At 41.9% G+C, this 144,179-nt stretch overlaps 2 protein-coding genes across 3 annotated transcripts; both read right to left on the bottom strand.

The window, feature by feature from the left end:
- Positions 1 to 30,579: 30,579 nt before the first annotated feature.
- TGFB2 (transforming growth factor beta 2) lies at positions 30,580 to 96,634 on the bottom strand. 2 transcript variants are annotated; one of them, XM_081997163.1, is made up of 8 exons: positions 95,697 to 96,634; positions 51,697 to 51,730; positions 51,161 to 51,348; positions 36,796 to 36,928; positions 36,567 to 36,677; positions 34,029 to 34,203; positions 33,309 to 33,462; positions 30,580 to 31,403 (listed from the first exon to the last, which is right to left on the bottom strand). In XM_081997163.1, the coding sequence occupies exons 1-8, from the start codon at positions 96,066 to 96,068 to the stop codon at positions 31,245 to 31,247; spliced, it is 1,326 nt and encodes a 441-aa protein (XP_081853289.1). In that variant the 5' UTR covers positions 96,069 to 96,634; the 3' UTR covers positions 30,580 to 31,244. The 2 variants fall into 2 exon arrangements, with proteins under 2 accessions (XP_081853289.1, XP_081853290.1); XM_081997164.1 differs by lacking the exon at positions 51,697 to 51,730 and having other exon boundaries at positions 51,161 to 51,324; positions 95,726 to 96,634.
- A 14,050-nt stretch (positions 96,635 to 110,684) lies between these two features.
- Positions 110,685 to 133,902, bottom strand: RRP15 (ribosomal RNA processing 15 homolog; the record flags this gene model as incomplete). Its single annotated transcript, XM_081997219.1, has 5 exons — positions 110,685 to 110,963; positions 126,608 to 126,809; positions 127,686 to 127,783; positions 129,670 to 129,944; positions 133,839 to 133,902. The coding sequence occupies 5 exons, from the start codon at positions 133,900 to 133,902 to the stop codon at positions 110,811 to 110,813; spliced, it is 792 nt and encodes a 263-aa protein (XP_081853345.1). The 3' UTR covers positions 110,685 to 110,810.
- Between the last annotated feature and the right edge of the window lie 10,277 nt (positions 133,903 to 144,179).

Genomic DNA, 144,179 nt, shown 5'->3' with positions numbered 1-144,179 from the left:
AGTATCCCCTGCTTACAAGGGTATAGTCCTGGAAGGGATGGGAGGGCAGAGATAAAAGATGGGGGAGGACAGGAACTTGAGCTGTACAGCTACCTATAAAGGACTATTAAAAAATGGTCTTAACATTGTCAAAGAAGTATCTGAGATAGAGTGAAGACTGTGATGAACTGGAATTTTTTTCAAAACCAAGTACAGCTTCAAGAAGAAGAGTGTGGAGACTCTGTGTCTGTGCAAGTAGGAAACGGCCCAAGGGATCAAGCTAGAAGACTTGGAGAGAGGTCCTCTCTGTCAGGCTCAGGGTTCAGACTGGGAACGACATGGACCCCTGCTAAGAATTGAGGAAATGAAAAGAGAAACAGAATTTAAATGAAGCCCTAAACACTGGAAAAACTGCAAACTATAGAAAGGAATCATCAAAGAAACTGCCTTTTTCTTTTTTGTGAGACCTTTAGGGAAGCGCATTGTTTCACAGCTGCTGTAGCTGCAGAGGAGGAGGCACTGAAGGATGGTCGCAGTGCAGCACCACGCCACAAGATGGCAAGAACCAGAAGCTGACCTCAAACCAGAATTCAGCTAGAACAACGCAATTACATTAAAACTTGAAGATCCAAACTACCGAAAATATAACGTTAATGAAACTGGAGGTTGTTTCAGAAGATTTCTGTTTTTTTCTTTGTTCATTGGCCTGTGGTTCTTCAGACAAAATCTAATTTTTACAACACACCACACAGAGAACTGATGAATACCCTTTACAGTACAATCTCCTCTGTGTCCTCCTAATTATCTGTTTCTTTGTTTGAAGAAACATGGGGAAAATCCTGTTTACTCTGTCAACATTTGTCATCTTAATTTCTTTCATCTCCACTTTTCCTCTTCTTTTTTAATTTCATGCCATACTTTTCCTAGCTCTCTCCTGAACTTTAAATTTAATAAATTGTCATCCTTTTCAACAGCCTTCTCAAGTCCCTGAGCCTATTTACTTGCTGTGTTGCAATATTTTACCTTTTCTCTCCAACACAAAGTGAAAGACCACCCCTTTGGTATTTACGTGGTACTGAGTCCAAGCTAAGGGCAATCACTTGTTGCCAGATTAGAATCTGAGTAATAAAAGTTCCAGGAACACTATAAAAATCCACAGCTCCATTCATGGTTTCAGTTTAGGTCTTTGGGGACAAATGTCTACATTACAAACACAGCAATCACACACAGCATTAAGATTCTTGATCTTGCCTCAATACAGCGGTTGCATTAGATCATCACTTGCAGTCTTCTTCCAGTGGTATGGTTCTCTGATAATTAGCAACTGTGTTGATAGAGTCAATGCAGAAGCCAAACACCACAGAGGAGCTGCTCTCCTCCCCAAGGGTTTTATTGTGGCTGAAATGAATTGACAGGCCAATGTTAGACAGTTTGCATAATTGTATGTGTTCTATGAACAAAGACAAGAGGTATTCTGCAGCTGGCAGGTTTTGCCAGCTCCACATTTACATGCAAAATACTGTTCTTAATGAGGTTGGACTCTATGACCTCCTGAGGTGTTTTCCAGACTCATTTATTATATGAGTCTATGAAAATTACATTAAAATTACATTTAAAAACCAAGGATTCCATAGAAAGCTTTTATTTCATTCAAATGACTTGATTTCTTCTTAATAGCTTCACTGGGGAATTTCTGAAAATGCTGAGAATAAAACTTTCCCCACCTCAGCTTCAGCAGGTGACAAATGCTTGCGAAATAACCCTCAAGCAGGAACAGGCTGCGGCTCTCACCGTGCCTGACTTTGCAACCCTGAGCTCACGCTGAGCTGTGCTAGCTCCTTAGAGTCATTTCGCCGAAGCCAGCGCGAGTCCAAAGTACACTGCCCACGCTGTGGGTCAGGTCTGTGTGTGCTGTGTGTAAGGGCTGAGGAATCTGGCACCCAGCACATGCAGTCCGCTGTACGGCCAGTCCGAAGCCCAAAACAAATACAATTGGTGCACTTTAAACATCTCGCTCCCCTTGTGAGCATCTAGCAACTACAGCCTTTATTTGTGTGCCAGCCTTTTCACATCGCCTGAAAATTTCAAACAATTTCATAGCCATGGGAGTGCTAATTAAAACATTCAGCAGTTTTACTGTCTGAGCAGTGTAAATATGATGTAAAAAGAAAATTAAAGAGCATTTACACAGATGCATACTTGTTCATTGTAGCTATAAAATCTAGCTGCAGGGACCTGGCAAGAGCAAGAGTCTCTTATTCTTCAAAAAAGTTATTCAGCAAAAAAATTAGACACCAAGCTTTAGCTGGGAAGAGTTATTCTTTGTTAGGTTCATTTTTTACTCATTCCTCCAAAGCCACACTTCCCTACTTTTTTCCTGGTTTATAATACTGGTCACTCAATTTACTGTTGAAATGGGTTAAGAGATGATTTGAAACAAAATATTTGTTTCATACTCTTGAGGTCACAGTCCACATACAAGCCTTTTTTCCCCTTTACTCATGCAACAGCCTCTTTTGGACAATGAATCCCAGTCACAGGGAATAAAATCCCCTGAAATATCAGAGGCAGGCTATGCCTCGGATAGGGCAGGCATTCTGGGGTATCTTATTTTCCAGCACTGGTTGATGTTTCAGTCTGGGATTTCAAGAACACTGACTACAGTTGTTTACACTGCAAAGAAAGGAGCTTTTTGATCAGGGGAAGCTGAGTCACTACTCCCTGTTAGTTTTATCATTTTGCAGAGAGCGCGAGCTGATGCCTGATCTTTCTCTGACCTTTTATTCAAACTTTTTTCCTACATTCCCAGGCTGTTATATTCTGTTTAATCATGTCTCTTTGATATTCAGAAGAATCAGATACTTTTTCGTTTGGTGTTGCATGATGTCATAGGCAAAAGCAGCATAAATCCCATGAGGTTACCCTCCGGTCAAAACGGTTCACTGAGAGGATGAGACTCAGTCCTGGAGCTTTTTTCTGGGTCCTGAGCTATTTTCAGGGCCTAGGGGGGTGGGGGTGGGAAGAGAGGAGCTGGTTTTTTGTTTCATTCTATTTTGTTTTCCCACAGACATCGTAAGACAAACAGACCATGGGTCAGGTAATGTAAGCAACAGACTGCAAAACCATTGCCAAAAATTGTAACCACCCAATCGTTTCTGAAGGAAAAAATTCATTTAAGTGACACATGTTAATAGTATTGAATTTAAAACACTTGTTTTGACATCCAGATGTTGGAAAGTGCCATATCCTGATTAACAAAAATATTTTCTGGTCCTTCAGATCTTCCTTCCTTATTTTGATCACAATTCAAGTTTTTGAGAAATTCTTTCCCACTACTGTCCACTGATCACATCACTGAAGTATTTCAAAATTTTAACTTGTTTCCTATAAGGAAAAAATGGAAAGCATAACCACAAATATTTATGTTAGTGTCACTGCTTATTATTGGAAGCTTAGTTCAGTCTGCTGCAGTGCCATTTGCAAAAGCATACCATCAGATATGGCATCCAGCTCCTCCAGGCATTTAAGAACAGCATCAACACACACAATCTTTATAACCTGGGAAAGACAGGGTATCCCAAATGGAAAGGTGTGAGCGACATGCAGAAATGTCCCCGTGCAATTGCTTCTAATTGGAAAGCTTTGGAAAGGTATGGCAGTATTATCAACAGGAATGAACTCTAGGCGTAAGCTGGCTTTGGAGTGCCTCACTCACGGAAAAAATGAGAGCAAGATTTCAATGTTAACTCCTTCAGGGCAGGCACTGACACTAGTGAAGCTCTGCAGCTAGGTGGTTGCTTAGCTGTCTGCTGTCTGCTACTGTATCAGGATGCACAATTTTCATGTAAGATGATGGTGAGGGAGAGGGGAATTTCAGGGAGAGGGAATTTAGGCCGCCATACAGTAAAGCCTGTTTGGCTTTCAGCACTTTCTGAGGATAGAGCAGGTAAGTGGTGAAATTACAAAGTTTATAAAATTTTAATGACTGATAAGGGCTGTCTTTTTAAAAGGAAAGCGTCACTAGTGATCATGATGCCAATGAAGAGTTCCCTTTCCACAGCAGGCAGCCTGTTTCCCTAGCTGAGCGCTGTGTGCTGTGTGCCGTGTGGTCTTCTTGCAGTTGTCCACCCTTGTTGGGATAGCATTACTCTTAATAGTAATAAGAAACGAAAGACTATTACATTACTGGATTCTGCAGTAATAATGGGGAATATAATTATCTAAGAGAAATAGGTTTGGGATAGAAGGCTCAGTAATGTTGCCACTAGGCTGCCTACTTTTCTCTTCTCCTTTAAATATGGTAGCCTAGATCCTGATGTTATCCCTGTCACAAAAGATCCTTTTTGTAGTCTTACTGCTGTCATTGTAGTCTTAATGATAACTGTATTTGATAAATAAAGCCTTACAACAATGGTGAGGGTTTATGCAATGTTCTAGCTTGCCTTTTGTTCACTGTCTCGGACTGCTTTACACCAAAGGCACACAATAGTCCCCTACCGCAGGAAAGCCTTCTCCCACTCCCCCTTCCTAGATGGATAATCTCTGTTCAGTTGGGGAAACAAAGACCCTCCTTTTGTCAAACCTACCAACAAAGGGAGCTAACTGCCAGGAAGCTGTTGAAATACAAGGGCAATAGCAACAACAAAGACAAACAGCATCTCAGTAGCCAAATCAAAAGCCAAAAGAACTCTGGGGCATGGTCAAGAACAGAATTCAAGTTCCCCCGTCCTCAGATCAGAGCCATAACCACAACTATATTCACTTTCCCTATTTAATACATTTTGATACATTTTCACCTATCAACCAAGCAGCCTTATTTTCCAGAATTTTAAGGTTTATGATCCATTTCAGTTTCTTCCTTTACTTTATGGGAAAGACACATTGCAAATATTGGGCAACATCTCGCAAAATCTTGTCCTAACCCAACATGACTGAGCAGTGTGGGAGGAGGAAGTAGTGACTTCCCCCTGACCTGTGTAGCTGACATGAAGTCTGCCAAGAATCACAGTCTCTTTGCTCAAGGGAACACAGGAGCAACTCTTCAGAGAGGAGGCGGGGAAGAGGGGGGGCAGAAGTATGTCTCTACCCCCTCGGGTGCTCCATGTGGCAGAAGAGAGTGGCTGCACCACTTAAAAAGAAGTAGTAAATTCCTCTCCAACTTTTCCTCCCATCAGTAGTTCGCTTGTGAAGGGTCGGGAGGAGTAGCTTTGCTCTGGCACTTCCCAGATTGGTACGGGTTTGCAGTGCCCACAACGTGGGGTAGCATATAAAACGCAGAGTCTAGCCCTTTTGGAAAGGAAAATGGTTTTCTTGCGTGGCCAGAAAGACAAAGCTGTGCTGTAAGGATGGAATTTCACAACAGAACAAAAATAAAGCACAGCACTGTTCCAGAATTTCTCGATTCTTATTCTAAACAGTAATAAACCCACCTCCCAAACCCCAGTCCGGACAAAATATTAGCATTCCCTCTGCTCTGGTTACAGCTCACATCCCTCTTAATACCTCTTGCTCTGCCATGAACTATTTGTATAAGAAAGGCTTATGTTTGAACTGGAATTGGCACAAATAGTTACCCATTGGATATTCCTTTTCTGCAGAAATCTGATCTCTTTCAGTGCTTCACAAATCACAGAATCCACTGAGGACAGAAGCCTGTGTTTTCTTCTTCTCCAAAGAGAATAAAAAATCATCAGTAACCCTGACAGCTTCCTGTAGTGTGGCTCTCACAGCTTATTCCAGATGAGCCGAACATTAAACTTGCCATAAAAATGTTATGATGGGAGGATGTATCTCCCACAGTACTCAGAAATTATTTAGTGAGTTTTACCATCATCACCCCCAGGCTGTAACCATTTCCCAGCTCTTCTGAGAAGTGAAAACATTAAGAATGGACTTAAAAACAGGCCATAACAATGACAAATAATAGCAACAATTATCATAGGCAGCAAAAATGACCCAAACTAAACACAGAAATGGCCATTGCTTCTGCATGCTTTGTGAACAACTTGACCTCAGGCACAGGGAAGCCACCAAGAGCAGTTTAAAAGGATTCACCCAAGTCTGGACTAAGCGGCGGCAGGGAGGCTGGCCCCGTGCTTTTAGCAGGAGAACATGTTTTATCCCTGCCTCCACCACATACTTGCTGTGAGATCTTAGTGACTCAGCTGGCCGCAGGTTCCTCGCTCTGTAAAGCGAGGCACGCTCTCTTTACCCGGTCTCGGCTCGCTTTACAGCGGTGTGTACAAAATGATCGGCAGAAAAACAAGTGTTGGTAGCCTTTATTGATCGCTGTGAACGATCAGCTGCTGACATCTGTCAGGCTGCCTCTGATTTCACCAGTGATTGCCAGCTGATGATCTACCCCCTACAGTTTTCTTCTCACTGAGCAGCTGCTGCTCCTTTATAGTCTATTTGGTTATGTCATCATTAGCTTTTTAAATACGGGTAAGGAACCTTAAAAATGCTTTATGCTCTCAAGAGATCTGGAATTTCTCAAAAAAAAAAAAAAAGTTTTGATGTTTCTCAAGCCTCCCTCCCTTTCCCCTTCTGAAAAGGCTTTAAAAATGTGGAATGTTGTGGGAAATTACTCAGAATGTAATAAAAATGTACATGTAAAAAAAAAAAAAATCTAACTCACAGCTTCCTTGGCTGGAGTGATGTCCCAGGGCTGGATCCAGCTCAGCAATGCTCTTTGGCCTTTCTCTAGTTTTCTCTTTCCAGGACCACATCCCTCATTTAGTCTCTGCTTCCAGGACCCTCTCTCTCACCCACACACACCACATAAATACACAGACACATACAGCTCAGACACACATTTCTTTCTATGGCACATGATACCCCCAAAGCTTCTTCTCTCTTTTACAAAGTTCAAGCAGCCCCTGTGCAGAGGACCTCCCTTCTCTGCTCTCTGGTCTCCAGCGAGATACAAACAGTCCAAAACACAGTTTATTTACTGGATCTGCTTTTTTAACCATTTGGTCACTGCATCATTCATTTCTCCTCCAAGGATACCTTAAAAAAAGTTAACAAAAACCCTTTTGGAAAGTACCTGCTCTTCAGAGTTTTTTTGTATTTTACAATGTTATTATATTGACTGCTCATTTTACACATACATGCTTACAGGTCACCAAAATTTCACTGACAAAAAACAATTGAAAATAACTTTTAAAAATGTGGATGTTAACTTTACCAAAGGTCTTACTAAAGATTAAAAAAATTTTAAATATATAAAAGGTAGTTACTTCAAAGATATTCAAAATAAAAACAGCCCCAAATTTTATTGTTTTTGTAAAAATTTTAACTTTCTTATGCAGAAGTCACTTCAAAAAGTACAATGTTCAGAACTATACATACATAAGTCATTCTCTCCACCTCTTTTATACCCTTAAACATTTCTGCTGTTACCATTTAACCAATAACATGTTTACGCCTTTTCCATAAAAAATAAGAACATTTTTGCAACTGAAGGATTTATTGAAGATGGTAATTGCTATTCAAATGAATATTACAGACTTAAGCTCACCGACTTGAGGCTCAGGCTGAATTAAATGACTCACATGCAATTCAGTGTTGTAGAGATGGGTTTTTCAAAGTCATTAAAAGCATGAATTAAGGAAAGCATTTCATGATAAGACTCAATTCTAAACATGTAATAGGAAGTTGATTAGAGTGCTTGCATGCTAAAATACAGTCTTTAGTACCTTGCTTGGTCATGTCATAAATTAGTATAGCTTAGATACGTAAATAGTTTAGAAAACACAGTGTGCTTAAAATAACATTTTACCCTTTAGAAACTCTTGTCCATTTAAAATTTTCCATCTCTTAGGCAGTATTGCCATTGAAGGACACAGAGCTGAGTACGTTAAGTCCCTGGGGCTGCCCAGCTGGGTCACTTCAGCTCCTGTAGTAACCCACCTCAAGCTGGCCAACATACCCCTTCCAAACACATCGCGTGACCTGGACTTGCTCTTAATGAGCGAGATTTTCCCACTGCTAAGTTCCCACTCAGCTCTGATCTGGGAGATTTAAGGGAGGCATTAAAGAGGGACCGCCACAAAGGATGAGTTTCACCCATGAAGTGCTTTTGTTTTGCCACTGCTGCTGCAAAGGCCATCTTGCCACCACACATGGCCCGCAGCTCAGGAAAGGGAGTTCCACAGCTGAACACAGTTGCAAAGGCAGAAGGTCTCCCAGTCTTGTAAGTCTTATTGTTTGCAACTAGTTATTCAAATTTTGCAGGCACTTCTTTAGGGAACATGAACACTTCCAGATGCCTTCATAAGTCCTTGCAAGTTTCCCATGCTGGTGGGAACTGAAAAGGGGTCACGCTTTCTCTGCACTGTGCTAGCTTTTCCAGATTGATGGCCAACACTGACACTATCCTATTTTCCAGGATAGGTGTTCTTCAGATGAACAGCTCCCCAGTAATGCTACAAAAGCAGTCGCAAAGAGAAAAGGCTATTCTATCACATTATGGTGCTGATATATTTACAAAAGTACAATGTTAAACTTAAACACAAGCTCGAAGTGCTGCTAGGCATGCTACCAGGCTGAAGCAAACTACCTACAGACAAAAAGGAGCTAGGAACTGCCTTGCGTGGCATAGTTTTGGCAGAAACCCTCTCCTTGGCACATGGGAGCTGTCTGGAGTCCAGAGCCAGGCACAAGGTGGGGCTGAGGTGGTCCAAGGTTGCTTCATCCTCTGCCTCTCCTGCCCTTCACAGCATGACAAGCTCTGTGCACAGAGACATGGTGATGGGGAAAATCCGTTCATCACTAATATGTAATCCACAACTTCTACCGAGGCTGTGTTTTTGTTGTGAAATGCAACAGGGCCACACTCAAAGTAAATCAATACTGTTTCCCCTCACTTTTAAATTGTCTGTGTAACTAGGTGTGTTTAGAGTCTCACTGGACATTTAGGAGAAGGGCATTTTCCCACAGGACCTTTACTTCATGACTGCCTTGCTGGCATGAGGGTTCATACCAGGTACCAAACACTTCCTAGCAAGTAAGAGTGACCTTTATCTGTAGTGTGGCAGTAAGTCTTCTACAGACGCTGATGTCACTGCGGTGGACTCAAGAGTAGCTACACGTGGGCATCTTGTCAGTTCTGACCAAAGACACATGCCAGAGCCCAGCAGAGAGGGATGTAAATGGTTTTTCCAGTCCCCAGTTTTCGAGCCACCCCTCATAAGCCTTGATCTGGATAAGTGCTGCAGCAGTGGAAGGTCACCAAGGTGATTAGAAACCCTCTATTTTTACACCTGCTTTCAAAAAATTCCTCCAGCAGAAGAGATCTTCCCAAGACCAGAGCCACATAGTAGAGGTGTGTGTAGTAGAGGTACTACAGAGTACATAGTCTGTAGTAGAGGTGCAAAATGTCAAGAGAAAAGAGGTGTCCCAATGCCAGAGGAATCATTTCAGATTCACCCATATGTCTGAGAACAGCGTTTCACCCACTGCGTTCCTGATTAAAAATGCTTCCTTCATTTTCTGGAAAGCCGCAGTTCCTTTAAAAGCTCCAGCCACAGAAGTCCTTTGCTCATTCCTGCTGCCAGAGCAGGGCTAGAGTTTGCAAAGCAGGTTTTTAGGCACCCAGCTCCTACTGGCTTATAGGAACCCTTGGAAGATGAACTTCTTGAGGTGTTAATTCTCTTAGACACCATGGGGTAATTCAGCAGGGTTTGTAGACTGAGAAGGAGTGGAACAAACTCTGACTTCTCTGCTCCCTGTTGTAATAGTCCCTTCCTGTGTGCTATGGCGTGCTCTGACATCTAGAGTACTAGATGACTACTAGTGCCATCACTAGAAAGATGTCTTTTCTAACAACTCTTTCTGAAGTTCCTTGCAGGCTGATAGAGTGCTCTAGGGTCTCATCTGTACTAGAAGCAGTTTGCTGGTATATAAGGTGTTCGCTATGCATATTAAAAATATAGGCTATTTCTGCCCCAAAGCAATAATGGTCTGAGTGAGAGGTGCTTTACAAAACCTATTTGTACTGATAAGCTTTCGTGTTTGTGCAGCAAAATAATTCTCAAGGAAATTATGTTGAGGTTTGACTGCAGCTGATAATGTAAATTCAATCTAAATAACATTTGCAGATGAGAAAACATGAAAGTATGCAAAGGAGTACCAACAGTCTGCTACAGAGTTCTCAGAGTGGCAACTCAAAACTATGATGGTTTGCTGGTAATGCCATGCATGCTTTCATAGCTCAAGTCTAAATATAATATTGGTGGGCATTGGTGGGCATTATTCCTCTGCCACAGCTTGTCACTGCCAGGATATATGGCACAGAAATCAAAACAACTGCTCTGTACTAACGTCCAGAAATCTCAGTGCTTTCTACAAATACCAGCTACATCTTAGCTACATAAAAAGCTCAAAGCCTCCCAGAGAAGAGCCGGGAGCGGAGGACAGCTGTGCTTGTCTTTCTTAAAAAGCCAAGTTTGAGTTTGGGAGTTTGTCTGAAGGAATGACAGTAAGCAATCAAAGAAAAAGATGGGTAATTCTATAGCTGATTGTACTGGAATGTCTTGGAAAAAGAAACTCGTGGAATCACTGAAATGACCTTTTAGTGCCAGTGTGAAAATTACATCCAGATTACTTCGCTTGAACATTAGTGACACTGGAGAGACAGGCAACATTAATTGCAGTTTGTGCTATAACCTAAGAAATTAGTGAATGCACCTGCCTTGCATAAGCAGCAGCACTCTGCCTGCTATGAAATTACCTCTAAAACAAACATAGGCAAAATTTACTGAGGCTGCTTGCGTGTCAGAGAGATCGGCTCCACATGGTACAGGGAACTGAACTGTGCGAGGTGCTGCAGCACTTGAACTTTATAGTGGATGGCACAGAGTCTAATGGGTAATTAAGCAAAGTGCTGTTCTACTACTCAGCATTAAGGAGGACTGTATTCCAGGGCTTGAAAGTATGGAAAAGTTTTTAGATACAATTTGCTGAAAAATTACAAGGAATCTCAATGCACACATAAAGACGATGCTGAGATGGAAGAATAGCTGACCATTTCGTCTGAGTAAACTATTACATAACAGCTAAGCTATAATAAAAACCCGATTCCAAATCAAATAAGTCTCCCAGACTGCTTAAAATGAGTCACCAACAGCTTTATAAACATACAAAATACTTGACAAGGAAGTCTCTGATAATTTTTTAGTAATTATGTCTGTGAATTGTTCTCTGTTGACATCACTATTAGAAATGGTTTCCCATAAGTTTGCACTGCCTGTTAACATCTGCTCATTAATCACTGAGGCTTTGAATATTTCTTTCATTACAAGTTTATTAGAGAGTTTACACGATCCTCAATCTGTTTGTTCAGAGAGATGTTTAATTAGCACAGAAACAATAGCTGAAGACAATAAAGTTTTGGTTTGTATGTATTTTTATGGCTTCAAAAACCTCTTGACAAGACATGATTTCATAAGACAGTCACTGATTATGAAATATCTGAGCATCTCAGAAATTTGTAAGGAACAGAAAACCATTTTTCATGGGCTTCAAGGACACTTTCAAGCCTTGTCTGCGGTCTGAACAAAACAATAAAAGTTTTGCACTGAAGTATGATTTGGAAGCAAAATGCAGAGCCAAAGCTAGGAGGTCAAGCAGTGTTTTCTTAAGACAGTCCTACAGGGCTGATACAGCGAACAGATAAAATTGGCCTAAAAATGAACATGAAAAAGGAAGGATATAATCAGGGCCCGAGGAAAGAAGATCATCCCTGGGAATATGATTTTTGAGGAGAGAGGAGAGTCTAGCTGTTACAACAGAGTGTTTTGGAGGCAGGAAGGTCCTAAGTTCAATGGCAGCTAAAGTATCACCACAGGCAGTTCACTTGACCTCTGTGGTACCTCAGTCAGCTAAGCTGTAAGACTGGCTTCCATGGAAATCCAGATGTTGCCTCTGAATTAAACTGTCCTGAGTAAATAAGTTACCAGAAGAACTGCATATCTGAAAAATGCCTTAGCCAGAGGTTACTAAAGGATATTACTAATGACAGACAAATGAGGAACATCAGAGACTGCCATATTTGTAGATACTTCAGCCAGGGATGCTACTTTATGTAACTCTTGGAGGAAAACAAGTAATGAGTTTCATCATACTTTTAAGAAAGAAAAAGCCACAGTGCAAAGACAGATGCTACTGTGAAATGAAAGTCTAAATGCTTTCAGAAACATCAAACCTATAGTGGTAGCTCTCAGTTGTTTTAGTAGGCTATAAAAGTGCAAATGAAATCCCACACAGTCTATCTTGCAAGACACAAAACTAGGGCCACTCATGGGCGATGCTTATGGAAAGAAAATATTTCAGATGCCCAGTAAACTCTTGTTCTGCACTACTTACGAAGAGGCAGATGCCAGCCTGCTGTCGCACAGACAGAGAAAAGGCATCAGTGGAAAGAGCCCATGAGGAGCCATATGGGAAACAATGGTGTCCCAAGGCCCTGACCCCAGCCCAGTTTTGTGCTGCAAGGGCGTATGTGAAGCCTTCTAACAGGCAGGTCAGGTTGTGTGCAGATAATCCCACTCGGTTTCACATTTCATAGTCCACCTATCATTTCAGCCTGGAAATTACAGGATGGCAGCAGCTATCTTTCATCTAGTCCTACAAGAAAACCCAAAGAACATTTCAAGCAAGTGGGAAACTGGAGCTCTGTTTTCCTTTGTTATCTGTAGCCTGCTGGGTGGAACCAAACCCAGATCACTGCACAGTGGCTGCACTGCTCTCCTCATTAGCACAATTAAGTACCAAGCTGAAACAGACTCCTGAATAAATAAAAGAAACACAAGCTACAGGACAGCAGCCAAGGCTGTCAGAAGGAAATATTCCTAGTGGTAAGCTCTTTGTCCTGATGTGGATATACTGGCTTGTGGCTCTGGTAAGGAGTTGGGGAGTGGGGCTGCCTGCTGTCTGCTTCCGCTGAAGAACAGTTTTGGAGGGAAGAGTGGCAGCAGAGGTTAATAGATAACGATAGCTGGATGCAAGGGACAGGCTCTAATAAGTTATTTTTGTCTTCACCAAGACCAAACTCCTCAGTACAGTACTTTACAAGAATAACTCCTGTGACGGTCACATTTATGCACTGTCCACAGCTGAGGACCATATGTAATGTCATAGCATGACCATATGTACGACCTTCATCATGGTCTAAACCACAGAAGGAAGAAATGCAGTCAATGGTGATCATAAGCCCAAAGACAATGGGCAGATCTCTAGGTCTTATGACTATGTTTTTCAAGTCCTCATGCTTGCTTAATTTTTATTCTCTTTTTTTTTCTGTATCTCCTTCCTTCAACAAGCAGAGTGGCAAGAGCCCCACTCTGCTAGGATGGGTTGCTATGCTGGAGTGGGATGGACGTCAGTGTTTACACCTTTCTTCAACACAAGCAGCTTTAGTTTGAAAATAGTGTCTAGAAATGAACAGGGATTTTGCCATTTTTTTTATTATGTGCAAAATGCTAGGAATGTTTAAAAGTAACAGTAACCAAAGTAACAGGGAATAGGAAATAGGAGAGACATTTATCCCCTTAGAAACAGCTTTATTCCCCTTGCATTTCTACAGGAGCATAGACGTTTTCTGTCTGCTTTGGCACCAAAAGCAACTTTTTCAAACATCAGGAATTTTTCTGCCTTTTACAAGGGCTGCATATATTGGATGTGAGAGCAAGAAAATGGACTTCAGTTTTAAAACATTTTATCACTGCTACCAGCAGGACAGTGTAACAAATACGACATTCTCTTGAACGAGACAGGCTGCTGAAGAAACATATAATTTCACAGCACTCCAAAGTCTTTTTTTTGCTTTTCAACTAGTTCCTGCTTTGTCAGATCCTATCATCTAAAGACATGAAAGCAGCTGAAAAATGTGGACTAGGTTAAGATGAATGTATGTGTCACTTGTACTCCCCTGATTGGGAGGTAAGTACAGTTCAGCATTTGAAAATAGGCGTTTTTATTGTGACAGTGATCCAGCAAAATCAGTCACAAGGGACCTGATCCAAAGTCCATTAACATCCACAGAAGATGGAAGTTTTTCCACTGATTTAATAGGCTTTTAATCAGACCCACTGCCTCTTCTACAATATGCATCTACACTGATCTTTTGAAGAAAAGATTAGTACAAAACAAAAGATGTACATGCAGCCGTGAAGGTCGTATTCACTGATCAGCTATAGCATATGCCAAAGTCAGAGTATCGTGTACCTCGAGCCGACATCAGGAGCAATTTAAAGTTAGAGGAGAGTATTGAATAACATCCTTTTAAATACAGTAATTATAAGGTCTTTGAAACAAATACTAGCGTTGTGATTTGGGAAGTCTGAGGAATTTAATCAGCCATTCTTGATCTAATTGCCAGTGTGATTTTCACTCTATCAGATGTGAGCTGTAATCGGTTTTGAAAAGTTTGACATATGATAGGCTTCTGGGTTCTCTTTACTTAAATGTTTTATTTATTTTATCAGACAACTTTCTAAGCACAATAGGTAACCTGGCCTGAAACTCTCACCCTTTTTCCTAGGACACAATGAAGTAGGTGCTGAAATGACCAGAAGAATGGCTCTGGAAAGAGATCACAGCTAGTAAGAGCTGAGGTTTTGATAGTTAAAAAGGGCCAGAAATCACTTTCTGCTAGCATCCAGTATTTTAATTTTAATGGAAAGAAACATGAATCTTTGTCTGAAATCCCACAGTACAAGGACATCTTCAGGAAAATGAAAGGAAATGCTTCTTCCCAGAGTGGAATTCATTGCTGCAGGAAACACTGGAGTCAAATGCTGTGTCTGGATTTCTACAGGACTGCAGTGGTGCTGCTAATAACAACTGTTCTTTCAACTTATGGGCTCAATCCTGCACAAATAGAGCCCTTGCAGGATCTGGGCTTAGATCTGCAGATTTGCTGAGGCAGAAACCTGTGTTCAGAATTCCATGCAGACAACAGAACAGGATAAGGAAGACTGAGCTGGCACAAGTGTTGTGGGAGGCTCCAGCAAAAGTTGATGTCCCCCCATCAAAAGACCAAGGGGTTTTGCTACCTAGCTTAGGTAAAAACTCTCCTTTTTCAGGTGCAGAAACCACAAGAATAATTGTGATTCAGGGGTAATGCATCTCATAATCTTCTCTCTCTCCTAAATTCAGCATGATGTAGGCACTTTGGAAAGAGCAGCAAACCGGTCCCACTATTTGGGTCTGATTATGTGGCTGGGCCACTTCCTATACGGCAGAAAGTGGGCAAGTGCTTTCTGTCAATGGAGGAGTGCAGAGAGGGGAATGTAAGGAGGCTGTAAAGAAATGTGATGCAACACGAGCTGGGCCTGATCCAGAGCTCAGCAGAGTTGATGGAAAGACTCGTAATAAGCCTTGGATCCCGCTCTGGAGGGATTGTAACCAGGCTCCGTGGGGAGCCCAGGACCCACCTTCACCGGCTGCGCAGCGTGCCCTTGTCTTCACGCCAGGCGGAGCCGAACCGTGCCGAACCGTTGTTTGTTATTGCTATTGTTGTTGTTATTGTTATTGTTATTATTGAAAGAAGTATTTTCACAGCAGTGAAGGTCAGCTACGAATGATGACTCACTTGCACCGCAGATCTACACAAATAGCATGTGCTAAGATTACCATCTGGTATAACAATCTACATCACAAGACTCCACATTTCCTGTTACCCAGGGTAAGTAAATTTCAAGCATGAGGGAAAATTTTAGCAAGTTTCCCCAAGTACCTTTGCAGAAAGAATAATGTGGCTTACACAGAGGGGGGAAGAGAAAGGGAAATTATGAGGTAAACGCTATTCCCCTCCCTCCTGCCCCCTCATCTCCCAAGAAGAAAAACATATTAAGTTTGCAGCTCTCATTTCTATCGTATTTAAAAAGTCAAATCTATGTAATGAATACCTGCCTGGAAGGAGTCCAGCGGGATGCTGACAGCCAGGCTTTCTGGACACTGTGTGAAATGGAGGGTGTGCGTTTCACTCGCTCCCTCTCTCTCCCTTTCTCCGTTTTCTTTTTCTAAATTCTTTATTTAACGTCAGGACAGCGCCGTGCGTGCCACTGCTGTGAAGGGTGCTGGGTCTCGGTGGCACTGACAGTGCTCTCCTCTGCACCCTGTGGGGCTGAGCCTGGTGGCGGCAGCACAGCCAGGCCCATGCTGGGCCGAGCCACCCCCAAAATGGAGGAAGAGCCCGCTCCTTCCGCCCCTCCGCAGCCTGGCTGCCGGGGATGCGCGTGCAGGCGGCCCGTCTCACTGGGGACGCTAGTCGGGCAGCTTCCTAAGCAGGGCACAGATAAAACCACAGAGGTGGAGCAAACGGGCGTATTTCCACGGACGCCCGTGGCCCGGCTGTGGCAGCAGCTGGGAGTCTGGTCCCAGTCAGCATGGCACCCGCTAACGCTGCGTCCACCCAAGCAAGCAAGGGGGAAAAAGGTTTTCTGTGACAGTGCTTAGCTTATGCATGCAAGGTGCTGGGGGTCATCTTTATTGCCTGATAAAGTTTCCCAGTGCCGCTGAGCATCACTTTTCCATCTCCCTCCGTCCTATCTGCCCTTCCCATCATGCCCACACGAGAGGAGGCCATGTCCCTGCTGGAAGCCCAGCCCAGGGTTGAAGCCATGTCCCAGAGTGAAGCTTCAACCCCGCAGCCTTTGCGGGTTGTCATAGCTCCAACCGGCCATCTCGTCCTCCAGCTGTGGCACCGCATCCCTCTCCTCGTGCGTCCCAGTTGCCTCCCACGAGATGGCTGCTGGCCAGCCGGCCAAGAGACATGGGACGGCTCCTCCTCCAAAGAGGCTCCCAAAACATGTGGCTCTGGGATTTGGCAGGAGCTGACAGAAAGAGCTGAGTCGCGGGAGGAGAAATAGGTAAGTCTTTTCCAGACAAAACAGAGGTGAATAAAGCAAATAAGTAAAGAAAGCTGGGCAAGCCACTGGATGCCAGAGGCGCTGCGCATGAGTGAGGTGGCTGGGAATCCCCTTTGGGATGCTGGCAAGAGTTTCTTTGGCCTCGGGGAGCAAATGATGTCTTTCACCATGATTCAGTGCTGTTCAACATCAGCCGCAGAGAGACAGGCCTCTGCAAGGACGAGAGAGATTTCATCTCTTGCTCGCATTTCAGCCAAAAGTTAGCACTCGGGAGAAGGCTTCTTTCCTTGTGTTCATTCATTTGAGTGCTCGGGGCTGCAGCCTGTGCTGTGGTGGAAATACTAGGAGATAGAGAGACAGCGGGGCAAGAAACACAGAAATAAAATGCAGAACCATAAATGTCCTTCTTTCCCAGCCATGGGCACCCTTCCTGCCTGCCCTGCCCTGCCCTGCCCTACCCTGGCACATCCCTGCCGAATTTCCCATCCAAAAGTCTTCTTTCTGTGACTCACACGTGTTTTAAGCCATCTCAGGGGCAGTGCTGATGCCTAGCCATGAGCAGACCTTCAGCCAGGATAAACTGGTGTAGCTCTGTCAAAGAAGCCTGAGATCAATGTCATCTGGGGAGAAAACCCTTTTAAGTGAGAAACTTTGTCTTGGTTTTCTCCACAGCTTTAGCTATCTATCTAACTTGCAGTGAAAGGGCAAGGATCAGGTCTCCCTCTATGCTCTGTGTAGGTCTAGGACTACTGTCAATGCCTGCAAAATAACTGCTGCTTTCTGAATTAAAAAAAAAAACAAGTAAGGCAAAGATCACGAGTTGAAACTCCGCACAGACTGCTTGCTCACCATTTTAACCGTGGCATTGACATATCTCTAACAAAATTGGGATCTAGATATGATGAAAGCTGGCAGACCTTTGTATATCAGCTTCTGAATCTCCATGAAAACTGCTGCCCAGTGGTCCCGAAAGGACAGAGCTCCCATTCTGCACTGTTTGCACCATTTGGTCCAAACAGCCTGCAAATGCAGGTACTGCACCTTAAACTAAGTAAGAAATCAGACAGAAAACATGAGAAAAGACTCAATTGTTATACATTGGATTAGAGAAGGCTTTTTCCACCTTGTGATCTAAGGAACCTTTAGAGAAACTTCAGAGTGTGAGATGCTCTCATGAACTAGTAATATACAGAAAGCATGGGAGTGTTCCCCGTGATATGCAGCGCCTATTGTATATATGATGAAATACCCCAGTGCCCCAAAGCTAGTACCACCCAAAGTCTGGCCAACAACAGTTTTGTTTCTCATTCTGGTTTATCAAGGCCTGGCTCGGAGTTGCACTGATGTAAATCAGACCTCCCTTGAAACCACTGGACTGAACTAACACAGCAAATGGAGACCCAGTGTGAAGGCTCAACATGCATCGGGACAGTTTGGGATGTGATACAGTCGTGCGTAACTTCACATCTTAGTGAATGGAAGCAAAAGCTCCCAAACCCCCAATTAGTTTTATATCATTTCTTTAAAGGATTATGCATTGAACACAACAGATGGGAAAAATTTTAAAGCAAGGCAACTGTAGGGATGTCACACTTGCCTTGAGGCTGAAAACTGGGGGTGAGGGCTGCATTTTTAAAGGTATTTTCTTAGTTTGTAAAAACATTGCCTAACCCCATCTCTGAAACCTCAGTACCACGAGTACAGATTTCATTAGCAACCCTGCAAGAATAAAACTGTGACTTCAGCACTTCTGAGTTATTCTTAACATATGAGCCATTTTCTGGAGAATCCAAACCTTTGATCAACTTTATGAGAAATACCTGTGACAGAAAGAAAACATTTAATGAGCCAGAGATGTCAATTATGAGCTTGCAAGCAATTTTATACCCTATATAATGCTTATAAACCAATATAGTTTAAAGGGTATTTTATCATTCTATAAATGTCCTAAACTATCCTTTTTAATATTTCAACTTTTTTTCATTCATTTGTTTCAAAGCATGAAAGATAAACCCTCTTCACATGTTCATGGTCTTTCATGGCATAAGGCAAAACAAATTGGGAACAAACCAGCAGAACTGCACAGAGATTGTAAATTTCAAACAAATGAAACACTTCTGTATTTTTTATTTTAATCAAAATTTGTTCAGATGGATAAGTAACTGATGTTGGTTTTGTGCATTTTATGATTTGCTGCTTTTTTAGTATTCTCCTTTTTGACCATTGTGCTTCAGGACCTGACCATGCATCACTGATATTAAGGAGGAACTTACCACTGACTTTGGAAAAAACATGTTCATTGGTTAACATCTTTGAAAGATGATTTTAGACATCTTCATTGTTGGTGTCTATTTTTAGGTGTTTTACAGTGCCTTGGTTTTTAGAAAATGCTGAATTACAGTCTCCTGAACTGTGCAACCATTATGTAACCCGGAGACAGACTTCCCAAATACCTGATGGCTTTGGTAAATCTTGCTTTTTAGTCCTGGAGTTTTGCAAAGCTGTCCATCAGCATGCTAAGAACCCCTGCCTGTTGGTATTATAAGGAGTCATAAAATAATTCTAGTTTAGCCATTCAAAGCTCATGTAGACCAAATTCTACTTTTTACCATTATCAGTATACTTTGACTGAGAAACAACAGGATGTTTCCCTTATGCAACTAGACAAATGTCCTGGACAGAGAAAACGTCAAAACTTCCAAATTAACTCAACCAGCAGACAGGCTAAACCCAGCTGCTTTAAAAGTGCTTTCATTCCTTCACAGTCTCTGGGCCTATCTGTAATACCTTATGCTTCCATTTTGTGAGGTTTCTTGCAAAACATATTAGCCTCAGTAAGAAATCTTCAATTCCCACGGAGAATTACATTTCAAAATGATGCTCCATGCTAGTAAGTAATATTTTTCCTGGGCTTCCACATATGGCAATATTTATCTTCAAAGTTTTCCTCTTTGGCTCATAGGCTGGTTTGTAAACCAGATGGTCTTGTGTGGCCTAATTGTAAGATGATTTGTTGTGTGATTCAGTAGCATTGTTTATTTGTACAGTGGTTTGATGGAATTTGTAAACTGCATAATATTGTTTTACTGTGTTTTCTTTTATGAAAGAGCCACATCTTGCTCTGGCATTTGTGGCGGCTGTTATAATTAAATGTAGTTCTCAAGATACTTTGATCTCTGTTTGCTTGCTGCATTAAACTAGTAACATAAAAACACAATTTTTCTCATTTAAGTAAGTGGGGAACCACCACCAGCGCTGGATTTGAAGGCTGAGTGAATGCATCAAATTTTATCTTAAAAAAAAAAAACAAACCAGAAATACAATAATCAAGCAAATAATAGTTTAATTGAATGGTGGAAATTCAATGGCTTTGCAGCAGCATCAACTCCATGATTTACTTGTAGGTAATGTTTTTGTCCCTGTTTTAACAAGCCTCTTTCATATGGTTTCTGCAGAGATGTCTTTTTGGGTTTTTGAGACAACAATAGTTTTGCCCTACTTGATCACTGCATATGGTTACTTGTATTCATATAAGTATTCCTGAGCTGTGAATATATTTAGGCTGCCAATTCTATTAAAAGTTCTAACAGCTTTCTGGCCTTCCTACTCTGTTTCCATCATGAAAGGTGCCTTCAGTGGTCTGATTTGTTTCTGGTAGGCAGACTTGTGGAGAGGTGACTGTGACTGGGAACCCAAGAAATACTTTGGAGAATGGGGCTCCAAAGCCTAGAAGATTGGGAGGCTTCTTCCATTTTGAGGAATCCAACTTCAAGTCAGTGCACTTTACTCAAAGTCACATGTATGTCTCCTAGCTATCAATGGTCTATATGGCAAACTGATGGACACAGTTCAATGCCATACTCTTTTTCAAGAGATGTCCACATCAGATAGATACAAGAAAATCAACACCATGGACTCCAGGCATTGATACAGCCAAACCTCAGAAAACAGGCTGCAGAAGGAAGAGATAAAAGAATCAGATTTGTCCTCTAGCCTCTAGAAGCAGTTTCCTTAAAGGAAATCGAAAATATTTGGTATGGATTAGGAATTATTTTAGTACGAAGATGCTGAGTATGCAATCTCTAGTAATTTACAACAGGTTTAGAATAAAGCAGAAGAATCACAAGCTTCTAAACAAATCCTGTAATTATTCCAGCAGGAAATATGGGTGCAATGATGATTCACACAGAGGCTGAGTGACCTTTATTTTTTCTTTGGACGTTTGCTACTTTTCATTCCGTTTATACAAACACATTCTGTGTTAGATTACTCTTGAAAAGATTTCAAAGGAGTAGATCAAGATTCAGAGACAGATGCATACCAGTAAATAACCCAAGTTCATGACGAAGCTGAAACTAGACTGTGATGAAGCTACTCCCACACAATGCCTGGCCAGCCTGGGGATGCATCATCATTTTTTTAGCAGAGAGAGTCACTGCTCTTGCACTTTCATAAGCAGGTCTTTGGTATAAAACCCTCTCATTCTGCCTCAGCTTACCGTTCTTGCTCTTTGCAGTCATTTTTTGCTGAATTAAATAATTTCTTCATGCTTAAATTTTCTCTTAGGTCGGGCAGTAGTTGAACATCAAGACCTGTCTGAACACAGTTTGTCTTCTGCTGAGATCTACCTTATCTCAAAGGGCCATCACAGCCTTATTCTCTTGTCAGGTTGCCACTACTCGGCAGTGAATAAAAGCCCAACTGGCAGTGAGAAGTGCAGCTAAAAATTCCTTTAAGAGGCGTCTACCTTCCCTTCCCTTTAGCTGGTAGATTGTATTGACACTAAGGTGTTTCCCCCTCTTATAGGCAGGAGGAGACTGGGCTGTTTCTGGAGAATCTTCTCATTAGGACACCTACACAGGCGGACCAGTTCATGCTACAAATATATTCTTTTTTTATTTCTGGAGAGAATACTGGCAAGGCTGAAAACTGTTTAGGTGATAAGATATTTCTCTTTCCTCGGTGTTTTTTTTTTCTCAACATGAACATGAAAACCTGACATTTTCATTCTTGTTTCTTAAGTGCCAAAGAAAGATGATTACAACTGTTTCACTTGGGCGACTTTTTTGCTTTATACTGGAGGCATGGAGGAGAGGCCATTCCTCTGAAGAGAGCATATTCTCCATTGAAAAGCTGCAAAGAGCACAACTTCATTCAGTGCTCTGTTTCGGTTATTCTGCAGACTCAAGTAGATGTCGCCGTGTTAATTCTACACAGCTCATGGTTTCAAGCATTTCTTTACAGTCAGGAACACTGGAAACTTGCTTTCATGTTCGAAATGAAAACTGATATACTGATATAGCTCTATGACCCCAACAACCTAGAGTGCAAATGACTCTCAAGCTGAGCTATGAGTGCACAGCATTTCTGATTGGAGAGTATAAGGCAAATATACTTACCTATTCTCTCAGAAGTCAAAGATACCTCAACAAAGTCTGATAAAACTTTGCAGATAGATTTATCTCTGGGCTGAATTCCAGTATCAAAAGTTCAGCCTAAAAACAATTTGAGAAAGCTATAAGCAACTGAAAAGGATAGTTTCCCCTTGCTATAGCCATATAATATAACCATGCAGTAAATAAAGCACAATAATTGAATCCAGCATTAAAGAATCTAATTGTCAATACTGTTGGATAAGATAAAAATGACAGCAACACATTGTAAAACATACCAATTTAAGTGATAATAAGACCAATTTCCTTCCTCAGAAAATGATCATATTCTTCATTTTTCTATATCTCAAAACTCAAATGTGTAATATGGATGCTTTCATGTAGGCTACTGTAGCAATCAATGTCCAAACACTTTACGAACACACATGCTTTGTGTGAAGCCACCAGTAAAATGGCAGACTGAGCCTGACTATTCTTAGCCAAATTACTTTAAAGCCTGTTTTGTCCCCTCTTGAAATAGTTGTGCTAGAGTAAAGCTAAAGTAAGAGAGCTGGGAATAAGACCAGTCAGTTCAACTCAGTTGCCTCCAAAAGTCATTTCCTGCATCCAGCAACACAAGTTACAAAAACAACCTGCTATGGCTGGAGTAACCCAGAAGTGAAACAGTCTCTGAAATTTCCTTTTTTCCTCCTGGGGGCCATACAGTAAGACTGTTAAGAATATAACTAGTGAAGCTGTCCAGAAAGTGCAAAGACACTTAGCAAATAGAGGGAGAGGCTTACGAATACAGAAAAAACTATATAAACATCACAGTCCAGTGCAAATTTTAAAGAGGTCTTTACATTTATATGCACCACTTTAATCTATGCATCCACAGAAATGGATCAAGCATGAATTGATTCTTTCCTTTCTTGCTGTGTGCATTCTTGCTTCCAAGTGTGTAGATGGGGTTTTCATATCTGCAACCCCTGACACATTATTTTTGCATACACATACAAATGTATGTATATACATGTGTATGTATATGCGTGTTGGTCTCTTCTCCCAAGTAACTAGCCACAGGACAAGAGGAAATGGCCTCAAGTTGCGCTGGGGGAGGTTTAAACTGGATATTAGGAAAAATTTCTTCACCGAGAGAGTGGTCAAGCATTGGAACAGGCTGCCCAGGGAGGTGATGGAGCCACCATCACTGGAGGTGTTCAAAAAACATGTAGACATGACACTTCAGGACGTGGTTTAGTGGGCATGGTAGTGTTGGGTTGATGGTTGGACTTGATGATCTTAACAGTCTTTTCCAACTTTCCAACTTTTCCAACTTCCAATGATTCTATGATTCTATATTCATCATCATCTGAGGATAGATTTCCCCCAGCATGAGAGCCACCGATTCCTCTTACACTGCTTACAAGGGGGAAGGAGGTCTGATCAGAGTTGTTTAAATGAGTCCATGAGGGCCTTGTGGAGACCAAGACACAATATTTTTGCATTATTTACATGGATAGCCCACTGTTGAGAGTGTGTTTGAGGTCCTGCTTTGTGACCAGCCTGCAAAGCACCTGGCATGTTACAGCACTGCTTTAAGGCATGTGGCACCAGATGAACCCAGAGTTTTAATGCTTGAGATCTTTTCCTCGGTCCTTGGGATACTCACTGAGATTTCAACTACCTGATAGTCACCATCTGTTACCACAAAGCAGTGGAGGAACTTTTAATACTAAAATAAGAGACAGAGAACAGAAGAGTAGCTAGGGATGCTTAGCTACAGGAAAAGTTCATTAAGGTCTTGTTAACAGCTCATTTAAGTTATGTCTCCTGACTGATAATGATCTCAAAATGTATCAGTGACTTTCAGTTATTTCTAGGTAAATTCCTACCTCCCTAAAGACGCCCCTATTCCAAGACAAAGGATGAGAAATGGGAACAGCCCTTTCTGCTATGGAAGCACAGCCAAGTCCAAAGCAAAAAGTACAACAAAACCAGTCTAGTTTTCCTGCGGCTTTATGTGGGGTCTATACTTTATGCTGACAAAAACCTTCTGTTATGCTCATCTTTCCTGCTCGCTTTCTGTGACTGACTTTGTGTACAGCAATTGGCTGTATGTGACACTCAAGATCTGCAGTGATTCACCTCCTGCGTTATCCATAATAGCTGCATATCAATGTGAAAAAAATAAAATCACCTCATATTCCTATTTACAGTCTTTTGGCTTTTTCATAATTGATTGTTTCATAGAAGGAACAGAGGAAACAATATATTTCAGAATATCTCCAAATCCAGCTTTCCCTCCCAAATGTCCACAAATTGATCTAGACCACCTCTTTGAGAACAGGTTACACACTTCAGAGGAATGTATAACTTGCCCATGAACTGCTGCATATTTTATCCTTTGTATTTACATTTTTCCAAAGGAAAAAAAAAAGCAGGTTTTTCCGGATAAAGATATTTTCTGCTTTTGATGGATGAAATTAGTCTGCATACTCTTGGAGACTGCCAACAAGTTTACACTAGGAACTGGAATGGAGCCATCAATTCGTTTCACATGAGTTCCATCAGATGCCAAAAAACCCCATCACATATAGTCCCATAATGCTGGCCTTTTAATCACTGAAGAATGAGGTGACCTAAGGTGTGTTGTCCCACTACCAGTGCTCTGGGAATCACCTTGATGTGTAGAGACACTTTGACTGCCTCTGATTGCCGTTACTATGAATAGGAATTAAATTTACACATCTTAGTGCTCGGTAAAAAAAACACAAGACTATTTTGTGAGCCTTGCATCTGGCATGCTCAGAGCTATTCAAGTGAAAGAACTTCTGGCATCTTAAGCTTAAAAGCCTTACACACCCCAGCAGTGAATTTGGTGATTAAAGTTTGGTTACAAACCAATTGCAGGGATTGGACCTAACTGAATTTTGTAGAAGTGGTTCAGGCTTGAACACTACATCAGAGCCCGAAACACTTGATTTTTGACTTTGATAAATGTGGACTCACATGTTAACATTTTGGTTTGATCTGTCTCTAATTAGCTGGATGAAATAGTATGTAAGAACTCCTTTCTGAGCCTCATGGTGTACTTCACTGAAGAAAAAGAGACTTGGGTCCCATTTGCCATTTGTATCTTCCATGTTCCCTTTCTTGAGGCAAATGTTTTTGGTATGAGTTGCATGGATCTTTTAATTGGGACCTGCCTACAGTATGTGCAAACAGCACTGAGACCCAGGGATCAGTGACCAGTGACCATTCCTCCATTCCTGCCATCATCTTGGTTTGGCACTAAAACATGCCATTCAGAGGAAATATTTGTTTCTTGGACCACCGTATGTTTTAACAAAGGTTTATACCCTAGGGGTTCTGTATTAGATTCCAGCAGGTTACTTCATTAAATGAGCATATCAAATTTGATTGGAAGTTCTCATCAGCTTTCTGTTCCATTTAATTTTATTTTTATACAGATGAAGAAATTACTGTTACACCCATACCCACTGACAAGCCAACTACATTACTTCACATCTACTTTATAACCACATATAATTACATAACCTCTCGGTTTATTTTCTTCCAGAACTCATGGCTCCTCATAGAATCTGTTCCGTCTGATCTAAGAGGCAGATTTTGGCCTAAAAAACGGTTTTCAAGACATTTACATGGTTTGGGTTTTTTCCTATATTGAATATTCCACATTTATTAACCACAATTTGATTCAAGCAGAGCTGCAAGGGCTTCACTGATAGAGTCTGGAGAGGCTGTGTTAGTGAAAGGAAAAGACAAGCCCAGCATCAAAATATTCTGCATAAATCTCTTTAGGAGAGCTTCCATCATTTCAGCTCCACGCTATAAAATCTCTCTGAGCACACTGTGTTCCCTCCACTTTGTTCCTCTTTAGTTATAAGCACTACAACCACTTTCCCATCTAAAATTTCCACTCAGCATTCCCCCTCAAACCCTCCTGTCCTTCATCGATTTCAGAAATATAGCAGACGGAATGGCAAAGTATTCTCACCTCACTGCGTGAGGGCTACCTTGGGTAAGAACGGGGCTGGCAGATTACATTCACGTCAAAGGACTCAGCTGGGTAACTACAAACAGTTAGAATGCAAATTAGTACCTGGCAACTTTTGCAGGACCATAGTTTCATGCTAGTATAGACTCACTGAAATCAATTAAGGCAGTTCACTGTGAGGCTGGAGCATAACTGTGGCCCCTAAGATTGTTTTTAATGCTCACCCCAAATTGCATTCTTAAACACATATTCACAGACCACAGGGTCCATTTCTTCGAATCTATCACAACAACATTAAACAATCTGGCATAAACATATTCTTTGATTCATGCCAAGAAACGCTATGCACCCCTCAGATCCCAGAGAAGGCACCAGGAAGAACAGATGTTCACCACTTCTCATCATCAGTCCCTGGTCTGGAAGAATTTTCATATATGATTTTATCAACTTTAAAAGTAATGATTCAATCCTGCAGCCCTTCCTCCCATCAGTTTTATTTATTTAAGTGACTAGAGAAGGTCTGACAAAGTAAAGCTGCAATACCAGACTCCTTAATTCTTATTTGCTTAGATAATGCAGTTACATATTGCAGAGTTAATGGAGAGAGACTTACAACAAACTAGGGAATCCTATTTTCTGTCAAAAAAACCACTTCCACGTGGCTATGTGGCTGCTGCTGGCAAACTGAAATAGCTAAGGCAGTTGAGCACCAGTGTTTCTTGTGCTCTTTTAGCCACTGACAGAAACAGTGGCTGGGTTGGACCACGACTGTTTGTAGATTGACACAGGGGGGCAGTGGTCTGCGGGGTCTCCAGCACAACCTCCTGCTCAGAGCAGGCGCAGTGGGAGCAGGCTGCCCAGAGCCTCACCTGGCTGGTTTTGAGCATCTGCAAGGATGGAGAAGTCATGCCCTCTCTGGACAACCTGTTCCAGGGCTTGGCCACCTCCACTGTAGAAATAATTTTCCTTGCACGAAGCCAGAATTTGCTGTGTTTCAACTTGTGTCTGTTGTCTCTCTTCCAATACCCCATCTCATCCCATCGTAGACTATTTTGTATGACATACAAAACCAACAGCTTCACTGAGTTCTACTGAAGGATCCAATGACATGGGGACCATTTAACGGATGAGCATCACAAAACAGATCACCTTCTCACCTCCCACAGCACTACAGAAATGAGGAAGAAACTACTTTGATACCTTCTACCAGAGGAAAGCCACCAAAACTGGTGCCTGCAGTAACAGGACTGCCAGGGCATGGTTCTGGTGAGGGATCAGGCACAGTGCGGCTGTGGGGTAACACTGCTCCTACCCAGGGTAGTGCCTGTCCTGTGCACGCACGCTCAGAGCAGTCAGCCAGAAGCCACTTCTTGTCTATAGACCAAGACACATGCTGCAGTGGCTGAGGGGGAAAGCAATCCTCAGAGAAGACATGATTCACGCTCACCCTGGATGGCTGTTCTTCACCTGAGCCTATGCCAGACCACGTCAAGGTCACACACACTAAAGTCACATACCTGATCAGGCTTTTCAGGGATTAAGCTGAGCCAGAGCTGAGGAATCACCTACACCAGAAGAACACTGCCATACGAAAGCAACACCAGCGTATAATTGAAATAATTTATTTACCACTAGAGCACCACAAAAACAGACATACAATGTGTTAAAATACAGAGTAATCAATCACCAAAGTACAACACAGCTGTCCTTTCAGTTCCTTTTTTTTTCTCCTTTAAACCATGCCAACCATACAATTGTATTGATGCTGAACACATAAAAAATGCTGGCCCTATGCCACCCAGCTAAGTGCTAAGATTCCCCCTCAGCCCCAGTCAACCTCTTGGGTCTGGTCTTTCAAGGTGCTGAACATTTCCCACCAGTTCCCTGGGACTTTGCTCAGCCATTGGCAATTACCTCGTCATGATAAAGCTTCTGGCACAAAGTCCTTGAGCTGTTGCAGACCCATCTAAACATCACTCAGGGGGGATTTACATCAGATCTGAGCAGTGCTTAGGACTCACATTACCCCACTCTGTAGAGGGGAGTTTCACCCATGAGTTCTGCACATTGTAGGATCAAGCCTAGCATCCTTGGTAATTAACGGGAAATACACGCCTAATAAACAAAAAAGAATTTGCAGGAGCTTTATAATAGAGTATTTCAAATACTATCAGTGCATTTTGAGGAAATGAAAGGTAAAAAAAAAAGTATTCTATCTTTGGGTAATGACTTACAGAAATAAAGTTTTATACTTAAATTTAGAGCAAAAGTCCAAACCCAAACCGAAATTTTCAGCTGCGTCCAGCGCATAGTGAGTATAGTTGGACAACTATGCGATCACCTGTTCCACTTTTTCAAAGCTTCAAAACTGGTTTTGAGCTTCATTCCCATAGCAGAGAATTGCAAAAATGTTTTAAAGTTTTTTAAAATGTGTTCATCCTTGCCTCCTTTCCTGTCCAACAAAAATACAGTTCTCATACTGAACCTGATAAAACTAATTTTGCTGCTGTATACAACAAAATCCAGAGTATTTACTACCCTGAGGAGTTTCACTGAGTTCAGTGCATCTTCTCACTGGAGTAAGTCTGGCTCAAGCAAGTGTTAGCAGGACAGATTTTTCACTTGTTCTTCTCAACTCACTAAATAAATCAGAAGTCTAACATACCTCCTCCTCTGCGCTGAGTCAACGGGTGGGATTAGATCATCTGTGGGGCTTACGTTTCCATCTAGGCAATAAGCACAGGCTCTACCAAAGTCCCGAGGAGCTGCATGCGCAAGCCGCTGCGGTACTTCAGTTTTGCATCAGTGTTCTGCTGAAGCCAAAGAAATTGCACTTCTTAAAACTGGAGCTGACAACATCAAGCTTAGGAGAGTCCTCCCGACACTGCTCGGGATCAATGACAGAAAATGTCCTTCTCATCCAAGTAGTATGTTTCTAATGCAGTTTTCCAGCTTTGCCGTGCAAAACCATTCATCATGTGAAATGAAATGAACTGAATGCGCCTTCTTCATGATTTTTTTTGCTAATTTAGGTTGGGGCTTTTTTAAATCAAGTATGTAATGTGGGAATTTGTTTTTTTTTTACTCCCTCTACAATATTTAAACATGTATAACAACAACAAAATCCTAGGAACCCCATGTTCCTTTTTCCTTTTTTAAAAGAAGCTTTAATGTGAACTCAATTGAAAAATATTGGCAAACACAAAAATCAAGGGTCTGATCCTGCAAATCCTTACACACACTCCAATAGCCTAAAGGGGCCTGCTGTACCACTGCAGAAGTTGAAGGCAAACCTGTTACCTGCAGTGGCAGCAGGATCAGTCCCATGGACTAACTGCGGGGCAAGTCCCGGCTGCGTGCAAGGTCAATGCACGGCCTCTAACTGCAAACCGATCCCGCTCACACCCCATTCGGGGCATCGCCGCTGCAGATGCTTCCTACCAGCCTTCTGCACAGTGATGAATGTCATTCTCTGCAAGAGTTTGCCTCGCCTCAGCCAGGCTGGGGGCATCTCTTCTTGCAACACCTCGCTCCCTGCCCATCTGTTTGAATGGCTATAGCCAAAAGGAAAAAAACCAAAGATCTAGGAATCCGAACCGCATGGCGATTCAAGTGTTACGAAGCGAGGAGGGAGGGGAAGGGGAGGGGGGGAGAGATTGCTTTAATCCATCCTTTTTATAAAACAGAAAAACAAATGGAGTCAGGTAGCTTATGTCATAATGATGAACAATATACAAAGCACATGTATAGCAATTATTATAAAACATGTATTTGTAGTGCAAGTCAAAATATAGGGACTCTACTCATACTGGCCAGCTAGAGGGAAACACGTGATTCTGAGTGATCAAAAAGAGCCCCAAATTCAAATTCAAACTCATGAGAGCTGACAGTATTACAGAGTACAAAAATATGGTGAAAATTTACACATTACACATAAAGTACTTGATTTTTTAATAGTTTACAAATAGAGATCTACAGATATGTTTCCAATTAAGCTGGCTTTTACTACCCACCTATTGTAATACTCTAGGTATGGTTACATATACCAAAAGAACAAAAAAATCCCATAGCATAGCTATACAGCAACTTATTAAGGTCTGAAGATTAGACCAGTACACGTTAAATATTTCACTGGTTTACTAAACTGACATTTTAGATCATTTACAGTAAAAAAAAAAAATCTTATAGACTTGTCTTTGAGACTGAAACAGAGTGTCCTTTATTAGTAAATTATTCAGTATTTAAAACAAGAGTTTGAGACCTTACAAGAAGCCTCTCTAGGCAGCTGGCATGAAAAATAAGGTATTTTAAAGGCAGAGTTTCTCAATAATGTAATAACTGATTTCTATTTTAATCAAACTAAACTAACCATTATTTTTCTGATTCTTTTGAACTTGTGTTCCTTTAGGCTCTATATGTATTTCTGGCAGCTTATTTGGTCTCCACTTTGTCCACATTGGCTGGTTTTCTTTTTTCCAATGGTGATACAGAAATGTTCATTTGATAGTTTTTACACACAAATAAATAATGCACTGTTAACTCTACAACTAAGAGGAATGGGTAGGATGCCTATTGCGTAACAATACAGAGAGATCAAGTAAGGCACGGGACAGATACAGCAACTCCACTTCATGGGATTTTCCTGTTTTTTTCCTTTCACATAGTAACACTAACAAATTTCTTCCAGTGTTTATTTTTTAAAAGGTTTTTTTTCTTTAACTTTGCTTCTTGTCTATCTCACACTATGTGTAGGTGAAATGTAGGATAAAGGCCTTCAATGTTTTGCTTCAGATGCCAGTTTAAAAAAAAACAAAACAAAACAAACTTTCAAACAGTTCAGACTAGTACCGCTTTTTTCTTCTTTTTTTTTTTTTTCTTTTAACACTGATGAACCTGGGTTTTCATTTTTCTTTCTTTCCTTCTCGCTCTCTCTTTGTTTTTTTCCTTGTTTTTTTTTTTTTAAACACACACGTCATGCTGTTTCAGGGGTATCCTTTAGCTGCACTTGCAAGACTTTACGATCATGTTGGACAGCTGTTCGATTTTGGGTGTTTTGCCAATGTAGTAGAGGATGGTGAGGGGTTCCAAATCCTGGGACACACAGCATGGAGAGGCAGAAGCTTCTGGATTTATGGTGTTATACAAGCTGAGTACCTAGAAGGAGAAAGGAAAAAAGAGAGATTAAGCCAACTACCTCTGCCTTCCTGCCACTGCAGAGCAAATTCCTTTCTGCATCACTTCCTCCCACAGCGCCCGAGAGAAAGCCCACTGAGAGCAGTATGAAGACTCCGGGATTTTAATATTTTTCACGCTTCTCCAGTTCAATCTGATGCCACAATCTGCCTGAGTTTCCTAAGATTTTATCCATACAGTCTTTAACCTCAAAACAGTTACATGCCTGGAGCATGCCTTCAAAGTGTAGATCTTTGAATCAACATTCACACTGTACTGATATGGAAAGAAGAAACGGAAAGGTTTTTATCTGTGCCTTCATGTTGCCATTTGCTGTTACAGGATTTTGGCTTTGTAAGTGCCCCAAAGGGACAAGAGACCCTTTCAGTGCACAAGCACTCCTCTGCTTTTCCTCTCTGGCTACGTTTTATTAAGTCCATTAAAGCCACCCTGCAAGCACCAGGACTCAAGCTGCAGTTACTCCTGTTGAAAATCAGCTGCAGTGAAGTTAGCAGTGCTGGTGCTTTATGTCACGTTGGATTCATACGCATGGCTCTCTGCAAGGGAAGTATGTAGGGTTACCCGCTGATGATGCATAGGTATTTCTGAGGATGCCATTAATGTGTTAGCCAAACACCAAGTGACCTTTTCCTAGAACTTCAACACAACGTTTGCAGCTTAGAGAGACAGAAGATCTCTTCAGGACAGCAACACTAACTACTTTATTAAGCAACTTCTGACTCCTTGGGCAACTACCCAAACCACATATTTGTGACCATGACAGTTACTCTTCCTCTTTCCTTTAAAAACAAGTGCTGCTCCAAGCTGTGTACACTACCACTCCATACCAGCATGGAAACATACCTTATTTATACCTCTGTCTGCTGACACTGCTAACAGTACAATGTACTGTTACTATAGCCAGTAACGGGTATGAAGGATGCCTACACCTGGGTCTGTAAGTTCAGGATGAACACGCCATCATAGCTTTACAAACCAAAAGGAAAGCAAGCTGCACCCTGGACATGAAGAGCTCTCTCTGCTGGCTGACGTTGATCTGGTATTATTAAGGGAGGCTGGAAAAAGGGGACACATCATTCTTAGTATGGACCTGAGGGTGAAATTCTTACATGACAACTGCGATGCAAACGTCTGCCTCTTGTGTTTACTGTCTAGACATCCTTATTGACAGCTGAGAGAAATAAGCGCTTCATAGCGGAATACTACTCATCCTAAAGCAGTTGGCTAAAATACCACATCTAATCCCTAAAATAAAAGGTCCTATCTCAGATGACTATGGGTTCTTCGGCATCCCAGACAAAAGGTTCCTCCTTTGCATATAAATTTTCAAAGTATGAGAATGAATACATCTTTTGAAGTAAAAGAACATCTATCAGCACATTTTCATGAAATTCAACATGGTAGCTTATCAATAACAATGAAAATGGCAGGTCATAAAAGTAGGTGATAATCAGGTGGTACGACTCAGCCCTTTCGTTACTCTCATACTCTGATATTGCCTCCCTCGGTGCCCTCGCTGACCAAACTCATTGCGCCATCCTCCACTCATGCTCTATAATGAAATATCCCTTCCCAGGCAGCCTTCCAAAGCTACACCACGCTTATACTCACAGATAGCATTCGATCCATCCATATGTCCTATCGAAGAACACATTACAAAAAAATCTCTGGGCCAATACATTCCTACTGCTTCAACACTAGCTGGAGGCCATATGCAGGTCTCTCTGTAGGGCCACATTTCATAATCCTTAGTTACTGAGGTAATAAATACAAGCTTTGGGAGTTGGTGCCGATGTCAGTCCTAGAAACATATTTCACCCAGCAGTTATAAAATAGAAGCTGAAAATTAGCAAAATCATTACTTACTCTGCTGTGCTGAGTATCTGAGCTCCATAAATATGGACAGGCTCCTGCACAGAAATTAGCATGATACCCTTTAGGTTCATGAATCCATTTCCAGCCAAGATCCCTCTTGAAGTCAATATAAAGTGGACGCAGACAGCAATTATCCTGCACGTTCCTGGGAAATAAAATACAGATAAACACATTGGTCATAACAAAGACAACACAGAGAATAAAAATAACCTAGTTGCTTGCTTCCTGAATGATGCTTTACAGGCAGGCAAGTCTGAGTCCCAAAAATTCACAACCAAATCACATCAATAGTAGCTTATACTGTAACTGAAATCAGATGCTTAGACATGGCAGGACTTGCTTATACAAAGCTAATGGTTTCCCTGGAGGATCAGTATTTTTCTCCAGGTTCTACTGAGTGGCCTCTGTTAAGAGGTGAGCACAGTGGGGGTGGTAATTTGGCTGTAATTATGGGCCTGATGGGTCTGTGAATCATCCCAGATGGAACTCAGCCTCTGCCTTCTAAGGCCACAACCTTCCTCACCTGCCACTGTCTCTGCAGGATTGGAGACTGCTGGGCATATATCTGCTGCACACAGACCCTGTGGGTCTGCAAATGAGGGTCTGTGCTCTATATCAATGCCAACCATCAAGAAACATGATAAGCAACTGCATTACACCTCACAGGCTGGTACTACTATGTAAGTATACCGAGTATGGATGCATAGTTACCTAAAACAATAGGCAGCATCTAGAGCACGCTTCTTCCGCCGACTGGGCTGTTGCGACTCAAGTCTGTAGGAGGGTAATAACATTAGCAGAAGATGTGGGGTCTTCCCACTGTATTTTTTCCTATTGGACTTTAAAGCTTTCACATCACCACTGGAATATGTGTAGTCATCAATACCTTCAAAAAATACATTTTGGTGATAAACATTGTGTTGCTTTTTCTTCACAAATTAAATAAACCATCTCTTTAAAAAAATTATCTCAGAAACTGGGCAATGATGGTGTCAGCTGAGCATGTTTACTGGGGAAGCGGGGGCAAATTTCAACCTGAGATACCTAAGATATTCACAGTTCTCATGTATCTATTGTATCAGCCCTCCCACATTCACAGCCATTTATTGGCATTTCAGTACATTTACCAAAACTGTGGAAATGAGTACCTGAAAAGACATTTTAGGTCCCTTACTTCAGCCACTGAAGCTGCATTGCTTAGTTTCAAACGTCCCAAGCAGTGATGCTTTTGCTGCTTCACTTAGGGCAGCATTCCCATCTTTTAACAGCTATATACCTTTTAAAACATTGTAACACCATTAAAGCAGCTCTGGATACTTCATCTGCATTTCTGACTACTTACTTTCATCCCATTAGTTTTCTCCATCGTATTCAACTCTCTCTAATACTTGTAAATTCTCTGTCTCCCATTGCCAGTTTATTTAAATCTGCTAATTTTCCCCAGAAAGTCAGTTTTAGCCCCTTCTTTTGTATGGGTATGGAAAGGACATTGATCAAAATATTCCTTCTTGAAGTGGCAATCAATGACCTCACCTTTTGTGTTTTCTCTTGAAACACTAACTGCATTACTAGCTTCTCATCATGGCAATAGCACAGACAAAAGACTCAAGGTATTAGCCTTTCCTAGGAGTTGAAACAGCTGCTGTTATGCATGTTGCTAAGTCCCTTTTGAAAATTAACCTCCTGAATCAGGTAATACTATCTAATGAGTAAAAGACACACTTTTCATTTTGTAACATTTGCAATTACAGTGACCAAATATTATACTAAACAATTTTTAAATCCACACAATGGCTTTAATCATAGGTACAGTACATATATTTACTTAGAAAAAAATTCCAACTGATTTTTAACAATGGTTAAAAAAACATAATACTTGACAAGGAACATAGCCAAATCCTTGGAAAACAAACGAACCAAATCATGATATATGTTAATAAGTTAAATAGAATTTGGGTTGGTGTTAATATAGCTATAATTTTATGTGGATGGTAACTATAGCACAGCCAATTAAATAACTTTTCCCTTTTTAAAACTGAAACTTGAATGGCTTAAAAGCACAAGTGAGTTTATGTGACCTTGACGTATTCACTGTGTCACCTTGCCTGCTGTCCATAAGAAGCGCATATATCCATAACCCTAAATAGACACTACCGTTTATTTTTCACTGCCCACTCAATCCAATCTGTAAGTTTTCACCAAGCTAACTGTAAGCATAAAAAATACTTTCTGCAACTAATATACAAGTTACAATAAATTCTATGTGCCAATGCAGATATATAGAGATAATCAATGTTAATTAATGTAGTTATGTTGACTTCACCCGAGAATCAGACTTGTACTGCTAGAACCAGAAGCACATAGACAGGTGCACCATTTCTGTTCCTTCAACCCACAATACACCGGCAGTAAAACACTGCAGGACATTGATACAAGTCTGGCACCTATTGTTCAGCTCTTCCCAAAGCAACTGATGCCATTGCTCATCATAATTTAAAATATTACTGATACAACCAGGGGGAAAAAAAAAAAAAAAAAAAGAGTAGCTGGAGATATTTAGTGTGCCTGAAGAGCTGGAAGTATGTGTGCAGGTACTTAAAAAGACTCGGATCCTCTCTACTCAGTGAGGTCAGAGGAAGGTGCTTCTGTAAGCAAGCAGCCAACTGCTACCTTACCTATACTTTGGAAATTTGCTACAAGTATTGTTTTCTCTGACACTTGTAAAAATGCACCACGATCACACACACATCTACTGCAAGCAGCTTATATGTGTGCCAAAGACCATCCTAATTTGACTCTCCAGCAGCAGCCTTCTCTACTCAGTCTGAACTGTTGCAGTGCTACGACGGACAGCAATCAAAGGGTTTACTTTGAAAACATTCAGCAAGTTTTCTCATGACTATAGAAAAATGGATGGTCTACTGTGCAACAGTCTTCCCTACATCCAAAATTGTATGTATATGCGGTGTGCATGCTGCCAACTGTAACACAGACGCTTAAGGACATCAAAGCTGTGTGCATGAAATGAGATGGATTATTCATGCTATCTGGCTTTAGAATAGTTTAGCTGATATCGTTTTACCCTTGTGCCTTCAATACCACTTCCTACCAGCTGAGAATCAAGATTCTCAAATGAACAAATTTTCAATCAGCTGAATGCTATTTTAGAGAAGAAGTAACAGCTCTTTGTTTCTCTCCTCAATTAGTAAGTACCACAATATTTTTAAGAGGGTTTTTTTCTTTCATTACCTGCAAATCTTGCTTCAAGCTCCTCACTTTTATTTGGGATGATATAATTATTTGAAGGCACGAAGGTGCAGCACGGACAGTGTAAGCTTATCTTAAATCCAAGGTTCCTGTCTGCAAAACATAAAAGTAAGTGGAGCTGGTTTTTACACAAGGAATGACCCTGAAATACTGCTGAGTTAATGGAGGAGCAGTTGGGGCAGGAGCGAAGGCAAAGAGCACTTGTTGTCACCTCTGTGATGGAGCCACTCATGTACAGCCTCAGTGACATCAAAAGACAACCATTCTCCTTCAGCTCTTGTTTTAACCACTTTGCTGTCAATGTAGCGCTGTCCTGGTGACGATAATTCTTTAGATTTTAGAACCTGCAAGAAACAACAAATATGATTGCCTACACTTTAACATTTACCAAGTTTTTATTAAAATGGACCACCAACATCATAAAATAGCAGAAGAAACTATTATAGTTCAAACCTCTATGCAGGATATGTACATTCAAGTACATTTTCAGAAAGATTTTTCTTAGGGTGCGTGGGGAGAGGAAGGTGATATAAAAACACCCTAATGAAATCAGTTTATGCTCCCAAACAAAACAAGCCATCACATATTCATTCCTTCTTAAGAGAAATCACGTGGAAAGACTGCCCTGAAAACTTGTCCTGCAACACAAGTGGTCAAGAGAGCATAGTAACCGGTCTTTTACCTTCTTCAGTAATACACTGGTTAGAGCATAAAATCAGATGCCAAAGTAAAGCCTGTACAATGTAGTCTATACACTGAAGATACTATATTGCTCACCCATAACTAATCTGTATGGTATTGCCTTATTAATGCTTCCAGCCTTCCCTCTGACTTCAGGTACTGGTCATGTATTAAACAGAAAAAAGTTACTGTCCATACAGGTAAGCCAAGGGCATGCAGAGACAGCCTGGTGTGAATGGTGGCCACACATGGATTTGCACAACAGGCGATGATGCTTCCATCCAAGCTTTGACGCCAGCTGTACTTGTATTTGGGTCAAAAGTTTCAGCAAAACTTGCTATGGGTCATGCAATAAAAAAATACATGTAGAAAAAAGCCCAGCCCCACCCTTTCAAGACACAGCACTGCATGCCTAGAATTTCAAGTGACCACAGTCTTCCTCCTACCTAAACAATTCCGTGAGTGCTTTCCCACATACAAGCATAGCCTGCTACTATTTATCCTAACTCTAGGAAGAAAACAACCGGGCTTTTGGCTGCTAACAGGTTTCTGGTTTCCCGGTTATTACTATGTTGATAGTTTTGCAAGGCAGGAAGAAGGTGGAATGCCATGCAATGTTAAGTCAACTCCAATCAAGATACCACACGATAACATCACTTTGTAACTTTTGGCATGCCAGCTGTGTGACTTCGTATATTGTTTCGTGTTCTTCCTCTCCTTAACCATCGAAGTCCATCTCCAAATGAATAACTGACAATGTCTCATTGTTTCCTCCTATTTTCTCAGCCTAGACCAACCTGACATCTAGCAAACGCTGCTGGAAGAAAACAATGGTGAAACTGCATAATACATGTAAAGAAAAATATTTCAAAAGAGGTGTGAAATTATGTCATCATGATAAAATTAGGCTTTTCATAACTAAGCAGAAAAGCAAGCTTGAAAAGGCCAGATTCTGTCCAACATGTACAGTCTATTTATTTTAAGGGAGTACTGGACCTCTCAAAGGCCAACAGTGCAGCTCCCTCGGTAACGTTTGTCTTACGAGAGGAACTGCAGCATGACAACCTCTTTGCCTTCTTTCTGATCAACACATTTAGCAAAAAGACATGAGAAGAGTCTTTTTGGAGTTGGTCCAAGTCCAGAAAATTACCAAGTGCCCCTAGTAGGCAATACTGGAGAGTGGAAACTGAGGGCACTCAAACATTGAACATTGGGACTCCTTTTGATAAGGCAACCTTCAAAGTGTTTGAGCAACTGTTTACAGAGAGTCTGGCAGCAGCGAGGGGACTACCACTGCTCAGAAGTGCCAGAGGGATGAGAGAATCAGTAATCAATGCTGGGAAAGTCTCAGAGAAGCACAAATATAACTTTGCCTTCCCTTTGGTCTTTATCAGGTCAACTCAAGTGTTTCTGAGGATGTAATGCAGCTGTCATTGTGCAAAGATGTGGTGGGGCGGCGGCGGGGGGGTTGGGGGTGAGGCAAATGAGACACAAGAACTTGGCTCATTTCCTTTCCTTTCTGCACAGTCATATCTTTCCAAAGACTCCAGAAACAGCATACCTCAGTTTTGGCAGTGATGTAAGTATCTAAAAGTAAGTAATGTGCCAAAAGCAATCTCCTGATGTTAACTATAATTGGTCTTAGGTATGTTCTGAAGACTCAGCTGTGCCTTGGTATCTAAAATAAAATTTCTTTATTCCAATCCCATTGCTATTAAAAGACAAAGTTGAGGGCTGGCAGTGTGTACCTGGCATAAAAGACATTTGTAAAAGTACAAGAAATCATCACTGCACGTATCCAATGGTACAAAGAACATCCATCCTCACCAATTAACTGAATGACAAGAAAAGTCTTTGCAAGTTTCAAAACTGCATGACACTGTGGGACAGGATGGACACTGTGGATTAAAAGAGCTATGTATTATCCGTACCATATGTAGCTATGATATCTGAAAGTAAGGCTTCTCTCCATGTTGTTTATGCTGCACGTTCAGGAAGAAAATTATGAAGAATATGCTAAAAAGTCACAAACTAAGTACAGCATAATTTCCACAATTGACATCATGGGTTAAAAGGGCACTAGCAGCTCTTAAGCAAAAGGCTGATAAGTGTGCCAAGTGCCATCCTTAGTGAAACTAGCACATCTGCTTCAATCTCCTTCTCCTGGGCTAAGTATCTTTACAGTATGGTCTTTAGGGTGATGTATGGTCTCACAGCCTGATTGCTTGTAAGCAAGGATGATCTTCTAGCCTCACTGTTTCAATTTTTTCCTTCTTTTTCTGTTACATCTTTGCAAGTGTGGAAAGTTAATGGATGGTAATATCCTAGGCGGGATCCTCAGAGTCTACTTCCTCCCATAAAATTACCTGATGAAGGACTCCACTTCTTTTCCTACACTGCGTTCTGTGTTTCTATCCACACTGAAGCAATTGCACTCTATATGGTGGTAAACAAAGTGGCCTCTTTGTAGGAACCTATGAGAAATTTTTACAGCTACAACACGTTCTTCGAATGAGTCTTCCAGAAATTCTTATGTGAGATAAGCATTTTAGGTTTTCTCTGCCATTTTCCCACTCTGGTTTGCTTCTTTGTACTTTGCACTACATGTCTGGTCTTACCTTTCCCATCAGCAACACACCTCCTTTTTCTTCCAATACACCCTCAAGCCTATATTCTCACTGAAAAACAACTCTCTCAATATTTCCAATACTTTCTTCCTACTAGATCAACCAGTTCAGTTGCAAAAAAAGAAGAAAAGCCTTTTCTGTGCCTTGCAGCTTTTTTGTGCTTGAAAGCTTGTCTATGTCTTCCAACTATACTGGTTGGTCTTAGAAGAGATATTACCTTTACCTATAAACATTGCCCTGCCTTGCCTGTAAACACTGTCTTACCTTTATGCTTAGCCCATCGCAACCACATCAAACACTGTTATCAGAAATGTTGCTGCACAACTTGTATCTGCAGGAGCTAAATGAAGGCCTAAAAAGTAGGCCTTTGTGCAAAAGAGTTTTCAGGGCACGAAAAATATTAACAGAAGACTCGGAAAAAAACCCAAACACAGGACAGAAGGAAAACTGAGTTAAACTTCTCCTTTAATCTTTTCTTATTTCCTTCTGGCACCTTGTCCAAACACTCTCTCTTAAAGAGGCAGAAAGAATTTGGTATGTCTATGGGTCATGATGTGGATGGCTAGGGTTTTTGGGGTGGGGGAGTACCATGCATCACCATCTGCATGTAGAGATGACAAATTCAATCACTTGCATGAGTAGGAGGCAGAGTTTCTACACACACAACCTCACCCCACTCACAAGCGACACATTTCAACACCTGCATGCACAAGTAGCTGACAATGCACAACAACTGCATGCATGCAGGTGCGAGCATGCGCACCTTCACAGATGCGTAAGTGAAAGCTCAAAATCAACAAACTCAAAATTCAGGTTCTGCAAAATCTCTGCAGCTTCTGAACATGGCCATGTTCTTCCAGGTGTATCTGTTTATTTCGTCTCGCTTCCAATAGAGTGATAATGCAACGTTGCCTTTTCTAATCAAGGATTATGCAAGAAACATTATATGAGGATCAGCTGAATAGGTGGAAGTATTACCAAAAGGTTATGCAGCAGACTTCTAGCCCAGTATGCAGAGTAATTTTCATTCAGTATCAATGCTCTAAATTCTAAGAACAATTTTGTAAGGATTCCTCCCTTTCACAGGAAATCAGATAGCCAAAATGCTTATTAATCACTTCTTGAAAAAGTATCTTGTACACCTGAGCCCTGCCTTCTAGTGCTCTCTTCCTATAGGGACTGCTAACCTTCTCCTCATCAATTTTTCTTCTATTCTGACCCTTCCTAAAGACACCCGCGGAAAAAATTATCTTACAAATATCCATGAAGGATCTCTACATATCACATACATGCAGCTCCTGCCAGCAGATCAAGGCAAAATAAACATGTGAAAATACAAATAATGGAGTTAATTGCAGGAAAGGGTTCATGAAGCAGCCAGATGCAAACAAAGCATTGCTCTTGCTTGTACAGCTACATATGTTTAAGAAGCCCACTTGGGAATCTCAGTGATGACAGCACTCACATGCCACCCTCATCAGGCCTGCCAGATTTCTGGTATTTTATAAATCCCGTTGAAATGTATTCTTCATTAGTTCTGCAAAGGCGTTCTTGCTCAGTCTTCAGGGGGGAGCCCCTCTGCTCTGCTGGACGGGATTTGTCTGTGCTCCTCGTCCATTAGAGGAAGCCAGACCATGACACTATCTTGGAAGCGTATCCCAAATCACCATGACCAGGGCATTCAGCGATGAAAAGCTTTAGTTTTGTCACAACCTTGTTTCAAAAGAATGACAAGCAAGTTTCCAGAAAATACTGATCTCTAAATTACTACTTATTTTTCAGATCAACTGGAGAGCACTAATTGATTTTTTTTTTTTTAATTTAAGTATCAAGTAGCTGAAATCTTCATTAAAATACTGGAAGACAAAGCTGTTTATTTATATGCACACTTGTTTATACTCTCAAGTAACTATCACACAGTTGTGAGTATAAAATTAAGGACAAGGATTGTCTTAGCCTGTATTTTATAAGCTGTGAAGTACACTGAGAACACTATATAATTCATGATAATAAACAAAGCAGAATGTTTGCAAAATTAGCAGAAATATGGCTTCTTTAAAAAATGGGGCATATCAAAGGCTGATATAAGCAAAGCAGCAGCATTTGGCACCAGTATAATTATACCGGTTCAAAAACAAAACCAAAAAACCTCCAAACCCCAAGACTATGTTAAGAGAAATGTAATTATTTTTGCTCAAATTTTCCTTTGCCTACTCCCCTTCTCATATATATAGGCAGCTAAAGCAGGGGATAACTGAATGAACGCATTAGTGTATGTATTCTAGACAATAACCACTAAGAGCAAACACCACAACAGCCCGTCTTCATGACTCATTACACACATAAAAGGAAAAAATTTGACAGAAAGACACACTGCTTCTTTCAAATAACTACAGCTCCAGAAGAGCAGCTTGCTTAGTTTATTTCAGATTTGATGGTCTAGCCAATAACTACTTCTAGTCTCCTATAGCTACCACAATCAAATACAGAAGAATAGGAAAATTACAATGAAGTATAATTTACAGTGGAATAGTTTTGGCTAATAAATTCATCACCTCCCCAGCAAGCAAGCAAACAAACAAAAAACTGAATGTGGTTCAGCAGTGATGATACACAGGCTGATACATCAATGACATACATCTGCTGCAGCCAAGAAAACCCTAGGCACATGTCAAGGGCCAAGCTTTACCAACAAGGGCATGTTATAGCTGGGTTTAAGAGTCACCAACTGTTAGGAAATATTTTTGGTGACTTACAGTTTCTTAAAACAAGTTGGTGAACTTTCAAAACATAATAATAAGATCATATGGCCACTTAAAAATATCTATTCTGCCTCCTGCATTGCCCTGGAACTTGGGATGGTCACCGCTGTCAGCCAGTGTGGGTTCTGCAATCGCTGAATAGCAGTAAATATGGCATTATCTTGTAAAAACCTGCTATTAATCTGTTTTTCCTCTCCATTCATTCTGGACTGTCTCATCTCCTCCTTCCAGATGCTGTTGGCTCCCTGATAACTTCCTTCCTTCCCTTCTCTTTTCTGTCATTTCAGACTCCTGTGATGTTCTTGTGTGTTACAACATCTTGGCAGGCTCACTAATCTTCCTCTTACTTATCAGTCATTATCCATGGTTTCCATTGGAGCTTCAAGGGCCTTTTAAAATAATGGAAATAACCTGACATGTACTTGTAAGATCCAAGTAAATAAGCCCAAACAATGAGATTCAGTGGTAAATGATGTGCTAACATCAGAACAGACATAAGTTCAGCTATACACAACATCGTGGCTGAAAACTGCTGTTTAGGATAACCTCTTCTGAACTGCAAGAAACCTACAAGGGACGCCAGCCTAACCCTCTGCAGTGGGACAACCAGATTCCCAAAGTCTGCATATGCAGCCGCTTGTGGCTTCCAAATTCTAACGTACTATTCACCCTACTCAAAGATTCACTCACTGCCTCATTCCAGATTTCAAAGGCCTCCTCAGACAACTCTCAGAGAATTCATCCAGCTCTTTCTGAAGCTTAAAGTTAAAAAATGACCATGCTAATTCTCAATCCTTTCTCACTCCCTGGTTTAGTTCAAGGTCTTTGATCCTATCTTGGACACAAGGATAAGCAAACCCTTAATTCTGTTGCAAACCTCTCCAGTTTCTTACTCATTATATGTGGAAACATATGTTGTAAGGTGCAAAGCCTCTATATAGTACCTTTTGTCAGACAACTGGGAATCTACTGGCTATCAAAATCTTAGCTTCTTATCACCCATAGTGCAAGAGACTACTTTTCAAAAATTCTCAGTGCTAATTTTCAAGCTCTTCCTGTAACCACTTCTGCAAAAGAGTAATTCAGACTTTACCTTCAGTGCTATGCAGTTAAAATGGCTTTACAGACCCCCCTGCTTATCAATGGAAGTCTTTCCATTACTCACAAAGGTCTCCAAATCAGGCTCAAACCAAGGGCAGAATCTTTAGAGACTAGTATATGAGATGCAGAGTTCCTGCCAAAATACAAAGGTATGGAGTACTTGCCAAAGTTTAAAAAAAACCCCATAGCTCTGATCCATCTGCTTGGAACTTGCCAGACACGTTCTTCATGCAAACTTGCAAATAAAAAGAACATATTGCACACATAACCCAACCCCTTTTATGTCTGGATGGGCTACAGCTGCAGCAGGATGCTCTTACAGTGTCGGCTGCTACTCGATTAAGGGTAAAAGAAGGTGAAGTGTGAGGGAGGTAAAGAGATGAGCAGCTAACGCAGGTCAAAAAGGGAGGGGAAGTCCCGTATGGCATGGAAACACTGTGCCTGACTCACTGCATCACCCTGTGGTGAGGGGATGAGCTCCAGGAAGAGAATGGATCCTGAGAAAGGATTTCCTCTCCATTTGTTCCCCAAGCAAGGTCTTCCTCCTGCCACTAAAGATACATGTGCAGTGTAAGTTGGGGAAACGGCCCTGAGGCCGTTCAGTCTGATTTATGCTTAAGCAGGCAGGAAGACTCTGCATTTTATAAGCAATAAACAAGAATGGAGGGTCTGGGGTCCTTCTCCTGGAAGATTCTGAAATATTGAGTGCAATTTCCTGCCATTTAGGAGATTTTAAGATAGCTCCAAAGAAAGATTTTATATAAAATGAAGCAAAACGAAAAAATCCTGTAAACTTATCTAGCATTTAGCTTTAACTTGCCAGAGGCACATTATGTTTTATTAAAATGTCAACAAAGAGAAGCCAAAGTCAACAAAAACAGAGTGGGTTCTCCTGTCTCCTAGCCAAATCCCCTAGATCCTGAAGGGTACTCCTGTGTTCATCTCCCCTTTAAGCACAGGCCTCCCAAGCCCTTCCTCTTCTTCAGTCCTGTCCCTGACAGCCATGTCTCATGTTCACATACATTTTACTGGAACATTTTTGTGCAACTTTCTTTGCTATCTGAATATTCGAACTTACTGCTTCTTCTAAGATGTCATCTTCTTCTGCAAGTCACTCCTTTTTCTTCCCTTCCTCTTGCTTGCATTGTTCTCCATAAGGTGTGATTTTCCTTGTGGTTTTCTCTTCACACCACCTACAGGCTTCCACCCAAACCAGTCCCGCCCTCCTCCATTTTCTTCTGTCATCTATTCTTCTTCATACAGGCTTCTCTCCAACAAAGCTTCACATTGTTTCCTACACCACCCCATAACAGCAATATTCCCTTCCTTCCTCCACAAGGCTCCCTAGTGTAAGGCCAGCAAGCCAACCTGATGTTCCTTAGCCCAGTAACTACCACACTACGGTGCTTGGTTAAAACTTGCAGGTGTCTTTATGTAACATAGACTTCGCTATCCCATTAGACTGCAGCCTAAAGAGCAGGAACCCAAACCCAGTGGCTGGTTTCTGACCCATGTCCTGCATTCCTACACTCCCCATAATGGGCACACACTGCAAACGGCAATAAATCTGTCTATCAGCTCAGTGCTCCACATTTCTATGCATGGTAGTGTCGAGCTGGGAATACAGGCTAGTTCATGCCAGTAGCTAATGGGGATATTATACACTCCTTCAAGTCGTCTTCAATAACTGCTCTGTTCCTGGCAAGAGGTAGTTGCATCTCAGATAAGCTCTCAAATCACAGTGAATATGAAGCAGTGATAAATACTTCCCTTCACCCACGCTCACAGATTATTTGCCAAAGGTACTCTGTACATGGTCTCCAGCATACTGACTTTTTTTTGTAGGTGATACAGTATCTGGAACAACAAACAACAGGATTCTGGAACACGGAAAAAGCAGCAATTTGACTGAAATATACTGCAAATTAACTTTCCCAGGTCCTGAGCTGTTGCTGAGGGGCCAGGAAAGGAGGAGGAGGTTGGTAGAGTAGAAAGTTATTAGGTCCACACTTTATACTGAATTCGGCACTTCAAAGAGCACTGTACGTTTGCCATTTAACATAACCTTGTAACCTTTCAGATCGCAAAAGTCTGGTTTCACCCAGCACAGCAACACATAAATTGAGAGATCCAAATATACTACTTTAGATGTGGGTCACAGCAATGGCAGTCAATTAAAATCAAATGCCCCAGGTGATATCTGTAATACAGACATCCTGCGCCAGCTCACAGCCACAAATCCTGCTTCCTGGTATTTTCTTCCGTGACATTAGAGACGGCACTTTTTGGCAAGAAAAGAGAGCAAGGCCTCTCTGCTCCTGATTATATAGAGATCAGTCTGGAGTAGCTCTGCTGTAGTCAGTGTAAATTGCCTCAGATTTGCACCGCGGAGATTTGGCCCAAATCTATAGTAGCTCTCTCTAAACGTATTCCCTAACTGAAAAACAAGACAAAACACTGTCTGAATTGAAAGTATTTGAACAACCGACTGTGGTTTAAATTTAAATCTGACTCATAATGGGGTAATATGTTCCACAGCATCTTCTTCCTCATACCTCCAAGCAGGGAGAGAGGCCCTTCAAGAAATGGGGGTTACTGTCTGGAGGGCAGATGATTCTTCCTAGAGCCTGAGCAAGCTCCACAGGGGCTCTTGGCGTGGACCTGGCCCTCTCCAACATGGGAAGACCAAAGGTCTGCTCCTGCTTGCTTCAAATTCTTCATCGCAATCTGATGTCCCCCCTGGGCTTTAACCTGGCGCCGTTCATTTGCTCCAACCCCGTGCTCCCATACGTCCCGTGGTATGTCTCCCCCATCTGCAGCCTCTCAGGTACTCCCACCCACAGCAGCCTCGGATAATGATGACAATAAAAAACAGCGCTTCAGCTGCATTTTTCTTGAAGCTTTATGATGTGTTAACAAAACAGGGCACCGCTTCCATAGGAAGTAATTATTACTTGTTATTGTTTGACCGTCTGTACATAATAAAACTACCTTAAAAACAATACCACAACGCTCTCTGAACCACAGCTTTTTGCCCTGCGAGGGTTCCCAGTCGTCCAGCTTTGCGGTGGTGCCTATTTATTTTTTGGAATGCTTATTCATAAAAGACAAGCTTTTTTTCTGAAGAGTGCAGGGACTTTATTCATAAATACAGAAGCACCTTAATAAAAGAAAGATGTGATGAAGTCTTCAAAGCAGTCAAGAAAACTGATGAACAAAGACATTCCCATAACAACTGAGCTTTATCTGATCAAATTCCAATAAAGCCTGCATTTGGCACAAATCTTTAAAAACATAGCAAGGGCCACTGGAGGATGCTAAAACTTGTTTATTTAATATTATTCCTCCTCCTTTCCCCAAAAGTACTTTATCCTCTTAATATTTTCTGAAGTCTCAGTGCACACCGAGAAGCGCATCAGCGAACGCGGCACGGTGGAAGGATGGGAGAAGCGCGGGAGAGCACTCCCCTCATCTGAGGTCATGACGCTTCCCTCCGGCTTCCCACTCTCCAACGTGCTGATGATCAGCAGCACCACCAGCAGATTAACCCTCACTTTCAGGCAGAAGAAATAACAGAAAAGATAGTGCCTTTAAAGAATTTAATTCTCTGTGGCTTCACTTAACCAGAGCCAAGAAGAGACAGACGCTTTTATACCAGCCTTATAAAAGAAACTTAATTCCTACTTCTATGGGTTTTATTATTTTCCATCCTAAGACTACTTACTATGTGAGCTGCGCTTCCCATCTGTGCAGGAACACACAGATGTGGCTGACTAATCCTTAAATACCAAGGAAAGTATTCTGGGTGAAAACAGACATTAAAGAAACTGTTTCTGCTCTTGGGGATTACCACTTGCCCACTGGCTTTGCAGATGCATCCAGGGCACGTCCATTAGCATTAACCTCCAGGACCTGCAGAAATCTGGGGTGCAGCAGACCTGGCAAACAGACCCACAACCACTCGCTCCCACCACAAATACAATGGGGGTGCTCTCTGCTCCAACCCTGCTCTGAGATGGGAACTGGGTCCTGCTGCTGCTGCGCTGGAGGCCAGGAGTGAGGGGCCACGGCACCGGTTTGCCATGCCAAGCAGCCTCAGACTGCCTTCCCGGAGTCAGTGCAAACAAGGGCTGCAGGAAAACACAAAGTCCTTTTCTGATGTGGTTTGGAAAAGGGAGCCAAGTATAGCCTGAGGAAAGCTTAGCTGAAAAGGTGCAGTCTTGCATTTCTTTTTTCATTTTAAGGGGTAGATGTGTAAGGTCAGAGGACCACACAAAGAATCAGAAGCAGCAAAATATTTATATTCTGCTTGCTTATTTTTTCCATTTACCCTGCACATCTGTCTCTAGCTGTTCCTAAAATAGTCCTTCAGAGTAATATTGCCCCTTCTGCACCAGCGGTATGTATATACTACTACTAAACTGCCCCTGGACTAAATCAGAGAGCTCTTGGAGAGCAGTTAGGAGACTTGGATGTGTTCAACGATGGCCACTTTCAGACTTCTGCCCTTCTCTTCCTGCTCCACTGAGAAAGATGAGGGGACACAGGAACAACCATTCCCTGAAACTACAGGTATGAGAGGAATTTCAAAAACCCTCATCAAGAATATCTCCTCAGAGCAAAACATTAGGCAACCCGAAACTTGGTGGGAGAAAAAAAAGCAACAAAAACCAAACTAATAATTAAATGTTGCTTATGCAAGATGAAAAACCACGTTGTTCCTTCTGGGCACAACAGCCCTGGCAAGCCCAGCACGTATCTCACAAGACAGGAAGCACTGTTTATGCATGGAGGAGCAGCAGCTGGGCATGCCAACTCCACCAGCACTCTCCTCTGCAAGGCTTTCTCTCCATGCATGGCTTTTCGTGCTGGAAGTGAAGATACCTGAGAAAGTCTTCAGTCCTTACAGAATGTATTTGCCTCTCCCACTTCCACTGAAATAAGTGTCTTCCTCATTCTCCCATTTCACCACCCAGATGTGTTCCTTCCTCCACTGCTAGACACCCCTATCAGTCTATCATTACGCAGCCCTGAAGTTCCTCTCTAGCATCATCCTGGCACCACTGCCTTCTACCCATCCTTCCCCACCTTCAGCTCCTTAGATTTTCCTCTCTAAAATTCATATTCTAAGTTTTAGGTGCTGTCCTACAATACATCCTCCTCTTCAACTTCTCCCTGCTTTGGCTTCTCCTATTAAACACTGCATGTAACCTCATGCACTGTGATGGAGGCTAGATGCAGCATTATTTATGGACTCTGATGCTCCTGCAGTAGAGCTGGCAAGTTCCTTACCACTAGTAAGGAACCCATGCAGTTCAGACTGACCACCACAGAGCTAAGATAATACCTGCACACAGGGTTTTGGGGAGAGCTGCATACAAGCCTGCAACAAGTAAATACAACCAAAAGGGGGAAAAACAACCAGGAGCTACAGGACCTTGTAAGAAGTAAAGCAGAGAGAGGAACTAACAGGCAGCTTTTATCATTTTAATAGATGCTCTGAAAGGAAAATGCTCCAGAGACAGCTTGTCTCTCTACAGGCAAAGGAGCAAAGTAACATGCCTAAAATATGCCTGGCACAAACACACAAAGGCTTGCTGCCTTTGGCTTGCCTGTTACTTGGTGGAGAAAAGACCTAATCCTACAATAACCTGCACTCATTACCTAACACTTTGCTCAGTATGCCCCACCCAGCCTAAAAAAGAAATGGCCTTACTCACCAGTGATATATTTATCTGAAGGACCCAAGTACCTGCCCTGGATGCAGGTGTCAGTCGTTTCCATGGGCACAGGCTTGCTGGAGTCAGGCTCTCTCAAATAAGCTCCAGCTGTTTCTCATCACAAGCAGAAATCCCAGCCAAGTAACAGCCCTCCTCTACCTCCAGTGGACCCTTTGTGTCCCATGTTCCTCAAACACAGGAAGGCAATGAGCAGAGCTCAGGTAACTGCAGCTGTACTCCTTTCGGGTGGCTGACTAACAGCTCTCAAAAGCAGAACAACAGAAAGCCCAGAGATGCCATCAACTCCATTTGGGATATCTGAACAGTGAGGTCAAGCCAGAACGTACAATCGTTTCAAAAGGGTGGTGTGGCAGCATCACAGGGACTTGTAGTGTAATTCTCTGTGACAGCTGTTATATATAGAAGACACCAGTGACTCCCATTAAAGATTCCTGCTAGCTTTCTCTTTTAACAAATGACACATTATTTACCAACTTTTTTTGCCAGCCTGTCCTTGGGAAGGCAGCCAAGGTGGCAGTCATGAAGCCAAACACCCAGTGACAACCTGTGGACCTGAATCACGTTCAACTGGGAATCACGCTTCTCCTACGTTTAAACGATATCTGAACAGTCCAGTGCACCTCTTCCTGTTGTTAGCCTGTACGGTTGGCTTATAGGGTCACTTCAGCACGCTTGTGAACACAAATTCCCCCCTCTCTGCTCCAAATTTGGCTTGCACTTGACCAGACCAGGCAGGAAAAGGTGAACATTGAAAGTGAGGGAGAAGACGAACTCAAATTTGCACCCACTGGATCCAAACTGGACTCTACAGTGCTGCAAACCCATGGTCATGGTCAGGCACAGCTAATGAAGGCAGCAAGAAGAGACAAAGAAGGGCTCAGTACGCTTAGTTTTACAAGGTGGTATTGTATCTGGCAAGATTTTCAGCAGAACAAGTCCTGGATTGCTAGAACAACCATGAGTTTTACTCAGTATAAAACGGCTAGGAGTTGAGTCCCTTTTTGTTGCTGTGTTTCTCAGCAAAGTGAACTATGCTTTAGATGAAATATGCTCTAGACAATACTTGCGCAAACGTACGGACTCTATGTAAGTGACTTTAATGGCTTTAAAGATTAAATGGCATCAATCTTACCAACACTCAGGAGTGAGAGAGTGATGGGGTCATTTTCTCACTCACTCCTCAATCCCTGAATTGTCCACTCCCTCGCCTCAATCCCTAGGCCACTATACAGAAGCCAGGTCTGAAACTGCTAAGCTTTGAATCTCAATTATTAACAACGCGATTTCTGTGAGGAACGGTTAACAAGTTCCTCCTGAACACAGGCCAGAGAGAGGAATTTGCCACCTTCTATGTAAACCACAGTACAGGCCAGGTGTTGGGAGACAGAGATCCTGGGGATGACTTGTTTGATGTCTTGTTCTGTCACTTACCTTTATATGCTGAAACTTTGGGACTCCTGAGCCACAATTGCTAGAAAAAGTTTGCACATTTCAGATTCATACAGTTTTGAATAAAGTCCTTTCTAGGAAAGGCACGGGAAATAAGAGGCTACTTTGGAAAGACACAACTCAACTGTTTCTTCCCATGGTTTGTTCCACCTGTTAAATGGGTACAAGGCTAGATTGCTGTGGAGAGACAAGGAGCATGTGAGGTGTCACGGTACCTGGTATAGCTCTATCCGCTGTTCCGAGACCCGTGCCTTAGAGTTCTGCAGGCGGAAGACCCTGAACTCAGCCTTCACCAAGTTGGAGGCATTCTTCTCCATCGCTGAGACATCAAATCTGACGATTCGGAAGTAAAGGCTGTAATAGCTCGGTGGGATGGCATCTGCAAGAAGGCAGTGTGATTTTACTATTTTTTTTTATGATAAAATACATTGTTCCTTCAAACAGTGTAATACAAGACAGCCTTGGCACGGGAAATATCTGTAGCATGATTCAGTTTCCAATGGCCAATTTATTATTAACAATTTAATAAAAAAAAACCAAAACAACACCACATGTGTTTGATTATAGGAATACCATGTTAATAGAGATTAACAACCATTTCCAACTCTATTTCACGTGATGCATTTAAATCCTCTTTCAACATATTGGTGCAAAATCCTGGATGCTTATAACTTGGGAAAAAATCACAATAGTTGGTATCTGGTAAATGCCTTCGGACTTGCACAGAATTCACAGGGTGTGGTGGGGTGACCCTGTCTGGATGCCAGGTGCCCACCAAAGCCACTCTATCACTCCCTCTCCTCAGCTGGACAGAGGAGAGAAAAAGATAACGAAAGGCTCGTGGGTCAAGTTTAGGACAGGGAGAGATCATTCACCCATTACTGTCACTGGCAAAATAGACTAGACTTGGGGAAAATGAATTTAATTTATTACCAATCAAATCAGAGTAGGATAATGACAAATAAAACCAAATCTTAAAACACCTTCCCCCCACCCCTCCCTACTTCCCGGGCTCAACTTCACTCCCCATTTTCTCTACCTCCTCCCCACCAGCTGCACAAGGGACGGGGAATGGGGGTTGTGGTCAGTTCATCACACATTTCTGCTGCTCCATCCTCCTCAGGAGAGGACTCCTCACACTCTTCCCCTGCTCCAGCATGGGGTCCCTCCCACAGGAGACAGTCCTCCATGGACTTCTCCCACGTGAGTCCTTCCCACAGATTGCAGTTCTTCACGAACTGCTCCAGCCTGGGTCCCCCCACGGGTGCTGTCCTTCAGGAACAGCCTGCGCCAGCCTGGGCCCCCGCGGGGTCACAAGTCCTGCCAGCAAACCTGCTCCAACCTGGGCTCCTCTCTCCATAGGGCCACAGGCCCTGCCAGGAGCCGGCTCCAGCGTGGGTTGCCCACGGGGTCACAGTCTCCTTCGGGCATCCCCCTGCTCCGGCGTGGGGTCCTCCCCAGGTGCGGGTGGAGATCTGCTCCCCCATGGAGCTCCATGGGCTGCAGGGCCACAGCCGGCCCCACCATGGTCTACACCAGGGGCTGCCGGGGAACCTCTGCTCCGGCACCTGGAGGCCCTCCTGCCCCTCCTGCTCTGACCTGGGGGGCTGCAGGGCTGTTCCTCTCATAACTTCTCACTCCTCTCTCCAGCTGCAGTTGCGCAGGTTTCTTTTCCCCTTCCTAAACACCTTACCCCAGAGGCGCTGCCACCATTGCTGATGGGCTCAGCCTTGGCCAGCGGCGGGTCCATCTTGTAGCCGGCTGGCACTGGCTCTGTCAGACACAGGGGAAGCTTCTGGCAGCTTCTCACAGAAGCCACCCCTGCAGCCCCCCCACTACCAAAACCTTGCCACGCAAACCCAATACACAGGGATCTGCTAAGGTAACAAGCAATGGCAACTCATCTGATCTGTATGTTCTCTGAAGATCATTTTCCCCCAGAACATGGAAGTATAAAGTAGTCAGCTTCAGATTTTGTGTTCTATTTAGTTATTGAATGATTTTATTAGAATAAAATATTCATTCTGATGATAGTAACAAGGGTGGGAAGAAAAAGAGGAAGAAGAAAGGGAGGAAAAAGGCAAGCAGATAACAGATGTTATAATTACGTGCATTTTGATCACTTGGGAGCAGGAAAAGCCATAAACATAGCCACTCCTCACTATATATTGGGGAGAGAGCAGAAAAAACAGCTAGAAAAACACTCAAATCTTCAGGAATGGTGTTAAAAACATCAGTTTAGGTTTCAAAACAGTCTCTTTCTCCTTGCCAGCTGTAAACTCTGGCTTGAGGCTAAGCAGCAGAGCCCTTGTGCACAGCCCGGGTTACCCTAAAGGGTTCGGCGATCACCTGAGGCCTTTCCACCCCGTCCCGGCCAGCAGCACGGACGGAACTTGCGTGCGGTGCCCCGGCCACCCTCCTCGCCCGGCCGCCTGGCAAGGCCCTCCCCAACGCTAGCGCCACGCTCAGCGGGAGGTCGAAAGGACTCACAGGCCCTGATAAAAATCTCCATTCAAGCCGAAGGGAAAGGTTTCCTTTCCTCTTACAGCGTGAAAACGGGACAAATAAACAGAAGACAGAGGAAAATTGTACTGGGGGGCTGGGGGAGGAAGGATTTTTAGCTGAGGAAGCAAACCTCACAGGCCTCCCCGGGGCCACGCCAGCGGGGAGACTTCAGGTCATAATTACAAAGGACGTTTTCCCATAGTCACGTAGCTCAGGATTTGCCGTGCGGCGGCGGGAGACGACAGCCTGCATGTTAGGGAGGTGAGCAGTTCAGCTCCCGGGAAAGACCCAGGCCTTGTCTGAAATCCCAGCAAGGCCTCCTGCTCCGCTGCCTCCTTCGGCTATCCAGGACATTAATCCAGGTATCCATCAACCAAACAAAGTACCTTCTTCTGGAAGATAGGTATAGATATATAGAGACATAGATAGATAATTCTTAACAGATACAATATACGCAAGTTACCATTTCTATGTAAAGAGATGGGAGAAGCCAAGTCCAGTACATTTACCTTTATTTCTAACTACTAATGATTAAAGGTAGTTGGAATAAATCCTTAATAATACTTATTCATATCAATAAGGAGTATCAGTAACTTAAAGACCTTCTTCCAAATATTTAGTGTTTCTAGACTGGCTGCTATGACCAGAACTTCTGAACAATGCAGCAGCTCCTGGCTACCCAAGGCAACACCACTTGCAGTTACACATTTAATAACCCATTTGCTGCAGCTCTTCGAATAATTCTACGTTCAAACGGACTACGGAATAAATACAAAGTACAAGTCAGTCACAGGAGGAAAAAAGCAAATGTGTTCTGTCATGATATTCACAAACACGCTTCCTCTACATAATTGGGCCAAAATCTCTTTTTTGAATGATCAGAGGTGAAAACTCCTAAAAACAATCCTAGCTATGAGAAAATCTTTGATGATAAAGGAAGAATCTTGGCCTCAACTGTAGATTCATTGTACGTGAGAGATTACTAGATCTCAAAATGCTTAAAAAATCATCTGAAAGAGTACTTCCCAAAGGAGACCCTCAGTATGTTCAGTGGGTCAATATCCATAAATATGAACAGGAAGCCCCAGGCTTCTTTATGATCCCATTTAATTAAAGAAACAAAAAAATGGTTCTCAAATTTTCACAACTGCAGTGCTCTAAAGTACAACCTAATACACCATGATCAGTAGTCTTGCCTGCCAGGCTTATTGACAGAAAAACCTGCTACAACCTTCTAGTGAGAACTCAGAGAAAAAGGGAGGCAAATTGCCCCGCACCAGAACTGCTCCTCTCTCCCACGAGCAACACATTAGTGCCGGTCTCTCCCAAAATACCAAAGGAAGATCTTCTGAGAAAAGCTTAACTTTACGCAATGATGATCTTAATTTTGATACATTTTGCAAATTCTTATAAAAGCTACTCGGTTCAGAGATTACATCCTGACTTAAGAGGGAAATAATCTCTTCAACTTACTTTTCTGCTATAGGAAATTCCGAGTCTACTACTTGTTCTTCAGCCAAACCTAATGCTACTAGGAATATAATTTAACATAATAGTATGTATATTTAAGATTGATGCTTCCAGGATGAGTTGTAAGTTGTCCTTCCCTGTCATTTATTTGAGGCATGAACCTACCATTTCATTCCCCGTGGACAAGCCAAACTAGCAGCCAGCCATTTGCCCTGGCACAGACAAACCCTGTCCATCTTGACTTTATTTCAGATTGAAAAGACTTATTTGACTGTCTGTTTGATTTATATTTAGTTTCTAACTTATTTCTAGAACTTTCTTGTGCTATATTTGTAGTCTTTCTTTTCAGTTTCTATATTTTAGATACTGTATATTACAAATCTGTGAATATGTATCTAAATAGATTTTCGTACACCATCTTCGCATTTACATTTTTTCTCTCTTTCATATATAAAGAAGACAGAGAAGGAATACTCTTTCGGTGTGCATGTTTTTGTGTTTGCATACGTGTATTTGTATTCACAGTGAATGAGTTTACTTTCCACCCACAATGAATGAATAAGAAAGAATTCTTGTCTTACAAAAGTTTCATCTCTCTTATAAGATAGTTTTATATCTTGCAAAAACCCACCTTAGAAATTTGATTTCTTTATTCTATCATTCACAACAGTATCCACAGGAAGTCAATTCAGGAAAGGGCATTATTTGTGGACAGCTGAAAAAAGTAGGATTTTTACTAGCTGGAACTCTTCCTCTGGAAAAGAATGTCTGACTGCAGAATTGGGTTTTACTTGAAAATTAATCAGCAGTAAGACTGAGAATTGAGACTTGCAACTCTCTTTGAGGGAAGGGAAAGAACCCTATGGAGCCTACAAGGTTTTGGATTAGCCTTTAAGTGATCTCAGATACTGCAATTTATCTCACTGTGACTCCACCTTAACCTGACAGTTGTATCAATTCAGTCTCGGCTGAATACCTCTGAGCTCCCCTCTGGTTTTGGCCCAATGACTCCCGTAGATGACTCTGACCAAGTTAGTTCGCAAACACAGTTACTCTGCTGCAGACTAGACTCCTTAAGTATTCTTTGAACCATTATCATTAATGAGTGGAATTAAATCAATATGTTTCCTGTAGCTAGGAAAACACAGATTTCTTTTGTTTTGGAGAGAAAGAATAGTAAAGGCAATGAAAGATTCCATTTTTATCATCTTTAAATTATTCATTAATTCAACCCTCAAAAAACTGAAGACTTCCAGCTGTAATAATCATAATCACAATCATCACAGTACAGTTGAGACAAGAGTTACAAAACACAGTTGGAGAAGGTGAAGGCAGCATCCCTCCTCCTCCTCCACCCTTTAGCCTGCTGAACACTCAGCATCACAAGTTTAGCTTTTTTAGTCTTGTGGTGTTTTTCTCTTTTCTTAACGAGCTGAAACTTCATCAGCTGCTTTACACAGGTCAGTCCAAACTGCCAGGTTAAAACATATTCTGATATGTGAGTATTTAAGTGCATGAAGGACACTGTGGTTTCTGTGCTCCTTACTGACTTTGTTCATTGTCCAGCATCCTCTAAGCTCCTATGCCAGCAACTAGGACAGAAAGCAGCCCTGCTCTGACAGAGCAGAGAAGCACCAATGGGAGGGGTGCAGGAGACCTATCCCAAATACTCAACAGTCTCGTCATAGGGACAGACTGAACACATCCTCTGACTGATCATCCAAAATAGCACGTAGACTCCCAGGCACCACTCCTGGGAGAAGAGCGAGATGGAGTCAAGCTCCCTTAAACCAGAAGTGGGAATGGAAGGAGTTCGTTTCATGCTGGAGATGTTCCCCAAGTCAGGAATCTGCTGCATAAGAGGATGGCACTTTTGCCTTCCACGGATGTGTTTGATGAACTAAGCCCCGCACTTCCACAGCTTTCCTCACAAGTACTGCATGTACTGACACTTCAGGAGAAACAAAACACTCTGTTTGAAACAGCTCTTCTGAGAGTTGGGCTTTTGTTCTGGCGAGGAAAAAGACCTAAATTCAATTGTATCCAAACGAGGCTTTGTTTCCCCCTCTGAATTTTCATTTCTGCTATGAAACAAAAAAATCAATTATATGCATAGCCCAAGCTAGGAAATGTAAACAACTTTTCTTTTCTCATTGGAAAAGGCCAGACAGGCCGACTTCACACATACACCCACACTGGAAAGGCTGAGAGCTTCAATCTAATCCTTCCATCAAGGGCTTGTAATAAATGCTCCAAAGATTTATTTTTATTCCCTGTTGTGTTTATTAAACTTTGGAGGGTTTCTTTTCCTTTTTCTTTCTGGTGCTTTGCCCATTCTTTATTACGGCAGCTACAAAACACGGAGTGCCCTTTTCTTCTCGCTCTTTTTTATTTTTTTCCCCTCCTCGTCTTTCTAACTACAGTACATGAATGACCATGTAGCAGGCTTTGAAGCAGCACATGCAAATATTTATGAGAGTAGCTTGATTATTATTAAATGCAGTTGTTATGCTTTCCACACTCTGGCAAGCTTCCCTAACCCCTCTAACTATTAGGACCATTTAGGCTGTTTAGATTTCAGCTCACTGATAGCAAACCCTACATTTTTTTTGTAACAAGCAGCATAACATGACACCATTTCTCTCCTTGTCTGAGTTTTACTCTCTGCTCAACATACAGGTCCCTGCCACGAGCCAGGTCAGGCTGCCTTTAAGGACATCCAGACGTGGTAAGTGAAGCAGCATGCGCAAGACTGCTGGAAGTATGGGCAGCTTGTCAGCTGCAACAGCACATCTTTCCAGCAGGATCCCATCCTTCCCATCAGGCACACTCGGGTCACAAACCCTCTCCTCTTTTCCAGGGAAAGTCTCTCCAAGAAATTAGAAACTTGTTTAATGTATCTGGGCTCCTAAAGCCCATGCATAATTACTCTGCTCACCCTTCCTGACCCTGACGTGACTGTAGAATCCTGCTGGAAACCGCCTCTCTGCAATGAAAGGGGATATATAAATGCAGTGAACCAAAATATGGAGACCTACAGGTTACATTTAGGAACTGGGACTGGCCCTCCGAGGTAAATCAGTTTTACATCAGCTTCTCATTAGCTCTGAAATTCTACCCTGCTGTGACATTAAGTTATGAGCACATCCATTAGCTCATCAGTGCTCTTGGACAGAAACACTTGCGCCACTCTCTGCTCAGACATTGCTTCCAGGCTCTTGCAGCAAGGCTTCAGTCAGGCAGCACAAAAGCAGTCTAAGAGACTTACTCCAGTATTCCAGTTTTTATTCACAAAGCTGCCAGTGAGCTATTACCTTCATCTGTCATCAACCATTCGATACTGACGGACACTGCACTGAAAGTCAGAAAAAAACTGCTGGAAATACAGAGGGTGAAGGCTTTCAGCTGAGGCCCAATGGCTCTGGAGAAGTTCTTTTTGCAGAACAGAGTATGCATGCACCTACAGCACAATGCAAGACAAAACATGTGTGTGTTCTGTTATTGCAACTTTTTTTGATGAAGAACCCAGATCAGGAGCTGGCAGCCTGGCATCTTCCACTGAATGATTCCTAGATACATAATCTATCCATGTCAAAAAGGAGTGGAAGGTTCAAGACTCCACATTCCTTGATACCTTCAGTCTTGGTATTTACTGCACATAGATATGCTGATGCTTAGCAAGAGACAGACATACATACATAAAGGAAGACAGAGCTTTCTTCATCAGACTGTCTGAAAGAGAAAAGGCTGGGGATCCAATTGCTGGATGGCCCTTTTTGAACATCGGAACAACTGAAGACTGAAACCATTTCCCTCTTCTACCACCAATACTGATCCCTGGACCCGTCCCTGTGGTCACACAAGGAAGCCTCAATACAGCTTCACTAAGACAATGGATTTTAGAGTCTTGAGGTGATTCCCCTTGGAGAAAAACCAAAGAAACAAAAACTCACTCCTACAGGGACTGCAGCTCTTTAAACGCGACTTACTTTCACCGGTTATGCTAACAGAAGCCAATCCTGAAGACGTTTTCTTATTTCAGTAACTTCTTCCTATCTTGGCTAACTTTTTCTCTGTAATGACAACAATGAGCTCCTGATATGCAGCAGGGAATCCATACATACAATTATTATGCCATAAACTGGCTACAAAGACTCAATAAATGTCACTAACAGACTTCTAGAGTGCTCACAGCAAAGATGCTTGGCAATGCTCACACAGCACAAACACATGGTTTATTTTTTCTGCCTACACTGTCTGTCAAGCTCCACATGTCCACAAAATATACAGCAGTGAAGGTCTAGGTGGGCATGGGTTTAGAGCAGAATATTTACCAGATTTTGTGACATATATATGACGTGGTTTAATCTCACTGTTGAACCGCTTGCTATTCCCCTTTTAAAACACACTAAGATTTATGACAACATATGAAAAGGAAACAACCCCAGGATGTTCTCCAGATTGAAGAGGTACAATGAGGCAAAGATGGAATTTTCTAAAGATTTGCTTATGAAATTATGTGTTCCTTAAAATCTGACAAGGGCCTTCTGGTTCTGCTACTACTTTCTCATTGCTTCTCCAAGCCTGATGCAAAAGATGACTAGACAAAGCTATGACCTCAATAGCACAGTGATCTGGTAGTCTGGTTTCCAGTTACCCAAATAATTAATTCCTTCATGGTACTCCTATTGGTCTGGAGTTTGATGGACTTTAACACTCTTATGTAATTGTATTTTGTATTTTTGATTTCTATAATGGTGAAAAACATCCTGCAGTCATCTTTGGGTCAAAATGCAACTGCCATAGTAAGGATGCCGAGACAGTGTAATTAGCCACTTAAGAGTTAAGATTTAGGTTAAGTAGTAAAAGACAAGTAGTAAAATAAAACTCAAATCATTGATGTTGCATAGCAAACCTTTAAAGCAAAACTTTATTCTCATGAAGCTCCTAGTCTTCATAGGCTCAGTCCAAAATGCTGCTTAGCCTGAAAAAATCCATACTACCCACACCAGCTAGAAAGAAGGAAGACAAAGTATCTATTTTGATCAATCAGCTATGGCTTCTTCTGTCCTCCCTTCTCCTACAGGTACCATGCAAAGAAAAACTGCTGGGCCAACATCACCTATGTTTGTTCACCTCCTCTGAGGTGCAACACCAACAGCCAAGATGTCTGGGTTATGACAGATCCCCCAAATGAACCCTTCTTGAAAAAGGTTTTCAGCTATTCTACCACCCAAAAGGCAAAGGACAGTCAAATTTAATACCAAAGAGAAAAACTGCAGGAGCATTCTGCTTTATCTGAGAAGATGACCAAAAGCCTCAAAGTCCACGCAATCTTTCTCCTGCGAATGGCAGAGAGGCATTGCTACCGCACACACTCCTGCTGCAAGCGGACAGTGAGTTAACGTGGGCGCAGGCTCCCAGAGAAAGATGCAGTTTCCCTTCCCAGACCATGCTACAAATGCTATATGCAGCGAGCAGAAAGCGATTAACCTCTTTTGTGCTTTAAACCAGGCTTTAAAGACCAGACCAGATTTTCAAGTGTTTAGCACTCAGTATTTTGAGGAGCCTTTTTTTGTTGGTTTTTTTTTTTAATTTTTCCAAATGTCCCTAGAATGAAGTCTTTCAAGTGGATGCTTCTGGCCCGATTTTCAAAGGGCCTAAGTGTTCCTGTGGTCTTTTGAAAATCAGTTTTGGGTTCTGGCACTGAAATGGAGCTGGATCTCTCTTCGCCAGCTAGCCCCTGCCTTGGGTGCTGAGACATGACCTTACACCTTGCCTTCTCCTTGTCTCACTTTGCCCAAACACCTAAAACAAAATTCTCTGTCAGTCTCTGTGAGCTGGAGTGTAGCCACATATGTAGAAAATAAAGATTTTAAAAAATTCAAAATCATACCTGCAGGATTAGAGGCCAAGCCACTGGGCTACCCAGAAAAAAAACCTACCAGAAAAGTCAGAAAAATCCTCTGTGCACCCTTCTTCTCCCTCCCTTCTTTTGATACGATGTGTCATCTCCAGCCTTCATCTAACTGGTCCATACAATACTGGTCCACTGGTCCATACTGGGTGTCAGTGTGATAGCTCCTGTATTTTCTTCAGCTGGACCATTAAAGAACAAATACCCCACCAAAGTGACATGCTGTCAGAGCAGAGGCAGCAAGAACTAACCAGTTTATGGAAAGAAACACTGTGTGCAATCAAAAAACAACACTCCCAGAATAACCGTTTTCACGGTCAGCTGTAAGCACTGCAGTGTATCTCCTGACAGATGTCAGTCTAATCCTCTCTCTGTGCCTCCCCCGTCCCCCAGCGCTGCTCATTTGCAAAGAAAATTAGAAAATCTGAATAAATTTCAGGATTGGGAGGAAAAATACTTGAGAAACACATACCTCAGTGCATAGTCCTTCCACACAAGCTTACACAATTTATTTTGGAGGAAATCAGTTGCCTGTGCAGGCTGTTCGGAACAAAAAGGAAACACTTGTAGGAAGAGACCTGTAAGTAAGGACTACAGACTGCATCCATGAGTTTACATCTTCAAATGTATGCTAAGGTAAATCAGCACAGAGATTGCAAAACCTTGTGTTGTTACTACTTTGCAGCCACAGGGCAGTCGCAAGGCAATTACAAGCCACAATCCCACAAACTCTTGTCCCGAGAGTGCATTCTGTTGAGTAAGACTGAATGTCCCTAAGAAAGTGCACTTTTCATCTGCAACTCTGAAGAAAGCAAAGGCTGCCCAGAAGGCTGCTTCTGCTGTAAAACGAAACTCTGAATATTAACTTACAGAAGAGTCAGAGTGAGCACTAAGCCTTGAATCAACTGCCTGGATCCAAACCTCTGAAGCTGGAGGAGGATCAAAAGCCATTTCAAATCACTGAAGCCTCTCGCTAAAATGAAAGGGGAAACTGTCCAGTCCCTTTTAGGAAAACAAAACCAAAAAAACCCCAACCCAAGGCAGACTTGGTGTGACCACTGCCAAATACTCCTATTTCTTAAAAACGAGAGTGCAGTCTCTCCAAGGGGATGGGCCCTCTCTGGACAAAGCAGCATGCATGGCACAGTCCCATGCCTGATCTTTCTCTCCCAGCAAGAAAGGGTATTTGTCTATTTGCAAAAGCTGGAGTAGCTGGAAATGGGGGTAAACTACCACCTCACATGGCAACACCTGTGAGTCCCCCTCAGGCACATGGTGCTCAGTGAACACTTCCTGCCCCTGCCTTTAAGATTGCTTGAAAATCAATCTCCTGAAGAAAAACTCCCTCACGTGAGCTCACCAGACCCTCCCCTCTGCTTGCCTTTAAAGCTTTCCAGGCTGTTGGCTTGTTTTCTCATCCATGCTGAAATGCAGGCGCTGGGTAATGCATGACATGAGAGCTATTTTCAGGTCTAAATTATGAGCCGTTGAGCAATGTTTAATTGGGGTAACCTAATTACTCGGGAGTATTCTGGAGAGCAGCAAATGCTGATTTTTCCATTTTGGGCCATCTTTCAGCATATACAAATCTCCATGCGTTTTAGAAAATCTGAAAGGTCTGACCCCAATTCTCCTCAATGTGCTATTTACACATCACCTGTCATGCACAGGAGCCAAGAGGGAATGTAAACACAAACCATACTGCTATCTTTGTTTCTCAACAAAGAAATCTTAATCTTATGGCAGGTTAAAACATATGGGATAACAAAAGAGCTCAGCAGCTCTCCCTCTCAAACATAACCCCCCTGTCATCTCATCACTGCCTATGCAACACTACGTTTTTAAGAGAAACACCTCTTCAGATGTGTCCCTCACTTGTGTATCGGATGCCATCGTAGCAATCCCATGACTATGCATTCACGACAGCAGCTGACAGATCCTTTTCTGCTGGGAAGATGCACGACAAGCTAACAGGAAAGCTGCCGCATCCATCAACAGGAGTTAGAACAAGTTATAGAGTTACACCAAAGCCTCTCCAAAACCTGAGGAAAGTTTTGGTCCTACTGAAGTCACCAACAAAACACTCCCATTGCTTTCAAAAGGGCCAGGAATTTATCCCCACACTTGTAAACAAAGAGAGGATTTTCAGCACAAGAAAATTGTCTCTCTGCCTCCTGTTCTCTGTGAATTTAGTTTGCCAACAAAAGGTCCTTCAGCTTTCGGCAGTTATTTTGTGAACATTCAGGGAAGAACTCCTTTCAAATCCTCATCAGGATCCTTTGAATGAAATCCCAGGTTATCATGTATCACCACTGAAATCAAATATGTAAATAGATGTATGTTGTGTTTGGAAATTTCTCAGCTATGTACTTTGCAATTCTGCTTACACTGGAATGTAAGAAAAATACTCCTAGTGTCTTTCATCTCTCTCCATGAAGGGCTGCTCCTCTTTCAGCTAGGCATCATAAGCAAGAATTGCAAGTACAATCGTCTACCTCCTGTTAGAGGAAAGGGGAGAGGAGAGCTGAGAGGAGCAAAAAGAAAAACTCACCAGGGAACACAAGCCAACCTTTCTCATGGCAAAGTAAGACCTAACTTGCTGGCACTGTTCAGCTGAGTTTTTATGGCTGCAATGACCTCACTGACTTAAAACAGATCAGATGAACTTTCTGCTGTTCACAAGACTGACCACTGACCAACAGCTTTCCTCATAACAAAGATCTTTTTTCTCTTTCATTTCCCAACCTTCTTCTGGTTGCATGCTATTGAAGTGCTATCTTCAGAAGCGATCCCTAACAAGAGAACTCTCCATCAGCAGGCTGAAGAGGCAGACATGATCACAAGGCCAGCTGCATTACTTGTATATTGTATTGCTTTACAGAGACATCAGGATGCTGACTGCAGTGCCTAAAACCCCTTAAGCAGTCATCATACCCCCAAAACCCAAGTAACCTTGAATAATTTTTTCTCAGAAAACATTTCACATTCTCTTCTCAACAGCAGATTAGGTGTAAGCTTAGATGTATGGGCGTGTGTTTGAAAAAGTCTATGCATGTGTATTATTTTTTTAAATCCTTCCTCTTCCTGGCACCTTTCTCATGAATTTCACTTGCACTGACAGCCCAGCCAGCAGGATTAAAACTGGCTTCACGGTGTTATCTCAGTGCCAACTTACTAATGAGCTATATTTAAAATAATATATTGTGCAGACATACTTTTATTGAATCCATCAGACTCACAAAAAAAAAATGAAAAAACCCAGGGCTTCTGTTATAAATCTATTCTCCCTGTCAAGATACAAGAGGAGCTTGGCATGCCTGCACACAGCTGCGCACGCTCCCCATCTCTCCTTCCTCCCAGCTTCAGGGCTTCTGCAGGCACCGAAGCCGAGGCAGCAGGGGGGACGGAAGCATCCTGCAGCCCCAGCGCAACCTGCGCCCATGGGCAGGATGCCCCTGCGTCCATGGGTGCTCCACAAATCAGGCAAAGAAGGGGGTACTCCTCCAGCAACACTGAAGACAGAAAAGGCAGCCAGCCCACAGGGTCAGGCTGGTCACGAGAGCCACAGGACAGCGGTCCTGCAGGGACAACCTGGGTCAGATCCCCCCAGACCTGGGGAGACCAGGGTGGTCTTTTTGGGACCCCAGAAGGCAGCTCTGGTGAGGAGGATCATGATTTTCGACATGAGAACAGGCATGCACTTTCAATGCTAGAAATCAGGCGAGTACGTTTTTAAGGCTAACCTCTCCAAGGAAATGGATTTAATACTTCTTTTAAGGTAAGCTATGGTTACCTGTCATATGTCTATGTCTGTAAAATTAGTCCATTCACTAAATGTCAGTTTGGTACAGCTTGCACTCTGACAGCAAACACACTCATCACAGGCTCCGACTTGTGCCTTTTAGTGATGGTTGACTTGAGCTGTGTTTTAAGCCCGTGAATATGCATCTGCATTTTAATTTTCTATGTAGAAGGGCTTCTAATTGCAAATATTGTTATGAAACCCAAGAGGATGGCTAGAAATCCCTTGGATATATCCTGAGTAATTATACACTGCCACAGCGATTCAACACTACACGAAAATCTACTTTACACCAAAATGTACCACTGCAGAACAAAGCTGCACTGGAAAGAAAAAAGCACAACTGGAAAACATTTTGAATTATTTAAAGAACTAAGAAAACTTTCCCCAAATCCAATTTTCTCCAACAGTGTCACAACAACCACAAAGCCGTCATACATGACAAACTCGGTGGTGTTGAAATCAAGGAAATGGCAGTGAAAAGACATTCTCAGCCTATTTCACAATTAATTTTAAGCTGTTCATACTGCTGTGTTTACGTGTCTCTCTACCTTAGCGCAGAATAATACAATTATCATTTCTCTTGTTTTCAAGTCAAATATTTTATTTCCACTCTTATTCATCTGCAGGGTGATTCAACCAACTCGAAGTGCATATATGCGAGGCAAGTGGTAAAATCAGTTTGAATATTTAGTAGAATAACAGGCAAGAAGCCTAGCATTCTGCTTCAGAGAAAGAGCATAGGCATTGGCTTCACTTTAAACACAGTCCTGCTGTAGTCATCCTATGAGCTTTCCTACACAGCCATATGCTTAAAAGCTTTCCTGCCTCAGAACCCATAGCAGTGAGGGAGAATGGGGTGAATCCAGTCCTCTTGAAGGTCCTCAGACTGAGGAGAGCTCACAGGACCAAATCTTTCACGCACCTCACACTTGCAATGTGATTTTTGTTACTGGTTTCCCAACCTACCCAACCTCTGTGTTTTGAAAAGGGCTCCTCTGTGCAGGAGGAATAGTGGGTGACAACTTTCATGCCTATGCTGTTAGCGGCCTTCCAGTTCAAACCGCTGGTGAGAGAGATGAAAATGAGCGTCAACTTTCCACAAACCTGCAGATTTACCCACTAGGCTGAGCTCATCCCATTCATCTCAAGCTGGCCAATGGACAGCCACCTGCTGCTAGCGCTCTCCAGGCCTCCCTAGCCTGGATTAAATTTCAGTCTAGATAGAGCTATCCAGTATCCCAAATTTTTTTTTCTTTTTACGAAAGAGTACAGTTTTAACTGGTGGAAGTTGGTTAACAGAGATCCCTTGCACAGAGATCAAATTAAATAGTGCATCCCACAGAACCCAGCAGGCCAGCAGTCTTTGCTCCATTACAGATGACTGTACTGAGTAAAAGTATACTATAAATCATGTCCTAAGTTGCCTTTCCTGTTAACATGGACCTAACCTAGAAGGGGTAGTGCCCTACTGCCATAAGTCTGGAGCACAAAGTACTGCCTGCTACCTATGGCTGCAGACTACCATGTAAGGCAATGTACCTTTGAACTGCTGCCTCCTGAACAAACCGTGAACTATCCTTCTCCTCCCTCTATCTGCACACTTATACAGCCCCATGACCACAGTTTTTAAGTGCAGGTCTATCATTCATCACAGTTGGTGGTAGTTCTTTTACTTTTGCTGCCTCATCTCACTTGGACCTCTCCCATCATTTCATTCCTTTAAACCACTGAGCCATTTCCCCTCTTCAATTAGTCCTTTAAAACCTTCCTTCCTCTTTAAGCTTATGATTATTCTTTCATTAGAGCATTTTGTAGTGCCCTCTAAGGAGAACAAAATGAAATAAAAAAATAAAAACCCCACAATTACACTGTCATGTTCTGTACAGTGGAATAAGGTACAACTTGTAAGAAACCAAGCCAATACACAGATTGATAATGAAGGTAACACCATCAAGTTTCACTCTGTTCTGGAAGCGGAAAAGAGTAAAATTAAATATACAGTCATAAAATAGAAAATTAAATAGGCCTCTGCAAATGAAAGCTGCCTGTGAAAATAGTTTCCAGGTCTATGGTTTTAATTACTGCATAAATGAATGGAAAACAGGATTAAGGAATTTGCACAATTGTTACACATCACATTTGGAATCGTAGCATTTTTTTCAGCTACAATAGCATGAAGGCATAATCCAATAAAGTCTAACTGAACTGGATCCAGCTTCTTCCTGATAATTCAGTTTGGTAGACAAGAATCTGAAATCATTCTCCAGCAGCACTCACATGGGACTGAAACATGCAATATTGGGGTGATTTTGCAAATCTTCCTCATTTCTTCTCAGGCTTTGGATTTTATTATTTGCACAGATTAGAAATGTTTATGAGTTCAGTCATTCAGCTTTGCTAATTTACCAGCTTTGTTTGTAGAAAGGATTTCAAGCACTGGCTGAACTGTGGACCATGATCTCCTCTAAAGGAGAAGTCCTCTGACTAGACAAAGCCATCTGGCTACAAGCAAAGTGCCCAGGAGCAAAAGTGTGAAGACTGCTCTTGTGCCCTTGTAAGAATCTGTTCACGTTGCAAGCACAATTCTCCCTGCAAAGATTGGGGCTTTTCATCCACAGTGAGAGTAGACCTTTCATTCCTCCCCCTTTTTCTGTTTTTATTTTACTGTCATGCATGTTGACTTTAGCCTGAGTAAACTGCCCACAAGTGACTGTTCTTTACACATCTTCATGTAAATCAATTACCCAGGAAGAATTTAGCATGCTGTACCAGCTCATTCAAGCTTTTCTTCCTCAAGCTTAAAATCTCCCTAACTCCCCTCTTCTTCATAGGCCTGCTCTTCATCTCCAGCTGGACTGAAATCCGGTAAATATTACACTGACAAGGTAACAGGTCTGGAATGTGAAGCATCTAGAGCTCAGCAGAGTCTCTTCTTGGCACTCCAATTTATGTACTTTGTTGCCTAGTGCCAAACAGTATTCAACTGGCTTTATTAAATTCAAATGAAGATATTAAATCCCAGGACTATATAAACATCATTTACCAGTCAAAACCATAGTTAAGAGAAATGCCTTCCTAAGGGAAGAAAGAGACAAGTGCTACTTGCCTTTTTAGACTCACCAAAAAGTGCAGTGTCTCAAATAAATCTTTCAATCTGGAATATATATTTACATTTATCATCCTTCATAAATGTAAGATAACAGAAAGAAGATCTCTTTCTTTAGAAAGAGATTTTTCTCTAGAAAGAGAAAAGGCTGGTTTGTCATGCTTTGTCCTCCTGTAGAAGCCTTCCCTGTGACATTATCATCTGCACAACAGCAAGGACCAACGCACGCAAACCTCTGACATTTTATAACAAAGTTTACAGAATAGCACTGAGGGCCAGCTGAAGGCCATTCCTGGATGGAGGGTCTGGCACACATTTGACCACTGCCCCGCTTTACGTAATTAACTCTACCACTGAATGAATTAGGGAAGCCAGACTGAAGAGCTCAAATGTCTCTTCCACAGCTACGAAGGCAGAAAATGATGCATTTACCTGGCCTCTTTCTTACACGCAAAAGATACAGCTGATACTGAAGAGTAAGAACAGTGTCATAAAGCAACAATAAAATTCAAATTCTCTTTATAATCAAGCATTATTGAATGGCACCACCCAGCGCAGCTTGGGAAGGGAAACTCCAAGCATTTCCCACCTGCTAACCTATGGCTGTGTCCATACAGTCTCAGTCTTGAGAAATGCTAGCTTCCACGTGCTCTGTTCAGAACTACAAGACCCCCTAAGGCTGGAAGAGCTCTTCTGAATTTAATGTTTGCTCCTACTAACTTAACAGCATGGATTAGATGCTTCATGTCCAGCACAACGAGTTAGGAAGAGACAGGATTCTCAGCTTAAAAACTTCTCTCCCGTATGAATGCAATGGCTGGCCATGCTTACATACCAATATATATTTAGCTCTCAATGGTATAGCTGGCTACTTTGTAAAGACTTCTTTAAGTGAGGTGCACTGACTTGTTCCAGAAGCATTTATAGATCAGGACAGGGAAAAATTATAATATACTGTGTAGAATTCAAAGCATAGATAAGATATAAACCCATATCTTTCTCCTTCTTCCAGAGCAGTCAGCAGCCCAGGACTTTCTCAGTGGCAGTGTAACTAAATGTAAATGGATTTTCCTCCTTTTACAAATTACAGAACTGTCCACCTAAATGGTTTACCTGACTGAAGCTGTAACTGTTGAATTAGTAGTGCCTGAGAAAGGAGCAAAGATGACCCAACTAAAACATCTACGCAATAAGCATAAACTAGAGGTGTCCAATATTTCCTCTGAGAGATGGTGTTAATAACAAAAGTCATCTCAGTGATACAAAGTTTACCTCAAATATTACTATACTAATCTACATATAGACTATATGGTGCTGACATACCTCGAGGCAGAAAATGACGTGTTGCTAACCTAATCCTCAGAAGCATGAAAGCCCACTCTCTTCACATGTGAGGAATGCATTTCTCTACTAAAGCTAAGGAAAGAGGACTACTCCATAATGACATCCCTTTAGGACAGCTGCCCTAAGGCTAAACAGAATACTAAACGCCCCCCACCCCCCCCATATTAAACCACCAGCTAACGAATTCTTTTACCATTAAGCCTGGCCACCCAAACTGCTTACAGATAACGAGACCCTACTGGCAGGTAAAGATAGATTGCTATGTGTGCAGAGGACAGTATCTTGCCATGGTCTGCCACAGCCACCGGCAAGAACATTCCCACCTTCTCTGGTTGTAAAGGAGAGACGGCCAAGGCAATAGACAGATCTCAGCTTAATACTAGACATGAGAGAAACAGAATATTGTTAACTAATGGCTTCACTTCAACCTCTCCTTGTTGATACCAGATCTGGAACTGAGTTGCCCTGGACCAAGATGCAGGTTTTACCTCTCAGAAAACAAAGCAGAAACAAGCAAAATCCATTTGAATCTGAAAAGACACCAATACTCAGCACAGGTGCTTATGCAAAAACCTTTGACTAGTGGCAAGATGTGGGAAGACCACTGCTTCTCAGACCTTGTTCCATTTGAACATCTTTTTATCCCAGTGCTAGAAATGTTCTAGATACTGATGACTAGAAGTGATTTACTCCAACAGTCTACTTTTTACTCAAAACCACCCTTTTCCTACCTGATCTAAATTGTGGTCTCCAACCTTTATTGGTCCAAGCACATTAAAAGTGAGTAAATAATGCCACTGTGAGCAAATGAGAGCCTCCCCAGCTCGCTCCAGAACAGTAATATGATTTAAAAAAAAAAAAAAAATTAACTGTGTTGCCAAAAAAACTATAGTCAAGAGTTAGAGCTTTTCAAGTTCTAATATTTGTTATTGCTATGACAAAACTTTGTTATTTCTGATATTCTTTAAAAAAAAAAGAAAAAAAAAAAAAAAGGAGAAAATGAAGATCATTTTCCTGAAACATTTCAGGCTAATATAGTAAGATGTCCTAGACAGCCTTCTGAGTTTTTAAACCATCCCATTCCAAATTTTGGTTAATGTAAATCTGGAAAATTGCCTTGTCTGGAGTAAAATCATATACAGATTGAAAAAGGATTAAGTTTTTTGTTACAATATATACACTTTTTATATTTTAACCTTCTAGTGTCTGGAATGGAAGAAGAGAATTGGGGAATAATAAGGAGAACAAACAGAACGGTACAGTTCACTGCAATGGCTGCTGCTGCAGGTACATACTCTATTTTTGCAATACAGAAGGTAACACAAGGCATTAAGGAGACTTGACTGTTATTTTATAGCGTGTCCCCTTCTTGCAACAGGTTAACACATAGGGAAATGGCACAAGTTCGTACCGTAGTGGGCACTCAGTTCTTGTCTATGCTATTCATAGCTGAGTGTTCAGGTTTACAAGGCTAGACTAGTTTTCGTATGGCCAAATAAAACAGTTAGGTGGATCCAGTTGGACTTTCCAAAGCACAAGATAAATGTCTTTCCCTGAGACACTATGAATATCAATCACTCCGAGCGTGGCCACCTGCTTCAGACTCCTCTGCAGAGGACTGGCTTTGAGAGATACATCACTAAGTTTCTGATTGCTTTTTATTGGTGTGTTTTATCACACACTGAAGGAGAAATCAGGATAATCTAACTGTGGTGTAGGACAGCTCTGCACCAGAGGCACCCGAGTGACAGGGGTACAGACACATCACCACGAGCAGGCTCAAAGAATTGCCAGGACAATGGAATTACACCCAAGCTTAACAATAAAGGACTTTTTGCCTGCTATTTTTAATGGTGATTTTTGGTCAATTAATTTCAACCCTTTACCTCTACCTGAAGCTTCACCTATTTTGTTTTATAATTTTTGCAATCATTGCAAAAAAAATTGAGTTCATATTTGCAAGCAACTTACTTTCTGCTTTCATGGGCATGCATAAATGTTTGAGACAAAATTCACTAGAGAAAGAGGCATGCATACACACACACACACATATATGCACATGAAGAAACCAAAAATATAAAAGAATACGTATTTCAGACTAACAAGATGATATCCAACTAAATATTAGAAAAAGATGTTCTGACCATTTATGATTCAGAAGGATCCAAAACTAACGCAGACTCCAGACAGAGATCACATTCAGTAAAAGAGCTCCACAAATTGCATCATACAACACCATGACTGAGATAATGAATATGGATAGCAATTACAGAGGCAATGTCTGCATTTCTTAAAGATCAAAACAGACTAGGAATGCATCAGTGGCTTCTCGGAATAATCTAAAGAATGATTTGAAAACACATTAGATCAAAGGAGCATGAAAACTATGGTGGCTCTTCACAACAAGTTTTAAATTTTCTGCTCTACATGCATTATTAGTCATACTTCCTACTGGTGGGGCTCTGCAGGTATTCAGCTGACCTGTGCCTACAGAAGTAGGGCTCCAGAAATACTCTTTACTGCTTTAGTCATACAATACTGGCTCAAATTACACAGGATACTTAAGAACCATATTCAGAGGGAACATCACACTGGAAAGTAGGTTGTGAAACAGGGAACTGTCCAAAGAGTTTGTTGATGAGTTGGGTGTTTTGTTTGAAGTACTGGTTGCATACCCTGGAGGCAGAACCCTTCTAAGCGCTGATACAAAAGAACAGGACAGTGAAATATCATACATATTTACACAAAACACAGTATATTCAGGAGTACTCTAGCTCTACCCAACCCAAGGCTGACCTACTATCAAAAGGAAAAACTCCACATTTCAGAGGTGGAACTTCAGAATTCACAGTGAAGGCATCTTCAAAATGCATACATGCATTACATCTATAATGAGGAGGTGGTGCCTTTTTCCTGGCTTTGTCTATTTGATACACACATGTTATAACACTACAGGATCACATGTTCAAATGAGAAGTGTGGGACACCCACTAACCACTCTGTAGTCATGCCAACTAACAAAGAACAACTATTTGCCATTTGCAAATTTACACAACAATGACAATAGGTTATTTTACATACACAAAAGCATTGCTGGAACCTAGAAGGTGCAAAGCCATAATAAGAAGTAATCACAAATATTAAAATGACTGATAAAATAATATTAAAAAAATGTTTCAACTGCAAGTACATAGCAAGACAAGAAGGGTTGATAGTGTATGGCAGATAAATGAGTTCTCACTGCAACACTGCAGCAAAAATAACATGCTCTCAGACTGCAAGGAAAGGTGAAAATAAGTCTTCTACTACAGAAATTAACTGGGATCACACACCAAAAAAAAAAAAAAAAAAAAATCTTCCTTTCAGTGCTGGACAACTCTTTCCATTAGGATAGTGTCAAAATGGAAAAATGGAGAGCTAAGCAAGGAGATCTAGCAGCTCCAGAGTTTGATGAAAGACAATGAAGACTGAATACCTATAGGAAAAGGAATGGATCAAAACTCAACCCTACAGAGACATCTGAAGCATGTAATCATCAAAAAGTGACAGCAATTTTTAGGCAGTAATACCATTACCTTGGAGTCTACCTTGCTCACTAAGAGAAGTTATGGAACTTCTGCATTAATTTTTTAGGCACTACTGGCCTCAGGATGTTAAAAATTGAGAAGACAACTGAGTGGACCAGAAAGAGTAAAGTTAAGAACTGAAAAAAACACTACCACCACCACCACCCCCAAAAAAAAAAAAAAAGGCATCTTTTTAGACTGTGATATTCAATGTAGTTTTCTATTTGGTTTGACGTGGTTCCATATTTCACCTAACTGTAGCTGGCAGTTAAGAGTCTATTTTAAACCAATAACCCAGGTGGTCTCTAAAAGCAATGCAAATGGCAACTTCCAAAAACTTGTACACTTGACCTTTAAAAGTAGACTAAATGAAAAAGGACACACCAGCAACAGTGGGGAAACAGTCCACTGCCAAGCAGATCCTTTGTAACCTCATCTTCTACCCCACCACGTATATAAGCTGAGGTCTTAATTACACTGTCTATAAGGAAAGAGTAATCAGTGACTTCTCACACAGAAACACCAACAAGTTTTGGGGAGATTAAGGATGGCTCACCTACCCTCCAGATTTGCCACTTATAAAAATTAGAACTCTGCAGTTTAGTTCAAAAAGGAATTAAAAGAAATACAGTGCAAGCACATCAGAAGCAGACTGCTCTCAGCTCAGCTGGAATAAATCAGGGCATGCTCCCTGCAGTGGACACAGCTGCTTGAAGTTTTGGCAGCTAAGCATCCAGTTCATGAACATACAGTTCACTTTCAAAAGAAGTTGCGAAAGCGCTAATGTAACAATTAGGTGAACAGCACCTACTTATGAAAAACCACATCTTCAGTTAAACTGTGGCACTGCTTGCCTAAAGCACTGCAAAGACATAATGCCCCCTTCTCCCTTGCCAGCTCCCCCAAAGGGTGGAGGGAAGGACGCCTGGATACAGCAAGGGAGACACCGAGACTTGAAGCAAAAGAGAAGAGAGACGAAAAGCGAAAAAGATGAGCTCATGTGCAAAGTAACATAATCCATGGGATCAAATATAGGCCATTGGAAAAAATGATGCTCGGAAATCACTAATAATCAGAGGAGACGAAGAACCACTGTCCTAGAGACCTAGGCCAGGTACTGCACTGGCATGAAACTCAAGTAGTCTGTATCCGAAGAAACAACCCAAAGAACCCAGAATATTATGTTTCTCATAAATATCAACTGTATGCTCTGGAATAGCAAATGTAGCCAATATTGTACACTCAGTCAGAAAGATGATACGGCTTTGTTTTCATTTCTTGAAAAGAATATGAAAAAGTTGCTTTCTTAATTCATTTGGTTATTTCAAAATAGGGGCCTGAGAGAAAATGCTTGGAAGTTATTTCTCCACTCTTTTCATAGCTTCCATTTTTTGAAAGGGCATCAAATCCTAATTCCATCTGAAAAAAGGAACAACAATAATAATGCAAGGGGGAGAGAAGGTCAGAGATGAGCTCTATTCTTCTGCTTTGATAGCCTCCTGTAGGCATTTGTGGAGACCCCTGAGTAAAAGATACTACAGAATGCTACTCATCATCCCTCAGACTGATTTTTAAAACAAAAAAAGGTATGATCATGACGCTGTTCAAGTTTGATAAGTGACTTTCACACACAGCCAGCAGCTCCGTTCGCTGTTTCCAATATATTTCCACAGGAGGGGTTCCCAAGTTCTGTCTTACTTCTCCAAGTACATAGCAAGCTACAAACCAATTAATTGACCGACTGGTGAACAAGGGCCACAGCACAATATAAAAACCCCAGACACAGCCTTGGATTTAAAGGACTGTGGACATCTGCACATTTTTCTACACTTACCTAAACTTTTGAAAAGATCTGCCACAAATTAATACATTAGTCTTTATCTATTTTACTGTTCCTTATTGCTTCTAGTAGCAATTGCACTTACATATAAGAAAAGGTAGTTTTGAATAGAATATAGTGTCAAGTATGTAGTACCAGAAGGCTGGACTAGAGCAATCTATGCCATCTATCAAAAAAATTAAAAATGGGGGTGGGGGAGAATAAGAAGTAGTGAGGAAGTAAAGACAGAATAAGAGTGGAAAAATATTCAAATAAACTGTTAGCACCTGGAAGAAAACAAGGAGTTGAGTAACAGCTCACATGGACTTGTCAGAAGCAATCAGTGTCCAAACAACTTGAAGTGCCTTCAGGACTGGATAACAAGCTTTGCAAATAGAGGAGAAACCACAGATGACATTTATCTTGACTTCAGTAAGTTTGGACACTGACACGCCCACTAGCAAATGAGGCAGATATGGTCTAGACAAAAAATACAGTAGGAAGGCTGTAAGACTGGAAAACTGCCCTGAGAAACAAGTTATCAGTGGTTATCAGTAGTTAAAATGTAAGCATCTACCCAACTAGGCACTGCAGAACAATGAGACTACTACAGAGCTATAAAACATGGACTAACGAGTAAATTTGGGTTGCTCAGCCAAAAGAGACTAGTGAAGGTGTTACATAAAAACAGCCTTCAGGTACGTAAACAGGTGCCACAAAAAGCAAGGGAATGATCCATTTTCCATGTCCACAATGGATAAATCAGTTCTGAGCTGCAGAAAGAAATGTTTGTGCTAGATACCATGAAAATCTTTAGACATCAAGGATTATGAAGCACTAGAATGGGTTGCACAGGGAGGTTGTGGTGGTGACTGGAAGCCTTTAAGAAAAGGTTACACAAAAACGTATCTGGAATATTATGGCTACAGCCGACACTCTCTTCTAAGTGGGTTTAGTGGAGCAGTGGAGCAGCCTTTTGAAATCCCTCCAGCTCCGTGTTTCTCCTGTGATAACCGACTGTTGGCAAACAGCTCATGTTCCTGATAGGCTTTATGAATACATGTATTGATACCTATATGAATCAGATATATTTATAACAAAGTAATTCCAGAATGCATGTCATTAGTTCAGGTCCCAGAGGGTGCAGATCAATCCATGAACTTTACTAACAGCAACAGACCTGCCCTCCAGCCAGCCAGAGCTGTGCCCAATATGCAGCAAGGTAGTAACAGGCAAGAGCACAGCTATTAAGCTGCCATGGACAGAAAGCTCCCACTGTAGCTAGAGTGAGTGACAGGCTTCTAAAACCCTTCCTGTGGGAATGACTTCTACATGCTATTAATTACAGACATACAGACAGATTAAATTAGAAATTTAACTTTTCTTTGAAGCATTCTGTTTCTTGGGTAATGCACTTGGAAGTCTGTTGCAACTCCTGCAACCAGCTACTAAACCGTAACAGTTCCTGAAGTTAAAGGGATAAGCCTTGTGTTAAACGAATTTATACCAGGATATTTGAAATGTATAATAATGCAAGTATAATAAGTAAATGCTCTGTGGTACTGATACCACGTTCATGCTAAAAACGACACAGTAAATAATTGTAACTGATATTCCATCCCCTGATCTTGAGTTCTCCAAACAAGGATGCTGTGTTGTATAGTGCCTTCCTGCACTGGTGATTCATTATCCTGGGATTGCTTGTTATATTGCTTGAAAAATTATATTCAGTGTGAAGAGTGATGGCAAAGTTTTAGTAAAATTACTATGATATTCATTATTCTTTGGCATTATTTCATCTTAAACTTTGAACTTGCTGCTTTTGCTGATGTGCACTTCAAGTTTAAAGCGAAACAGTCCAATAGCTGAAGCCAAAAGTTTGACCTCCATTACAACTGTTGTAATCTTCTGGGAAAATACCCTCTTGACTCTAATTTCTCTTTTGAGACTCACCATGCTGCTGATGAGAAATAATAGTTATTGGGGATGTAAGGCCAAGATTAATGTCTGGCTCTGCATAAAAAACCCAAAGCAAAACAAAAAAACCCACCAGTAGCACTGAATGACACATGAAGTTTCTCCATTTCTCATGTATGATCACTTCCTAGATAAGCATTCTGGACTAGCGCAGCTGCGAGATGATGAACACTATCACATGAAGAAATATTTAAGCTCACATGAGTCTCTGGCTTCAGGCACACATGCCTTTTGCAGTGTAACTGATTATACCATGGAGCATCATTATCTGACTTGTCAGTTTAGACAAGAAGGTCTGTAGGGCTGAGAAAAGTACTACAAGATCAACTGCGCCTCATGCAGCAGGGTCCTGATCTCTCACTGGGGCTTGAGCAACTACTGTAATACAAATATTACAGCATTCTTCACTTTGCCTCAATTGGATAGTGTTAGATGGATGCAGCATGTTTCTATCAAGAAATATTTGGCTGTACTTCTACTGGAGTGAAATGATCCCTGTAAATACATGGACAAATTGTGGCTGGCCCTTGGCTCCACACTTCAGAAAACGTCTCTGTCAGCAGCTGCAATACAGGGTGAAAGTTGGCTGATGCACTAGCAGGACCAGAATGGGAGCAAGAAAAGCATCTCTGTTACAGGAGCTGTGGAGAGTCCTGACTCACTAAACGTGGGCAGCTACAGCTCCCCTGCTGGACTGTTCCTACCCATGGACGTAACAAGATGGGGGAATATCCAGTGATCCAGAAAGAGTGAACTTCTCTTTTTTCAGTTTTTCTGGCACAGGAGAACACAACTGCTTTCGGGTGGATTTTTTTCTTTGGTGACATCAATAAAAGTTTAACATTCCTTATCAAAAGTGATGAAAAAATTATAAACAACACAGAACAGCTGCCAATGAACTAAGAGTGCTCATGCCTACCTGCTTAGCTGTCACTACCCAAAAATGGTACCACTGCTTCATAACGCTAAAGGTAAGATGGGTATTTTGGTATTTACTTGAGGTTAACAAAGTCTCTAAGGCAGAAAGATCCCAGGCTCTCCAAGCTTTTCAACTTCCAGTCAGAAACATGAATTCTTACCAGAAAGACTCTGAAGGAGCAAATGCCATTTGCACAGCATACACATGATGTATTTGCTCTTGGTAGTATTGGCCACTTTTAGACACGTCAGTCACCAGCAATTTTTGCATCCAACCTGAGGAGGATCAATTGCAATAATCCAAACTAGAAATTTGTAAAGCCCATTTCACCATAACCAGACTTTCACAAAAGCAGATAAAACAAAGCTTCTTCCATATGTCAAACAAATTGTTTCTTCCGCCTTGGAAAACTGCATGGGAGGATGAGAGAAGCTTCATGATGACACTGAGACTTCATACTGCTCTGAGGTTTCCCATCATTGTTGATGCAAGTATAGCAATCAGCTCCTCAGATGAGTTACCCTTTGTCACCAGTGGTTCTGTCAGTTGTGAATTTAGGTCAAGCCAGGAACCCTTCATCATTGGCTGATTTCACTCAAAGTTCACAGTAAAAGCTGAATCAGTATAGATAAAGAGAAATACATCGTGAAGCTGGCATGAGAATCCATGGCATTTCCAGATCCCTCTGAAATGCCTTAGGAATAAAGTAAGAGAACATCAGCAGATTTAGGCATATCAAACTTGGAGGCAAATAACAGAAAGCCTTCTCCACAGGAGTAATTTTCACACTGGGACCTCTTCTGAAGCACATCTGTGATGAAAGCATGCTTCCAAAGTTCTTCTTAGAGGCTCAGAAAAGAAGTCTTCTCATTCATGTATTTCTGATAAAGGTCCCAACAATGGAGACCAAGGAATTAAGTTTAAATAGGTTTTACCAGGAAACCTGCAAAATTTCATTTCAAAGAATACTCCACAAAGTAAAGCATTTGCAGTACTGCTGACAGCATCTTGTCTGCATGTCCCCAAAGCCAGAATGCAAATCCTGCCCAACATTTCAACTCAGCAATAGGGCTCAGATACACTGCAGCACTTAGGGCTCCAAATCCAAACGCACAAATATCAGTGTGCCCAGAACTTTGAAAAAGGGGGGGGGGGGGGGGGGGAAAGGGAGTCAGAACATTACAGTGTGCATCCAACCCTAATAAGCTAAATATGACAGAACAGGATAAATCACAGACCTAGATCCTACTCTTTACAGAAGAATCATATGGGGATGATCCCACAAGCTGTGGGATGACACACCAAGGTTAGAGGGATGGGGTGCTAGTGAGGCCTCTCAGCCTGTTGTACCAGAGAAAGACCTCAAAGGAACTAAAGGGTCTTCCTAAAGGGTCTTCCCATAAGAGGGTGACACAGCCGACAGCCCAGCTGAAGTGCCTCTACACCAATGCATGCAGCATGGCCAACAAACAGGAGTAGCTGGAAGCCATCATGCTGCTAGAAAACTATGACCTGGTTGCCATTACTGAAACTTGGTGGGACAAATCCCATGACTGGAGTGCAGTTATCAATGGCTACAGACTGTTCAGACGTGACAGGCAAGGAAGGAAGGGTGGAGGTTTTGCCCTCTACATCAAGGGATGGATAGGATGTGAAGAGCTGTCTCTGAAGAATAGCCACAAGCAGGTCAAAAGCTTATGGGTAAGAATCAGGGATCAAGGCAACAAAGGGAATCTTGTGGCTGGTGTCTACTACAGGCTGCCTGATCAAGGGGAGTCTATTGATGAGGCCTTCTTCTGCCAGCTACAGGAGGTGTCACGCTTGCAGGCTCTCATCCTGCTGGGTTACTTCAACCACCCCGACATCTGCTGGAAAAGCAGCATGGCGAGCTGTGGGATCGAGTGCACTCTCAGCAAGTTTGCAGACAACACCAAGCTGAGTGGTGCGGTTGACACAGCTGAGGGATGGGATACCATCCAAAGGGACCTGGACAAGCTCGAGGAACAGGCCTGTGAGAACGTCATGAGGTTCAACAAGGCCAACTGCAGGGTCCTGCACCCGAGGCAACCCCTTGTATCAATACAGGCTGGGGGATGAAGGGGTTGAGAGCAGCCCTGCTGAGAAGAACCTGGGGGTACGGGTGGATGAAAAGCTCAACATGAGCCAGCAATGGGCACTCGCAGCCCAGAAGGCCAACTGCATCCTGGGCTGCATCAAAAGGAGCATAGCCAGCAGGTCAAGGGAGAGGATTCTGCCCCTCTACTCCCCTCTGGTGAGACCTCACATGGAGTACTGCATCCAGCTCTGGAGCCCTCAGCACAGGGAAGACATGGACCTGTTGGAGAGGGTCCAGAGGAGGGCAACAAAAATGATCAGAGAGATGGAACACCTCTCCTGTGAGGACAGGCTGAGAGAGTTGGGGTTGTTCAGCCTGGAGAAGAGAAGGCTCCGGGGAGACCTTATTGCAGCCTTCCAGTACTTAAAGGGGGCGTATAAGAAAGATGGGGACAGACTTTTTAGCAAGGCCTATAGTGATAGGATAAAGGGTAGTGGTTTTAAACTAAATAGGGTAGATTTAGACTAGATATAAGGAAGAAATTTTTCTCAATGAAGGTGCTGAAACACTGGCACAGATTGCCCAGAGAGGTGGTAGGTGCTCCATCCCTGGAAACATTCCAGGTCAGGTTGGACGGGGCTCTGAGCAACCTGATCTAGTTGAAGATGTCCCTGCTCACTGCAGGGGGCTTGGACTAGATGACCTTCAAAGGTCCCTTTCAACCCAAAGATTCGATGAGTCTATGATTATACAAAGAAGGGCTTCATACAAGGTGATAGCGATGGTTGCCAGGCACATGGCAGTAATCCTATCCACATAATCCTCCCTTACTGGTTATTCAAAATCACAGGCAGAGAAACTCGCTTTGGATTGCCCAGCACAGATTAGTACTTTTAATCTACTGCTATTTATAAGAGCAAGTTGGTGTCTCGCAGGGTTTTTTTTGTTTGTTTGTTTTGGTTTGGTTTTTTTTTTTTAAATGAGTGGGCCTCACCGCTCAACTATTCTAACTGGAAGATTTGAAAGTGGTCAGGAAACTTCAGGACTGCCTTGCAGAGAGTGGAAGAGATGAAAGTGAGTCCCACGGCACAGGCTCCATTCCTCTCGCCCCACCTCTGCCAGGAAGCGCTCCTGTTCCCCTGGCAAGCAGCACAGCTGGCTGACTTCTCCCGCTCGGCCAAGGGTCCAGAGAACAGCCTTTCCAAACTATTCCCTGGCTGGAGGACGAAATGAAAGCAAGTCATTTTCAAGAAAAGCAGGTTGGATTGCCCAACCCTTTCACTCTGGGGAGGAAAAAAAGAAAAAAAGAAAGAAAAAGGAATTATACAAGAAGTAAAAGTGTAACAGAGAAGGAAAGGCAAAAGAAAACTGTACATTTTTTTGCATTGCAGAGAAGTCAAGATTCACAGACTTAGCACAGGCAACACATCTTTAAGTGATTAAGATAAAGACAGTGGGTAATAGATGAATGTTAGAGACAGAGGGAAGTGAAAGTTTTTAACCACATTAAAATCATGCAATCTTTCCTGCTTTGTAACAGTAATTACAATCAAAATGATTTACATCCTGGTCCAGTATAAATCAGGAACAGAAAAGCACAGAGATTGTAAACCTCTCTCAGGGAAAAACTCTCCAGCCAGTAGACACTGGTGCCACTAGCTACCTGGATGCAAGAAATACACACCTGCCTGCCCATGTGGAGGTGCTCAGCTTTCAACTCCTCCCTCTACTTTTCACCCCAACTGGCCTAAGAAGCTCCCAGGCAGCTTCCTTCTGAAGATCCCTAAAACACTTCATGGGAAACGTGTCTGGGAAATGTTTTCATGGAAAACTGAGCCCAAAGACTACTATGGAGATGGACACGGAAGTATTAGGAGTCGCAGAACAAACCGTACAGTACAATTAAGTTTGGAGGAGTTCATCTGCAGAGCTTCATGTACAACTAGCCCCAAATCATGCTGTCAAATCATGGCTATCAGAGAGAAGATTAATGTGAAATATCTGGTCATTCTCTTTTACGAAGTAACTTGTCAAAACCAGATTGTCCCCAGAAGATACTTGCTAGAGTTAGCTCCAGTTTAGTGTTAAGAAGATGGACTCAATAAGAGTATCAAATCTTATTATTTAAGTACAGGTATTCCTAATTCCAAGGTCCTTTTACTAAGTCCTAATTACTAGGATGAGTTATGATCCATTGTGCCCTCGACACTATTTTTAACACAAATGAATCTTCTTTATAGGTTAAGGGCTCAGACCTCTGGGTGGAGTAGGCAAACACCTCCACTACCTACTTTAAAATATAGAGTCATCAACTGAGTGACTCAGAGGTCTCCCACGTCTTGTGCTATTGAACGTGGAAATGAAACCCAAAAACATTATTTGCCTTCCAAAATTATGGTTTCTGGCATCAGAACTAACCTCACAACTGGAGTGTCTGTTCCCTTGCTTCTCTGAGGGAAGAGTTGCCAACTGTACAAGCACTAGATAACCTATCACCACCTACTTCCTCCTCTGTAGTTAGGAGCTGTGGGTGGTACCGCTCCCACCAGCACAAGGGCAACCAACTCCATCAGGTCATGCTTTTGTATCTGGTGCCTGCCAAGATATGGTAACTCTCTGATCAGCTGGTTTCTAGAGACCCCTTACTTTAGGTCTCTTCCCTAGGTGCTTCAACAATTAAGCATCTTCAAGTAGCCAGATGTAGGTACCAGCTTACTTTGAAGATGGAACTGAGGTGCTTTGGTTACCCAGGTGTGACAAGAAAGATTCACAGCCTTGGTGGAAGTGATCACCTCATGTTCTGCACAAAATCAGGAAGTCCCAAAGAACTGCACACATTCAGATTTAGTATTATGGAGGAGACAGTCATAAAAAGATGAATACAATGATGAGCTGGATCAACTGGACAGAGGTGTTTACAAATAAAACTGGAAAGGGAAATGGATGTACGCTTAGTTTGCTGGACAGGTAGAAATGACATAATACCACAAACAACAAATAAGGCCACTCAGGTCAGAAAACTGTCTGTGACAGAAACTGAATGCAACCACAAGAAGGTTACTACAAACAAAAGTAACAGCTGCTGAGAACTACTACACATCAAATAATAAGAACTGCAGGTAACAGATGAGAAAAATCAAACAGGTGTACCAGCTTCGTGGCCAAGAAACTTAAAGATGAGATTTACTCAAGTACTAAGGAAGCTTAACAGTGATATTCATCCACTACAAGATAAAAACTGTTGAAATAATAATACAGAAGTATGAAGTATACTTCTGTAGATAAAAAAGTCAAGGACTCATAAGATGAAAAGATTATTGTTTTTTTCCAGCACCAACTCAGAAGGTCTTAAAACAATAGCTACTACAACCAGATATTGTAAAACAAACAAGACCAGATAACTTGCATCAAGAGCTGTACAAGGAGCTACCTAAATTATTAAAACTGGCTTTCAATAAATCCTAAGCACTGAAAAATATCTTAACAGTTTGAGGCAGAGCATGTTTGCTAATATACAATGCCTAAACAGGGCAACCCATGCGACCTTACATGTACAGTCAGCCTTATATTAATCCCAGAAAAAATATGCAAAGCACAGGAATGAGAATCAACTGTGAGGAACTAAAGGACTACAGCCAACATCAGCTCAAGAGAAACAGATCCCAATGGTCCAGGATCTTAGTGAGTGAGACTGGTAGTCCTGTTGGTAAGACCGCTGTTTTAATATAATATACTTGGGTAGCTGCAACACATTTAAGCTGGTGCTACATAATGATTTCATTAGGAAACAGGAATCAACAGGACACCAACATGGCCACATAGCAGAGAAATCAAAGCCCTGTGTTTTTATGAGACGCAAAATACAACGGTAGACAGGAAACCATTATTGAGAGACAAGCTTCTAACAAGGTCCCACTTTACTGTACTCTACTATCTAATATTTTTATCTACCACCTGTAAGGAAACTTAACTGCAGATGAAATGATGATTATATTGTTTGATTATATTATAATAATTATAATTACATTATAATAATTATATTGCTTATATTATAATTATCACTATGTTAATGATATATTATAATGAAATAACCAACTGCAGATGAAATAATGATATGGGTGTGACAAATAATGAAGAAGATACATCACAAATACACTTACTTGAATCTTGAATTATCAAGATGTAAATGTCAGTAGAATCAATATCAAAATACAACTCTAGGACAGAGAAACTAGATCATACTTACAGAGTAGGGGACTCCATCTTGACAGTCAGCACCCCTGAAAAGGACTTGGGGAGGGGAAGACCCTGGTGAATAATTACCCATATATGAATTTTCACTTTTCCTTGTAGAGCTCCTGGCAGAGTTACTGCTGAAATTAGCTGCATAAGCCATGTAGTATTGAATTAGAGCAACATGCATGTACTTGATAACAGCACAGCCACTGTTGAAATACTGTGTCCATTACTGTTGTTCACAATCTCAGCAGTATATGAATAAAGCAGAGGAGTTTCAAAAGGAAACTGTGAGAGTAATTGACAACTCTAGGAAGTATCTCAACGAGCACAGCGTATTAAACTTGAGAGCTACGGCTCAATCACAGTCTATGGATCTGAAACATGCTCAAAGTTGGGTAAAGCAGCCCATGCTGAGCTCCTGGCTGCCCCAATGCAGGGTCTTCCAGCAGCCACGCCTGCTTGCTCTCAAATGAATTCCTGTCTGCAAAACTTCCTTCTCCTGCAGGTGGCTATACAATGCTTAGAAATTTGATAACAGGTCTTCAAAATAGCAAGTGAAGGTTTAAACCAGATTCAAATGCTAGATCTTGAAGCTAAACAACTTAAAACATAAAGACACTTGTTTCTAGTGAATGTAATTAATCACTGGAATAATTTAACAAGTGTGGTGTGAATTCCCTTTCAAAAAGGAATTAATTCAGCAAAACTCAAATGCAGGTAGGGAGACCAGAAGACCATCATGGTGGCTTCCAGCTTTTTTAATCTGTAAGTGTCCATTCTCCCAGAATTCAAAGCCTCCTAGAGCAACATCAGTCTCATCCTTTCTAAAGCACAGTGTGATACCAATTAGTCATTAGCTATGAGTGTGAACAGACTTGGAATGCTACACCCTGAGAAGAACATCTCATCCCTGCTGAGATGAGTATCTCCTTCAGTTGCAAGGACAACGTCCACGTTTAATCAGAAACCCGCTGGCAGGTCTGGCTGTCACTATATTCAGGCACTTTACACTGTGACTTTGTAACATTGCCTTATAAACAAGAACCAAGCCCTTTGGTTTCATATCCCGCATCAAGTGGCTTGGGATCAAATCTCATCCCAACAGGACACAGGCAATACCACAACAAAGAGGACTGCCTTTAGATAAAATATAAACCAAGCTTTTTTCTTTTTTTTTTTTTAACAAACAAACAAAAAAGAAAGAACCTGTGGTGGATGTTGAGTCCCCCCAGGCTTTGAAAAGTATATAGTAGTAATACAAACATGATACAAAACAGCATTCAGGACATTTCCAATCAGCAAAGCAGATTTACCTGACTCGGCTTCATCTGAATAAAAGGCTGGGATTCTCACAGGCTACAAAGGAACAAATTGGAGTGAAATTTCTAACTCATTTAGGTGCTGCTTAAAACCCTGGCCACAAGGACTGTTCTGCTTACCTAAACAACCACTGCACAGACCCCAGTTTCAACAGCACAAGGGAAAATCTGGAGTGGCTTTACTAACTCAAATTAAATTGCTTCAACTTTTCATCCATGCAAAAAATGTACCTCAAAAGTTAACTCATCATTTTGTGAGCCACTCCGTGCCACTTCACGTTTGAGAAGCTTTATGTAAAACCACATGCACCTTCATGCTGTAAGCACAGCTCCTGTTCCCAAACTGCTTGGCCTTCCAGCTTGTGAACTCACCATATATCATGCAGCAAATTGACTTTCAGAAGTTGCTCTCCCAGCTCCAGCTCTATTCAGAACTCACTTTTAAGATTTTATTGATAACATAAAAACACCTTGTTGGCTTAGCCCTGACCTTTCTTTACAGTCCACCGCACAGAGATTTGCCACATTCTTATTCACAGCCTTTAGATTCTTCCCTGCTCCGGGCCCTGAGGTCTGATTTTCCATGTATTTGTAAGAAGCCTCTGGATGTGGAGTGATGAGCTTCTAGACAAAAACTCACTGTGGGGAAGATGATAGAGATATATTATGGCATGTTTATTTGCCAAGACCTTTGCAGTCAGATGGTCATTTATTTTAGACAGGGGGAGGTGTGGAATACCTAAGAAGTACAGGACATGAACTCAGGCCTCCCCTCTCTGCATTCTGCAATTCTTGCCATATTGCTGCCATATGCTGTTCCCAGATGACATCTGCCATCAAATGCTTCTATGAATAAGCTACTAAGGTGTTTATTTTTAAAAGTGATTTTTTTTTTCTTTTGCAAAGCCTTATGCAGAAGAACATCTCCAGTGGCAAGTCAATAAAAGGGAAAGCACCACATTACTGTAATACATCCCAGTATATCTTGAAGATGTGGCCATTCCCTGAAACAAAGGAACAGCACTTAATACCTTATCCAAAGACTTTTGCAGTCAATGGAAAGACTTCCAGTGTTTTCAGCAGGCTTTGGACCGGGGCCCTTAATCTGGGGAACATACTCTCAAAAGGCAGAAAAATTGAAGGGTTTGGCTGTATCGCATGTATAGCTGGCCTTGTGGCAGGTGTGCATGAGGCAGATTCCTTTCCAGACTCTACCTCAACAAATACACTTCCAGCCAGAGAAAATTAAGTCTCCCAATAAAGTGGGTAAATAATAGGATTCCAGCTTGGAAGGAGGTAAGTTCCTTCAGACACATGATATTGTTATAACTCAGTCTCTGGCCACCTTTATAAAGATCTCTTTTTCTAGATCCTTTTGGGTCTCTTTTCCTCCCTGATTAGCAAGGGGAATGTGAAATTTCCAAATACATGGCTCCTAGCATCGGGAAGAAATGCAGGCTGGGATGGGGGAATTCAGATTCAAAGAGGGAGAGAAAGCTCAGACCCCCAAAAATCTGTTTGAGTCTATCCTAACTGGGATGAAGCTGCTCGCTTAGCGCCCTTGCTTTCCAAACTGTATATCCTGGCAGGGAGCCTCTCAGTTCCTATCACACCACCAGATCAGAACAGCAGATTTATTTTCATGAAAGTTGGAACTTGTTCCTCACTCACAAACCTAAAGATGTATGTAAGTCTGCTGACATTATATGCTAGGTAAACATGTAAGCAGCACAACAAACGAATCGTACAGACGTCTTTCAGCGTACCTCAATGTTGAAATGCGGCTAGTTCACTTCCAAAGTGTGCATCAGGAAAAATATGAGCATATAGCAGTGATTGGCACAAGACACATACAGTCCTTGGTCTGCCAGGGAGGCCCAGAGCCAACTACAGCAGCCAAGAAAACTGGGCTGGATCTCAGAGATTGGGTGAGAATGAGAACACCAAGGATCTGCATGGATCCAACACATCTCCAGGCAGTTTAAAATGTCCTATCATGTTGAAGAATACAATACATCACTTATCCTACCCCGAGGGCAAACATCCCCTACACCCCCTGTAGGCATTTACTGCCAGTACTGCATGTGTCAGTGGACCTGACACCTGGCATCCATAAATTCTGCTTACTAGGTATTCATTAAGTGCTCTGTTTCGCTATTATCTTGTCAACTGGATTGATTCCTGCATCAAACTCTCAAAGCACAAAAGCCATGAACTGTCATGCAAAGGGCAGTGCTGTCCCTCCATCATCATGTTCACGGGGAAGCAGAGACACCTCCCAGCTTTGCCACCCTCGGCCACCCCTGGGAACAAGCAGAGGTGGGACACAGAGCAGCAGCCTGCCACAGGCTCTGGCGAACGCTGGGTCCCGACCATGCTGCGCCTGCCAGCCACATCTGCCTTTATTTCAACCCACTGCTGCACCTGAAGAGAGTAAATTTGCTGCATCGTTTTTACATGGCACTTGGAAGATGGAAACTTCTGCAGGTGTTCTTCTTCCTAGCATACATCTTGGCAGTCCTAGAGAAGACCTTTATGACTGTTTGCCCAAAGGCCCCCAAAAAATCATTTTATACATACTGGACCATACTCGCTCAAATGAGCATGGACTACTCTCTGTTCAATTTGGGGTATTGGAGATTATCTGTAAACACAACTGTGGGCTCAGGATTATTAAGTACTATTGCGCAGAAGCCTTCATCAAGCGTGGGATTGCTGGGTACTCTCTGACCACTTCAAAAGAATCAGTGCTGCTAAGATCTATTCGTTTTTCAGCCTCCTGAGTACAAAGTCCACCCACAGGGTTGGGTTTTTGTGTTTTGTTTTGTTTTCTTTCCACTTCGAGGAATGAAAACCAACATGTTCTGATTTCTATCTTTCAGTCATCACTATGGTAAAGATAAGTTACCATCACTATTTCAGCTGAGCTAGCTGCTGAATTGCAAATGCTATACGTAAACAAAAACAAGTAAGAGAAGGAACTTCAGCAGGCTTAGCTCGCCTTTTAAAATTCAAGGCAGGGGTTTAAAAGAGATGAAGCCAGGGAAAACATTGGATACTAACACCAGCCAAACAGGGAAAAATAACGAAGTTGTAAGCCTGAAAAACCGAAATGGAAAGAATGACAGATTTACTGCTGCATTTGATGCACACAACCACTGATAGACTCTCCCCAGGAAGTGTTGAAATTACCATCACTGAAATGAATCCAGAAGCTAAAAATTAAATTATCTTTCCCAGAACATTCCAATTTGGGCTTTGGCAACAACAGATGTTTGAATGCTCTTAAGTATATGCACGCGTGTGTGTGCGCGCATGCACACACGCACACATATACTTAAGTACAGTATCCTCTTTCACGCAAGACCTCCCTCTTAGTTTTCACAAAGTCAGACTGAACTTATGGTCATGCTGCAAAGTCTTTTCTTCAAAGTCTCTGCTCAAATGCACAACTGTCAGATTAAGCAACCCAAAAGGAGTCTTACAGCAGCTCCAAGTTATGAATGAATGGTTATTTGTGAACTCGCCTGTCAAGACAGATGTGGTATTTGTCAGTGGAGCGTGGGTTAGATATGGTGGGAAGGAGCCAAACAAGCAAAGTGAAAGGTCAGTATCACAACATTTCCTTTTTTCCCCCCCTCATTTTGCCTAAAATGATGCCACAACTTTTGCTGAAGTGTAATACAGTAGTCTATTTTCATACAGTCTACTGTGCTTATTTGAAAAGCAATGTTCACACAAGAAAAGTAAAAGAAAAATGGGTGCAGAGAAGAACAGGAACATTTTGCTGCAAGAAAGCTACAACAGAGGGACAAATCTAAGATTAACATAAAACAATACCTCACTAGAAATTTGGTGATACTTGAATCAAGACCATGCTATGGAAGTTGAAACACAATGCATTGTTTTTCTTGTATTAAAATGCAGTGTTATGAGGATCACGGGTTAATTCATGTTGGAAGGGTCATCTAGTCCACCATCCAGCTCAAAGCAGGGTCAGCTATGAAGTCAACTTATCATTTATACTTTATACAATTACTTATAATAACCTAAAGTCATCATCCCACTCTGCTAGGTCTTATATAACAAGAAAAAGCCCTAAGGGGCTTTCAGTGGGAAAAAAGCTCAGCTCTACAACGAAGATCCTGAATATGCCAATGAGCATCACACATGAAATTAAAAGGAACCCTCACTCATTGTCCAAATTAAAACCTGAATGAGGGAGAGATGCTATCCACACTCTCACCCATAAATATGCTGCAGGGATGTCTGTGAGGTTTAGCATCTCCTGGAAGCCAAACGCAGATGCCAGAGAACCCAAACAGCACCACATGATGTATTTCAATGGAGCCCATCTTTTCCCAGTTGAGTGAGCAGTCTCTCTGCGCTGCTACCTAAACTCATCCCACCTGACCTCCTCCACAAGGAACTGGGAGCTTTCCGAGCAGTAAGGATGAACTGCTGTGTGGTTCCCTTCGGAAAACCTCGCTGGTTTAGAGAACACTGTGCTACCCAAAGAGGCAACTTCTCTACTCTGGACCTACTTGCAGAGCACCAAAAACATGTAAAAAACTGCTCGCCAGACGTGTCTAATGAAGCCAGGTCTAGCACTTCATTTCTCCAGGGCCGATCCTGTGCCATTAGAGCTAAGGGAACTGCAGTACTGAACAGGCTCATGAATCATTCATAAATTCAAAAACAACTGGTCACATTGGAAGGAGATAAAACACAACCCTTCACACTAAGTTTTTTTCCAACTCCTCATCCTCTTGTCACAGACAAATCTTTAAGTTTCTCATCTACACCTTGCAGCTGTATGGCTTGTACAGTTGGATGCCCAGCTGCAATCACCTAACAGCAGCAAGAACAGGGAGGAAAAGTATGGGAGAGCTGTTTCAAGAAAAAACATGTCTGCTTCAGATAGACTACTACAGGAAACCAACCAAGCTGGGCACCTACTAGTCCATGTCAAGGACTGAAAGGGAAACAAGCAATGGCCTGTGGTTGAAGGCAGGATGCAAACTTTCCCTAAACAAATGACTAAATCAAACTTTAGTCTAAACAAATCAGCAGAAATATCCATAACGCAGTTTTACTTTAAATAATACCTGGAGAGTATAACATCTTCAAGCTAAAAATTGCCTGCTTGAATATGTGCAGCATGTGGTTTCACAACAGGAACGGAAACATTTGTGTGTCTTCACTCATGACTTGTTTTGTTCACCATACCCTGGGGTTCCTCTCTTTATCTGTAATAGAGGAGCAGTCTAGCACAGACACTGCAAAGGCAAAAGAAGCCAGCTGCCCAACAGGGTCAGCCTTCTCTGGGATCACAGAAGTACTGAAGAGCCTCTTTTTTCCTCTCTAAAAAAAGCCTGTAAAGCATTTCCTTCTCACTGGGCTCCAGTGCCCAAATGACAGATTTCAACGCAGTGAGAGGGATTCAAACTGTCTGGCACTGTTCATCCCTACAAATGTGCCATAAGTTGGGCCCCAATTCAGGAAGCTAATTAGGCATACACAGAGCCTTAATGTTAGTGAGTCCATTCATGTGTGTGAAGCTTCGCGCATGTTTCAGCACCACGCTGAAGAAGTTCACCAAGGACAACAACCAGGAGTCCTCATTCATCTTGTTGCTCAGGTCTGGTGCAGGCAGGAATCTCAAACTGACAGCAAAACACAGAAAGCTGTAACTTCAAAGTAACGCAGCCATCCTGATGACCACTACTGTTCTCACGCAGAGCCCCAAGGATGAGCATGGCTAAAACCAGCAGCTAATGAAGATGATGCTCTGCTTTCTTCAAACAATCACCTGCTCACACCCAGTCCTGCAATTACGTGGAGCCAGCAAGAGTGGCATGAGTGCTGGGCACTCCCTGCACGTCTCCAGCCATGAGCTCCCTCCATTATTTACAGGAGGGCTTCACCGAGCAGCAGAAGACAAGGGCACATTTCCAGATAAGTCTCTGGGAGATTCACACAGGCAACGGGCTGGGAAGCAGTAGAAGCAGTGGTGCACATCTAACCTTTTCAATCACCAAATTACAGGGTGAAAGTGTCTCTTTAAAAGAGACACCTGAGATAAACTCAAGGAGGGCTATGGATAGACTTGGGAATATGGCCCTACATTTCTGTCTTGCAGGTCTTCTGACCTTGCAGCATTAAAGAGGGGGTCACGGGTCTTCTGCTTTTCTGTAGGCTTCATCCTCCAGAAGAAAACGCGGGGACCGTGTTTCATGCTAGACTTGCTTGCAGACCTCCCCCTCTCCCAGCCTGGCGCCCTGCTTACAGCAAGCTGCTGGTGACTCAGAAGGCAGGCAGGAAACCCTGTGGTGCACCCCACCATCCGCTCCATAGGAGTGGAAGAAGAGAGCTCTCTTTGATTTCAGCTGCCCTCAGTTAGCGCACCACAGCGTGTTATTTTATTATCCCTCTTAGTATGTAGAGGACTACTGTCCAGAAAATTACCCTGCCCCTTTTTAAAGCCATTTGCAATTTCCTGGTTTTTTTTCATTACCACCTAGGAAGACTGCAATAGGTGCCATTCATGAATAAGGAGGAAGGAACTGTTCTTCCTACGTCTCTCCTCAGGGAAGCCTTCACACTGCTTCAGGTCCTCTCCACAGACCAGAAAGCAAGCCAGCAAGCCTGGTGAATGTCTCCTACAAGAGGTGGACCAGAGCATGACCACAGGGCCAGCATAGCTAGAAAGTTTTAAAATAAGGTATTCCTTCTGACTCTTTCTGTATCATTAACAACATAGGAAATCCCAAAAATTAAGTTCTGTGTTCTGCTAAATGCAAACACACGTGAGCCGCACAGCCGTAGCTGTTAACATCACGGTAACGATGCAGTCAGTGCCAGCAGACGTGAAACACGTCCGCTCCTGCGCGAGTCATTCTGCTACCCTGAAGACAAGGAGCCCACATATGTATAATTGCTGGTAAATAGAGTACTTGTTGATAAAGTAGAAGCATGTCATTGTGCCCAGCCAGTTTATAATGTTGTCTTTCATTAGGCGAATATTCAGCAGAACGACGGTCTGTGTAAAGCTATATTCATGGCGCAGAGCTCCCAAGAAGACTAATCCTACCACACAGGTCAGGCTGGAACTCATGGAGGCTCCTCTGTCCTAAAGTCGTCTAAAACCCATGCAAATCCAGGAGTAAACCCAGAAGAACTGTGGTTTCTTAGGCTACAGAGTACTTACAGACCTGTCTCCAAGTATGCAGAAAACTTAAAAATTTACCTGCATTAGCCTTAAGTCATCAGTACTGGCCAGCTCATTGACTGTGATAAAAATTGCCATGAATGAAGATGACAGAAGTGGCCCCAGCCCCCACGTACACGTGTTGCCTGGTTTTCTCGAGTACCCCAGGTATGCATTAGCACTACAATTTGCAATCCGTAACTGTGTTGGCATTAAATTTCTGTTTATTATCAGTGCAATGGTGATTATCACTCAGGCTCAAATCAGCAATTAGCTTAAGTATCAGGCCCTACATAATCAATGAAGAACTGATAAATACTAAACTTCTAACGTGATCCATTTTTCACAGAAAATGGTATCAAGCATCTACTCGGGTAACTCTGCCCCGGCACAAAACTTGTAAGAGGGGTTTTTTTTCTCTCTCATGTTGTGCTCAGTTTCCGTATCCCACCTCCCTCTTTAAACCGCTCAGTAATGCAGCTTGATTCCTGACTGTCAGGTAGACTTCGGATTCAGCCTTGCAGTATCAAATCCGTGCTGTCATCAGCACAACACAGGCAGGCGTGCTTCACAGACAAAAGCTTTTTGTTTTTTTCCAAATCTCTTTGTAGTATTTTTTTCCGCCACTACTTTTCACGTCCGTTGTTTTTGGGTCAGGCAGTCCCTGACCTGCTGAATTTCCACATACACTCTGACTAGATGTGTCTTTAACCTCAAGTGGACTGTCAAACCAGATGCCAGATGCCCCCTTACTTCCTCAGTGCAAACTATCAGTAAACCTTAGCATAACTTTACTTTGAGCCTTAAACTAACAGCATGTGAAAAGATTAATATGAATAAATTCAAAACTAATCAGATCCCTTCTTTAAATGTTGACACAGTATTATTTATATCCCATAAATACCTTCTTGACTAAAATTCATCCCAGGAGATTGGCATCTTGCCAGTTCTATTCATATTTACTGTATTTATACAGTACAGTTGGCCAAGGATAATATTTAAGACAAAATATGCCTTAGGGTATATACAATGTCTCTTATAGTTTTCCTTTTAAATCTCCTCATTGCTAAAAATATTTAGTCTGAACTTTACAAAATGCCCCACAAAGACCTATCAGCGATCTGTAGTGATATATTGCTGACTATGAGTATAATTAGAGCATATTTGTAATACTTGGGTTGTAGTCAGTTACTGAACGCTAACAACTTGTGGTAAAAACTGAACCACTGATCTTTCCCATGCCTGCCTTCCAGCAGCTTTTGACCTCCTGCGCGTTCACACTGATCCCCTTCTCCCTCCTGCCTCCCTCCGACACAGCAGAAACTGTAGAGTTAAAAAAATTCACTCCGAGACGTCTAGGAGAAAGCGCCCGCGGTCGCCAGAGCTGCGCTTTCAATTTCTTCCTTTAAAATATGGTGGAGCGATTTCTTCCTTTCTGTCTTTTTTGGAAAGGTCCGCTCCATCCAGCATAACTAGAGAGCAGTGGAAAAACAGTTAACCTACTTACTCTGATGTTAGCGACAGCCCTCGCACAGTAGTGCTGGCTCTGCTGCTAACCGGCCCTCTGATCCCAAACGTCTGATGCACTCTGTTGGTAGATACCTGCAATCTCCTTCGCTCTTCCAAAACCTCTATCGATACTTCAGTACAAATCTGGCCTCTGACAACGTTTTAAAAATAGATCCTCTTTTGTCAACACCATCCAAGTCACACACCACAGATATTTTAATTTTCTGGAAAGTACGCGGCTGCCTTTTGGACTATCGGTTCTTTGGAGTTTGCTCATGCGAGGCAAAAGGACAGATGTGCTCAGGATGGATGCATTTTACAGTGCTCAGAGACTCTCTGTTACCGAGTCAACTCCACAAGCCAAGGCACCGCTATCGCTCTTCCTAACCTCTGCCCATAGGTGCTCATTCCTCTGCTCAGGGCATGACCGGATGGATCTCAAAACAAAGTGGGGACTTCCACCAAAACCACCAGCAAAATACTACAGCATACCAATGTGGAAAACAGGCGTGATTTCTGTGTTCTCGCTACGGCTGTGAAATTATACTGAATCTCTCTGCTCATACTCACTTGGCTTCAAATATACATTAAAAAAAAAAAAAAAAAAGTATTTCTTCCTCAAGGGTAACAAGGGCGGAGTGTATTTATCATGGCTATTATGGATGCTGCCATAATTGCAATAAAATGGCTCTGACTGCCAGGATGTCCTGTACCTGATGCTGTCATTTAAGAATAAAAGAAGAAAGGGAGGCAGCTGCACCGAGCGTGGGGTTCAGATACCTTGGCTGGCATCCTAGGACTATCACATGCAAGACAGAGCAAGCCCCAAAGTTACAACTTGCTAAACTAAAAATAAATAAGGGGAAAATGCAATTAGAAACTCTCAGATAAAGTTACCAAGATGGCTGCATTATCTATTTAAGCAAGAGGTACGTGCTTTTCAAAAACAGACAGCAAGTATAGAGGGCATCAAGTGGCAGGGGAGGGAGGAGAGAGAAAAGCGAGCTAAATGAAGACAGTAGGGACTGGGTTTTGGATACGCAAGTGGTGAAGTTATTTTCTGCTTCTGGTATTTCACTTTCCTCAGTATGATGATGATCTAGATTCTTTTAAGGGAGTGCGGTGCTTTTTCCTTTTTTTTTTTTTTTCTATACACTTAAACTTCATTACCAAAACAAAAAGGCACGTCGTTATGATTATTAATCATTCTAAGTGGATTTGGTCAGCGCACAGCATTTGTACTTTTTTTTTTTTTTTTTTTTGGTGCAAAACGTGGCGTGGATCACCAGAAGGTCGTTAAAAACAGCAAAAGGCAGACGGGCTGAGACAGGTTCCAAGAACCGAGGCTATCCAGAAGGGAAAACTTTCTCCACACTTGAAATGAAAGCGCCCATGAACTGAAACCGGAGGCTGGTTAAAGCGGGAAGAGGAGGGAGGGAAGGAGGGAGGATGCCTGTGCCCCTGTCCTCCCCGAGCACCAATCTGCACCGCGGTCTGCGGGACGATGTGCGGAAGGGGCGCCGGCAGCAGAGGAGCCGGTGACTTTTTTTTTTTTTTCCCCAAAGACCTCCTTTTCTTTTCAGTTATGGAGAGATGGAAACCTGCCCGATCCAGACACTCCAAGGGAAACAAGAGCAGTGGAAAGACACTGGCTCTTTTTGGAAGCTGCACGGGGGGCTGCGGGGGACCTAAACCCAGCGCTGGGGAGGGAGTGGGATCCTGGGCGGGGGGAGCTCTGCTCGGGTCGGAGGGGGGAGCAGAAGCACCTTGAGGGACTCGTGGCTGACTTCAAAGGGGATCCGAAACCTGGCGAGCCTGGGGGGACCGCTGACACTCCCCACAACCCAGCCAGGCAGACGTATTCCCCGCCACCTAAACGAAACCCGAGAAGCCACCACCTCAGAGATGCTGCGGGTAAGGCGACGATGATGATGCATGGGGCTGGTATTTGAAGGTGCTGGGCACTGCCAAGCCTCGGGGGCGAAACTACACACACAGGCACAAACACAGAGGACTTACTTTCGGGGTAAAAAGGCTGCATGTCTATTTTGTAAACTTCTTTGGCGTAATACTCCTCGTCGCTCCTCTCCCTTTCGCAAGTGGCGGCTCTGTGGTTGGCTTTCTCCTGCAGCAGGTCCCTGGTGCTGTTGTAGATAGAGATGACCTCCGGGGGCACCTCCTCGGGCTCGGGGTACTCGTCCGGGGGGCTGGTGAGCTTCAGCTTGCTCAAGATCTGCCCCCGGATCGCCTCGATCCTCTTGCGCATAAACTGATCCATGTCGAGGGTGCTGCAGGTAGACAGGCTGAAAGCCACGGTGGCCAGATCCACGGTGAGAAGCACGCTCAGGAGATAGCAGTGCATTTTAAGTGTTTAAATACAGCGCCCCCCCAAAAAAGAGTGACTTTAAGAACGAACAACAACAGCAAAAAAAAAAAAAATAAAAAATAAAAAGGCGATGTGTGCAAACAAAGGGAAGATCTGCAGACAAAATGCAGTTAAAAACCGGACTGCAAGGACGACTTGCAATCGAAAAACGCACGGGAGGCGTCAGTGAAAAAAATACCAATAATAATTAAAAAACAAAAAAAAGGAAAACGCAGCAAGTTGCTACAACTAGATAAAATTCGGGGGTGAAGTGAGCGGGACAGCAAAAAAAGGGGGAGAAAAAAAAAAATCCCGAACGGAGAAACAACCCTGCGGATCAAGTAAATGGAAGCGAGACCGTTCCCGGCGCGCTGGCGGGGCGGGCTGGAAAACAAGGAATTGAAGGAGGGAGGAAAAAGAAGGGGGGAGAAAAAAAAAAAAAAGCAACAGGAGGGGGAGAGCGCGCGGCGGTGGCTACCGGAGGGCGCTGCCGCAGCCGGCGGGGGAGCGGGTGCCGGCGCGGCGCTGAGCCCCGCCGTGCGCCCGCGGCGCCCGGCGGCTCCGGGCGGGCAGCGGCGGCGGCGGCACCGCCCCGCGCCCGGCGGCGCTCAGCCCCCGCGGCGGCGCCGGCAGAGGCGCGCACGTGTGCGCCCGGCTGCGCCGAGCCCCGGCCCCCGCGGCCGGGCGGAGCGGCGGCGGCCCCGGCCCCTTGGCCCCGCGGCGGCGAGCAGCGGCGGGGATCCTCCGTCCGGCCGCGTCCCGCAGGCTGCTGCGTGCGCCCCGCGCCGCATGCACCGACCCACCCCCGCCCGGGCCGCTGCGCGCTGCGAAGCTTTTTCCAGCTCCCTCCTCCTTCCGAAACGCCAACCCCGCGCCGCAGTCAGCGAGGCAGCGCCGCCGCCGCCCCGACAGCCTCCCGCGGATCGCAGTCGCGGAGCGGCCGCCCGGGGCTGGCCGCAGCGCAGCGCCGCTCCCCCCCGCCCCGCTCCGGCCTCCCCCGCGGGGCTGGGGCTGGCCCCGGCGCGGCGCGCAGCTCCCGGCGGATCTAGCGCTCCGCCCGGTGCCCCCCGCCCGCCTCCCCCGGCCCCGCGGCTCTCCCTGCGAGGAGGGGACGGGTGCCAGCAGATAACATCACGGCCGCGCAGGGAGAGGGAGATTTATAAGGTCTCCCCGCCCCACGTGCTCGCCTCGCCGCGAAGTGACGTGGAGGGGCTGCGGGGAGCGGAGGGCTCCGCCGGCCGCGCCGCCGCCCGCCTATTTATTCCCCTCCGCGCAACCGGCGAGGGACTTGCCGCCGCGCCTCAGCCCCGGGGCGGCAGTGCGGAGCCCAGAAGAAAAAGCAGCTCCGGCCAGGGTTGGTCGGGCTTTTTTCTTTTTTTTTTTTCCCCCCCTCTCCTTTTATTTTCTAAAAAAGGCAGGCTTTAATGTTTCTTGCACCTATTATTAAAGTAATCGGGCCAAACAGCACCCGTGGCATAGAGGAGGAATCACGCGCCTCTCGGACGGCGCTTGGATGCGTTTCTGCGACGGGTCGCGGGGGCGGAGGGCGAGAGCTGCCCCCTGGCCTGCCCCGCTCCCCGGCTTCACTTCCACGCGAGTTTTGGGCAACTCTCATCGCTCCCCACAGACAGTCCGCGTGGTGAGGGGTGCTGCTTACCGAGAAGGAAGGGGACGAGAGGCGAGGAGGATTGGCTCCTTCTCCCAGGTCTCCTCTCCTGTCGGAAGCGTGCAAACACGTCCTCCTCAAGCCCCAAATGCTGAGGCTGCGCCTCTAATCCCATTTTTCTGCTGCCTCTTTCAGCCACAGCAAACATCCCAGGCACCATCCGTCCCTGTCCCAGCGCACGCCTTGACCTCGGGAGGACAGCTGCCCTCCTCTGCCCCAGGGAAAGGGCAGGCTACGAGGCACCCCTCAACTCCGTGCCATAAAACTTGTCTTTCACAGGCCATTTATCACCCCTGCACATCAACCTTAACTTTATAAAGCGAGCAAGCAGCCTTTTCTTTTGCCCTCACCCATTTTAGCCCTATCTTCCTTTCCAAATTAAGTCGCCACAGGTTTTACTTGCCGGGAGTCCCTCCATGGTGGGACAAGGCTGTTTCTGAAGAACCTCAGCTTTTTTTCCAGAGATGAAGAAACGTGTAGAAGAGGTACTCTGGGTGCCACAGGCATTCAGAAGCACAGCTGGGCCGTCACCCCCGGTCCTACAGGTAAACACATGTAACAGAAGTGCGAGCAGATGACTGGGATCTCTCTGAAAGCACACTAGGAATCATATAAGGCACAGACCAGCCAAAACACCACCAAAGACTTTCTCCAGCTGACCACATCTTCAAGAACCATCTTCTTCCTGCAAAATAGCTGAATGTTTTCTGAAGCTCAAGAATGGCCACCCCAAAGTTAAAAGTGATTTTTTCCCTTCCCAGCACGTCTGTGAGGAAAAGCGCTTCCTCCAAGCAGCCGTGGTGACAGAGGTGCCCAGCGGCACGGAGCTGCTGCACACTTTTTGGCATTGGCAGGGCTCTGCTGTAGGGGGAAATCTTGCATGGGCAGCTAACCTAGTGCTGCTGTGGGCAAAGATGAGAGTCTCTGGGAGATGAAGGAGCTAAGAAAATAGATTATTTACAGGTATGTGAACACATACAGCCTCTTAAAGTAAGCTTACTCTTCATTTAAAAGCGCATGGGTATGCGCAGCACTGCAGGCACTACCACGACGGCATCCTTGTGATGCAAGAGTTAATGGTGCTTTCCCCTTAAATCTATGAATTCCTGCAAGGCCAGATTAAACGTCTCTGCCACAACATCACGCTTTTTACTGCTGTACATGTCAATGTCTTGCTCCTGCTGACCTCAAAAACACAGCTGCAGTGTCAGGAATGGCAATGTTTCCAAAATTACTCAAATAAACAAGCAAACTCTACATGTAGACTCAGCTGGTTTCACTTCTGCAACACACCTGTACAAAACCAAGGGGACAGTTCCCCGAGCTGTTACATCTCACAGCTCCGCTGCCAACCAGCTGAGGAGCCGGCTCTGTTACACAAGGTACCTCAACCGCGAATACTTCTGAAGAAAAAGGTTATTAAATTATTTCCTCCAAAAGCTACAGCTGAAACGATGGAGAAATTGCCTACACAGCATCTATGGCCCTGTAACGCTTCCCCGCTGTAAATGCATTGCCCATCACTTGCCTCGGGGGCTTCAGAGTAGCCACGGGGACAGTGCTCAACACCCTCCTTCTGTAGGAAACTTCCCACCGTCTCTCAGGAGACCCCCGCAGATACAGCCCTGCCAGGGTGCAAAGTGTTTCAATTCTTGCAAATTGGAGAAAAAAACATTCCAATTCGGAGGGAAAAAAACACACCACCTCAAACTTTGCAGTGTCTTTCACAAATCCTGGAGCCTTAGAGATGTGCTACTGGAGGCTCTCAAACCCCCTGAGCCTGGTGCCCAGGCTGCCCATGTTGCTGCAGGTCCAAGCTCCAGCGGAGCTCTCCACGTAAGCCACCAGAGATCCAGCCAGGCTGACAGCAAACCAGTCTGACTTGATTTTGAAAGTTGCTGAGATTCCCTCCTTTTTGGCAACGTTTTCTCAGAGTCTTTCAAGACAGGGTAGGGGAAAAAAAATAAAGAAAATCTTGGGTTTGTTCTTATTCAAGATGACCCGTTTGCTTCTTTTCTGACCCTTTTAGTGTGACATAGGGTGTCAGGCTTGCCCGGCCGCAGGTCTCTTTTTTTTTTGTGCCTCACCACTGCAACAAAGCTCGATTCCCTAAAACTTTCTGGTGTCACCATGGTGATGTTTTTGCCAGGCAGAACTTCCCGGGCACAGCAGCAGAGACAGTCTTCGGCTTCTCCGTTCCAAAAGCCCTGGGCACTTGAGCTAAACCCCCAGCAGCTGCAGAAGGCCCATCACACATGCCTGAGCTGCTCCGGCTCACCCCAGGAAGGGACAACCTACCTGCAGCCAAATCATTCACATACACATCGACATTCATAAACACCGACTTTCCATTTTGTACATGGAAAATGTCTGGAACATATACATCATGATATACCTGATCTTATTTCTAAAATCTCCCCCCTGCACATTCAATTATTTTTTTTTTCCATAAAAGTCCTGCAAACTAGACTCTAAACAGGTGCCACTTCTACCTTGCTAAAGTGGGCAAGGCACAGAAGCAGCAATCAAAAATTGTCAGAAACGACACAGCCAAACTGTGTGCACTCTACAAAGCTGGATAAAGAGTAATATGATCAGAACTCAATAATCGCATGCCCTTCTGCACAGGTAATCCGGCTCCCACATTCTAACATTCTACCTTTAGTTTTCAGGACTGATATATCTGTCAAAATCATCCCAGTTATGGCTTTGTATTTTAGCCTGCAAAGCTTTTTCATTTTTTATTCGTTTCAAATTCATTTGTATTTAATGATTACCTGTTAGTTTCAAAAGCCGCTGGGATTATCACACACCAAAGTTCAACTCAACTTACACTTACCTGTTCCCTGCGCCTGTACGAAACGGACTTGTCCTGTGGAGCTGCTGTCAGTGGAAGCTTTGTAAGTCAAGGAGCAGGAACGGGCCCTTAGCGTGCATACAGGGAAAGAACAGAACTTATCTGTTTTGGAGCTTTTAATTCAATACAATACTGTCTTTTTACATATTGATTTTTTTTTTTTAATAAACAGTAACTGTTTATTAGAAAAACAGGGACACCTGGAAAGTTACTTCACTAAACGTAAAGGTTTCATGTTTCCTATTAACTTAAAAATTACGTGGTCAGGATTTTACAATTTGTGGTTTCTTTTTAGATTGTTTTGGTTATACGCAAATGTGCTGTGTGAAATACAAAGGCAATAATCTTTCTAAAACTGCTGACGACCAGGTCATTAAGTAAGGTGGCTGGCCACGTTTCATAAACTAAAGAACATTGTTGGAAGAGGAATAACTTTTAAAAGTTAAGAGGTGACTTTTGTAAACTCTCACACTGATGACGAGTGCAGGATGATTGCACAATTAATTCTTTGTGGCATGCACAGAAATCTGCAGCCGTAACTGTGGTCGTGTAGAATCTCAGTTATTCTGATGCAGGGTGCTAGGGAAAAACCTTTTGAATTCTCCTTTTTATAAAAATACATGTACGAAGGTTCAACTCATAGAGCCAAGGTGGCACCTAATAAAGGCGAGGCAAAGAGGAGATGACAAATAATGGAAAATTGTAATATATACCATAATAAAACCTTAGATTTTACTGTTTATTATCCTTAGTGAAGTAGAAGTCCGTACTTCTGTGCTGCACATTTCATTAGTGTGCACAGTAATGCCTGGATGAATTTGAGAGCAAATCCCGCTGACCTTACTAATACAAGCAGCCCCGCTGCCCCCAGGATTGCATTTCGCACAACCACAGCCCACTCCTGCAACGCTCATGTTCCAGAAGATAAAGGCTACTTTATAGAACATGCTGTTTGACATGCAAGACTGCTATCCATATATACATATACATATGTAACTACTTGTCAACTTGCAAATCAAAGGTGTATTTCTGATTATGTATAGAGAGAACCTATTCATAGGAACAAGAGCTTTTTTAATATATATTTGTATACATAGGAACAACCCTATTACATATGTAGGAACAAGAACTTTTTTGACTTTTTGTGTATTTCTTATACATATACGCAAATATATGTATATATGTCAAAAAAATAGAAGTCCTCATTCCTACAAATAGATTCAATAACTTCAGTGGAAACAATCAAAAGAGAATAGTCAACCTGATCTGGTCCAAAAAGCCATTCAGGTGTCACCCCTGTGATCTTACAGAATGGCACCACCTCCACCATCACGTGAGAACACGGTATTTACAGCAAGCTGCAACTTCCACGTAGCAGCGTACAGTCTGTGTGTTTAAAACCGTACCTTAATAAAAGGCATCTAGAAGGCAATTACAGTGTGGGGAAAAACCCTCACCCAAACAAAAGGAACTTTAGACAGCATCCCAATCCCAAGACACCTCAAGGCAGAACGACTAAAATTTGAAGGAAAGGGGAATGTTCAGGAGTGCTGAGATACTACAGGTGTCCCTTAGAATAACTTCCTCCCCACCCCCCAAAAAAAGTGTTATGGGTAAGAGGAAAAAGGGAACAGACAGGAATGTGAACATTAGGCTGCATTTCAGCGCTAAGGTTATTAGCCACATCTTACACAGCTTGTATTTGACAACGCAGAAAATAGCTTCCCTGTAGTAAAGTTGCCCTCTCCAAAAAGCACAGCTGGACTTCAGGGGGTCTAGGGAAGCAATGCAACGATCAATGGTCTAAACCTCCTAACCTAAAAATATACATATCTTCTGTAAAGGCCAGGCATATAGTGCTGCATCCAAAGAGGTTCCTCCTTCCAACAGCCAATTCCCATCCTTAAATCAGTTAAGACTGAAGTCTTGATAAAAATTTTGTGAATGCCAGAGAAGTTCCCCAGTGGTTACACCTCGTAGAGTCTGATCCCCTCACGTGCTCTTCCAAATCTGCCTGTCAGCCCTGAGGATGCCACACTAATCTTCTCTGTATCATTCCAGTTTTAGTCTATGTACCACCAAAAAAAAGGCCTTCCTTAATCCTTGCACCTGTGGTTTTAATCACCACAGGAAATCCTGTTTCCACTAAAGTCAGTAAGACTTAAATATCAGCAGAGGAAAATGATCCGGTTCAGTAACTAAAAATAAAAATAATAATAATTAAAAGAAGGGAGAAATGTAAGCGCAGTGATTTATAAAACAGAGAGTCTTCACATCTACTTATAGCAAGCATGACAATATAAAGACAGTAAAAGTCATCCTTTTAATCTCAGTGTCTGAACGCCTGACCTGCATCTTTCTCAGTATTACAGCTGTTTCCTTCTATTTCTGTGATGCTCTGGGTTATACCTCATTAAGACAGACACAAATGATATATATAAATCTAGGATTCCTAACAAAGCATCTACAGGAGTTTATTCAACAAAGTAAAATTACGTAACTCAAGCTAGAATACGCACCCAGGTTGCACTGTGGGAGATTTAAGAAGATGACATACAGAGCAAGACTAACTGGCGGCAACTTCAAAAACGGGCCCGGCAGTAATGCAGTATTTTAAGTCATATTCTGCAGCCTTGGGTCTGGAGCCCTGTCTTCTTCACAAGCTGCTGGTACAGCCGGCACAGCAGCAAAGCTCTAGTAAGCTAATGCAGCTTCGTCAACGTTTTTGCTAATGGCTTTTAAGCAATACCTGTTCAAGATGATCCTCACGCAGGTAGAGAAAGCAACGCATCGCTTTAGGTTGCCTCGGGAAAAACACCCCACTTGTGCAATACTAAGGTTTTGTGCCGCGCTCACAGAACTAGCCCCAGAGAAGGTCTTCGTGTTGCCACTCTCCCTTCTCCTCCTTTTCTATGCCTGGCTACCGAAATCGAGGAAAGCAGCGTTCTTGAGCGGCTGAGCGAACTACACCCTTCCAGCGAGCTGGACTGGGCTTGGGGACTCAATCTAGAAATAGAACAGAAAGATTCATTTCAGTTCATCTGGGATTCATCTCCCTATAGCAGAACTTTATCTAAACCCCATATACTTATATTATCCCGAAGGCTGCTCTGTACAAAGGTGCCGAATGCTGGAAGAATTGGCACCCTTAGCTTGTCCATGTAAAGTCAAAACACCGCTCAGCACGTGACTGGGAATATAAGGAGAAATTTATCTCCTTACTTCCTTATTATTTCCTTATATTGAATATAAGGAGAAATTTATAAGGATAAACTTAGTCATAATTGAATGCTTTTTGATTCTGTGATAGCGATGACTTTGAGACCTGAGAGCACTCCCTCTGTGATCCAAGGAGGGGGCTGTGGTTTAAGGACAAAGATCTTTAACAGCGTAAGGAAGATCAAAAGAATTGCTGTGGTTTTGCACAGATTTGAGGGGCCTGTATTTTCCAGAAAAATAAAACAGAAAGACACTGTGCAAACAAGATTTAAGAACAACAGATACCAAGAATGGAAGGACTCTCTTCACTAAACATACCAAAGCACAACCTGTATTTTGGACATGAACTTCTAAATTTCTCCATCATGGATTTAGACTGACAGCTGCAATGTCTACTCTTGCAAATGTGTCGTTTGAACATCCACCTCATTAACAGCTAAGTCAGAGCTTAGAAAAGCCTACACATTTGCTGACAATGCAGATGTCAGACCAGTAACATCTCACATAAAGGACCCGAGTCTATTGCTCAAGTCTCTTAAAGAATTAATTTCTCTCTCAACCAATTGCCCTTTCACCAATATTGGGAGGAACGATGAGAAACAACGCATTACACCGAGGGTTTTTTTTTTCCCCTACATTAAAATTTTTCTAAGTTTAGGGTGCCAAGTTCTCAGTTATCATGGATAAACATAAAGCCAGAGTGCTTTATAAAAAAAAAAAAAAAAAAAGAGTATTAACTGTTTCCTTAATCAAACATATTGAAAAAAATCAAAACTTAGTTCTGCAGTCCAAAAAGAAAAAAAATTGTCACAAGGCAGATGGTCCAACAATATGCTTCAACAGTAGCTGAAGTGAATGAGAATGGTCTGTCTCTGGCAAGCGTAATATTGACATTACAGAAATGCGCACAGGTGATTAATTACCCTTCTTAGCTGAACTATCTTCTTTACAAAAAAATATGTTTCACTACTTTAATTCTAGACAGTGACACCATAAAATAAAAAATGCTCCAGCAGTTTTAAAAAGGGAAGTAAAGTAACTACTAAAGCAAGTGGAGAGAACAGCACTGGTACTGGCAATCTTGACCTGACCTGCTGATTGCACGGGTGCCCCAGAAAGGTGTTCAACATCTTGCAAGGGCTGGTCCCTTTGCAATCTGCAAGAAGGAATGTCACTATATCATCCCCGCAAGCTGGATTTGTTTGTTCAATATTCTTACTAGATGTATATTTATACTTAGGTCTAATACATTGTTTTAGCAATCATTAGCCCTTGAGAATCTTGCCTGAAGGTTCTGAAAAATCTTCATAGTCTTTTTTAGTTATGATCAAGCATCAGCTACTTGAGAATTTTATGAAGTCTTTTCTCAAAAAAAAAAAAATTCTTTCATAAGCACGTAACAAGATTTTAGCAGGTACTGTCAAGTATTTCACTCACCTAAAACCAACAGTATACAAAACCACAATAGCATTGCCAGCGATGTAGCTGTGTGACATCCTTTACTTTTGAACCTTAAGCTCTTCTGAAACTTGTTGGGGTTATAACTGAGGAAGCAGACCTACACAATGGTGGAAAGGCTAACAGTGCGGTTCTGATCACCCTTTGCCTCTAAGGAGCACTGGGAGGTGGCGACTGTCTCACCCACAGAAAGCACTGAGCTCCGGTTCTCAGTCCTCTAGTAACAGCTTTCATTCGGGTCCCTGACTTCAGCTATCCTTCCTGAAAGAGATGCACACCTGGACTTGTCCCCGGATGTGGGGCACCCTACATGTACAGCTGCTTCAAAAGCATATTCTTAGAAAGCTTTGCCAGTGGCAGATCTGGGAATAATGCCCAGGACTAGAAATACAGGAATACCTGTATTTCTACCTGCAACTTGCTGCTCTTCTAATACATCACTGCCCACAAACTTTTGAGATTTAAAGACCACTTGCAAAACAAAGAAAATCCTCTTTAGACAAACCCTACATAGCCTGAAAGTCAATATTCAAGACGATAATCAAAACCAAACATCCACATAATCAAGACAGTTTTTCACTACCATTTGCTCAGATCAAGGAACACACGCATGTATTTCTGTTCTGAAGAAGAATGGGAATGTCCTTCTTCACTGGGATAGAAAAACAAAGTTAAATGCAACAAAATGATTCAATAGCCACGGGCCCTCAGTCACAGTCTCCAAGATTATATTCATAACTCACAAATGGCTAGTGGAATCTAAGTACTTCTATATTCAAACAGGTTTTAAAACTAAAGAACCCTATACTACACCTGCTACTTACGTTCCCACGTCTGTAATGCATGACTTAAAGACCCGATTAGTACATAACATCAGGAGGATATATATTTAACCATTTCTAAACTATGAATTAAGTTTCTGATTAGAAGTGTAACTAATGTATCTGTTTAAGTGAAATCTTTCTATTAATTATTTAGCTACTTCTGAGAACACTTATCTGCAAGAAATCCTAGTGGAATCAAACCTCAATGCAAGTCTCATCCAGGTTAGCAGTTCACAATTAACACCACACATAGCAAAAACAGAATTAAGAAACATTAAGGAAGTGTTGCAAAATAATGTTCGAGAAGTTCATTCGCTGGCATGAAAGAGTGGACTATTGAAATGACCGAGGCACTATGAAGAAATAACACTTTTTATGAGTATTCCTAAAATTACCTTCCAAAATGCCTCTTGGAAGCCACTTGTGTTCATGAGGTCGTATCTGAAGGCTTGTAAGAAAGTGGCCTAATGCATTTTACAGTTTACAACAGATTAAATGCATCAATTTAAACAAAAGGAAATGATTCCGAAGGATGAAGCAGTACACAAAACACAAGCATCTTTGGTGTTGAAGCTATTCAGTTTGACTGGAGTTTTATTTCAGTATGTCCCTTAAGAGAGGTCAGCAGTTAAAAAGATGCATTTGAAAACAAAATGCTTTGTTTAAGAAAGATCACCCACCCTTATCAGTCTGAACAAGAATGATTAAGGAAAAGCCCTTATCTGCTAGATCATCTACAGAGGTGAAACCTTTGAGGTTTAGATACTGACAGAGGTTAAAAGCCGCTGCTTTAGAGTAACAGCAAATAGCAGCAACAGTCTTCCAGCATCTGTTAACCAGGAACTTGCCTGGTCTCTAGCGTCTACCACTGAGGTCCTAGAGTCCAAGTTTAACATGTTATTTAGCATCAGGAACCTATCTATTTAACAGGATCCTAAGAGTCTTCACTACTTCAGGCCTTCTCCTGGCCCTCTCTCTCCTTACCTCAGCAAGTCTTGAAGAAATCATTGAGCAATTTGCAGGGGCTGGAAGTGAACAACATTGATGACTGCTCTGTGTGGATATTAACTATGCCAGGACTCATTTCATAAGAATGAGGAGTTTGTCATTTTAAGTTGTGCAGAGTGTTGTGTGCCAGATGACTTCTACCGTCCTCCTTGGAGACAGCTACTGAGCCAGCTCTGAACAGATGCAGCTTTACAGACCACCTTCTTCTGGAAGCATCAGATAGTCAAAACACTTTCATGGCTTCCAAACAACTCATTTCTCCCTTTAAACCAAAACACACACACACACACAAAAGCCCCATCTCCACTAGGAAGCAGCAGAGGCCCCAGGCAGCAGCTTCCAGCTCTTTTGTTCTGCTCAACATGTGAACCCAGGAGAACCTGCCTCACAGCTGCAGAAGCAGGAGCTCTTCCCTCCATGTTTTAGCAGGGAAGATGCTGTGGCACAGTAACATCGGGCACAACGAGGACATTCCACCACCACTCCCAAGTGTTTCCCTAAGAGCAGGCTGAAGAAAAGCAGGAAAAGATGGTCCTTGCCCTCCCCGCCCCCGCCGCCATAGGCCAACTCATGCTTTCCTTGCTGAAAAAAAGTTAGCACAATTAACGAGAAATTAGACCGAAGGATGAGAGACGTGGGAAGAGCTGACCCTGTGCCTTCTTTTATTTAACAAAACTTTGTTGGTTTGCATGCAATCCATAGAATATTAAATTCTACATACTCTGGAGTTGGCTTGAAGCCTAACAAAACTGGAACCACCCCATCCTTATTGGCTTTATATAGATAGGTACAGAAATATACAAAGTTGAGATGATTCATGCTCTCTGGAATGAAGGGCAGCGGCACAGCTTTGCTTAAGCAGAGATATTCATGGGAGCAGGCAAAACAGACCGAGCACTCCGACAGCTGGGAAAAGCCGCTGAAGGTTGTTCTTGGTAGCTATTGAAAAGGACGAACGTTACTGAAAAAGCGGGTAGGGACGCGGGTAGGGCAGCCGATCCCACAGCTGAGAGAGGAGACTGGAAGGTGTCTTGGGCCACACCGGGTTTAGCTCTTCTTTTGAATTGCTAGTCAATTAAAACAAAACTTGTGAAACAAATCGTCCACCAAACACCTGAAATGAAAATATACTGCTCCCACCTGCCATAAGAGTCTCGAGCTTATTTCTCTTTTGAAGGTAGTTACCAATTTAAGTTACTTGAAGAGTTTCTCTGCAGATGGCACAACGAAAGGACAAAGCAAAGGCAAAGTACAGCATAAAAGTGACAAAACTATCCGATATACATAAGAATCTGAGTATTATGCTTCTTAAAAGGCAATAAATGCTCTCCACCTATAGGCAAAAAGTACTGCTATGCTCTAAATGAAATGGAAGCTCAAGAAATTTTTAGCAATATTGATATATTCCACATTTTTCTTAAATACACAAGTGACATTTCTGTGCTTTAATCAAAACATTACTTCAAAAATGCACAAATGAAACTCAAACACCCAAGTATTGTAGAAGTATTCCGAAAGTATTTTGAAATTCTTAATAATCACCTCAGGATGTTGTAGTTCCTAAGAAAAAACTAGATTATTTTCCAAAAATTTGATCTCAAACAGACACTGGTGATACCAAACTAGAGAACAACTGTACATTTAAGGGTGCTGATGTAATTTTTCTACACAAAGTAACTGAACGCTGCAGAAAGCAAGCAACGTCACATTAGACTGTTATGCTGCTTTATAGACTCAAAATTCATTGTAGTATGTTTTTGTATTGCACTAATGAGATGCCAACTCTAGCTGAACAGCTATACAGATGTCTAACCTTCAGAAGCCGGGATAGCCATATGTCAAACTTCTGTGGTTTTGCCACTCAGTATTTTCGGTGTACGCCTTCATTTATGATAATAAATATCAGGCCACAAACTAATGTCTCCTCAGATATCTAGTATGTTTAACACTCAAAACAGCTTGAAAATCTAAACATTTCTGCTGTTAGCTTTGAGTTCTCCTCAAAGAATTATGCTACAATATATACCAGATGAAGAGGCTAGGGATAACACAACCATTGCCAGTTGTTAGGATGCGTTTCTCCGCCATTTCGTATGTGTATTTTTTATCCTGCAGTATGCACAAAGTTCAATCCCCCCTCCCCTCCTTAGCACCTTCATTAGGAAAATGTAAATCCACTGTCTTACCACACATTTCAGTGCTGAAAACTGAAAGTTTGAAAGTCGCTCCTGATCGTATCTTGCATATGAGCAGGTATAAAGAAAGGTTTGTACATAAGAAAACTGTAGAATCACAGAGAATACTACTATATATTTTCAGTATCAATCAACAGGCCCCCAAAGCATTCCCTTCACATTGCTATCACATTTCCCCATTTGCTAAGTTAAACTGTGAGGGTGACGGAGCACTGGAACAGGCTGCCCAGAGAGGCTGTGGAGTCTCCTTCTCTGGAGACCTTCAAAACCCGACTGGACGCGTTCCTGTGCAACCTGCCCCAGGTGATCCTGCCTAGGCAGGGGGGTTGGACCAGATGATCTTCAGAGGTCCCTTCCAACCCCCACCATTCTGTGAAACAAACTACACAGCATCAAAGAGCCAGTCTAGAACAGTAAAGGCAGCAGAATTTAAAACTCCTTAATCACAATGCACTTCCTTCTGTATGCATACTTATATAGAATACATTTGTATTACATATGTTAGCTTTGCAACCAAAAAACTAATTAGGAGAAATTGCTATAGCTTAAACAAAGCCAATAGTGTTATGCTGACATATGTTTTCCAAAATTCGGTACTGTTACAGTACACACCTAAGAGGAAGGACTTTTGTTTGACCCTTTACAGACCTGAGGAATTAACTTTATAGCTGACTAAACCCACAGGATGCATCTCGGAGGTCAGTCTTCTTGCTGAAAAACGCCAGAACACCAGAACTGCACATGAAGCAACACTGAATACAATTTTATGCGGTATTGCTAGAAAAGCCCTCCCTCCTCCAACAAAAACAATAGCAATGACTGTCCTTTCCTCTCTTCAGACTCGCTATGGAAAAAACGCATACATAATATATTTAAAAAAAAAAAAAAAAGCCAACCAGTAGGGTCAAGTCTCTCTTTTTACAATTATGTTTCCAGAGGTGTCTCCAATCATACTAATGGTCCAAGACCAGAACTATCACGTTAATGGTTACTTTTCTTTATTATCTACAAAACCTATCCTGGCCAAAGTAGTAAAGACTCTATAGGAGTCCGATAACTTTACAAGGTGACGGCATTTCTGTGTTTATTGTAAGCCATTTCAACTGCGAATTACTAACAACTTTTCAAAGTGCAACACTGATTTGGGAATGCAGGCATGCTAATACATCAATTGCCGTGACTAATGTATAAACTTTTAATGACCTTGGCAAAATCTTTCTTTCATTGGGCAGGTGCCACTATTTTGACTGTACAAAATGTTTTGGAAATATGCTGAAAATTATACATGTTTTGGAAAATATTTCAGGATTTCAATATAGCAAATGAAGCTGTATTAAATAAAAGTTTGACACGGAGAAGAAAACACTCCGAAGTTGTGCAAGTCTCTTTTCTTTTTTTTTTTTTTTTTTAAGAGAGACATCCTCCAAGTGTTGTACATTCACAGAATGTCAACTTCTTATCCAAACAAAGTTAAGAAGATAAAACATTATCTTGAATGGTTTTCAGTTTCATTCAGTCACTCTCATCATCCTGTTTCAGACAACCTCCTTGTTCCATATTGCCCTCTCCATCGCTTTCCTTGTCCCAGTCTTTCATAGATGCTCCCATCATGAAGTCATCACGCAGTATATTCCACTCTGGCCCCTCTTCAGGCTTCACTTCACCCTGAATGTTTGAGGGGAGAAGAGGGAACAGAAGAAGATGAGATGAATGTGAAAGGCAATAAAAAATGGAAGCTTCTCATGCAATCAAAATAACACCTCTCACGCTCTTACAAATTTGCATTGGCAGACCTGCCAAGGGCTAGCTCTTTATGCAAATGGCACACAGAAATATGCAGGACAATCATAAATGACTTGATGCTAATAAGCAAACTTGTTTTAACCAACCAATAAAAGAAATATGGAAACAAAACAATTATTCCTCATGGATAAAACAGTCAACCCTGGGCATGGCTTGCTTTATTAAAATCTTTCTTGGCAATCAGAATGGATTCATGATATCATTTATTAACCCCCAGGTGCTGCTTCATTAGAACATTACTTGGCACATTTCTAAAACACAAATATGGATTTAATAAAGGCTTAAAAACCCCCAAATTTAATATTTAACATATTCTGCGATACGTGAACCAAATCCCCTTTATGTGGATTATTACCTCACTACCTGGGCTTGTCATATGGTGCAAAGCTGCCTCTAAAAGAAGCAAAGTTGATCTACACTAGGCAAGCCAACGGCACCTTACTCCAAATTTCCTACCTCTTGAAAGTGGATAAACTGAGGCCACACTACACAGAGTGGTGAATAATAAAGTGACAGGAGTGCAGTTTTTAGGTTAGCATTGAAAACTGTGCTTGGTTGCAGTTCTAAGTGACAGCTCGTATATGGGTAGTGCAACAGCCCCATCCTGTGGCAACAGTTTTAAAGAACAGCTTGAAGCTCTTCCTACATTCTAACTTGAAGGAACATACTGTTCAGTGCACTGGAGGAGGATTTCAGTGGTTTAAGCCTTAGTAGCAAAATACTTCTGAGGAACAATGTGGCTCAGTGTCCAGCAGGCAAGCCATAAATCGTCCTACCAAACTGAAATCAGGGGCACTGAAAACAGTAATTTCCTTTTGCAGGGTCTTCGAAACAATGTTGATACAGGCATCTCAGGTATGCTTTTCCCATTCCCCTGGCTCAGAAGGACAAACCTCAACTGACCCACCCTAGTTTAAGTAACTATCACCTCCTGACACCGTATAGTGGATAGGGGTCATCTGTTACACCATCCTCTGCAGATGCAGCTTTGCCTACTAGATGCAAAACCTGTAGTAAATGTATGATCGCTGTAGACTTTTGTTCATGTCTCTTCTTTGTTGTGCATCTAGGAATATGCGATACACAGAACCATAGCCTATTAAAGCTGATGTCCATGCAATCTTTGGGAAGAGAGCAGCATAAAGAATTTAATAGCAGAAGAAATAAGGAATAGAGAATGCAGGTCCATCACTGTAAAGCTAACACATCACATTACACCAACAAAGTTACTGGAGTGCAAGAAGTCTGCCAAACAAGATACATATTTTTAATAGATAACCACAGTGGAAATGCTAAATGTGACTTCTGGAGTTCTTTTTCAAAGACTACTCTCACAAAAATAGGATAACAAATCTTAACACTTTTCTTCCCAAAAGGAATCTCACAGGGCCTAGTTAAAAAAAAAAAACTCTACACCTGTTTCTCAAGATGCTTGCACCGTGTTTTGTTTTTGGGGGTTTTTTCCCTCTTCGCAGCTGCTCTCATTAATGCCTATTCCTATGAGGAACTCTCCCATCCCAACAATCCCCTTTTTCCCCAGGGTAGTGCCTCCTAACCACTTTCCACTCTTGCAGCAATTCGCTTCAAATGCCATACACCCAGTAAAGCCTGAAATCATCTCAGACAGGATAATCAATTACCTGGAATTAAGAGTTACAGATAAGGTAGGTCCCTAGGCAGACCTTAAAATGTTCACATGGGAATAAACTGTATCAGTGCAAACACAGGTACTCTCTTCTGGGATACAAAGACAGGGTAGCCTTTTTTTTTCCCCTCCCTTTTTAACTGTATTGCAGTTGTTTTGTATGTTTACCTTTGCAGAGTAGAGAAAGGTTGAAAAGATTACAAAAGTCACCAACCTTCTTTTAATCCCAGACCTTTTTATAAATCACTGTTTTAACATGCCAGAGTAAAATTTGAAATACCTAAATGGAAAAATCCCACCTTCCTTGAAAATCAATCCAATTTTTCTTATTTTTTTCCATTATAATAAACCAAACGGAGATTCCATTTTTTTCCCAGATGTGCAGAACAGGATTTTTGGGGTTTTTTTTTTGTTTGTTTGTTTTTAAACAGCACAGAAGCAGTAGATTGTCAGCAACGACACTGAAATACTCAGGGTTTGAAAAACCCAATGCTCAAATTCATCACAAGCTACTATTCAGCAACCATTAGCCCTTCTTTCTGGCTATGTCAAGCAAACAACAGGACAAAAGCAGGACCTCAACAAAAGAGGGATGCCGATCCTCCATAGCATTACCCACTATGTAAGGCACCACAAAGCTTTGAATAGTTTTACAACAAGACCTAAGGAGAAAGACAGAGGTAGCGTGCCCCTGCCTCAAAGACAAAGATTAAATACTTGAAAGAAAATATTTAATCAATTTTAAGCATGCTCCCAAGTGAAGAAAACCCCATGTTTAGGATCTTCATTCCCAAGTCATTTACTGCTTTATTCTGAAGGGAAAAGAAAAACTACAAAACATTCCTGGAGTCTTAAAAAAATACACAGCAAGACTATTTCTATAATTAACAATTAGTTCAACTGCAACATCACTTCCCAACTTGCTTTACGTAGGAATGTTAATACACTTCAGTTTTCAATGCCATAATCTGGTTTCATCTAAATAAAACAAAACTGATTCTTGGCACATGGAAAATAAACCAGCTTTCATTTTATACAATCACTTTTGAACTTCCAGTCAGCTGTTCATCCACATCTCCCACATTTCACTGTAACACTGAAGTCCCCTTTGAACATGCCCACACACTAACAAAGCAGGCTATACAAACATTAGTGTGTAATGCAACATAAAGTGGATCCTTCGGTAAGGAAAAGAGTGAAAAATTCGATGTTGCTCCCCGCCCCCCCTCTTTTTTTATACATCCATTTGAATGGGTTTGCTTTGCCTGAAGGTGTGGCAACCTATTTCAAAAGGTCTGAGAGGCAGCAGTTAGTAAAATATCTCAGGAGTCGCTGGTACATGGTCATGCACTTGTTATCATAAGCTGAAATAAGACACACCAAAATGCAGTGTGGTTACTCTAGCACAGATACTTACTTATTTGCTGGGACAGATGGATAGTGCAGTTGAAAAGAGATCATATAAATAAACAAACACCATCTTGCCTGCTTGGTATGTTACCTAAGCTATCACAGCATTAGCTCAAGTCTGACACAAGTAGGGCTCTGTAGTGGGAACACACTTCCCAAACTACTTCTGGTTTGAAGACATACACTCTAAAATCTGCACCAGGACAAGATGAACCGAAATTCTTAGCCAAGTCCTAATAAAACAAACCACCCATCCACCAAACAACAAAGCTTAGGTCTGTCACCTAGAACAAACAGCCATCCCTTGCAGGTTCTGGGCTGGAATTGCCTCCTGGATGCTTTTGGAACAATTGATCTATGAAAAGCCCCATGACATCAGCAGCAGCTATATGATCAAGGTAAGTTAGAAATCTCCCTGTTTTGGTTCATTTCTTTAACACTGCAAAAATTTGGAGCTACGTAATTCACTCTTGGTAAACGACATTACAGTAAGTATCTTCAACTGAGACCCACCAAACTCAACACGAGTTGTGGCAGACTGCACTGCCACTCAGGTGCGAGATCAGTCCTCTCTGCCCCTTCTGAAGTTGTCAAAAGCAGCAGCAGGGTACTTGTAACTGCACATAGCTGCTTCAGTCTGCAAACGAGTGCCTTAGCTCAAAGCCTGCTTCCTTTGAAAGCTTTGGGAATTAAATTCAGGCTGTCTAAGCCACAGGACATTGTCATTTTCATCTGTTGCTTTACTGGCACAGCCACATCCTAAAACCAGAGCAGGGAAGTTTGCCAGAGCTTTTCAGAACCCTACGCATAAGCAGACCAAAGTCCCATAATGCTTATTGGTAAGTAACGGCATTAAAAGATACGTCTTGAAATCACAGCGCACAGATTAAAGACAGCGTTTCACTCTGCTTTCCACCAGCTTGTGTCACTTGAACATACCCCAGTTTCTGCATCTGCAAACCAGCAAACATACCAACATCACCGTAGAGATGCCCCTACACCTGCATCCAGAAGCCAGTAACTGCAGGATATTAACAAATGAACATTTTTCAGACCTAGGAATGACAATCAGCACATTGGGCTCCCATGCTTTTGCTCTGTGTACGAGATGAAATGCCAGAGCTTGCAGGGGCATCTCTCTCTACCATCACATACAATAAACGTTTATTTGTATCTGTCAGGGAAGGAATTTCTAACATAAATACCTCTCAAGCAACAACTTTAAGTCCTGAGAAAACAATTCTAACACGTATAATTAATTTGAACTGCCTCCCAAGGTTCCTCTGTGTTGCTCAATACAAACATCTAAGACCCTGAAATACAGGGAGGCTTTTGTCACAATGAAGAACTTAAACAGCGTTAACTGCCAAAATGCGTTCTCCGTACATCGACAATCACCTTCCCCACCAGCCTGCATCTTGCTCCAAATGACTGCTGCTATTCTGTTCTTCAACGCCAAGCAAGCCAGTTTAAACCAAGCTAAAAAAAAAAAGGAACAAAAAACGAAAGAAAACAAACAAAACAAAAACCAAAAAGCCCCAAAAAACCCAACCCAACAAAACAGCATAGGCATACACTGGGACATGTTAAAATCTATATGAAGAAAAAACAACCAAAAAATACTTGGAAGAGAAGGGAAGACATGGAAAACAAAGAATACCAGCATAATCATTACTCCTAAATTTGTTTCCAGGAATATCCAAGCTCACAGGCTAAGAAAATAAGTTTCCGCTAGGCTGGGAAGAAATAGAGAGAAATGCAGCTGAAGGATCTAAAGCAGTAATAAAAGCAGAAACCAAAATGTAATGATTTTTTAACTGAAAAATGGTATTTGGGTTTAATCATCAGTGCTGCTTGCAACTTTAATTTGAATTACAGTGAGATCTTGACTGTAAGAAAGGTTCCTACGTAAGCCTGATCCCAAACAAAAAACCACAGACCTGGAAGCTAAGAATACATTCTGTACCTGCTACTATCTTGAACTTCTGAGCTGAAGTATCACAGCAACTCATTTTGACTTTGGGAAGCATCTTACAGCTTGCAGAACATGTGAGCTGCGTAACAGAAGTCTATTCTGCTGCAGTGTAATTCTGCACAACCATTTATTTCTTAAGGTGAGACTTGTTCAATGCTCATCTACATCCTCTCTCTGAACGAGAAATCAGCACGACTGAACTAAATTGCCTTGATGTATTTGAGGTGACGCTATACCGCAGATATCAGCAGTGGCACAGGAGATTTACTCAGACCACAAGGTCTTCTGTGCACACCAGAATCTGCACTGGCATTTCTAGTAAACAAATCTAAGAATGAAATTTTTTTACAGTGTGTTTTGAAATCTGCTGTTCCTGTTCAAACTTCTCTGCAAGTAGAGCACTGGCATTATTACTACAAGCACAACAAATACTGATTTTCCTTTTGAGCACAGCCAGAAGACCACCCAGAGCTTAATGACCTGCATGAGGAATCTCCCCATCCTCACATCCTCCTCAAGGGTTTACTACAACTGAGGATGTGTGAATGATAAGGAATGCTTTGGGTTGGCACGCAGAGGCTTAAACATGCCCCAACCTCAGAGGGGTCAGAACTGAATTACAGAAATTCTAAAAACAAGCATTCATCTGGACTTAAGCAAAGAAGAAAAATCATTAGCATCATTATTAAATGCTCAGTTGCAAAGAAGAATCACAGAAAGAACTTATAAGAGAACAGATTTCCTCAGCTTTAGTTCATCAGAAACCTCATAAATCAGTATTTCTGTCAGAAAAAGTAAAAATATTTTAAGAATTCAAGTGTAACACAGGGCCCTTCTGCATACGGGATGCTCTGGAACTCCTCAGCCTGTGATGTGCTCCAGCTCCGATAGCAGCCGTCTCGGAAATCCTTCCACTGCACAAGGAATTTTACCACACGCTACTACAAGACAACATCGGGCCATAGTGGCATGTTAGATTCCTTTTACACGTTTTAATGAGATGATGAACAGCACGGGCATGCTACACCTGGGAGCTACTCACAGAAAATAACAACTCAAAGAAAAACTCACCTGAAAATAAGCCTCACCTAATGAAACATAATATTACAATTAAGTTGTAACACAGGTATGAACTGTTACCTTTACCAATGGAATACATTCTCATGGGAGGTATTCTCTAATTTTTAACTCATGTTCTGTAAAGTACCAGGGGAAATGACAATGTCCTGAATATCAAGTAATTACATCACTGTCTTTACAACTGTCAGGCCAGAACACTCCACTGACATAAAGAAAAAAAGGTCTCCAAGTAAGCATTTTTAAGTAGGCAGCAAATAAAAATTAGCTCAAAGTAGACTGCAAATTATTACAGAAAAGATACCTAGAAGGAGAGGATAACACATTTCCTGCATTAGGTTATCATGCAACACATCAGGACAGGAAGTTTCCAGGCAGTATACTTTTTCAGTATGCCATCACTGCTCGTTTTCAGTCACGTTTGGTTTTTCCTCCTCTAAACTCCTTCATTATCCTCATCTATATGCTTCTGCCTTCATATCTGTAATCCCTGTTTATCAGCAGTTACACTACTGAACTACTGACAGTAGTATACCACACTGGCCACCACTATCTCAGTATTCACTTGTTACTCCTACTCCTTCTTCAAGTCTCTACACAGCTTTCATGTCATCTACTTGAACGGTAAGATCCTTAGAGCAACGACTGCACAGCACCTAGATCAGTTAACTCTTGACATAAAGACCCAATGAGTACTGTGGTTAAAAACAACATATAATCAAGACTTTTGTATTTAAAACATGTTACACTTTCATTGCTTATCAGACAAAAATTTGTATAAGAAGTTATGTAGTATTCAAAGTATATTCAAAGTATTCAAAGTATTCAAATAGTAGAAGTATTCAAAGTAGTTGAAACACAAGCTCTTTGTTCATAAGCCATATAAGGTTTAAGGTAGCTGCGAGTGCTTCATTGAGAGCCTTCGTTCTGACCTGGAAATAGAAATGTGGTCCATAAGAACAGCTTTTCATGCTAGCTAATCCTGAGCCTCAGGGAATCACAGTCTGCAAAATATTGTTCATTTTGTACCAAAAAAAAAAAAAAATCAGCAAGTATTAGTTAATTACAAAGAACAGACTTATTGGACTCCTCCTTACCAGCTTCCATCCATGTTCCTAAAAGGAAAATAATGAACCAAGAATTTTTCCATATGGATGGGATTAAAAATAAAGTAAGAACAGACTTTTCTAGATACTTTGCATTTCAACCCTGAAAGAAATGCCACACACCTTTACACAAGCAATAAAAAAGGCTTTTATGCATCAGCTGGTCCTACATTTCTTAATATATATCTGCTGCAGTAATAAAGACATGGTGCAGTTTCAGGATCAGCCTAAACATTACCTAGATCCACAACATCCTTGCTGGTTGCACAGTTCCCGAACCATCAAGTTGTATCTGGAAAATATGCAGCTACAGCAAGAGCGCCTAGTAAAAAGCGTCCATTCAAAACTAAGGCCTTCAATGTGCTGTCCCTCAAAAGTCACGTAGCAATGTCTTTCAACAGCCTACTTTGGACATTTTTGAGTCAAACAGATTTTTCTCAATGTCACCCATTTTTGCAAGACATTTATGCACTGCATACCTAAAATTTTCTGCAGGTTTTTATAAAAGCTTGCCTGTTGACACAGTAAGGAAACATGCAGGCCCACAGCTGTTTGGAGTATTTTTAATCTTTTTTTAGGCTAAATTAGCAGCTTAAAGACTTTTGAATAATCTGAATGTGACTCAGATTATTTCCTACAACTTATGCTGAAGTCATCCACTGTTTTTCATTATGATTCAGCAGGAGGACTAATAGAGTCCCAAAAGGTTGTCTCAAACAACGAAGGCTACAGTAATGACCAAGTCCTTCACTTCCAGCACTTAAGAAATCATCTCACAGAGCAGCTGATGAGGAAGAAGTGGGGCTAATAAAAAGCCTCCTCTTCCTGACTCAGGATTTCCACTTACATTTGAGTCCTGAAACAAGTACAGGGATCCAAAAAACTACAAGGCGGGGGGAACCCAACAAAAAACCCCACAAAGAATTAGCTTTTGTGTGTTTTTATTACTAAATATAATACACTGAAGTTTTATGACTACTAAGCGGCTTGTCTGGCTAAACCTCCCTACCCTCAAATGGTTTGTGCAATATATCCTACATGTTTGCAAATCCAAGTCTCTCTGATTTTATATTCCTGTAATTTCCCTCACACCATTGTGGTTAGGTGGCAAACTCTTTAAAGAACAGACCATACCCCTCAACACTCCCAGGCTGCTTTCTAAAAGCAGTTTAAACCTGAAGAGGGAATATGTAAAATGCCCACGATCACAGTCCCTTATCTGAGCCATCTGACTACCCTTTCTCTGCATTTCTGACCATTCCATCTCCTTCTGCATTCCTGTATGGGTTTTCCCAACACCTGCAGGTGGAGAAGAAATGACACAGACCACATGCAGAACACTGTCCAGGGTTCAGCAAACCAAAAAGAGGTCAGATCTTTCCAAGAAGACAGCTTTAGTACCATTTGTAATAATAGTAGGTTTAAGAAAAAAAAAGCTTTCAGTAAATTTCAGAAGCACTCATTAAAAACGGGCCAGATTTTCCCATAGGAAAAAAATAAATACTGAATTCAGCAACCTCTAACCATTGGAAGCTGGAAGCAGTTTGACCCACCACTCCTGAAGCCTACCAAGATAAACAGCCGAGTAGGTGCCCACAGAGGTCATTTATAATACACATCTGCTAGTTCAACACTCTGGAAATCAGAACATTTTATACCTTAATAAAACTTCAAAGTAAGGGAATCACTTTTCAAGATAATCTCCAATAGAAAATGCTTAGATGGGGGAAACAAACTGGTTCAGATAGACAAGCTCCACCCAATCTTTCTTACTTCCACAGAATTTTTTATAAAACTTTATGAAATGTTTAGATATATTTTTCTCTAAGTACATTGCCCTCCCTGTAACAGTTATGAACAAAGCCAAAAGTGGAGTGCTGCTTTTAGAAGGCTTTCAACTCAATTTACCAGATAAAAGTCTAATAGGATTCGACTTTTTGTGCTTCATATACCTACAGGAAGATCAAAAGAAGATGTATACCACAGGTTTTTCAAATGTGGTTGTTTTAGACACAGTTTTACTGAAAAAAAGCCTTGCAACATCATCTGGGGAAACAAAACACCATCATAGTAACCTGTGCACTAATAATCAAATAGCAAGGCAAGTTAGTCTCAAATACAACAGATGGAGCTGTCTCAATATTGCTTGACATTTCCATCACAAGTCCCTGTTTATCTTCACTTTAAAAATTTGCCAAACTTCAACTGCTTCATGCTGAAGGCTTTCACAATGTTTCAACTAAAATCACTTCATTCCTTTTCTCAGAAAGATGAACTTAAAACATTTTGTCTAAAGCTCTAAGGAGGAAAGAAAGAGACATTTCCTAAAGGCAACCATTAAAACCTTGCATCATTCATTCTTTTTGAACTTAAAAATCAGTTAAAGGATATGTTCTGGAGCTGGGAACGTGTCTTTTGCCATCTCCATGAACATTTTCCCTGATCTGGCCAAGTTATAAACATCTGGAGGAGTGCCCTCCCCAAACCGGAGGTCATCACCTAATAGATATGATAGGCATTTAGTATTCAAAGTCTCTTAAAATATGTCCTCACTGATCACATGCTATCTGCATCTTAGAAAACGGCAATTAAACTGGACCATGCATGACATGATGACAAACAGGGAACTGGTCTTTCTGTGCGAGCGCTTGCCAGGGCTGCTCTCGCATTAGGCACCGGGATGCTGGGCTGTGTGCTTGGCCCTGAAAAAAAAAAAAGGAGGCTGATGGAAACAGAGCACAAAATCACAATCTTTCTCCCTTCCTGACTTCTGATCAAGTATCTGAAAAAGAAAGTAGAATGGGAAATCTGAGGATAAAGACACAGGAAAAAGGGTGAACCTAGTGAAATACAGCCATCACATGGCCCTTAATCCTCTCATCTGGTGTTGAACTCACAGTGTCAAATTCTGCACATCTATCAATTAAATACACATTTAAATATTTACAAAGACCTACATTCCCGTGTTAACACAGCTGTGCATTACCAGTTATGGCAACAGATAGGAAACTGAGCTTGTACATCTTAAAAACTTAACCCTGCTGATGATCCAAACTAGGTAAGCCAATACATCTTCCTGCAAACAGATTTCAAGTAAAAAAGTCCCCATCAAACAATTTCTAATACTGCACAACCACCACTAATCTTAAAGAACATAAGGAATTTAGGATATAGCAAACTGGTGGCAGGCTGCACTGCATTTATGTCTAAGGATAAAAATTAGAATACAGCATACAATCAGGTAGTCAGCAACCTTTTGTCAGAAAGCCAAAAAACTGCATTAAAAGCATCAGCTCCAAACATACATGGGCTGACATTCAAGAAAGTGTACACACACTTAGGAAAAACAGATACAAATGCACAATTTATAAAGGAATCCAAATTAAAAGTTTCTGTGCATGTGATGGGAAGACATTTATTAGAACTGGGAGAACCCATCTACTCTGGCTGCAGCTGAACTAAATTAATACTTGGCTGCCCCCTCAAATCTGCTGGAATACATGCATGCCTGGTTACTCCTTCAATTAGTTCTGTTAAACTAGCATACAACAGCTGTAGTAATAAACTTCTGCTACTCTGCAATGTCATTATCACCTAAGAAAAAAGTTTCCTTTTAAGATTAAAAGAGGCATTGATACACCTTATCAAATTTCTAGAAGTCGTCTATGCCTGCACCCATACTTCAGAAATAAACTATTTCCTACAGCTGCTTGAAGCAATTGTTCAGACTACTATCCCTCCAAATAGGTATATGGATGAAAATAATATTCCCCCCCCTCCCCATTTCTGCACTGGAAAAAAGCAGAATGACATGCCAATGGCCAGTACTTACGCAGCTGCAAGAAAAATAAGGCAGTCACTCTCACAGGCTTTAAACAGATCTAATTTTAAGCTGGAAAGCACAGTTATATCCCCATCTAACTTGAAAAATGAAAGCCCCCATGCCATTTCTTATATTCCAGCAAGAACAGGAGTCAAAGTTGGAAGAGTACTCCTCCTGCCCTTGAACAGTCTTCAAGGTACTGCTTAAAACTAAAACATTTATGAATATTAAAAGTCTTATGAACAAAAGAAAAGAATCTATAGCAAACTTGACTCTAATTACTGTGTTTACAAATTACTTACCAAACACTAGGAGCATTCATAAAATACACTTCAAGCAGAAGGAACTCTTCTGGAAAAGCATTTTATTTTGAGTCCCCTACGAGCAATAGCTGATATGAAATAGCACTTGTGTTCTTCTCCGCTCATCTTCCTTCCCATCAATAAATTTTAGAATAGGTACTATTTTGAGACCAATGCACCTATTTTTTTCCAGATGCCATCACAACACAGGAAGCAAACTGTACCTCCAAGTCATGTAGTCAGCACAGTTTACAGAAAAATTAACCATGATCCAAATTCTGCAAGGTACCGAAGTAGGCCAGGAAACCCTGCTCCCACTTCCACCACTGAAATGCTCTGCAACAGATCTGGTGCAAGAAAACTTATCGAAGCAAACATTGGTGATTCAGAAAACCAGGCTACAAAGGCCTAATTGAAAAGTAAAGGTTGATGAATGCAGGTAATGCTTGTCTCAAAGAATATTTGCAACTTTCATGCCAGTTATTTCTATGTCACTAGAAAACGTTTTACTACCTAGTAATGTTTTACAGGGAGTAGTGCAAATGACAAGTGAAGAGAGTTTCTGCTACTGAACAACCCTGTTGTAGCTGACATGCAGCACGGGAGAAGAGTTGAGGCTGCCCTGGGAATGTTAACTCTGAATTTCTTTGGTTTTCTTACAATTAAGATTTCAAGACCTCATTGTAATTCACTACATCTGCCAACATAACTGTGCAGCCCTAAGTGATCAGAAACTTCACTCAACCTTGGAAGCAAAGGTACTTCCCTAACCCATAATCCTAAGAGCACCCAGAAATTTATTAAGGATCTAAAGAAAACAAAGGATTCCTCCAAAGAGTCCTTTACTGCCACTACCTACTTCTGTATTTGTTCTATAGACTATTGCCCCTCTAAGGCTGGAAAGACAGCATCTCCAACATGTACCTTTTTTAAACCTGCAGTTCAATAATGTTTCTTATAGTATCTTACAGGTGGGAAGCTGCAAGATACAACCAACACATACTGAAATGAAGATCTGGTCTGTAAGGATTGTGTTGAACAAGATCAAAAGCTCTCCTATCTCCCAATAAATGCTTCCCCAAAAAACCCCACTCCAAAACGTAAAAAAAAAAACACCCAACCAACAAACAAGCGGGATTTTTTTTTTTTTAAAACAGGAAAATCATTACATTTTTCTCTTACATTGCAAGGCTTTCAGATAAGGTGGTGAGGGGAGGGAAGTTAGATGATCTTACCCAGAAGCAAGCATCATGTACAGTACCTCGGAAAAAAACAGGGAAAAATATTACACAAGTCAGCTGGCTCAGCAAGGATTTAGAAATACCTTGATAAACAGCTAATGATATGAAAGGCAAAGCTTTTGGCTCCAGCTCAGAAAAGTAATTACTCCCATCTGGGCACACAAAACCCAAAGAAGGGCTACAGTTTCACATGGCACAGGAAAATTTTCACAGCCTTATACTCTTTTTTGCGTAGCTACACTGGGTGGGTGCACACCAAGTAATATTTAGGCCAATGGCTAAATACATACAAGGCTATAAACGACGTTCTCACAGGGCACAGATTACCTCTCCTTCTCATCAATGCATGAAGCTGAAGGAAATAAAGAACAAACTTTTTAAAGTGGTTGTGCTACCATGAAATTCCACCTTTACAGATGGGGCTTTGCACAGCACTTACATTTCTCTTTCTCACGCACACATATACCTGGCTAAATAGTCAACTGCAACAGAGCTTTATAATAACTGGTTTATTCAAACTTTCAAAAATATGTTAGCAAATCTTGCATTCAAAAACTACTGTAGAGCAAGAAAAAGCATTTTCCCATTCTCACAAATATTGTCAAGCAGATAGTACAAGGCTTTCATAGTACAAGGCTTCAGTTAAGGAAGGTTTGCTTTCACTGGGAAGACTTTATTCTGCTATTTTTCTTGCTGACTGCTTGTTTTATGTGGGTGGGGTAATGTTTTTATTGTTCTGGACTGCAATTTAATTGATGGCAGAGTGCCTGGAGTTTGGGATTGGCATCTCTTCCACTGTTTTTGTTGAGATAAATAAATATATTCTCACCCCCCCCCCTTCCTAAAAAATGAAATACATGCCACACTCTGAATTGCTAAAAAAAAGCAGGCTTTTAAAAAAAACCCCACAAAACAAACAAAAGCTTTCACATGGCACAAACAACCTACCAAACTCCTGCTGCAAGGAATTCACCACCCAAAAGCCTCATCCCTGCTGACTGCCCTCTGAAAAACCCTCAAAGACCAAGAAGCAGAGAGATGACAGTAGAGGCCAGCAGTACTGTTCAGAGGCTAAATGTTTGTGTAATTCTGAGGAGGTGACTGAAGGTCAGATTTTGGCCTCAGCCTCAAGCATCAACAATTATGAGGATGGAAGCCTGCTAAACAGGTAAAATACGTTCTCAAGAAAACAAAAAGGCAGATTAAGAAAAGCTTGAAAAGGAGTTATTAAAGAGTTTGGTTCAGTACTGAATGGAGGGTCACTGAAGGAAATGCAACAAGGGAGGGAGGGAAGGGGCAGTCTATCCAGGTAGACATGGCTATTAAAAAAAAAAAAAAAAGACAAAAAATGCAATCCCCCTCCTCCAATAAAAAAAAACCCAAATCTGTAAGTATAGCCTTATATTAATGAAAAGCTCCAAAATCTGAAGTTTTTGTTCACAAGCAATGTGAAAGCAGCACCTATATCAATACTCAAAACCAACACTAACCACCCAGCATCTAAAGTACATCTCCAGAGCACTTCAATGGAAATATGCTGTTACTGATGCTGCCAAAACAAGACATTTTTTATAGTATAGAAACATTTGCAATCTGTTTTCTGACCTAGTAATTAGAAAATTACCCTGTTACAATTTGACAAAGAAAAAAGGTCCTAGTTTTTGCACAGCTATTGATTCAATGCCTACTACAATAGTAGTTGGCTGCTATCACTCTGATGTTCTTCTGCTATTCCAAAGGAGAACAAAAAAACAAACAAACAAACAAAAAAGAGAACCCCCCACACACTTGTCCCGCCCCCTCCCCCCCTACAAGCAAGCTGGAATTATTTAAGGAGAAATAAAGTGTCAGCACCAAGCTAAATTGTTCTCATTATCCAAGGAATTTAAAAAATACTTTAATATTACACTTGCATGAAAATTGTCTGTGCTCTTCATGCCAGGCAGTGTTTCAGCATGCTCCCCAAGTGCACACAAACAAAAAACATATGACAAACTGTTGTCTCCCAACTGATTAAAGTATTTCTTCCTGGCACAGAAAAGCACTTAATTAACTGCTGTGAGTCTAGGCCAACAGAAGTATTCCACCCACTACCAAGCACAAAGTTCAAACCTGAACACAAATACGCTTCAAAAACATGCAGCTTCTGAAATACAAGAAAGACTACGTCTGAGCAACTTGTTTTCAACCCTAAGCTACTTGGTGAGTTTAAAGAACCGATAAAGAGTTGGATGAGTCCAACTATACTGCGTCTCTCTTGAGCACATTTGGAAAAAGTGGAATGTGTTAAAATACTTTCCAAAGCATCGTAACAGCAATAAAGCCACATCAGCCTAACACATGCACAGAATTAGAGAAAGCCTACACAGGATGTTTAACATATGTCTCAGTTTCTTTCTGTTGTGGTATTCACCTGTATGGCAAAGCCCTTCAGTTCCAGATGCCATAATCATCCAGAGCAGGTGAGTTTGAAATGCCAAAAAATGTGGGTACACACAAGTAATATAGTCTAATACACCATGTAAGATTAAAAGCCCCTGTGCCTTTAACAATTTTAAAGAGCTGATAACTACTATTGGCCAAATTCCAAATGTCACAACCCACTAAAACCTACCAGTTTGTTCCACAGTTGGTGCAAAATCCAGGACAAAATCCAATTTTTCATATTTTTTTTTTTAAACACACAGCTAAAACAAGTTATTTGTACACAAGGCTTGATGTCTTATCAGAAGAGCTTCCAGCATCTTGTACCTTGATACACAAAAGACATGGAAAATGGGCTAAGAGGTAGTTGCTCCCTTCCTAAGTAGTCTCAAAAAACCCCAGGCACTTGAATCACAGCTGTTCTGAACATCAGGCACATTAACAGGCAGTAATTACAGTGAGACGGTATCTTGTATGCATTTTTCCTCCCAGATGAAGCTTACCTGTTTACTTTTTGTGGCCTTTCCTGCAGGATTCTTGCTTCCTTTAGCACCCTCCATGTTTCTTAAAACATTGATGAAATCTTTCTTTGAAACCGATGACAACAGTTTAGCACGCTGCCTGTCAGAGCTCCCAGCTTTCTTCACCTTCTCATCAACATTCTTTTGGTGTGTCCTGACAGCATTAAATAGTTGTACAACACCTCTGGAATGGGGGGGGGGGGGGGGGGGGGGCCAGGAAACAACAAATCAAAACAAAGTTTTTAACTCAAGTTCTCTTTACAGAAATGAGCCCTCTACCAAAGCAACTAGTCAGTGCAGATGCTGGATGGTTTCTAGCTCCCCAGAATGGTTACTTAGAACCTCAATTCCGTTAAGAAGTAACATTTACTACACCATATGAAACTTGCAATTTTCACTCTTCCTTCATATTTTTTGCTAAGAACCGGTAACAAACAAACCCACAAATAACTATTCAGCCCCTGAAGCAAGCATGGTAACATGGCACTGAAATCCGGGGATGAAACATGCTCTTGCACTGAAGCATGGTACTCATCCCACAATCAGCTATTAAATTCCTCAGGCAAGATCTTAAGAGCAGCTTAAGTAGGAGGACAAAGCAGAGGAATGAGCAAGGAGACAGACAGAGACAGCAGCACATCAAGGTGTTCAACTAGTTCTGCGGCACCAGACTACCGCAACACAGAACAAGCAACTGAACTTAACAGCTGTGGATCTGGTGAATCCTCTGTGAAGAGGGAAAAAACAGAGTAGTAGGAACAACTGTTCTGCATTTTGAAAGCATTAAATTAAGAGAATGAGGGGATTCAACAAAACACTTCTATTAAACAAACATTACACTTGCATCTCATTTTTATTCTTTCATAAAGCTTCTGAAATCTTTTGTTGAATTTGATACCATACAATGCAGACCTGTATATAAATCACTCTGTTCCTGCTAGTCACCTCTTAAGAGTTCAATCTGATTGGAAACAGATTACCTGCACAGGCCTTTTCTTACCCTTTCCTCCTCTTTTTGATATACATATATTTAAAGAAAGCATTCAGGAAAAAGTCTTACCTCGTAGCAATTCTCTGAAGATTTCTTTCTCTGTCTCTGTCTTTGACAACATCTGGCTTCACTCGGCACATCATTTCCCACTCCCGCTTTTTATCAAGCTGTGTTATAAATATTGTTATGTGAAACAACATTGAGAATGCAGCGTATGATAGAGTATGTAGCAGGACGAAAAAAGATAAATCAACAAAGTTGAGTTTGGTTTGAGGGTAAGGGGAGCTCCAGTACAAGGCTGGACAACAGGTCTGAGGCAAGCCTCTTGCATTGACACACCATGGGCCACAGCCAAATCTCAGTCGCTTGCCTTCTGTAGCAAAAACTAGAAAAGAGTCGCACCAGAGTGATGCCTCTGGCTCAAGACAAGCAAAAAGAGTCTAGAAAAACTCAAATGCTTTCATGCTGACTGCTACAGACAAGGAAATTATTCAAAGACAGCTTTCAACTCCAAGATTCACAAGCTCATCACAAGAGGAATTTATACGTAAGAAAATCCTGGATCTATCAAGACAGGCATGTTGCATTTTGAGCCTTGGGAATCTGACTTCCCCCACTGAATTAATCACAGTACAGCTTTGTGACTGACAGTGACGCACAGCAAAGACTACAATGGGCAGAACTCAAACACCAGGAGGAGCATCAAGTACCCACCGGAGAAAAACTCCTGCATACAATACTGATTTCTGTGGGGTTTTTGAGGCTCTCTGCTTCAAAGCCAAACTGATCTGCTTTCCCATTACCAGGGGCCAGAACACCACCAGCTTTGTTCCTGCTACAACAGGAGAACACCGTATTTCCCCAGTCTCTGCTTCAGGAGTAAGGCAGTGAAATATTTTTTCCCCCCTTTAACAACATAACACTGTTGTAGACCTGGCGATGTTGCATTAAGTCGGTTTTACGCAAGAAGTCCTTCCTGGAATTTCAGAGTCCTTACACCTTTATAATTCCAGGCAGACTACTACAAATTTGTGAGTTTATGACCACCTTTTGGCTTTTGATCAAAAGAACTGCCCTATTGTAGCTTCCATCAGCAAGAAATTAATAGAAGACAGACTGTTCTCAAGTTTTTCTAAGGGTAAACAAGTCAGTTTGAGGACCTGCAGCCCGCCTCTGCTTTGCAGTAGTCCCACATGTTTACTAGATGAGAACAGGTATTTAGGACAACCCTAACTGAGCAGATGGCATAATGAAGCTATCTGTATTTAAAAGGCAGGCTGTGGCCTAACCACAACATGTCCCAGGCTGTCAGGTGGACAACCTGGTTATCCCATTGAAACAGAACTGGTAAGATGAGACATTAGAACTATTAATGTATTTTTAGCCTGAAGGTAAATCAATCACAGCCTGGAATTAAAAGTTCCACTGAAGATACATAAACAAATCACTTAATTGCCAACATAGTTTTGTTTTCTTCATAACAGTTTCAGAACCAGAAGCAATTTAGGGCACAGACACTGCAACAGAAAACTCCTACCAGGAGAATCATTGAGAGGGGCAAACGATTCACAACTACATCAATGATTACTGCAATCTCAACTTAGGGGTCTTTGATTTTGGAAGTCAGAACAGAATTTAAGTGAAAGCAGTTTTCTTCTTCTGTTACACCCTCTCAATTCTGATGAGAGACAACTATTTCAACTAATGCCAACAAAGTGAATTATACTCCAAATTAACAACAGTAATTAGAAAACTAAGCTTAAAGCAGCTACTTTCACCCTCTCAACAACAAAACCACCTTAAGCTGACAGACTGGAACAGTCCTGCTGCCAAAGATGACCCTGCCTGATGGCTCAGAAAAAGCAGTAAGGGAAAAAGCCCTCAGCATGACTGTCTGCAAAGTAAAAAAATCAAAGCTACTTGAGATCACTGTGGAGAAGAGATTCCAAAAGTGACAGTATCAGAGCACCCTCCCAAACCCCTGCTGAGGGATTCTTGCATGTATCCCCATCTGACTGTGACTGCACAACAAAATACTGCATCTTTTTCTCACCTTCATCCTCTTCTCCAGCCTTTCTTGTTTTTCCTTTTCTTTCTCCTTCTCCAGTTTTTTATTCTTGGCCAAGATGGTGGATTTATTTTGTGGAATCTTTTTGTTGAGCACTTTTGCCATGGCATCTGCCCAGCCTGCACTTGGGCCAGCTTTGGAGCTTGTTGCCTCTTCAACCGCATTGCCAAGGGCTGCCGTTTCATCTTCATCATCACCATCCAGGGCTTCACCTCCTGAAGAGTAGCTGTCTTCTGGAAGTCCTGAGCTTAACTCAGAATCTGCGGGGGGGGGGGGGGGGGAGGAAAAGTAACAAAAAAAAAAGTATCATGAGTTCCGTTTCTAGTAAGGATCCATCACTAGCTAAATTTGTTCTATACGTAAATATTATCTGAGTTCAGGGCCACGTCCTGCTTGCTGTTACAATTAATTCCTCAAGCAGGCACACACCACCATAACGAATTTATTAGAAAGTATCCAGTGCAAGTGCTTGCACATCTCAGTGATGATTTAAAGTGATTTAAGAGGTTGGGTAAAAGGCAGCCTTGGATATTTATTCTTAGATTAATGAATATTTTGATGTTTAGGAGTGGTAAGTTTTGTGAAAGACCTATATTTGTCAGTTCAAAAATTATGATCTATAAATGCATACACACACGTATGTATACAGGTATGTATGTACATACTTACATACAAACTGCAACAGTGACATCTAGTGTTTAAATGCAGCCACATGGATTAAACTGAAGGCGCAGGGCATTTTTTACATGAAAACAAAGTCTGCTCAAGGAAAATAATGCCAGCAAAAGTATAATTACCTAAGCATAATGAACACAGAGGGGAGACTGCTTTGCGAAATACAGAATCAAGACAGTTGTCAGGTAGCTCAAAAGAAACCAGAGGCACTGAGCTTTTCTGGTATAAGTAACTGCTCAAGTTCTTGATACAGAAATAAAGCACCCCCAAATGCAAGTTTTGTTACCCTATGCCACCTTCAAAACAAAAAAGAAGGAATTAAAGTTAAAATACTGAAGTTTGGAATCAAGCAACAGCAAGATAGGAGAGAACATCCAACTAGATGGCAAATCAAACACATGAATCTACCATTTCCCTCATTAGTCTGTTCAGTAGATTAAATAGCAAAAATAAAGTCTTTAATGGTGCAGATGATTAACTAGAATGAAACAGGCTGCAAGTTTAAGGTATGAGAAAATATATTTGGTTATTTCCGTGGACCCACTTTATCACACAATCAAGAGCAGAGTATACAAGTATCCTGCCACTATTAACTACCATTACACTAATATTTGGGCCACTCAAAAGTTTTAAATTAATCATCTTGTATACAACTTTCAAGGACGCAAATCAAGTGCTAGACAGAAGAAGGCTGGTTTCCGACACCTCCACAGTCCCACCAGCAAGGGGACAATTCCCCACCAACTCTGAGACACCGGCTGACTGGCTTTCACCACTTAGCACTGACACTACTTTAAAAAGAGTATTTTAAAAATCACAATGGTAAGTACTACTGAGCCAAATGTTTCACTTTGCAAGCGCTACTATATCCCATGAACTACCTTTATCAACCAAATCATTAAGAGAATGAGTCAGGACTGCTTCACAAGTTCTGTTTTCTCTAAAACCATGCAGACAGCTATTAATGATACTCCTTAGTAATCAACTGCCTATTTAATAACTTAACAAACACAAACTTCATTGCACAACTAACTCATTACTCTGCCTTCTCCATGTGCCTTTCTGAACCAGCAAAAAACAACACTACTGCAGCAAAACAGTGGTGTTAACTTAAAACAATGCTGAGGTGCTCAAGCATGTCCAGAGAAGGGCAACGAAGCTGGTGAGGGGTCTGGAGCACAATTCTTATGAGGAGCAGCTGAGGGAACTGGGGTTGTTCAGTCTGGAGAAGAGGAGGCTGAGGGGAGACCTTATCGCTCTCTACAGCTACCTGAAAGGGGCTTGTGGCGACGTGGGTGTTGGTCTCTTCTCGCAAGAAACTAGTGATAGGACGAGGGGAAATGGCCTCAAGTTGCACCAGGGGAGGTTTAGACTGGATATTAGGAAAAATTTCTTTACGGAGAGAGTGGTCAAGCATCGGAACAGGCTGCCCAGGGAGGTGGTGGAGTCACCATTACTGGAAGTGTTCAAAAAAACGTGTAGAAGTGGCACTTCAGGATATGGTTTAGTGGGCATGGTGGTGTTGCGTTGATGGTTGGACTTGATGATTTTAAAGGTCTCTTCCAACCTTAATGATTCTGTGAAAGCCTCTAACACACAGGCATGTTTACAGGGTCAGAAAGCACTTAGTTATCATCGCAGAAAGACGCAAGATTATATGTCATCACAAATGCAGAAGAGAAATACTTACTGAATACTCGCTCATTATCTGTATCAGTATGATTTTTACTACCACAACACAGTGTTGTGTCACACTCCATGCAGGATAAATTACGTTTTTTTTGTTTTTTTTTTCAACAGTCCTCACTATAAACTGGAAATTTAGAAGTGACAAATTTGTTCAACACATTCAGAAACCAGTATACTAAAGGCACCCTTTTTATGATACCAGTATGCCTCCATATCCTGGTTTCCAAATTAAAAAAAAATCCAAACCATTCCATGTGAAGAAGTAGGTGCATCACCATATCTTGGTTCCTACACATAAAACAATTTGTCAAGTTTTCACCCCTAAGCCTTGCTCATGCTAGAATATTGCTATCTAGTTTTTAAACAAGGAATTAACCCCTACTTGTGACTTTTTACACATACAAAAGCTAACAGCTACCAAAAGTCAAAACCTGGATTTCACACACTGCTTAGGACCAATTTCCACAGTCAGCCATAAAAATCAGATCAGACTTATAAAAAGGAAGATTGAAAAAGGATGTATTAGTCTCCTCTACATGATATTTTCTGCCAATGTAATAGGATAATGCCAGATAATACCAACATTTTGCTTTCAACAATTACAGAAAGATGAACAAGGCTTCAACAACCATCCATAACTTATCTTTTAATACATCAGAGGATCTGTCAACAGTATGATATAAAGCAGAGGTATTTCAAATTAATTTAAATTAGATTAACTCTATCAGAAGTAGGACCTGGGACTCTATTCTGAATTGCAAAGATTGAAGCCTGGCATAGATTTATTATTAAAAGTCACAGTTCTGTGTATGGGGAGGAAATATACCTATACATCTCCATACTTTCTTCTTATAAACTTGGTCAGTGATCTAGGTGTAACACATGTATTTAAAAACAGTAATCATTCAGAAGTGAGCTCTGAAAGAAGCTCCCACACAAGGCTCCCCCTTGGGTTCTGTTTTGACCCTCAAACCAAACAGAACCACTGTGAGCTACGGCTCCAAATGGCCACCACCTTGATTCCTCCCAGAGTAAAGAAAAAAAAAAAATCCAATTACATGATATAACTAAGAAGTGGTAACAACTAGTTAGGTACACTCTCACAACACATGAAGAGGCAAGAATGAGTGGAGAACACATATAAAGGATGGAGTATGAGTGTGTTTATACTCCAGGCTCTCCTCGGTACTGTTACTGGCGTGCCTCAAGGGTTTCCTTCGGAGCAGGAGGCAGATCCCCGTCTCGTACAGACAAACACGCAGGCAGACACACAGCCCACCGCACCACGGAGCTGCTCCAGCTCTGCCCAATCCCTTGCTCCCCCCCCCCAAAGAAAGGGGTATCCCAGAGGCATATGGCAGCGAAAGTTATTTCGGTGGGCCCAAGGAATAAGGGAGCTGCCGTCGCTACTCTGCAAGCTAAGCAGAGAAGACCAGAAAACCTCGAACCGACAGCGCAGGGAGGGCAGGCCCGGCGGGCAGGAAGCAAGCACAACAGCAGGCCCCGCAAGAAAGGCACCCACACCGAGCCCGCGGGCGCCCCGCTGCCTCCACCCCACTGGGAAGGGGCTTCGGCAGGCGGCTGGACCGGGGCCTTAGTTCCCGCCGCCCCGTGCCGACCAGCTCCAACCCTCGGCCCAGGCTCCGGAGGGTGGAAGAAGCAGCCGGCTCCGGAACCAACCCACGACGGGGGCCGGGGAGGCCTTAGAAGCCCGTCTGAGCAGAGAGGGACCCAAACACCTTCCTTCTCGCGCCCCTTCCCGCTCCCGTTGGGAGTGCGGCGCCCGTTACCGCTGTCTGTCTCCTCGCCGACCGCTGCCCCGCGTCCACGTGGGCCCACCAAGGCAGCCGCCATCTTCCCCAGGGTCCACCCAGTATTGCCTTCCGGCCCGGCCTCCGCACCGCGAATCTACGTTCCGGTGCCAAAGGTTCCGGGCAAGCGAGCGGCGGCGGCGGCTTCCGGGGCGGGCCGCGGGCCTGAAGAGGCGGGTAGGCACCTCGAGAAAGGTGGTAGGAGCTGTCGGATTTTTTCACTGAACAAGCGACAGAAATGAACAAATAAATGGGCTTCTCCTCTCCCGTCTCGGGGAGGTCTGTAGGTCTCGGGCAAGGGGTCTTCGAGCAGCGGGCAAAGCCCAGAAAGACCCTGAGGGCCTGCCTTCCACCTGCTGTTAAGGGCCTTCAGAGATGCCATCTTAGGGCCACCACCACCTGGACACTGATAACATGGCCTTACGTTTCCGTACGCTGAGAAAGGCTATCTCAGCCAAAGCGTGCAGAGTACCCCTGCAAAAACTCAAACCCAGCAAAGCCCGGGCTGGTTATTCTCTGCTAGTTACTGTCTTCCACCTGTGGGAGCTGCAGTGAACGTGGCAATGATAAAAGTAAATTCATGTTGTATTTGCTGTAGGTTGCATGGTGGGAAGATGAATTTGAAGTCTTAACCTTCACAGTGCTGATATCCCTAACAAAATTTATGCTTTCAAGGTATGCTTTCAAACATTAGTCAAGGCCCAAAAGGGGAACAGTTTTTAACTTGGGGATGAATGAAAAACTGAAATTACCTTTTGTTGGCTTTTCACTCAGTCAATTAAAAAAAAAAAAAAGAACATTTACTACATCCTCTTAAAACATTTACCGTTTTTGCACTGGTGTCACATACTATTTTGATTACGCTTTTTCTACACCGCTGATGTCCTCTGAGGATACTCATGGGAGGATGGTCCCAATCTTTAAGGTTACTCTGTAATAGCTACTATCTGCAGAAGGGATGAGCTCAAACCTCCTTGGACACCAAGAGGCACATGGGCCTTTTGTAAACAATTATGCTTTTCTTCTGTGTGTCCAAAATTACATGTTGCACTGCAGGTCTCCTCTGGGATGCGCTGGAATGTTATACCTCCACATGATAATTACTGTATCTACCCAAACAACACTGATCTAATACTTAGCATGAATAGTTTAAGTCCTAGGTCACTTAGGTGTGCTGTTAGGTAGGAGCTCCAGGATTCCTTGGAACCCTAAGATGCAGTACAAATAACCTTGGACATTGAAGAGCATGGCTATAGATATGAGTATAGCTAATAATATAACTGAGAAGATTTGCCCAAAAAGCTTGCTGTCTTAGAGCTCATAATCATTAAGCATGATCATATGGATGAAATACTACACTCCTCTGCACCTTCACTGACGCCTTAGGGAGCCTGTATACATAAACATGTATTAAAATAAGGAGGGGTAGCTCATACTGTAAATGAAGTGCAAGGCAATGCTATACCTAGACAATAATGATCTCAAACTGATGGTTTGATTTTAAGATTACTTACTTTGTTTTTTTAAAGCTCAGTTATCATATGATGGTGCCTCAGAAAAAAAAAAAATTACTACAGGACAAAAATGTTACATGTAGAGTATTCTTCTGCATTTTGCAGGTTTTAAAATCTTGAAAATGATGTTTCATTTCTGAACCCTGTATTTTTGTAAATAAATATTTCATTTGTTGTTGCTGCCCTGCACAGTCAGTGACCCACATAATTGTACTTCTGTCTTTCCATGTTTTTTTCCTAATGACGTGGGTGACAGCCAAGATAGCAAATTCCAGTTGCTACCTCAGTATCAGGTGGAAAATTAGAAGTTGGAGAGAGTGACAGAAATTATTACATGCTGGGGAAACTGTTTCATAAGGAAAGATTATAAAGCCTAAATGTGTATGTCTTGGTTAAGTGCCAGCTAAGAACAAAGAGTATTTGACTTATGTTTCTATCATAAGCCGTCCTGCAGAGCAGAGCTATGTGGACAGAATTTCAGTCTAATTCATTGTTACAAGCAAAGAGAAACCCTGTGCTGAAACCCAGTGGGCCTCTGCTATGATCTGCAGAGTAAGAAGGAAAACATAAACATCCCTGTGATGTTTAATGAAGAGGCCCGAGCTTTACATGAGACATAATTCCTAATGTTGTGCACTGTAGGGCTCAAATCCTAGGGTGTCTGCCAATAATAAGCACTAACCATTTGGTCAAGTCTGCTATGCAATGATAAAGACACTTACCATTTGCTCAGCATGATTCATCTCTGAATCACATTGCGTCAGAAGGGACACTGCTAGGAGAAGGTTATTAAACTGCATAGACAAGAAGCTCTTCCAGTATGGCAATTACAGTCCTCATTTCCTAGTACACACACCTTACTGAACATGTCTTACTCTTGGTAGCATATTTGTTTTGGAAGTATGTCAGAATCTCCAGATTAAGTCCAGTAATGGGTTCCAATAAATGATGGGTCTGAACCTTCTTCCCTCAGACTGAATTAACAAGTCGCATCTCTGAGAGGACTTCTCTCCACAAGCGTTATCCCAAAGCATTTGTCAGCAAATTTGTTGCCAAACCTCATTTCAAATGACTGCCATTGTCTCCCATCACTCTGGTCTGAATGTCTTTCTGTATTGAAATTGTGGTCTGAGGAACGCTAGAGATATAACCAGCCTACAAAATCTTTCCAATCCATACAAAGCAGCAGTTACCTCCCAGTTTATCATTATCAGCAGAGTCTGAAGAGCAGCAGAGGCACAAGTTGGCATTCTGTGTGTACAGGACTGTAGTAAAACCATGGCTGAAGAGACAGTGCATGAAACTTTGATCTGTGGATGCATCACAGACCATGTCTGAAAAAAAAACCTGTAAAAAGCATGGCACAGGGATTTGCAATCCTAACTTTTTTCCCTAAGCTTTTAAATGTGTTACCTTTTGTTTTGCTTACATTTTAAACAACAATATTAGGGCACAGGCCAGTTGAAATTGTTACTGTATATTCCTCATTACAAAAATAGCAGCAGCAAAACGAAGACAAAAGGTCCCTTTGGTTTCTCTTTGGAGTGGTAGGGCTCCCTTCTGTCCTGGTCTGTTCTAGAGTTGCAGTGAACGCATAGATCCCAGCAATGTGCTACGCAAAGGGACCACTGTCTGCTATGTGCCTGTTGTCAGTTTGTCTCCAGGAAAGAAGTTTGCATGATGCATTTCAACACAAATGCGCAGACACACATCCAAATGTGCAGTGGGTTTATATAAAAGAAAACAAGGTCAGAGAAACATACCTTGTGCTTAAACAAGGAAATAAAGTTTTGCATCATCCTTAGTTTTTGTGGGAAGGTGCTCCACAGACTCTACTGTCTCGTTCTGTGCAAAGGTACTCTTGCCTATGCAGACAGAGTTACCCTTCCTCTAAAAAGTTCAGTCATGCTCTAGTTACCAGCTGTGATCTTCATCCCGGAGCATAGCCTCTCAGATGTCCTTGGCGCCGGCCACCAAGAGCCTTAAAGATAGGAAACCAGTTTTGACTTAATTGGATAGGTGTGAAAGTAATTGCAGAGACCTGCTGCCTCCAGTGGCCTTTGGATCAAGATCTTTGTGCTTAAATTTCAGTAGAATAGAAATTAAAAAATTAATATAATTGTGATAATTTCTAATATAACCTCTTGTTCTGTGCTAGGAATTGTTATTGGCATCCCTGAGAATTGAGCATTGTAGTATCCCTCATACATTTCTATGGCATTATCCTCAGCTTCCCAAGTATTGAGGCCTTATTATCCCAACTGAGCAGCTCAGTGTTTCTCATCTGTCTGGTTGTGTTTTCTGTTCTGACTTTTCCCCCATGACTGCTGCCGCTCTCTTCCTCTTCACTTTGTGGACAAATTGCCTTGACTCACACATATCCACTGAACAATTGCCTTTTTGGTTCCAATGAAGGCTGGATCCCAAGCCAGTATAATAAAGTTCAAAATCTTTGCCACTTTTGTAGGTCATATTCACAGCCTGATTGCTGCACTAAAAGAGATCAATAACACCAGAGGATGAGCATGATAAAATTCTTCAGTTTCCCAATATTTAAACATGTTTATTCTCATTTCCATTTCTTTGGTTTTGCTGATGCCATGTTTTCCCCCTGACTCTGCAGGGTATTTACAGATGAAGAAAGAAGAGCAACCAATGAGTAAATCACAGAATACTGTGCTGTCATATAATAACTACTGCTGTAATCTCATATTCAATAAAACTCATATAAACTGGCATTTAATAAATCATAATAAAATGCTACCTGGTCCTCTGCAAGTGTTTCATCTCATGAAAGTTCTAGTCCAGCTCCCAGCAAGGTCAAGTGGAAACTTCCTGTTTCTTTCCATCAGTATTCATTTGGCCCCTGAGCCTCACAACCACCAGTGAAGTAAATCTTAAGGTTTTTAGGAAGGAGACACAGAGGGGTAAATTCGAAATTTTCAAACCTTTATGCGTGTGTTTGTGAACATAAATGCATGTTTTCGGATGCTTGTGCAACTGTTAGTACACTAAACAATGAAAACCCAAGAATAAGAACCCTCGTGTACATAAAAAAAGGGGTTTGGTTCTGAGGCTCGGAGTCATGGACTGAAACATGATGCTGAAAAGAAATTATGAAACTTTGCCCATTGAATGTGGCATGTTATCACATTGCATATGCATGGAGTAATGCTGGGTAATCATAAATCTTGTTTTCCTAACTTCAAGTGCCTGGGTTTGCAACTATCCTTGTTATCTGACACATTTTTTTCTGCATGTAGTTATTTATTATTATGTATTAGCTTTCAACCAATACCATGGTGTCATTTGAAATACAGCTTTCTGGTTTAAGAGATATGTAAGTGAATATGTCATGCTGAGGAGTAATTATTTTTTTCTCCACATCAATATGAGAAAATGAGAGAGAGATATAAAAAGGCTTAATGTACCCAGTAGTTAAATCTTAAATTCCTCTCTGTTTCTTCTTCGCTAATTCCATTCGTTCATTCAGGCTCAGTAACCATTCTTATTCCTATATGTCATAGAGATGAATTATTGTAGTGATATATTACCTGACATAATCAAGTTCAAAACATGAACTAGTAACTGGAATTTTAGGAATTCATGTCAGATTTTCTCCATTTTATCAATATCTGATCACAGGAGTCAGATTGAGCTACAATGAAGAAACGAGAAAAAGAGCTTGTCCCCAAAAATGTGGGTTTATTCCCTGAGTAGATTTTAAATATTTAAGGACTTGTCAAGAAGGACAGGTTGGAGAACAGAACAGTCAATGAATATTTTATCCAAATCTTTAAGGATTTGGAGGTTTCTTTTTTCCCTTAAATTACTGTCAACCATAGCCATCACATCTGATAATTTTAAAGAATTCTCAGTAATGATTAGAAAAGAGAAGAAAAACAAACTTGCAAACATGAAAAAGCAGAAAATCTTGGGTAGGCTTAGAAAGTTGTGTCCTGCTCTCTGGAAATCGTGGAATAGACTATGGCTTGACCCTGTCTAGTAGAAGATAATACTAATGTTTAATACCCAAATAGTAATAAAAGCTTCCAACTGGGACAAAAGAGCCAAAATAATGACTTAGCTTGTAGGCACTGAGGGTTGTGCAGGGACAGTTCCTGTAAATTCTGACAATGGGAATGTCTCACCAGTTATAAAACAACAAACTGCAGAGAAAGATAATTCTCTAAGTTGATTAATTAAAAGATGAGTCACTTATTACTACAGAACAGTCTCAGGGAAGTTTATATACATTTTTATTTAAAAGGTTTATCTATTTGTTACCTGAATCTTTTTAAATTATGCCTAATCTTGAATGGTGAATGTCTTCCTCTATCTACTTAGTTAACAATTTTGACAGTCTTCACAAAACCAGGTGAAGCCCCACTGCAGTGATTTCACATCAGCTGTAGAAGACATTACAAAATAGCAATGCAGAAGGGTTAGCCAAAACCAGTATTGCAGCTACAACGCAAAAACTATTGAGATCATTGAGGAGGATGTGATAATACCCTTGTACAGTGGTGCAAGAGCTAAAGACAGATTTCATGCTAAACTAGCTTAAAAGTTTCATAATATATTTTATTTAACTATAAGACAGAGAAGTTCTGTTTTTTAGCTGGATGTGACCTTTACTTTCAAACTTGTTTGCACAAGATCAGCAACTGCATCTACTTTTACACTTCATTTAATACCAGATTTTGATACACCTACCTTCAATAGCACCAGATTGCATAAGTTACCTTATTCCAATCAGTTAAATAAAAACAAACAAAAAAAGACTTCAAAAAGCTTCTAAATCCCTGTTTAGCAAGACTGTTACATACCTGTGAACTCTCAGCACATGAAACTGCTTCATGAGTACTTGTGATCTTGAAACATGTGCTTACTAAGCATGTGTGTAATTACCTTGATGAAGCCTGAATACATGAGGTTGTGGGCACGTGAGCTGTAATTGGGATGTGCTACTCGCACCTGAGTGCTGATCAAAAGCCATGATTCTCATGTCAGCAAAGCTTTTGTAAAATGATTAAGTATTAATTTTTTTCTCCTGACAGCTGAAGCGGAGTGGGAATTGGTTTACAACTGGCCTTTTTGGTTTACAACTGGTCTTCTATCATACTCTCAGATTTTCAAGTAATTGTGTGTTTTTAAGAACCTGAACTTGCTAGTAATAAGGTCACAAGAACACTTTAAACATAGGAAATTAAACTTTGCATTCAGATGTATTGCTGCAAAGTCATTTATTTCTAAAAATCAATTCCTCCTCCTCCACTCCCTCTCCCTCACAGTGGAGATCATCTACAAATCAGTGAATCCAGCTAATTCTCCCTCAGCTGAATGAGAACTTGGGCAACAACCGTAGTTAAAACTCGTTTAAACAAGGTGACATCTATCAAGAATCTTACCATGACTGGAACATATTTAGAGGGACCTAAAGTCTCCACTGAGAAGTGGGTTACATATGTTTAGAAATGGAGAAGTAAAGGGGAAGGAGGAGCGTAGCTCTATGAAGCAAGATGCATATACTGTTAAGACGGGTGCTGCAGAGATTCATCATTCAATTTGTCTTTATCGAGTTTTCTTTCGCCATGTTCTTGCAACAGGCATCCTCCCAGTTAACACTGGGATTATTTTTCAAGATTATTTATCTTTCATCTTTAATAAAAGACAACTGGTTAAATTCCTGGTTCCCCTGAAATCAGTAGCAGATCTCCCACTATATTCAAGGAAAACAAAACCTCATACTATGTTTTTATTCCCTGTGCCAAACCATAACTCCTAATGATTGTCAAGTTCATTTTCTTGCCTATAAACCTCTAGTGATGCATTTATTTTGATGATGAAATTATTAATGGACAAACCTGTTATGGCTTAATTACTCTTTCAGGTTTCATCTGAATGCTAGCGTTGACTAAACTTGAATCACTTCTTTTTCTCCTCCAGCCCCAACAGAAATGATTGTTGCAATTGAACTCCCTGAATCCACTGAGTAATTTTCCTGTAAATGAAGTTACAGACTGGAACAAGGGGCTTGACTGAACCTGTGTAGCTATTTGTCGTGTTTCAGAGCAAACTGTGCTTGGGACTCCTTTGCTTTTCTCAGCTCCATCTTTTATAGGACAGGCTTCGCTACCGTCACCTTCTTTGGAGACAACCAACTAGTCCAACAATAAAGTGTATCTGGGCAGCAGTCACCACAAAAAGGACACTGATATGGTGAGGACACTTGACTCTGATAAAACCTTCAGCTTCAGAGTTGTGTGGTCTTTTGGTCATTGGCCTAAGCTTTCATTTGAGCCCCACCACTGCATTATTTACTAAGTACTTGAGAAAAGAATAACATTATGGGCCTTCATCTGGATCTATAGGGGAGCTGGATTGCTTGGTTTAGTGTTGTTTTCTTTTGTTGCAGTGAATTTGGATGTTTGGAAGGTATCTGAGGAAATTATTGAAAGAACGCAAAGTCAGAGAAATAAGCTTTACTTTTCATTCCAAAAGCAGTTAGTTCGGTAACTGTTCTTGGTTTTGTTTTGAGAGTGAGTCCCATTGAGTACATCAGGCTTGTGAAGGTGTTCAGCCTCCCGCCCGAGTGAGCCTCCCTACGCTGGCAGGTTCTTCCTTTGCTCCGCAGGACGGCGGCTGCCGGGTGGGTGCTGTGGTGGCAGCAGGAAAAACAACTTGGCTCTTCATATTCGGAAAAAAACATTTAGCTAGCCTGGGATTTGTGACGAGCCAGAGTAGAGAGCTTATGATGATCTATATGAAACCATAGGCAGGCTGATGCATTTTGTATAGAGAATTGTTTTTGGGGTGGTTTCAAACTCTCATTACTTCCCTTTAAGAAAAAAGGAGGGAAACCGGGAAAGTTTAGAAGCCTAGCAGAGGGATATATGCTCATTTTTTGTTGTGTTTTCTTTGTTTGTTTGTGTCTTTCGGGTTTGGGATTTTGTTTTAGGTCTGGCATTTTTTGGTAAAATAATCCTTAATCTCTGAACCTGATTTTTCAGGTGTGGAGATCTACAACTCCAGGAAGAGTCAAAGTAGGATGTGTATGCACATTACTACTAAAAAGCAGACCCAAGGTTTTTAGTACTGTTGATAGCAAGAAAAGAATCATACCCAAGTCTGAGAAGATGAATGCAGTTCCCAGATGCTTGTGTGTGTTTCTAATGAAGCTCTGTGGAAGCTCTTTCTGCCTTTAGAAGAAAACGTTTCTGTTTATCCTTAATAGAAATCCATTGCATGTAGCTATGTAATGGAATCTCTCATTTTTTATTTGCATCTGTTAGCTTTTTATTGCAAATAGGGCTCTAAATCTTACTTTAGAAATGAGTATTGCACTATATGTCAGTGCATGTGCAAAGGAAGCCATTAATAATGTTCGTTATGAAAACCTGATCATAAGTGTTTTTAGTCCATTAGCCATTCAGCTTTATTTATGTCCTCTTTCAGGAAGAATTTGAAGCCAGAATTCAAAAGATGAAGTTTGGAAAAAGAGCCGCACATGAGGTCATAAAATGCTGTCACACTCAGGATGCTAGAAAATTCTTTTCTTTCTTCAAGGTTTTCAATAACCTTTAGAAAGAGGAATGAGTTTTCATAATCTACTGCTTTGCCATCATTAAATTACAATGCTTTTAGGAAACAAAACTCTGGTGAACCAAACCAAAGTAATCTGCTAATTTCACAAAATCAGAATGTATCATAAATGGGCTGTTTAAATGTACTGCACGTAGCAGCTCTTACAGAGCCGTAGTCCCTTCCCCTCAAGGCTTACATGATGTAACTTAATTGTTGAGTATTTGTCCCAACTGCCAAAATGTGTAGCTCTCGGATCCCCTTTAGGATATTTAGGATAGAAAACTTAAAAAAAAACCAAAACCCTGAAAAATGTGCGGTCAACTTGCCATCTTCATGGACTTACTCCAGCTGGCCTGCATTTGTTTTAGTTATTACTGAAAAAAATTGAGCCCTAGCTCCAAAGTGTCCTTTGGTTCTCTTTTGCAAATGACATTTTCAGGAGTAAAATTTCACATTAAAAAAAATCCTCATATTACAAGCTGGGTGAAAACATAATCGTATTCACAAAGTAAAAGACTTTTTCTCTCTCAAATAACAACTTGATTTCCCTCCCTTTGTTTTTCCTGTCTCTAAAATACTGTGGTGGTTGCATGATTTATAAATGTAAAACTACTTGTAGTTGCTATTTTATCTGAAAGTAAAAACACCTCATACAGCTGAGCTTGGGGAAAAAAAGTTTCTTACGACTTCCGTGGAATATAGTTACTGTCAGCTCCTGAGACTTCTCATGTATGTTTACTGTTTTAACCGATCCCTGAAGCTACGACTTGATCCTGTTGCGTTTCGAAGTCAGGAGTTTTGGATTTGAGGGGCTGCTCTCAGTGCATCACCGCTGCCATAGGTAGCGGTGGCTGTGGCAGCCCCTTTCAGGAGCTGCTGTTGTTCATATTTCACAAAAGGCTCGGGAAAGGAGGCTGTGTGAGAAATAGGGCAGCGTAAAAAAGAAATAGCCTTGGCTAGTCTGTCTTCATCTTTGGTTAACATATTAAGAGGCAAGTTGATTGTGTGTAAAACAAATTATTTCATGATGTATAGGGAGACTTTTTTCCTATTATTTACATTAAAACGCAATGGTTAGCCTGATGTAATAATTTGGCATTCAGTGTTTTTCGATCGGCTAACGCTGAAAGGCTGAAGTGTTTTCTTGCATGAAGAATAGGTCGCTAAGTTCTGAATTAATTTCTGTAGAAGACAATATGGATGCAATGTTTTTAAAGCT

This window comes from Phaethon aethereus (assembly GCF_964289735.1).
Source record: "Phaethon aethereus genome assembly, chromosome: 3".
NCBI lineage: Eukaryota > Metazoa > Chordata > Aves > Phaethontiformes > Phaethontidae > Phaethon > Phaethon aethereus.
Note: the sequence above shows the minus strand (reverse complement) of the source record. Positions and strands in the feature narration are given on the sequence as shown.

Excerpts from the sequence above, each read along its gene's own strand:
- TGFB2 (XM_081997163.1), bottom strand. The coding sequence starts at position 96,068 with ATGCACTGCTATCTCCTGAGCGTGCTTCTCACCGTGGATCTGGCCACC. Across the intron at positions 51,349-51,696 it reads GCACCTGGCATCCAGACAGG|TAAAATCACACTGCCTTCTT; the intron begins GTCACCCCACCA and ends AAAAAAAAATAG. Across the intron at positions 34,204-36,566 it reads GCTTGAAGCAAGATTTGCAG|GTATTGATGACTACACATAT; the intron begins GTAATGAAAGAA and ends TATTTTTTGAAG.